General features: G+C 47.6%; 3 protein-coding genes across 9 annotated transcripts in view; 2 read left to right on the forward strand and 1 right to left on the reverse strand.

Moving 5' to 3' along the window:
• Positions 1-50,384: 50,384 nt before the first annotated feature.
• Positions 50,385-91,013, reverse strand: FBXL14 (F-box and leucine rich repeat protein 14). Of its 7 annotated transcripts, none has more exons than XR_001892428.3 (4): positions 89,341-90,867; positions 62,207-62,265; positions 61,221-61,340; positions 50,385-50,989 (listed from the first exon to the last, which is right to left on the reverse strand). XR_001892428.3 is itself a non-coding variant. In XM_009217675.3 (3 exons), the coding sequence occupies exons 1-3, from the start codon at positions 90,532-90,534 to the stop codon at positions 61,295-61,297; spliced, it is 1,257 nt and encodes a 418-aa protein (XP_009215939.2). In that variant the 5' UTR covers positions 90,535-90,867; the 3' UTR covers positions 60,943-61,294. The 7 variants fall into 7 exon arrangements, 5 of the variants coding, with proteins under 5 accessions (XP_009215939.2, XP_017801065.2, XP_017801068.1 ...); XR_002515486.2 differs by lacking the exon at positions 50,385-50,989 and adding an exon at positions 52,870-54,160; XM_009217675.3 differs by lacking the exon at positions 50,385-50,989 and having other exon boundaries at positions 60,943-61,340; positions 89,383-90,867.
• Positions 59,528-60,707, forward strand: LOC116268818 (ubiquitin-conjugating enzyme E2 C-like). Its single transcript, XM_031650201.1, has 2 exons — positions 59,528-60,123; positions 60,446-60,707. The coding sequence occupies exons 1-2, from the start codon at positions 59,653-59,655 to the stop codon at positions 60,512-60,514; spliced, it is 540 nt and encodes a 179-aa protein (XP_031506061.1). The 5' UTR covers positions 59,528-59,652; the 3' UTR covers positions 60,515-60,707.
• Positions 91,014-128,968: 37,955 nt separating the features above from the next.
• WNT5B (Wnt family member 5B) overlaps positions 128,969-142,580 on the forward strand; it is a 16,905-nt gene continuing 3,293 nt past the window's right edge. The window contains exons 1-4 of the mRNA XM_021921893.2: positions 128,969-129,284; positions 130,364-130,500; positions 132,030-132,277; positions 138,699-138,991. Coding sequence (XP_021777585.2) covers positions 129,195-129,284; positions 130,364-130,500; positions 132,030-132,277; positions 138,699-138,991 — 768 coding nt within the window. The 5' untranslated portion in view covers positions 128,969-129,194. The remainder of the gene's footprint in view (positions 129,285-130,363; positions 130,501-132,029; positions 132,278-138,698; positions 138,992-142,580) is intronic.

Raw genomic sequence — 142,580 nt, forward strand, 5'->3', positions numbered from 1 at the left:
GAGGCAGGAGAATGGTTTGAACCCAGGAGGTGAAGGTTTCAGTGAGCTGAGATCACACCACTGCACTCCAGCGTGGGCGACACAGTGAGATTCTATCCCAAATAAAAAAGAAAAAGAAAAAGAAAAAAGAAAAAGAATGCCACCAGAGGATACTATATCTAGCAAAATTACCCTTCATAAATGAAGGATAAATAAAGTCTTTTTCAGACAAACAACAGCTGAGGGAATTCATCACCACTAGATCAACCTTACAAGAAATACTCAAAGGAGTACTATACTTGGAAGCAAAGGACAACTGTTGCCATCATGAAAACACATAAAAGTATAAAACTCGGCTGGGCACAGTGGCTCACACCTGTAATCTCAGCACTTTGGGAGGCCCAGGCAGGCAGATCATGAGGTCTGGAGATCAAGACATCTTGGCTAACACGGTGAAACCCCATCTCTACAAAAAAATATGAAAAAATTAGCTGGGCGTGGTGGCGGGCACCTGTATTCCCAGCTATCAGGAGGCTGAGACAGGAGAATGGCATGAACCCAGGAGATGGAGCTTGCAGTAAGCCGAGATCACACCACTGCACTGCAGCCTGGGTGACAGAGCGAGACTCCATCTCAAAAAAAAAAAAAAGTATAAAACTCGCTGGTAAACTAAACACATAAATGAGAAAGAGAAAAGACTCAAGTGGTGTCACTACAGAAAACCACCAAACCATAAGGACAAACAATAAAAGAAAAAAGAGCAAAGAACATATAAAACAACCAGAAAACAACTAACAATATGACAGGAACAAAACCTCACATAGCAATAACAACCTTGAATGTAAATGCATTAAATTCTCTGCTTAAAGGTATAGATTGGCTGAATTGATTTTTTAAATGATCCAACTATATGCTGCCTACAAAAAACACACTTTACCTGTAAAGACACATAAAGATGGCAAGTAAAGGAATGGAAAGAGATATTCTATGCAAATGGAAACCAAAAGCAAGCTGAAGTAGCTATACTTATATCAGATAAGACAGATGTTAAGTCAAAAACAGTAAAAAAAATTAAAAGGCAAAAAAAGTCATTATATAATGATAAAGGGATCAATCCAGCAAGAGGATACAACAATTCTAACTATATGCACCTAACACTACAGCACCCAGAGTCATAAAGCAAATATTACTAGATCTAATGAGAGAGATAGACTCCATTGCAGTCATAGTGGGGGACTTTGATACCCCACTCTCAGCATTCGACAGATCATCTAGAGAGAAAATTTAAAAAGAAACGTTAGATTTAAGCTGGACTTTTGGCTAAATAGACCTAAAGATATTTATGGAACATTCTATGCACTAACTGCAGAATACACGTTCTTCTCATCAGCACATGGAACATTTTTCAGGATAGACCATACGGTAGGCCACAAAACAAATCTCAACAAATTTTTAAAAATCTAAGTCATATCAAGTATCTTCTTAGACCACAATAGAATAAAACTAGATAGCAATACCAAGAGGAACTTGGGAAACTATAAAAATACATGGAAATTAAACAACATGCTCCTGAATGATACTTAGGTCAATGAAGAAATTAAGATGAAAATTTAAAAATGTATTGAAACAAATGATAGTGGAAACACAGCATACCAAACCTGTGGGATACAGCAAAAGCAGTCCTAAGAGAAACGTTTATAGCAGTAAATGCCTAGGTCAAAAACACAGAAAGATTTCAAATAAACAATCTAACAATGTACTTCAGAAACTGGAAAAGCAAGAACAAACCAAAATTAATTCCCAAAATTAGCAGAAGAATTAAATAATAAAGATTGGAGGGCTGGGCACAGTGATTCACACCTGTAATCCCAGCACTTTGGGAGGCCGAGGTGGGCAGATCACCTGAGGTCGGGAGTTCAAGACCAGCCTGACTAACATGGAGAAACTCCGTCTCTATTAAAAATACAAAATTAGCTGGCATGGCAGTGCATGCCTGTAATTCCAGCTACTCTGGAGGCTGAGGCAGGAGAATCACTGGAACCCATGAGGTGGAGGTTGCAGTGAGTCAAGACTGCGCCATTGCATTCCAGCCTGGGCAACAGGAGTGAAACTCCATCTCTAAAAAAAAAAAAAAAGAAATATACATATAGATAGATAGATATATAGATATATAGATATCAGAGAAGAATAAAATAGAGACTAAAAAAATTACAAAGGATTAATTAAATTAATAGTTGGCTCTTTGAAAAGGCAAACAAAATTGATAAACCACTAGCTAGACTAACCAAGAAAAGAAGAGATAAGGCCCAAATGAACAAAATCAGAAATGAAAAAGAAGACATTACAACTGATACCACAGGAATATAAAAGATGATCAGAGAGTTTTTTTTTTTTTTGAGACAGTGTCTCATTCTGTCACCCAGGCTGGAGTGCAGTGACACGGTCTCAGCTCACTGCAACCTCCACCTCCCTGGTTCAAGCTATTCCCCTGCCTCAGCCTCCCAAGTAACTAGGATTACAGGGGCATGCCACCATGCCTGGCTAATTTTTTTTTTTTTTTTTTTTTTTTAAGTAGAGACAGGATTTCACCATGTTGGCCAGACTGGCCTCAAACTCCTGACCTCAGGCAATCTGCCTGCCTTGGCCTCCCAAAATACTGGAATTACAGGCATGAGCCACTGCACCCGGCCTTTCAGAGACTATTATGAACAACCATATGCTAACAAATTGGAAAACCTAGAGGAAATTGATAAATTTCCTGGAAACATGCAACCTAGCAGATTGAATCAGGAGGAAATGGAAAACCTGAACAGACCAATGATGAGTAGCGAGACTGAATCAATAATACAAAGTTTTCTAACAAAGAAAATCCCAGGACTGAGTGGATTCACTGCTAAATTCTACCAAACCTACAAAAATGAATACCAATCCTCTTTATCTAAAAATATCTCAAAAAATTGAAGAGGAGGGAATTTTCCCTAACTCATTCTACAAAGCCAGCATTACCCTGATACCCAAACCAGACAAGGACACAACAAAAAAGGAAAACTACAGGCCAATATCCTTGATTAACATAGATGCAAAAATTCTCAACAAAGTATTAGCAAGCCAAATCCAACAGCACATCAAAAAAATGATGTACCACGATTAAGTAGGATTTATACCAGGAATGCAAGGATGGTTCAACATATGCAAATCAATAAATGTGATATATCACATCAACAGAATGAAGGACAAAACCCATCTGATCATCTCAATAGATGCAGAAAATGCATTTGATAAACCTCAGCACCCCTTTATAATTAAAAAAAAAAAAAAAACTTCCAACAAACTAGGCATACACAGAACATGCCTTAACCTAATAAAAGCCATATATGGCAAACCCACAGCTAATATCATACTGAATGGGGAAAAGTTGAAAGCCTTTCCTCTAAGAACTGGAACAAGACAAGGATGCTGACTTTCACCGCTTCTATTCAACATAGAACTGGAAGTCCTAGCCAGAGCAATCAAGCAAGAGAATGACATAAAATGAATCCAGATTGAAAAACCAGAAATCAAATTTTCCCTCTTTGCAGATTACATGATCTTATATCTAGAAAAAACTAAAGACTGCACCAAAACTCTTAGATCTCATAAATTCCATAAAGTTGCAGGATACAAAATCAACATACAAAAATCAGTAGTGTTTCTATACACCTATAATGAACTAGCTGAGAAAAAAATCAAGAAGCCAATCCCATTTACAATAACCAACAAAAATAAAAACACATAGGAATAAATTTAACCAATAAGGGGAAAGATCTCTAAAAGGTAGACTCCAAAACACTGATGATAGAAATTGAAGAGGACACAAACAAATGGAAAAACATCTCATACTCATGGATTGGAAGAATTAATATTGTTAACATGACCATGTTGCCCAAAGCAATCTACAGATTCAATGCAATCCCTATCAAAATATCAACATCATTTTTCACAGAAATAGAAAACACAGTCTTAAATTTCATACCGAACCAAAAAAGAATCAGAATAGACAAAGCAATCTTGAGCAAAAAGAACAAAGCTGAATCCATCACACTATCTGACTTCAAAACATACTGTAAGGATATAGTAACAAAAACAGCATAGTATTGACATAAAAACAAACACATAGATCAATGTAACAGAAGGGAGAACCCAGAAATACACCCACATATTTACAGCCAACTGATCTTCAACAAAGCTGCCAACATCATACATTAGGTAAAGGACACCCTTCAATAAATGGTGCTGGAACAACTAGATATTTATATGCAGAAGAATGAAACTGGACCCCTAACTCTCACCATGTACAAAAGTCAACTCAAGATGGACTACAGACTTAAACACAGCATCTAGGGCAACATAATGAGACCCCGTCTTTACAAAAAAAATAAAAAATTAGGCCAGGCATAGTGGCCCACGCCTATATTCCCAGCACTTTGGGAGGCCAAGGCAGGTGGAACACCTGAGGTCAAGAGTTTGAGACCTGCCAAACCAACATGGAGAAACCCTGTCTCCACTAAAAATACAAAATTAGTTAGGCATGGTGGCACACGCCTGTAACCCCAGCTACTAGGGAGGCTGAGACAGAAGAATCACTTGAACTTGGGAGGTGGAGGTTGCTGTGAGCCGAGACTGCGCCATTGCACTCTAGCCTGGGCAACAAGAGCAAAACTCAATCTCAAAAAAATAATAATAAAATAAATAAAAAATTAGGCAGGTGTGGTGATGTGCACCTGTACTCCTGGCTACTCAGGAGGCTGAGGTGGGAGAATCACTTGAGCCCAGGAGGTGGAGGCTACAGTGAGCCATGATCATGCAACTGTACTCCAGACTGGGTGACAGCGTGAGACCAGTCTTTAAAAAAAAAAAAAAAAAAAAAAGACTTAAACGCAAGACTGAAACTATAAAACTATTAAGGGAAAACTCTTCAGAATATTGGACTAGACAAATATTTTATGGCTAAGACCTCAAAAGCACAGGCAACCTAAACAAAAATAGATAAATGGGACTCTATTAAACTAAAAAGCCTCTGTACAGCAAAAGAAACAGTCAACAGGGTAAAAAAGACAACTTCTTGAATTGGAGAAAATATTTGCAAACTACTCATCCAATAAGGGGCTAATATTTAGAATATACAAGGAACTCAACACTCAATAATAAAAATTGAATAATCTCATTAAAAATGGGCAAAGAGGCCAGGCGCAGTGGCTCACACCTGTAATTCCAGCACTTTGGGAGGCTGAGGCAGGCAGATAACTTGAGGTCAGGAGTTTGAGATCAGCCTGGCCAACATGGCGAAACCCCATCTCTACTAAAAATACAAAATTAGCTGGGTGTGGTGGTGCGTGCCTGTAATCCCAGCTACTCAGGAGGCTGAGACAGGAAAATTGCTTGAACCCGGGAGGCGGAGGTTGCAGTGAGCCAAGATCACGCCACTGCACTCCAGCCTGGGCAACGAGAGCGAGACTCCATCTTTAAAAATAATAATTAGGCCGGGCGCGGTGGCTCAAGCCTGTAATCCCAGCACTTTGGGAGGCCAAGGCGGGCGGATCACAAGGTCAGGAGAGGCGGAGCTTGCAGTGAGCTGAGATCCGGCCACTGCGCTCCAGCCTGGGCGACAGAGCGAGACTCCGTCTCAAAATAATAATAATAATAATAATGATAATAATAATAAAATAAAATAATAACAAATTAAAAATGGGCAAAGGATATGAATAGACATTTCTCAAAAGACATACAAATGGCCAACAGATATATGAAAAAATGCTCAATATCACCAACCATCAGGGAACTGTAAACCAAAACTACAAAGAGATATCTCACCCTAGTTAGAATAGCTATTATCAAAAAGTTAACAAAAAATAACACATGCTAGGGAGGATATGGAAAAAAAGAGGACTCTTAAACATTGCTAGAGGGAATGTAAATTAGTACAACCACTATGGAAAGTAGTATGGAGATTTCTCAAAAAACTAAAAATAGATTTAGCATTCGATTCAGCAATACCACTATTGGGTATTTATCCAAAGGAAAAGAAATCAATATATCAAAGGGATACCTTCACTCACATGTTTATTGCAGCACTAGGTAACAAAGGTAAGGAAACAAGCTATATGTCCATTAACAGATGAATGAATTTTAAAATGTCGTATATACAGATGATGGAATACTATTTGGACATAAAAAGAGAATGAGGCCAGGCGCGGTGGCTCAAGCCTGTAATCCCAGCACTTTGGGAGGCCGAGGCGGGTGGATCACGAGGTCAGGAGATCGAGACCATCCTGGCTAACACGGTGAAACCCCGTCTCTACTAAAAATACAAAAAAAATTAGCCGGGCACGGTGGCGGGCGCCTGTAGTCCCAGCTACTTGGGAGGCTGAGGCGGGAGAATGGCGTGAACCCGGGAGGCGGAGCTTGCAGTGAGCCGAGATCAGGCCACTGCACTCCAGCCTGGGAGACACAGTGAGACTCCGTCTCAAAAAAAAAAAAAAAAGAATGAAATCGTGTCATTTGCAGCCATATGGATGGAACTGGAAGTCATTACGTTAAGTGAAATAAGCCAGGTACGGAAAGATAAATAATGCATGTTTTCACTCATTTGCAGGAGTTAACAAACTTGATCTCATGGACATAGAGAGTAGAATTGATAGGTACCAGAGACTGGGCAGGGTGGTCGGTGGAAGGGGAGATGAAGAGAGCTTGTTTAATAGGTACTAACATATAGTTAGATAGAAGAAATAAGGCCGGGCACAGTGGCTAATGCCTGTAATCCCAGCACTTTGAGAGGCCGAGGCGGGTGGATCATGAGGTCAGGAGATCGAGACCATCCTGGCTAACACGGTGAAACCCCATCTCAACTAAAAAAAATACAAAAAATTAGCTGGGTGTGGTGGCGGGCGCCTGTAGTCCCAGCTACTTGGGAGGCTGAGGCAGGAGAATGGTGTGAACCCGGGAGGGGGAGGTTGCAGTGAGCCGAGATCGCGCCACTGTACTCCAGCCTGGGTGACAGAGCAAGACTCTGTCTCAAAAAAAAAAAAAAAAAAAAAAAAAGAAGAAGAAGAGAAGAAGAAATAAGTTGTCATGTTTGATAGCAGAATAGGGTGACTGTATCTAGCAACAATATTATATATATTTTGAAGTAGAAGAAAGGACTTGAAATACTCAAGGGATAAATACCCCAAACACCCTGATGTGATCGTTACACATTCTGTGCATGTAACAAACACTCATGTGTACTCCATAAACATATAAAATACTATGTATCAATAAAAGAAAAAATAGTTACCTAGATATTTGGGCTAGAGAGTGACATAACAAAAGTCGCATTTAAGGAAAGATATAAACTATCAGAAGGCAGGGCTTTGTTCGGATTAGCTTCTGTGGATGATAACAAACAGAATAAACTGGAGATGAACCATTCGATCAATGATGCCTGATCGAAATAAAGTGCACAGGCTCACTTCTGAGATGGCGGTAACTTTGGCAGACCGCACAAAACTTATTTTTCTTTGACGTGACTACTCAGCTTCAAAAGTTCATATACACTTCGGCTCCCTAAAAGAGAGGAGGCTTTATGGTCAGACAGACTTGGTTTGAAATGCAATTATACCACTTGAGGCCTTGATCTCCTTGTCTGTAATAGGGGATGCTGCATAACTTCACAGGCCCTGAGGGAATCAAACAAGATGACCCATGCAGACTGCCTGGCCCGCGTCCTGGACGTCCTGGCTCAGGGCAATTGCTTCACAAGCTTACTTCCCTTCTCTTCCTTGTCTTGCAGAGTTGCGGTGGGTTTTATCCCAGTCTTCATTGTTTCTGAAATGCTTATAGATACACAGGAAGTTACAAAAATCATACAGGTATCTTTCATCCAGTAACCTTTGGAGACTGGGTTTTCTCAGCATAACGCCCTTGAGATCCATCCAAATTGTTGCATGTGTCAACAATTTTTTTCTTTCTTTTTTGTGCTCAGTAGTATTCCATGATATGGATGCACCAGAGTTTGTTTAACCATTCACCCACTGAAGGACATCTGGGCTTTTTCCAATTTTCACTTACTACAAATAGAACTGCTATGAACTTTTAAGTATAGATTTCTGTGTAAGCATAAGTTGTCATTTCTCTGGGGTAAATGCCCAGGTGGGCAATTCATGGATCATATAGTAAGTCTATGTTTAGAAATTGTTTTTTAAGAAACTGCCAAATTGTTTTCCAGAGTGGCTGAACCATTTTACATTTCCACTAGCAATATATGAAAGACATCGTTTCCTCACATCCTCGCCAGCATTTGGTGTTGTCACTATTTTTATTTGAGTTGTTCTAATAAATGTGTAATGATATCTCGCTGTGATTTCAAATTTCCATTTCCCCAATGGTTAACCATGAATGTCCTTTTGTTTTGTCTGCCTATGTGCAATCCATATATCTTCTTTGGTGAAATACCTGTTCATATTTTTTGCCCGTTTTCTAATTGGATTTTTTTTTAACTGTTGAGTCTTGAGAGTTCTTATTTTCTAGATACAAAATTTTGTCAGATATAGTTTGAAAACATTTTCTCCTAGTCTATAACCTGTCTTTTTATCCTAACAGGGCTTTTTTCTTTCTTGATTGTTTTCCTTTTATGGATCATACTTTTGGTATTAAGTCTAAGAACTCTTTATTTAGCCCTGGCTCCTACAGATTTTCCCCTGGTCATATTTTACATTTAAATCTGTGATGCATTTTAAATTATTTTTTGTGTAAAATGTGAGGTTTAGGCTGAGATTCATATTTTTAATCTATGGATGTATAATTGCTTCAGCATCATTTGTTGAAAAGACGATTTTTCCTCCATTGATTTTCTTTTGCACCTTTGGCAAAAATCAGTTGGACATTATTTGTGTAGGCCTGTTTCTGGGTTCTCTATACTGTTCCATTGACCTGTCTGTCCTTCCTTAAGACACTTTTTTTTTTTTTTTTTGAGACAGAGTCTTGCTGTTTTACCCAGGCTAGAGTGCAGTGGTGTAACCTTGGCTCACTGCAGCCTCTGACTCCCAGTTTCAAGCAATTCTCCTGTCTTACCCTCCCAAGTAGCTGGGACTACAGGTGCATGCCACCATACCTGGCTAATTTTTTTTTTTTTTTTTTTTTTAGTAGAGACAGGGTTTCACCATGTTGGCCAGACTGGTCTCGAACTCCTGATCTCGAGTGATCCACCCACCTTTGCCTCCCAAATTGCTGGAATTACAGGTGTGAGCCACCACACCCAGCCTAAGGCCACATTTTATTCTCCTAATGAAATAAATTTCAATACAATATTTACCCTAGATTTCATTCTAGGCTGAGACCAAGTACAGAGAATTTCAACCTAAATTGAGTGATTTGGCAAAATTTCTAGAAACCTGGGAAAAGATGTGCTTTCTCCACAAAACTGGGTGGAATTATTTTCTCTCGTTTTATTTTTATTTTTTGTGTTTGATAAAAGATACATAACATAAAATTACCATGTTAGCAATTTTTAAGTGTGTAATTCAGTGGCATTAAGTATACACACATTGTTGTGCAACCACCAGCTCCAAAATTTTTAATCATCCCCAACGGGAATTCTGTACCTATTAAACCATAACTCTCCATTCCCTTCTCCCCCAGGTCTTCGGCCACCACCATTCTACTTTTCTGTATCTCTGAGTTTGACTACTCTGAGTACCTCAGAGAAGCAGAATTATGCAGTTTTTGTCCTTTGGTGTCTGACTACTTCACTTAGCATAACGTCTTTCAGGATCATCCATGTTGTGGCCTGTGGCAGAATTTCATTCCTTTTTAAGACTGAATAATATTTCATTGTGTAGTTATACCTCATTTTTGTTTACACACTCATCCACTGATGGACCCTTGGATTGTTTGGCCACTGTGAATAATGTTGCTATGGACGGCTGTACAAATATCTCTTTGAGTCTCTGCACTATTCTTTGGGGGTATGCCCGGGAGTGGACCATTTTCTCTTATACAAGACTCCAGACTTGTTCAAACATCCGCTCCTTTCCCTTTTGTCGAGACCCCGGGGGGGTCTATGAGGGGACCCCCTGGGCCACTAGGGGGAGCTCCCCACCCTGGGATTTGGTGGGGTCTCTGGCTTGTTTTGTGATCTCCAGCTTGGTGGAAGTAAAAGAAAACAGAGAAGAATGAAGGAAGTGGCAGCCCCCACCCCATCCCCAAGCCATTTCTCGTGGGTTTTTGGTCCGTGGAGTTCCAAGCACCACCTGGAAACTGCTTTATTAAAAGCAACACCTCTCTGGCCACAGGGGTGAGAACGGGAGGTGAGAATCAAAGGACGGCCCTTTCCTCAGTTCTCAGTTTGGGGAAAATTGGTTTCCTGCCTCACTGTGAACTTGAACAGATTATATAAAAAGCACTTCATCTTACACATTTCTCTCAAGTTTTCCAGCCAACGCATCCTCTCCCACTACTTATAGGATTAGGGCCAGCGTGGTAGACTTCCTGTCCTGAGTGATTGTAGGAGGGTAGGCTCTGAAAAGTAGGAATGAAGAACCACTTCCCAGTTGGTGGTGGCTGGGGGCAGAATTTGGCCTAAAAGCAGCAAGGGTCTCCAGATTTCTCTACAGACAGGCTTTTCTACAACTGGGTGTAAAGCCTGACCTGGACTCCTGCTACTTGTGTGATTGTGGGAGGTAATTTGGCCTCTCTAAGCCTCAGTTTTCTCATCTGTGAAATGGGATAATAGAGCCAACCTCATTGTGTTGCTGTAAGGATTAAATTCCTTAGTACAAATAAACTCTCAATTAGAATGGGTTATTACTGTTGTTTTCCCGATGCTATCATAATTATCCTGCAGAAGTTAGTCCTGGGTGGGAGCTGCTATCCCTGCACATGCTGCCTCACACCCCATGCAAGTACAGTATAGAAAAGCTACAGTGCAACTGACGAAGTGCCTACACGTAGTAACAATAGAAATATCCTAATCTGAAGCTTTTCCTGGGAGCTGGACTCCAGAGTCCATGCTGCCGAGGCAATGGTTTTAAAGCTGCGTTGTGCTGGAGAAGATGTTGCCTCCCATGACCCCGTCACCTCCACCTCCCCCACAGTCACCATGCGTAGGATCACAGCGCAGGTGTCTACTGAGGGACAGCAGAAAGGGGGCGGCCAGGGCCTGGCTCAGGAGGAGCAGGTGACTTGGCTCTTACCCAAGCCAGGAACAAGGACCAAAGAGAATCTCCTTCCTTCCTTCCTTCTCTCTCAGCTGCCCTCTGGGTCAGAGAAGTGGTCAAATGGGGAGTCACAGAAGCACCCCTTAAGCAGTTCTTGTTGGTGGACCAGCCGAGTGATGAGGATTTAGACAGGAAGGGATGCACACTGGGCTGCCCCCACCTTGTCCTAGGGCCACCCCGGTGCTGGGACTGCCTCCTGCATGTCCACGGGCTGCCCCTTACCTGGTGTTGGGACTTCTGTTCCCAGCCGCAGGATCCCAGTTGAAACCTGTGGATTCCGCGGCTCAAAACGTCCTTTGTTGCTACCGGGTAGTCAGCCACTCCTTGACCGCAGTGAGATGGAAGATGAAGAGATAAAAGTCTCGGTGGGGTTCTGTGGGAAAAACCAGGTCTAGGCTGGGGGCAGGGTGTGAATAGGGGTGACGGTGCTACTGGCGTGGGAGAAGACACACCTTCTGCAGCACAGTGCACACCTGGCCCACCTTCTTGGCAGGTGGTTTCTGGAGCCCAGGACTGGGTAGGGTGGAACTGCAGGCCCCTGGCAGTTCCATGGGGCCCTGTGGTGAACCCTCCCTCCCTCACCAGGTGTACTCTTCCCTGCCTCCTGTCCTCCACCCTCTGGGAGCAGGGCTGAGATTCTACTACTCTTTGTTCAAACAGTGGTGAGACTCCGCAGGGGCCCCTCCAGCCCTTGGCACTGGCTGGCAGGCAGCAGCCTGAGGCTCCTCCCAGGCAGAGGTTGGGTCCTCCCAGGGCTGCCCACCAGTCGTCCTCTCTCTCATCCTCTCAGGGCTCTCCATGTTCAAGTTCCCCCAGCTCCAGTCCTCCCTCTCCTATTTCTGGCAGCTCCTAGACAGCTGCTCCCCAGAGAAGAGACTCCCCTTCCTCTCCCCGTCTTGTTCCAGCTGCCAACCTGCATGATTCATTCCTCTCTCCCCACCGCATAAAAGGCACTCAGGCCATTGCTTGTACCTAAGTAAATATTTATGTGTTCAGCATGTGTAGCGAGTGAGTGTCCTCTGTCTGTCTGGGTCGCTGTTGTCAGTCACCGTGGCAAGCAGGGCCATGCCAAGCATTCTCTAAGTGCAAGGCAAGAAGGTTTTAAAGTACTGATTGTGGCCAGATTTATTCCGATCCTTTAATTGTTACAATGAAGGCATCTTTAAAACACACAATCAAAACCCCACCCATGGAGGAAGAATCCTGAGGACTGTGGATTGCTTGACATGGGCTTGGTTACCTGGGCAGGGCCTTCCCTGGTCGATCCTGGAGACCCTTGTCCCTGTAACTTACTGCAAACCCGGATGTACATTTAAATTAAAGAAGGCCAGTAGCTCCTGGCTGCCTGCCACCAGCTAGATGATGGGGGAGCCCTAAGCAGAGTCGCCCAAGGGAGTGGACTCTGGGCAGGCTGCTGCCTGGGTGGTAGGGTCTGAAGGTACTGGAAGGCTCTCAGCAGCTTCCTCACCCACTGTGGGGCCCTGGAATGTCTCCTCCATGCAGATGCCTGGTGCCTGAAATTCCACCACTGCATTTTGTAGCTTTTGCTGTGGATCTTGTAGCTTTCTGCTTCCAGAAATTCCAGCTTAAAATGCACCACAAATGTCAGCCCAAGAATAAAACAGGCAGGTGGGGATACAGGTCATGTAATCAAGCTACAAGAAAGGCAAAAGGAAAATTAAAAGTGGGGGAAGAGGGTCTGGGCGCAGTGGCTCACACCTGTAATCCCAACACTTCGGGAGTCTGAGGCAGGCAGATCAGTTGAGGCCAAGAGTTCGAGACAAGCCTAGCCAACATGGCAAAACATGGTGAAACCTGGTCTCTACTAAAAACAAAAAATTAGCCAGGTGTGGTGGTGCACATTTGTAATCCCAGCGACTTGAGAGGCTGAGGCACGAGAATCACGTGAACCCAGGAGACAGAGGTTGAAGTGAGCTGAAATCATGCCACTGCACTCCAGCCTGGGTAACTTTTTTTTTTTTTTTGTCTAAAAAAAAAAAAAAAAAGCTGAGGGGAGGGGGACATAGGAGTATGGGTCTACAAGAGATCATCAGCATTTTGCATGAGGACAAAGTGACTAGATGGTGCTTCTCTCTCCCAGGCTAGTTCTCTCTTGCCCTGCTCTCTCCTTATCTGTTTCTCTCCTATCACCTCAGGTTTGGGGCACGAAAAATCAGCACCTCCAATACCTTTCTAAGCCTACAAAAACCTATGATATTTATCTGTTCATTCTTCTGTGAGAACACAAAGGTGTTCAAGGCTCATAATTTGAAACATGAAATTTTAAAAATCATGGATATAATTTCCATCTCCGCTAATCACCTTTGTCTATATCATCCTCTTTATTTATTTATTAATTATTTTTAGAGATAGAGTCTCGCTTTGTCACCCGGCTACAGTGCAGTGGCACGATCATAGCTCACTGCAGCCTTCATCTCCCAGGCTTAAGTGATCCTCCTGCCTCAGCCTCCTAAGTAGCTGGGACTATAAGCATGAGCCACCATGCCTGGCCCTCACCTTCTTTATTGTGGCCAATGCATGAAGTCTCGGAGAGGACTTCTAGGAATGGAGGAATGTTAGGGTCTAATTAGCATTAAAGCTGTCTTTTTTTTTTTTGAGACGGAGTCTCGCTCTGTCAGTAGGCTGGAGTGCAGTGCCATGATCTCGGCTCACTGCAAGCTCCGCCTCCTGGGTTTGAATGATTCTCCTGCCTCAGCCTCTGGAGTAGCTAGGACTACAGGCGTGCACCACCATGCCTGGCTAATTTTTTTTTTTTTTTTTTTTTGTATTTTTAGTAGAGATGAGGTTTCACCATTGTTGGTCAGGATGGTCTCAATATCTTGACCTCATGATCCACCCACCTCGGCCTCCCAAAGTGCTGGGATTACAGGCATGAGCCACCAAGCCTGGCAGTGACTGCTATTTTCTATGAGTCATTTCATTGACCAACACACTTAGGAACCTCAACAATTGACAAAGGATGCTAATGTTAGTTACGTGTTAGGACCCAGATGCCTGTACAGTTGTCTCGGGATACCCACTGGGGGATTGGTTCCAGGACCCTGATGATATCAGAATCTATCAAAATCTATGAATGCTCAAGTTCCTGATATAAAATGGGATAGTATTTGCATATAACCTACACACATCCTCCCAAATACTTTAAATCATCTCTCGATTACTTATAATACCCAATACAATGTAAATGTGATAGAAGTAGTTGTTATACTGTATTGCTTTTTGTTTATTTTTTTTTATTGTTGCAGTATTATTTTTTATTTTTAAAAAACATTTTCAGGCTGGGTGCAGTGGCTCACGCCTATAATCCCAGCACTTTGGGAGGCCGAGGCAGGTGGATCACTTGAGCTCAGGAGTTCGCGACTAGCCTGGTCAACATGGTGAAATCCCGTCTCTACTGAAAAAATACAAAAATTAGGCTGGGCATGGTGGCTCATGCCTGTAATCCCAGCACTTTGGGAGGCCGAGGCGGGCAGATTGCCTCAGCTCAGGAGTTAGAGACCAGCCTGGGCAACACGGTGAAACCCCATCTCTGCTAAAAATACAAAAAATTAGCCGAGCGTTGCGGTGTGTGCCTATAGTCCCAGCTACTTGTGAGGCTGAGGCAAGATAATCACTTGAACCCAGGAGGTGGAGGCTGCAGTAAGCAAAGATCATGCCACTGCACTCCAGCCTGGGCAACACAGCAAGACTGTGTCTCAAAAAAATAAATTAAAAAAATAAAAATATTGTCAATCTGAGGTTGGTTGACTCTGTGAACATGGGACCACGAATAGGGAGGGCCGACTATATAAATACATAGAGGGAAAGCATCAGCGAGAGAGGAAGAGTGCCAGGCTAAATGCTTTCAGCTTAACATTTGAATATTTAAAAACTTCAATTGTTAAACAACTGTCCATTACAATGATGCATTTTCACTTATTACTGTTTGTCTCTGGTGATACAATCATTTTTTTCTGAAGCCAAACAAATGCTTCAGGTAAGACATTCTAGCAAAGCATCACAGCTCATAGGGTGGAATTCAATCGTTTATAAATGCTTTCTTTTTTTTTTTTTTCCGAGACAGAGTTTTACTCTTGTTGTCCAGGCTGGAGTGCATGGTGTGATCTCAGCTCACTACAACCTCCACCTCCCGGGTTCAAGTGATTCTCCTGCCTCAGCCTCTCGAGTAGCTGGAATTACAGGCATGTGCCACCACACCTGGCTAATTTTGTATTTTTAGTAGAGAGGGGGTTTCACCATGTTGGCCAGGTTGGTCTCAAACTCCTGACCTCAGGTGATCCGCCGGCCTCGACCTCCCAAAGTGCTGGGATTATAGGCCTGAGCCACAGCGCCCAGCCTATAAATGCTTTTGATAATAATCATAGGTCAGGAGAAAAACCATTACTTCCTTGAGACGTCTGGATTACCTGTGGGTTTCCTTGGTCATCCCTGTTAGTACCATTTGGCAAAAGCTAACATGATGGCGGAACCCAGGACCCAGTCTCAGCTCAGGCTGAGCACACCTGGTCTCTAGCAAGACCAAGTAGGAAGAAGCCAGGATGGTGGAAGACCTCGCAGACTCCGGTTCTTGCCCGCCTCTCTGCCCCCGTCTGCTGCAGTGTGGACCCAGGGAACCCAAGTGATGTGTTTCCTGGACCTGGGGCGGGGGTGCCACGGCTCTTCCGGGCTACCCTGTACCTGTGAGCAAACCTCCCCCATCCCGCCTCCCCCATCCTGCAAGCCTCCCCCATCCCCCGCAAGCCTCCCCCATCCCGCAAGCCTACCCCATCCCCCGCAAACCTCCCCCATCCCCCGCAAGCCTCCCCCATCCCGCAAGCCTCCCCCATTCCCGCAAGCCTCCCCCATCCCGCAAGCCTCCCCCATCCCGCAAACCTCTCCCATCCCCCACAAGCCTCCCCCATCCCGCAAGCCTCCCCCATCCTCTCAGAATCCTCCGACCAGCCCCTCGATCCCAGAACTCCTTCTCCGGGATCCTGGCCTCCCTCGATCCCAGAATCCCTCCTCCGATCCCCTTTGCAGCCTCCTCGGGATCCCAGAGCCTCGATCCAGCCTCGATCCCTTCTCTCGAATCCTTCCTCCTCGACCCAGAATCCCTCCCCGGATCCCAGTGAGCCCCTCACCCCAGCCCCTCGATCCCAGAACTCTCCCATCCCAGCAGAGCCCCTCCCTCTGACTCCCCAGCCTCCCTGATCCCAGAACCTTCTCCGATCCCAGAACCTCCCTCTATTCCAGCAACCTCCCCATCCCATAAGCCCTCTGTCCCAGAACCCTCCGACCTAGAACCTCCCCATCCCAGAACCTCGACTCCTGTGAATCCCTCCTCGTGACTCTGTAACCTTCTCCCACCTGTAACCTCCACAATCCCGCAAACCTGCACAATCCCAAACCTCCCCATCCCGCAAACCTCTCCCATCCCGCAAACCTCACTGGATGCTAGGCCTTTGGGATCCCTGGCCGAGTTGAGGATCAGAATGACCTGTGGAGCCTTGACCAGAGGCACAGCCTTGGAAACTGGATTTTAAACGTTCTTTTCCAGGAGATTCTGATAAACCAGGGACTCAGCCCTCAGTGCCCTAGGAAGCCCCTCAAGGAGCTGTTTGTGAGTGAACAACTTTGGGACACCCTCTGGTCACCTGGCACAGGTGTGCCTCCCACACAGGGCAGCCACTTCGGAGTGGTCAGCCTCCCCTGGCAGCTGCAGGGGCCACTTTAGTGTCCTTGTGGGAGCGCTGTGGCCATCCTCTCTCCCTTGCCTTGCTGGCCTCTCCTTTGGTATCTGCATTTTCTGTCGTCCTAACAGTCTCTGGAGAGGAAGGAAGAAGGGGCTGCCCCCGCTCTGGAATGCCAGCCCCCTGCTGAGTTCCTGGCTCCCTCTCTTCCTTGCTCCCAGCCCCCTCTACCAACGGGAGCGGCCAATGCTCCTGGCTTTGCCTCTCTCTGCCTTTGTGCGTGTCTTACTGTGGCTCCCTTATTGTGGAGCACACATCACTCGACCCGAGGACCCCTCCTGCACCCTCCAGTCTGCCCTCTCCTCTTCCTAAACTTGTAGGTCCTGTCTACGCAGGTTGCACACTCCACCATCTCTCTCGCCTTGCCCTCTGGCCTTCGTATTTATCAGTTCACTTCTTGAAACTGCACCTCCAGCCACCCTGACCTCTAACGCTCCTTACATCCCGGTTTCTTGCTGTCAACACTTGAATACCCGCTTGACCCTTAAAAGTGTCTTGGCGTCAGATTCACCGTCTTCCTCTCAAACCTCCGTCTTTCTCCATCTCCCCTTTGGCTCCATCATAGATTTGCTTACTCTTGGGGAGTATTTAGACCCATGCTCTTTACAGGTGAAGATCTAAGAAGGTGAGTGACCTTCCCCGGGGGAAACCAGCTCCTTAGTAAGAGAGAAGGAAGGAGAAGCTCGGCCCCCACCCTTAGTCCTGATGGCCTTGAGCCGCCAGGGGCTCTGGCACCAGAGGCATGTGGCCTGGGCATCTGATGTTCATTTCCTTTCCATTTGCTTATGTCCTGGCCCCACCATAAGAGCAAAGCTCCTTGAGGGCAGGGACCCTGTCTCCATTTCCTCTGAAATGTCCCTCAGTATAGAAAGCATTAAAGGGCTTCAGTCGAAGTTGAGATGAGGGAAAAAGAGGAGGCACATGCGGATGTCAGAGTTTCCAAAGGGAAAATGGTATTTCTTCTCAAACATAATTCCAAAGAGTGCCTTGTTTTTTGTCAAGCATTTGAGTAGTTCATTAACAGGATCACATTCATTAGTTTTTCCCGTTTGTTCGCCATTCTTTTGCTTGTTTGCTTGTTTTTAAGAGATGGGGGGGGTGGGGGCGGGTCTCACTTTGTTGCCCAGGCTGGTCTCAGACCCCTGGCCTCAAGCAATCCTCCCACCTCAGTTTCTCAAAGTGCTGGAATTACAGGCGTGAGCCACCGCACCTGGCCCCCATTTTCTTTTTATGGGAACTTGACGAGTGGTACCGATGAAATGATGAAACTCTTCCCATCGCAGTTGACTAGAATCTCCAGATTTTGCCAGTTTTCAGTGACACCTTCAACTGCTTCATTCTAGGTATTAGTAAAGCAGAAATTCATTAAAGAGACAATTTAGGACACTGTCTTGGGAGAAAAAAATAGGGATTAAAATCCAGGAGTTCAACGAGAGAGCATTCCATTAGAGTGGACAACAGAAAATGAGGTCATGTCTACTTAATCATAATAATACAATAATTAATACTTATTGAAGATAAACTATGTGTAAGAAATAGTACTGGATTCCTTTTTTCTGTTTGTTTTAGACAGGGTCTCACTCTGTCACCCAGGCTGCTGGAGTGCAGTGGTGTATAATCACAGCTCACTGCAGCCTCGACCTCCCAAGCTCAGGTGATCCGCTTGCCTCAGCCTCCTGAGCAGCTGGGACTACAGGTGCAAGCCAAAACACCCAGCTAATTTTTGTATTTTTTGTCGAGTCAGGGTTTTGCCATGTTGTCGAGGCTGTTCTGGAACTCCTGAGTTCAAGCGATCTGCCCGCCTCAGCCTCCCAGAGTGCTGGGATTACAGGCGTGAGCAGTACTTGGATTCTTTATGTGTATTCTCTGACTTCCCCCATCGCCATAAGTAGGTGATCTTACCACCGCTATCTTTTAGATGAGAAAACCTGAGGCTTAGAGAGATCAGTGTCTTGCTCAAGATCACACAGGTGGTGAGTCTGAATTTCACCTGTGAGGACTGACCTGGCGCCCTGCTCAGCAGCCACGCTGTCTTCTCCCTGGAGGGGCACTAACTTCTCTTTTGGGGAGAGGTGGTTAGAGGAGAGCCGTCCAAGTGAGATGAGGAAGGCTGTCACCATTCTGATGAATCTCCATTAAGACACAGCGAGAGGGCCACTGTATTAGTCCGTTTTCACGTTGCTGATAAAGACACAGCTGAGACCGGGCAATTTACAAAAGAAAGAGGTTTAATTGGACTTAAGATTCCACATGGCTAGGGAGGCCTCACAATCACGGCAGAAGGCACGGAGGAGCAAAGTCAAGTATTTTGTGGTTGGCAGCAGGCAAAAACAGAGCTTGTGCGGGAAAACTTCCGCTTCTAATAACCATCAGATCTCATGAGACTTACTGTCAAGAGAACAGCACAGGAAAGACCTGCCCCCATGATTTAATTACCTCCCACCTGGTCCCTCCCACAACATGTGGGAATTCAAGATGAGGTTTGGTTGGGACACAGCCAAACCATATCGGCCAGGCACAGTGGTGCACACCGGTAATCCCAGCACTTTGGGAGGCCAAAGCCAGAGGATTGCTTGAGCCCAGGAGTTTAAGACCAGCCTGGGCAACATGGCAAAACCCCATCTCTACAAAAAATATAAAAATTAGTTGGGTGTGGTGGCATACACCTGTAGTCCCAGCTACTCAGGAGGCTGAGGTGGGAGGATAGCTTGAGCACGGGAGGTTGAGGCTGCAGTGAGCCACGATCATGCCACTGCACTCCAGCCTGGGCAACAGATTAAAACCCTGTCTCAAAAAAATAAAAAATAAAAAATAAAAGAAAAGCAGTTTATAAACTGGTAAGCTCTATGCACATATGAGGTGTTAAGAACTGTCTTCTGCTTTTATAAAAATTCCTTTATGCTGCTGACATCCTGGTGTGATCTTTTCCCTCTAGGGATCCACTGCAGAGCCAGATTAGAACTCATGATAGCAGTTTCCTTCTTATCAGCCCTGCTGCCTTCAGCACTTAGAATTTCCCCAATTGGCTGGGCACAGTGGCTCACGCCTAAAATCCCAGCACTTTGGGAGGCCGAGGCGGGCGGATCACGAGGTCAAGAGATTGAGACCATCCTGGCTAACACGGTGAAACCCTGTCTCTACTAAAACTACAAAAAATTAGCCGGGCGTGGGGGCGGGCGCCTGTAGTCCCAGCTACTCAGAAGGCTGAGACAGGAGAATGGGGTGAACCCGGGAGGCGGAGCTTGCAGTGAGCCAAGATTGCGCCATTGCACTCCAGCCTGGGTGACAGAGCGAGACTCCATCTCAAAAAAAAAAAAAAAAAAAGGAATTCCCCCAATCCAGCTGTCCCAAATTGTCTTGGCTACTGTGAGTCTGTGGTGGTAATCTATGGATAGTGTCTGGATATTTGGGTCAGATGCTACCAGTTTTTAAAAAGCCCTCTTTCTTAGCAAAACTGTGACTTCTATGTTACGTCCAGACAACGAGCAGAAACTGAACACTGAATAACACAATACCACAGGCAATGGGGTCAAATGCCTGTGAAATAGCCGTCGGGATAAAAGGTTATTATTAGCTTTGCCTCTCGGTTTTTTTCTGGGCTTTGAAGGCTCATCAGTTCCCCCAGGAAATTTTCTGTGCATCTTAAAGAATACCTTTGAAAGGTGCCAGAGAAGCAGGCTGGGATGGAGTAGAGGGATGCCCTGCAACAGGGGTGCTTTCCTCCTGAACCCAGAAGCAGCTGAACAGCAGTGTTCCCGAAGTTCCTCCCCCTGGCACTGGGGGTGGTAAAACGGAGCAGTCAACCAAAGATCATGCCTGAGGACCAGTGCTCAGCCCTAGATGTGCCTGGCAGGAAAGCCACTGAGATCTAAGCACCCAGAGGAGTCTCAGCCTCCTCTCTGACTAGTTCTGATAGGGTTTTTGTTAGACTTTCCTGCTAGGAAGGGACCTCTGAGTGTGGACTGGGGCCTGGGAGGGCATGACCAGGAGCGGGGAGCAGCGTCCTCAATAAAAAGAGCAGTGATCATTATGCATTTGCATAGGGCCAAATATTCTTTCTCTTCTCTTTTTTTCTTCTCTTTCTTCCTTACTTTCTTGCATCCTTTCTTTTTAATCACAAATGCCAAATTGGGATGTGCTTTATTTGGGAGAGAAGGCAAGAGACCCCACCCAACAGTCACAGACAACACATGGGTGAGATTCGTCTGCGTTCCCATCAGTGCCTGCCTTCAGAGCTGGAGGTAGATGCCGCAGCAGTCCAGTGACTCAAGCTATGGGGTGCTCACCACTTCCCTTGGGAAATCTGGCCCACGTCTCTGCTGTCTCCTCATTCAAATGTTTTCCCAGCTACTCAGCCACAAGCTCCTTTCCTGGGGGCACTGCAGCTTCCCTCCCTGTGCCACAGGTTTTGACTCATCTTGGACAGAGACGGTGGGAGGTGGGGGACTTGCAGAGCATTCAGCTGGGGTTGCTGTCGTCTGTCAGTTGCTCTCATCCTAGACTGTCAGCTTGGGGCCAAGCAAAGTCCTCCCTTGTTGCTTGTTCTAGGCTTCAAATCAAAGGTCGGCCTCTCCACACCTCATTCTTCAGACTGTAAACTTCCTGAGGGTGAAACTGGTCTCATTCATCTCTGGGTGTTTAGGGCTCAACAAATGAAGTGAATCTTCAGCTTCTCCCATGTTGCATTCTGGAGTAATCAGGGTCTGGGGACAAGACTTTCCCTTGACCTCCCGCAAAGACCCTAACACCACGGCCGGGCACGGTGGCCCACATCTGTAATCCCAGCACTTTGGGAGGCCGAGGCAGGTGAATCGCTTGAGGTCATGAGTTCGAGACCAGCCTGACCAACATGGTGAAACCCTGTCTCTACTAAAAATACAAAATTAGCTGGGCATGGTGGCGCACACCTGTAATCTCAGCTACTTGGGAGGTTGAGGCACGAGAATCGCTTGAACCCAGGAGAAGGAGGTTGCAGTGAGCCGAGATTGTGCCACTGCACTCCAGCCTGGTCAACAAGAGCAAAACTCCGTCTCAAAAGAAAAAGAAAAAGAAAAAAAAGACCGTAACACCAGAACTGATGTTTTATTCTGAGGAAGAGAGAAACTGAGCCTGTTGTGATTTGGCAAAGTGGATTCAAAGCTTTTTTACTTGCTTCAGGCCAACTCTCCTTGTCCCATCTGTCCCCAAGATAAAGCCTTGAACTAGCTTCCTTCCAGCACAGGCAGGCTCCCCACAACAATTATAGGCCATTCATTCATGGCTGCTGAACCTGGTCTCATAAACCCCATTCATTCACTCGGAGGTGAGAAAAGTCACAGTGCACCTCCGGCCCAAGCCAGCACCGTTCCAAAGAAGCCTTGCCCTCTAATTAGTGGGTTATTTGCTACAACAGCTCTTACCCTCTTATTGTAAAATCCAGAGGACAATAGCTCCTTATTGCCTGGCCAGTGTGGTGGGTTCCTGGTTCCATCCATTCCCTGACCCCCCTGCTGCCCCTTCCCCCACTGAAAGGGGGAGGCTGTCACCTTGTGTGGTTACCAATTTTTAAAAGGCAAAGTCTTTGATTATTACTATTGGATTTTCCCTTCCCTCACTGTACTGCATTCGAAGGCAATTTCTTTAGCAGGGTGACATCCTACTCAGGGAAGAGACTGGGTTTTTCAGAATGTAAAAGCAAAGGGGCTGGAGGGCAGGCCTGGGATCCTGCTGGCTACTCTTGATTGGTCCTTGTTACCTGTGTCTGGAGCAGGGACCAGCAGCTCCTGCCTTCACTGGGACCTTATCTCACCAGCTTCGCCTCCTTGGACACCCTCTTGGGCAGTTCACCCAGGGGTGCTATGAGGTTACCTACAAAAGGACATGGGACTTTCAGAAAAGTATTTAAACTTGGATCTGAACTAAGGTCGAGCCCTGGACTCTAGTGACCTTCTCAAGCTATTAGCCCCTTTAGTGACTATGGGCTGGTCGTCGCACTTTTCTGTGCCTCAGTTTCTCCATAAACCGTCAGGAGAATTATTTAGCCCTATATCCATGACAAAAGTATTGAGAGAACACATTTGCCCCTTGAAACCCTCCTGCCTCATTTTCCCCAAACCCAGGGGTCTTTCTGAGCTGGGCGCTGTAGGGAAGGGCCCCGGACTGCGAGCCGGGGGGTGACCTGGGTTTGCAAAGCGGCGAAGTAGTCCCCGGATCACTCTACTCACTTGGGGGATTCAAAGGAGGAGGCGTAGCAAGAAAGCGGAGGACATAACTCTCTTCCCCTCTCAGAGCCTCTGGCCCCGCAGACCCCGGGGTGGGAGCTCGTGCCAGGATCGCGGGGCGCGGGCACGGGCTCCTTGGGCGCCCCGAGGGGGCTGCTGGCCGGGGTAAGACCCGCGGTCTCTTCGGAGGACCGGGTCACGTTCCCGGGGAAGGAGGCGGCGGGCGTGCGGGGCCGGGGCAAGGGGGCCGGGCGGCGGGGACGGACCCCCGGGCCGCTCTGCTCAGGGCCCGAGGGAGCCGCGCGGGAGGCAGGTGCGGAGGTCACGGTCCCAGCGCCCGGAGGAGCCCTCGGGAGGGCGTCGCGGCCCCGCTGGTGGGCAGGAGCGAGCCGGGGCCGGCGCGGCTGCCGGGGGGCGGGGAGGAGGCGCGGGAGGCGGGGCGGAGGCGGCGGCGCCCCCGGGATCCACTCGCCCAGCGCCGGCCCCTGCACTCCCAGCCGCGGCCGCCACCCGCCCCGCAGCCAACTTGGGCCGAAACTTCCCCGGGTCCCGCGCTCCGGAGCCGGGCGCGCAGCCCAGGGAGACCGACGGCGGCCCCCAGGGCCTCCCTCCGCCTCGGCCGCAGCCTCCGCAGCCCCGACCGTCCCCCCGGCCGAGTTCGGGGTCCCCGGCGCGGAGCAGGGAGCCCTCCCGGCGGCAGAAGGGCGCGCGGACTCCGAGCTCCGGGGCTGCCTGGCCGGGCTCCGCTGGCCCCCTCGGAGGCTGCCCCGGCATCTGGGGGGCTCGAGACGCCGCGGCGGGACCCCGGGAGCCGAGCACGCCCGCCCGCGCCGCCAGCCCCCGCCCCGGCCGCGGATGAGGAGTCGGATGCGGCGGCCCGAGCGGCCCGAGCGCTGAGAGGAGCGGGCAGGGTCTGCCCCGGGCCCCGCCAGCCGCCCCCTGCGCCCCCCGGGCCCGCCGACCCCGCGCAGCCGAGCGCAGGAAGAGCCGGGCCGGGCCGAGCGGCGCCCGGAGCCCGCGGGCCTGACAAGCGGCGGGACATGCAGGTAAGCGCCGGCCTCGCCCCCGGGACGGCCCCGCCGCGGAACCTCGCGCGGCTCCTCCGCCTTCCCGGCCCCGCTGGTCTCCGCCGGGCGGGTCTGCGCGCCGCGGGCGTCGGTCGGGGAGGGCCGGGGAGGGCCGGGGAGGGCCGCGGCGGCGACGGCGGGGTCAGGTGGGGGGAAGGGAGTCGCCCCGGGCGGGGGCGGCGAACAAAGCTGGGGACCGCCGGGCCCTCGGCGCGGGCAGGTGGGCTCCGGGGGCGGCAGCGCAGGCGGGGCGGGCACTGCGCGCGGCTGTCGGGGGGGTGGGGCGGGTGGGCCTCCGGGCTTCGCGCTCACTCTCCCGGGTTTGCTCGGGCCCAGCCTGGACCCGCCGCCGAGGTCTGCGCCGGCATCGGGCAGCCCAGCTCGAGGACCACATCTGGATTACTTTACCCGCCAGAAGCGACTTGGTGCCTGCATTTCTGCCTGGACCGGGCAGGTAGAGCCCGAGTGCCGCTCGGCTTTGTGTTTCTCCGGTGGCTCCAGCGCTCCACGTCCCCGCCGTGGGAGAGGCGGGACGTGACCTCCTCCTCCACCTTCCTGGAGCCTCGGTGGACATGTGGCCAGCGCTCCGGTCAGAGCCAGACTCCGGGAGATTTGCATGCTGCAAATCGTTGGGAGAGGCAATTCGGTTTGCGGGGAGCCTGGCTGGCTCTGTTTTACAGGCAGGGAAACTGAGGCGGCTCCGGCTCTGGGTTGGTTACTCAGCGGAAGGGGTGTGTGTGTCGGGTGTTCCTCTCCACTTTACCCGGGCCCTTCTTCACTGCTTTTGCCACCTGGCCACGTTGGCAACAGCTTCCAGTTGCTACTGCCCTGGGCAGAGGTTCAGCCTGGTACCTGGAGGAGAAAGGCTAGGGATCACAGAATCAATCCCCCACACTGCTCCAGGGGACCTTGGAATGTGCCCATTCACCAGAGCTGCGATGGGACGTCTGTGCCCATGCCCTCAGTGTGCAGCCGCAAACCCTGGCTCGGCAGGGGCAGGGTCAGCTGCTAGCCAGCCACCAGCACTCATCCAAGCACACGGGGGGACGCTTAGGGAGCCCCCTCCTGTGACCGGCCCCTAAGGCAACAGAGAGCCCAGGCAGCAGCGGGCATGCCCTCAGAGAGCCTAAGGACCCCTTCCTGCACCCAGCCTCTCCTGCCATCCGATTAACCAGCAGAATTCACTTATCAAAGGCAGGACTCCCCATCTACACAGAGGAGTGGATGCCAGACCTGGAGCTTGCACCCACACCCCTGCCTAGGCTCACACACAGGTCCTGGCAAACACACCGACCTGTTAGAGGTGAAAGACTGAGGGCTGGTTTTCCTCCGTCTCAAAATAGTGTCTGTTCTGTCTTTGACACACAAGATTTGTGGTTATAAATAGCAAGAAGGAGGAGGTGTGTCTCCTTGGAAGGACGGCAGTGCTGAAAGAGACCTCTTAGGCACCCTTGTGAGAGGAGTGATGGAGCTGAAGTCTTCATGGTGATGACAAGTCCAGCAGTCCAAGGGAAGGGTCACAGTTAAAACCAGGGCTTTTTACTAACAGGTGCAGGTGATGCAGACAACAGGGCAGGAGGTGAAGGAAGTAAAGGAGCCTAAAGCGACAATGGATGGGTCAGTACCCAAGGGCAGCAGGGAGGGACATCTCCCCTTCCCTTTCTTTCTCTTCTAAAGACAGTCAGGCCAAGGGCGCTCTGTGGGATCTGCCTGCCAGGGGAGCAGGAGCCAGGCTCGGAGGAGCTTGCTGGTCTTTTTCCACCAATGGATTTCGTACTTTCCCAGGCTCTGATATCATATCTATTTGAATATGAATAGGTGAGTGAGGGTGTGTATCTGTGTGTTTCTCCGGGGTGTCTGAAACCAGTCCCCTGTTTAGTTCATTTGGTGATTGTAATATCACCAGGGGTTTCTTACTGACTTGAAACCACCCTTTTCTGAATTTTTTTCTGTCCAAAAAGCATAAGTTAAAGGAATATCGCCAAAATTGCTGGGAGCCAAATGCTGCAAAAGGAAAAAATCTGGGATTCTTCTTCCCTTGTGTATTTCACCCTCTGACTCTAGTGGCAGCTGAAAGATGTTTTGTTTGCTCTTCTTCAAAATCAAGAAAGGCAGAGGACTAGGCTGGTCTGTTCTAATTTTTAATTCTAGGACGGTTCTGCTGGTTTCTGGATTGTTACAGCCTGACTTCTCTAGCATGGAGGAAAGTTTTCGCATGAAGTGATAGTCGTTGTCTTCTCTGAAATAGAAACCAGTCAGTTCACAAAAGCTCTCGCGTGTGCGAGAGCTGCTGCTTCTCTCTGGCTCCTTTTCAAACCGCCTGCCATTTGTCTCCTTAATCTTCTGAGCAGGTCTTCAGAGCCCACCTTTGCTCCGGCGCCACTCCCAAATGCAGTCCTCAGAGTGTTTGGTCCTGGTGGTAGTTCCTGGTTGTTCGGTAACTCCGTCAGGTCTCTGAAGACACACAGCAGCAATAGATGTAAAACCCCGGGGGCAATGAGAGCACGTCGGAGCTCCAGTTAAGGGCAGCCTTGGCTGGTTTCTGTTGAGCGTCTTCACCGTATCTAGGAGTCCGGAAACATCCAGCAGAGGGACTGTGCATCGATATTGCCATATAGATGAAAAGACATGCTCATTTTAAATCTGAGCCACCCTTTAAAGTAAAACTAACCTTCTGTCCATCGCTGGGGTGCAGCCTGTGCACTCCCCGAAGCAGCATGCTGGAGGAACCCGGAAAATGGAAACTGTTTGGTACAGTTCTGACTGGACTGTTCCCTTCAGCGAGAACTGCCCCAAGTCTGTAGAGCAGGTGACTGCACAGCCCCTACCAGGCCCTCTCCAGCCCTGGCCCAGCTCTGTTTACCTGGCTAAATTTAAACCTCCGCCCCCTCCATCCCAGTTTGACCCACTGGCTTGCGGTCTCGCCACTGGGCTGGCTGCTGCGGCAGCATTTCCTGACTTCTTCGCCCCTGTGGTTGCAGTTTGGTCTTTTTGTGCTGCATGAATCCTCTTCCAGACTTTCTAAAGTTGGTCTCTCTCCCCACTGCTTCTCCACCCATGTGGCTTTCTTCCCAACTCTTTCCTCCTGGTTGATTTGGAACCTGGTTCGGTACTGGGGGAAGATGCTCTCCCCTAACCCTTCCAGACTCTAGCTGTCACTTAAGGTCCTCAGGGGGCTGTGCTGACTGTAATCATTGCCCAGCCTGGCTGCCAGGCGGATCCCCTTTGGGTAAGCACATAGGGTGCTGGCAGCAGTGCAGCCCTTAAAGGGACAGGGACGTTCTCTTAGAAGGTCTTTGTCTCCCCAAACCTCCCACTCCCCTAAGAAGCCAGCTCACCTGGATGTCCTGTTCTTTGCGTCACTGTCTTTTCTTGAGGTTTTGCTGGGGAGTGTGTTTGAGTGGGTGGGGGTGCACACGGTAGCTTCTCTGTGGGTCTCAGTAATCTTTTCTTTTCTTTCCTTTTTTTTTTTTTTTTTTACAGAGTCTTTCTTGTTGTTGCTCAGGCTAGAGTGCAGTGGTGTGATAATGGCTCACTGCAGCCTCAACCTCCTGGGCTCAAGTGATGCTCTCACCTCAGTCTCCCCAGTGACTGGGACTGTAGGAGGCATGCACCTTCATACCTGGCTAATTTTTTTTTTAAATTTTTTGTATAAATCGGGTTTTGCTATGTTGCCCAGGCTGATCTTGAATTCCTGGGCTTAAGTGATCCTTCTGCCTCAGCTTCCCAAAGTTCTGGGATTATAGACATGAGCCACCTTTCCCGGCCTTGCTTGTCTTTTCTGTAAAGTGAGAGCATTGGGTTAGTTGGTCCCAGAGGCCCCTTCCAGCTGTAACGTCCTGTCACTCTGAACAGCTCCAGCTCTTTCAGGTTTGGGAATCCCTCTGCTGTGGACAGGCCTGCGGTGTCCCCACCAGAGGGCGGGTGGGTGCTCTGGGCCTGCTGCTTTCACAGAGTTACTGTTTCACCAGTCGTGGTCTCAGAGGCAGGGTTTGTGGTCAAGCTGGAGGCTCAGGTTGTGCTCCTGGCTTTGGGCTTGGGCCTGCCAGGGGCCTCTGTGGTTCGCTGGCATCTGGGAGATTATGACAAGCCTCTGTCTCCAGCTTTGGGTGACTTTGGGGCTGGTGCCTGCGTTCCTAGGGGGAGGTACCCCAACCTTTCTTAAAGGGGTGTCCAGTCTCCTCTCCTCTGTAGCCTCCTAGAGCCCCAGAAATGCTCACTCCTAAAAGGTTACTCCTGTCTAATTTATACGGTGGATTTCCTGAGGCCTGGGAAATGATAGCTGGCCTTGGCTTAGAAAAGGCAATGGACTCAAAAGTTCCTGGTTTACACACTTTAGCCCCCAAAGGTCACTTCAGAGTTATCTGCAAATGATTAATTGTTAGATTTGCTCTGAGTCCTGTTGGGAAACAAAAACTATAACATAAAAAATATAATGTTATGAAAAATGTAAAGTAACAAAGCTTTTCTGAGGCCAGCTCGTGGCCATCCTGTTTGCCGCTCTCAGTCTGGCTTCTCTTAGAGAGGTCAGGCCCAGAACCGAAGGTGTGCAGCCGCAGAGCGGCCCTGAGCTCCTGGGCTCTTGCTGGTGTTGTGCCTGCGCTGGTGACACTTTCTGAACTTAACCAGTGGATGGACATGGGCAAGAAGCCAGTGGCCCCGCACCCATTGCTCTTACCGGTGAATATCCCCCAGATGACAGGAGGCTTGTCTTGCTCTGGGCGGTTGGGGCAAAGTTGAGTGCCTGTCATAGACTCCTCCCTAAGGTTATAGATTTCACCCGTATTTGTTGAGAAGTTTCTCCTCAGAAATTTTGAGTAAAGAATTACTGAATTTTCTTAGAAATCTTGTTTGGGGGTATGAGACCTGCAATCAAAGCAATTGGACTTTTAAAGAGATTGTGTATATAAATTGAGAACTAGAATTTGGAGCTCCCCGTTGGGAGCGGGGGCTGGTGAGTGAGTGAGGGAAGAGGGGGCACTGTCAGTTGTGCTGGCAGGGTGTACGTGGGGACGAGGCTGGCAGGGTACACTCGGGGACGAGGCTGGCAGGGTACACTTGGGGACGAGGCTGGCGGGGTGTACTCGGGGACGAGGCTGGCGGGGTGTACTCGGGGAGGAGGCTGGCGGGGTGTACGCGGGGACGAGGCTGGCGGGGTGTACTCGGGGACGAGGCTGGCAGGGTGTACTCTGGGACGAGGCTGGCAGAGTGTACTCGGGGAGGAGGCTGGCAGGCTGTACTCTGGGACGAGGAGGGCTTTTGAGGCAGACTTCCTGGGTGTGAACCCCAGCACAGCTGTGTCACCTGAGGCAGGGCAGGTTACCTGACTTCTCTGTGTCTCGGTTTTCTTACTTGTATACTGGAAACAGTAACTTTATACCTGTCTCACACGGTTGCTATGTGGTATGTGGTGGCTAGGACTAGTGTACATAAAGCATCTGGACCATGCCTGGAGCTTTGTGGGGCTCTAGACGCAACAGCTTTCATGGCGATATTGATGCGGGCTGGCTGGCACGGCCGCTAGAACCCCTTGGCACCTGCCCTGGACTTGCTCTGCCTTGAAAGATGGAGGCGGCTTTATGTGGGACACTAGCATCACCCACTGTTTATGTCAGCATGCATCACCCTTCTCCAGGGAAATGCATCTCATGGACAGTGACTGTGTCCCATCAGGCATAGGAGTCATTTTGATCATTACACGACAGGAAGAGAGGTTTGTGGAATGACTGGGAGAGCACAGATGCTCAGGGTGAGCTGCCACGAAGGGAAGGAAGAGGCAGGCAGGTGGATGGGAAAGGAGAGCTCCGCTGACGTGGTCCTGTGTGGCTGAGAATCCAGCAAGTCCCTGGCTGAAAAGGAAGGGGTCCTGCTGACCCCATCTCAGAGGCATCTGTCGTTTAAACGAAGCAAATGCTGAGATGTTCCCTGGATTTGGAAATCATCCAAAATTGTAACTTGTTGCATTTTATTATTCTTAAAAAGGTAACCTCTGTGAAGTAATATCTAAAATCAACTTTATGCTGAGCACTGCGGCTCACGCCTGTAATCCCAGCACTTTGGGAGGCCGAGGATCATTTGAGGTCAGGAGTTCAAGACCAGCCTGACCAACATGGTGAAACCCCGTCTCTACTAAAAATACAAAAAATTAGCCATGCATGGTGGCAGGCGCCTGTAGTCCCAGCTACTCAGGAGGCTGAGGCAGGAGAATCTCTTGAACCCAGGAGGTGGAGGTTGCAGTGAACCGAGATTTCGCCACCGCACTACAGCCTGGACAACAGAGCAAGACTCCATCTCAAAAAAAAAATAGCTTTAAATACAAGGTGGGGGAGATGCTACTTGAGACTTTTCCTTTTCCCCTAGGCCAGGGCCACCTACCCTGTGAGACAGCAGTTTGCTGTGAAGGGAAAGGTTTGAGGACCTCCCACCTGGGGGCCCCAGGAGCCAGGTGGGTGGCTGAACTGAGTGAGGGAAGAGGAGAGGGCTTAGAATACAAGAGGGAAGGGAGGGGCACCCCCTGTGGCCGACTTGCGAGTGAGTTTCCACCTAAAGGCATCTGGTTCATCTATGAACGCTCAGAGTCAGCCCTACCGAACATCCAAACACCCGCCAACAGGCTGGGTGCTGTCAGGGCCCGTTGTTAGTGAGCGTGCACCTTGCCAGGCAGGGGCCTCTGGCGGACTAGTGGGACCCATTTGCTTTCCTGATCAAGGCCTTTCCCCAGCGTGGGGGTGAGTGCCTGACCTAGGGCTTGGATCAGGCCCTTTAACTTGTGAGGGCCCAGGGACAACTGTCCCCCCAGCCCTGCTCTCACCTGCTCAATCTCCCAGCTTCTCTAAGCGAATGGCATCTCTTATGGAGGTGTCAGGTACTGAGCCAGCGCACATTTAGTCCTCTTTCCTGCCAGTTTTGTGTATCATTCCGGATATCGATAGGGAGATTTCACACTTTCCTGGAATACCCTCCTTACCATCACTGCAGCTTAAAACACAACCCAGGCTTGGCAGCGTGGTCTCCCAAGCCCTCCACAGCCTCCCCTGCCCCTGCAGCCTCGTCTTGAACGGTGCCCTCTCCCACCCAGTTCCTGATAGGGGGCCTCCTTGAAGTTGTATGAACACCCATGCTCTTTCAGGGCCCTCGCGTCTGTGCTCCCTCTGCTGACTGCTCCTGGTCCCCTCTGTCTGGCATGGCTCTTCCCCGCCCTTCAGCTTTCAGTGTCTCAAAAAGGCCCTGTGTTGGGAGTAGCCGCCGGCCCCAGCTGCTCTCTGTTCCTGTTTCTTCTAGTGGGAGGATCACTCGAGCGTTGGAGTGTGAGGCTGCCGTGAGCTACGATAGTGCCGCTGTACTCCAACCTGAGCAACAGTGTGAGACCCTTGTCTCTAAAAAGAAAAAAAAGAAAAAATATATAGCTCCTGAACTTTAGGAGAGATTGTTCTCATAACTTCTACTATGTGTGAGTAGCAAGTGTGCAGTATTCCAAAACCTTCCAAGTCTTCCATCTCCCGTATCCTGTGCCTAAGATCAACTTGGGATGCTACACGTGGAAGGTGGTTTCCAGTACACAGTAGAAATGCAGAGGAAACAGGAAATCAGAGGACGCTGCCCAGGCCAAGCAGGAGAACCTGGAGGAAGCACAGAGCCGACCCCTTGCTCAGGCGAGGTCCTCAGGTGCTGCCATTACTAGTGGAATCTATTTCACCCATCTGTGCGATCAGATTAAGAGTGGTGAAAGGAACTGGATTGGGGTTCCGTGAGTGCTCCATACCCAATGCCCCACGTCACAGGCTCTCAGTCATTGCTGAATGAAACAATTCTAGGCCGTCATTCCAAGCTGTTGTCTCCATCTCTAACTCATCTCTTTGGTTCCAGGTTGTCCAGCACCAGTATTCACTAAGGTCTTATTAAATATAATTAGAAAATAACTATTAGGAAAAAGGTCTCCAGTTTCATGGGCAGGTACATTGATCTTAGAGGCATTGCTCTTGTCACCCAGGCTGGAGTGTGGTGGCTCAATCATAGCTCACTGCAGCCTCCAACTCCTAAGCTCAGGTGATCCTCCTGCCTCAGCCTCCTGAGTAGCTGGGACTACAGGCACGCACGACCATGTCCAACTGAGTTTTAAATTTTTTGTAGAGATAGGGTCTCATTATGTTGTCCAGGCTGGTCTTGAACTCCACTTCAAGTGACCCTCCCACTGTGGCCTCTGGGAAGGTGGGAGCTCTGGGATTGCCCTGGGATTGCAGGTGTGAGTCACCCCTCCTGGCCTGTTGCCTCCCCTTTGCTGCACGATCTTCTCTTGGCTTCCAGAGCATCTCACTCTTCCAGTTTCCCTTCTTGCCCATTGGCAGCAGCTTACCTGATTTTCTCTATCTCTTTGGACCTCTTGTCTTGTCTATGTACAGTTATACACTGCATAAAGATGTTTCGGTTAATGATGGACTGCATAGACCACAGTGGTCTATGGTCTAAATATCTATATCTATCATAAGATATTTCACTGTGCCTTTTCTGTGTTTATATTTGTTTAGATACGTGAATACTTACCACTGTGTTCCAGCTGCCTAGAGTATTCAGTCCAGTCACATGCTGTGCAGGTTTGCAGCCCAGGAGCAATCAGCTAGAGCGTCTCACTTGGGTGTATAATAGACTCTACCATCTAGGTTTGTGTAGGTTCACTCTGACTTCACACAGTGATGACATGGCCTAATGACATGCTTCTCAGGAGGGATCCCTGTCGTTAGGCGACGCGTGACTGTACTGTATGGATGGCTGTAAGTACTGTCTCTACCCTTAGGAACCTCATGGTTTTTTTTTTTTTTTTTTTTTTTGAGACAGAATATCCCTCTGTCGCCCAGGTTGGAGTGCATTCTTCTGCCTCAGCCTTCCGAGTAGCTGGGACTACAGGTGCACGCCACCACACCTGGCTAACTTTTGTATTTTTGGTGGAGACAGGGTTTCACCATATTGGCCAGGCTGGTCTCAAACTCCTGACCTTGTGATCCGCCCGTCTTGGCCTCCCAAAGTGCTGGGATTACAGGCGTGAGCCACCGTGCCCGGCCAGGAACCTCATGTTTTTGTGTCTTGCCTGCTCCTCTCTCTTGAACTCCAGTGTTGCTGAAGCAGCACCTTCTCTACAGAATTACACGCCTCTGAGTTCGTCCCTGCCTTCCCACAGCCCTCTCCATCTCATCCTCCTTGTTGCTCATGCTGTAAACCCTGGAGTCAGTCTTGACTTTTCCCTTCTCTCCCTTCCGACATCGAATCCATCAGTGATTCTTACCAAATCCAAATTCAGAACATTCCCAGCCCCTCTGATGACTTCTCACCTCCTCTACCCCGCTTATTCCGGCTCATCCTGGCTCATTAGGAGGCGTGGTCTTTCTGAGTTAGTTAGGGCAGCAATCCTGTTTTGACATGTCAGATCTTCTCACTTTTCTCTTCAAAACTTTCCAGTGGCCTTCCATCTCATGCAGGACAAAGCCAAGTTCTCACACTGGCTTACAAGCCCTTGGTAGCCAGCCTCCACTTACCTCTGCAACCTCACCCTAGCAAGGGCTTCTGTGACTTTCCTATATAGATCATAACCCTCTCACCATTCTCTAGCCCTCTTCTCTGCTTTATTTCTCTCTGTTATACCCATGGAACGTACAGGTATTTTATATTTCACTTACTGGTCCTCTGTCTGCTTCCCCTTGCTAAAACAGAAACACCACAAGGGCAGGGATTGTTGTATGTCTTGTCCACTGTTGTATCTTGAGTCCATGGGACAGTGCCTGACACGCAGTGGGTGTTGAGAAAACATCTGCTGAAGGGCTTAAGTGGATGAAAGACAGCGGTTTCACCTGTTGGCAGGGAAGAGTGTTAACAGTGGAAACAGGCTGGGCGTGGTGGTGCATTCCTGTAATCCCAGTGCTTTGGGAGGGATGGCTTGAGGCCAGGAGTTTGAGACCAGCCTGAGCAACATAACAAGACACCCATCTCTACAAAAAATTTTAAAAAGTATCTGGGTGTGGTGGCGCACACCTGGAGTCCCAGCTGTTTGGGAGGCTGAGGTGGGAGCATCACTTGACCTGGGAGGTTGAGGCTGCAGTGAGCTATGATTGCGCTGCTGCACTCCAGCCTGGGTGACAGAGGGAGACCTTGCCTGAAAATGAACAGACAAAATCGTTGATCCTTCCTCTGCTCCGTTGCTCCCTCCCCATCTTGGCCTCCTTTGCCATACCACAGAGTGGGGCAACTGGCGAGAACGTGTGGCCCTGGGATATGCCTGTTTTATCAGAACTGATGAAAGTGTAACGTGTTCACTGAAAAACATTGGCTTTTTTTTCTTTTTTTAATTCGTTCAACGTGTTCACTGAAAAACATTGGATTTTTTTTCTTTTTTTTTAATTCGTTCATATTTTCATTGAAAATACAAAGAAAATGATGATTTTGAGTTATCATTGGTAGGATTTTGGTGCATTCCTTTTCGGGTTTTTCTGCCTGTGTGTACAAGCACACACATGTATTTACGGGCCCAGCTGTGTGTTTCTGCACATGCCTGTCTCCTCCGGACAGACGGTGACACCTTGAGGGCCAGCGCCATGCCTGTTCTCCTCCTCTCCAGCTCCTCTCAAGCCTGGCATGGATCAGGTGCACACAGTGGTAGGTCACAGGGGTGACTGGACAGGTGCGTGGTCAGTTTGCTGGTGAGCACTTGGAGTCCATGCAGAGCCAGTTCCTGTGATTTCCTTGCCTTTTTGGTTCATGAGCTGCTTGGTAAGGGCAACGCCTTCACCACTTTTGTTTCCCTAAGGTTGTTCCAGAGTCAGGTTTCTCAGCCCCGGCACTATGGATATTTTGGACCCAATAATTCTTTGTTGAAGAGGGAACATACCTGGCCCCTACCCACAAGATGCCAGTAGCACCCCACTCCGAAGGATGATAACCAAAAATGTCTCTGGACTTTGCCAAATGTCCCCTGGGGAGGAGCAGAGTCACCCTGGGAGGTCACTGCTGTTCTAAAACGCCTCTGGTTTTTTCCTGACAATCTTCCCTTGTTTTTGTCTCCCCTAAATCCTGTGGATTTATTATCCGTTTTACATCCTATTTCCATGCTACTGCCGAGGGCAGGCCGTTGGGGAGCCGAGGTGAATTATGGCAGCAGCTTTCTCACTAGCTGTTGATCCCCGGCCCACCCCCGCAAGGCCATCTCCCCCACTGCTCACAGCGCGCCATGCCGCTACCCTCCTCACCCATGAACGGCCACCCTGCTGGTTAAACAGGTCCGCAAGTTGAACGAGGTGTCCCATGGCAGAAGAGGTTTTGGTATTTACTGTGTAATTGGGGTATCAGCCTTCCTTGGTTTAGTCTGGCAGTGATTTTCAAGCTTTTACAAGTCTTTGCAAGCCCATGCTTTCTGTCCTGTCCAGTGGAAAGTACGTGGCCTTGAGGCTCAGGTGGACTTGGGTTTAAACCAACTCAGCTGTTCAAGCCTGATTGGCTTGCCTTGCCCATTTAGGTTTTCTGAACTCCAGTTTCTTCACTGTTTAAACAGGGATAATACTGCCCAACTCCTAAGGTCATTTTTGAGAATGAAATGTGATAATTTTGTGAATTAGGGCAATGCCTGACATATATCATGTACTTAGTCAATGTTAGCTCCCTCTTTAACATTTCGTTGGAAAAAAAGTAAGTGTCAAGAAATTGACCCCTAGATTCTCAAATACCTCGTCAGATTTTTTGCAGAAGAACTGAGTGTTTTATAATTTGGTTTATTTCGACAGTCGAGGAGACAAAGGAGACCTGAGAATTCATTTACATGACAGCTGCTTTTACCAAAGAGCTGTTGAGAGCTCTGCAGCTCCAGGCTCTTGAACTTTTCCTGGACAGTCCTTCCAACCAAGATGTGGGTTCCTGGATGGCAGGAGTGATGTCCTCCTTGTCTGGGCTCCTCTCTCCTCACTGATAACCCCGCCACTCAGCGTTGCTGCTACTCAGTCATACTGGCAAGTTAATGAGCTAGTGACTTCTAAGCAGGTTATCATCCCCAGTTCAAGAAATCCAGCCTTGCATTACCGCATTTCATCTATATTAAGATGCGTTTCAACATGTGAGGTCAGAATGCATCTCAGAATCAATATTGTATGACAGTTCGATGACACGTACTTTTCTTTCTTAGTGGTACAAAATAATGGTGCATTCTAGAATCAGTAGCATCTTAGGTTTGGTGAAATAAGGTAATCGATCACCGTTGACTAAGGTGGCCTGTTGTCATTTTCTGGCACCTACCTTAGTGTTCACTTGGAAATGTACTTTTGTATTTTGCCAAACGGAATATTTGTTTCCTGTCACCCTCAAGTTGAACATCTGTTAACCACGTTAAAACTGAGAGAGGAAGGCCGGGCGTGGTGGCTCAAGCCTGTAATCCCAGCACTTTGGGAGGCCGAGACGGGTGGATCACGAGGTCAGGAGATCGAGACCATCCCGGCTAACACGGTGAAACCCCGTCTCTACTAAAAAATACAAAAAAAAACTAGCTGGGCGAGGTGGCGGGCGCCTGTAGTCCCAGCTACTCAGGAGGCTGAGGCAGGAGAATGGTGGGAACCCGGGAGGCGGAGCTTGCAGTGAGCTGAGATCCGGCCACTGCACTCCAGCCTGGGTGACAGAGCGAGACTCCATCTCAAAAAAAGAAAAAAAAAAGAAAAAGAAATTGAGAGAGGAAATTCTAGGCAAAAACTGAATGTCCCGTGGACTCTGGACCCTGATGCTTGAGCCTGCTGGGCTGCTTGTGGCCACCTGGGGATCAGCAGTCCAGGATTTCTGCCCTTGCATTACTGAGCATCTTGAGCAAATGTGCTTGTCACTGCCAGTCTCCCTCTTCTCATTGGTAAATGGAATCACAATGTAACCCCTTCCTATCTCATAGAATTGTTAGGGTCAAGCGACATGGTGGGTAGGAAAGTGCTTTATAACCAACGTAAGAAGAACAAAGTGCTGTTCCTACCTGTTATGCAGAAGGGAACTGTAACCCAAAGACTTGCTGAAATTCACTGACAAAACACAGCCCCAGGTGACTCAGCGTTGATTCATACCTGGCACTGACCTTCTTATTTGTCTATTTCTAGGAGAGAGACTTAGGAAATTATAGAAGCTTGTCTGGTGAGATGAAATAGTATCCCAAAGGATCAAAAAGAAGTTACATCCTATAAATAGAATGCAAGCTTTTTTTTTTTCTTTTTTTCATTTTATACTTTCCTGTTTCACTCCCTTGGCATTGGAAAATATGGGGTAAAATATTGTTAACATTAACACAAATATATTTATCATGAAGAGTAAGTCTAATCTTTTATGTACAGTGTTTTAAAAAAATCAAGCTCTGGCCAGGGGCGGTGTTTCACGCCTGTAATCCCAGCACTTTGGGAGGCCGAGGCAGGCGGATCAGGAGGTCAAGAGATCGAGACCATACTGGCTAGCATAGTGAAACCCCATCTCTACCAAAAATACAAAATTAGCCGGGCATGGTAGTGTGCACCTGTAGTCCCAGCTACTCGGGAGGCTGAGGCAGGAGAATTGCTTGAACCTGGGAGGCAGAGCTTGCAGTGAGCTGAGATCGCGCCACTGCACTCCAGCCTGGCGACAGAGCAAGACTCTGTCTCAAAAAATAAAAATAAAAAAAATTAAGTTCTGCAGTGCAACAGGTGCTGGCTCAACCCTCGCTCCAAAACCTCATGGCAGTGTGACCCCCACACAGAGGTGACCACCACACAGAGGTGACCCCTACACAGAGGTGACCTTGAAGCAAGTTAGCCAAACTTTCTTGATCCCAGTTTCCTCATCTGCTAAAATCTTAAAAGGCTGTTGTGAGGATGAAATGAAATGAACAGAAAGCACTTACATTATAAATGCATGCAGGGCCTTGCACTTAGAAAGCACCAGAAAATGTTGGCTCTAATTATGCTTCTGAACAACCACAAAACACGCTATTGTGCAATTGCCAGTGACTGGTTCTGCTGACAGAATCAAAAGCTTGGTTATGTCTTGGAAGAAGGAATGGAGTGGTGTTATTTTCATGCTAAACCATGGCATTAATAAGCTACACAAACATGTCAATTCAACAGTAGTCTGACCTAAATAATACTGGATTTTCAACACATACAGCATGTTATACAGTAACCAAATCAAGAATCCTGGGCGAAACCTTACCAGACAGCTTTGAAATATTTCCTTTCAAATGAGATTCTTGAAGTTCCCTGTTAGCCACTCCATGTGGTGAAGTCTTAAGCAGCATCCCACTTTTATGCTTAAAAGCCTAGGAGAGCTGGCCAGGCACGGTGGCTCACGCTTGTAATCCCAGCACTTTGAGAGGCCGAGGTGGGTGGATCACCTGAGGTCAGGAGTTTGAGACCAGCCTGACGTGGTGGAAACCCCATCTCTACTAAAAATACAAAAATTAGCCAGGCATGGTGGCGGGCGCCTGTAATCCCAGCTACTCGGGAGGCTGAGGCAGGAGAATTATTTGAACCCAGGAGGTGGAGGTTGCAGTGAGCTGAGATCACGCCATTGCACTCCAGCCTGGACAATAGAGCAGGAGTATGTCTCAAAAAAAAAAAAAAAAAAAAAAAGCCTAGGAGACCTGCCCTCAAAAAATGTGCTGTGGGGAGGCGGTGTCATACGGATCTCTCTCGTTCAGTATGGCATAGACTTCTGAGAAGTTACCATGAACCTACTTTCAGAGTTGAGGGCTAGGGAAAGTCTTACAGTGTGAAATTCATTAGCTCCATGCACTGTGTGAAATTCATTAGCTTCACACACTCTGCCCTGTCTGTATTTCTTTCTCCACTGCCCGCCCTGTGTTGCCACAGCTGAATGGTGGAGGTACTATTGACTTTTCTTCTTAATCAACTTTATTGAAGTATAACTTACATACAATAAAATTCACACATTGTACATGTACAGGTCAGTAAATTTGGATGAATATACACACCCGTGCAACACCGCCTCAATCAATTTCTGCTTCCCCAGAAATCTCCTTGTCCCCCTTCCCTATAGCCCAGCCCACCACCACCCCAACTCAGCCACCCACTGACCTTATCTGTGTCATTCGAGATTACTTTCGTCTGTTCTAGAATTTTACATGAATAGATTTATACCAGAATTATGTTTTGTTTGTTTTTTTCCAGCTTTTTGGTGTTCGGCTTCTTTTGCTCAGCATAATATCTGTGGGATTTATCTGGGTTGTTGCAGGTATCAGTAGTTCATTCATTCATTTTTTTTTTTTTCTTTGAGGCAGAATCTTGCTCAGATCACCAGGCCGTAGTGCATTGGTGCAGTCATGGCTCACTGCAGCCTCAAAACTCCTGATGTCAAGCGATCCTCCCCTCTCAGCCTTCTGAGCAGCCGGTACTATAGGTGTGCACCACCATGCCTGGCTAATTTTTATTTATTTTTTATTATTTTTATTTATTTATTTTTTTTGAGACGGAGTCTCGCTCTGTCGCCCAGCTGGAGTGCAGTGGTGCGATCTTGGCTCACTGCAAGCTCCGCTCCCTGGGTTCATGCCATTCTCCGGCCTCAGCCTCCCGAGTAGCTGGGAATACAGGGGCCGCCACTGCGCCCGGCTAGTTTTTTGTATTTTTTTAGTAGAGACGGGGTTTCACCGGGTTAGCCAGGATGGTCTCGATCTCTTGACCTCGTGATCCACCCGTCTCGGCCTCCCAAAGTGCTGGGATTACAGGCTTGAGCCACCGCGCCCGGCCCACCTGAATATCTTTAGACAATCTCGTCAAGCCGTGATAAATTGACAAAATGTAAATCTTCATACATTTGGCATTTTAAATACTGTTTCCTTATATAATAAGTAGAAAATACAGGCTGGGCACGGTGGCTTCCTCCTGTAATCCCACCCAGCACTTTGGGAGGCCAAGGCGGGCGGATCACGAGGTCTGGAGATCGAGACCATCCTGGCTAACACGGTGAAAACCCGTCTCTACTAAAAACACAAAAAAACTAGCCGGGCGTGGTGGCGGTGCCTGTATTCCCAGCTACTCGGGAGGCTGAGGCAGGAGAATGGTGTGAACCCGGGAGGCGGAGCTTGCAGTGAGCCGAGATCGCACCACTGCATTGCAGTCTGGGCGACAGAGCGAGACTCTGTCTCAAAAAAATAAATAATAAATAAAAAATAAGTAGAAAATACTATAAATCATCACTAACTGATACACTGGGGTTTCAGGAGCTCACACACCTAAGGACTTTCCTTTGGGACAGATGACTTGGGTAGCGAAGCCCCGTCTGACAATCAGCTTGTTGAATCTGAGCACTGAGTAAGTGAGACACCTACTGATTAGACCTCAGGGATTTTAGGGATATTCAAATTCCATGGTAATTTGAGTTTATGCCCATAGTGTCTTTTCACAATTTTAGAAGTTTAGGGGGAAGTGAAAGTCCTCCAAAAATAAAAGCAAACTTTTTGGAATGGAAGTATTTATCATTCTATGCTGTAAGGGCTCTGCTGTCCCTGCTCCCAAAATACTACACGTGTGTGTCTTTTAAGGAAATGTGATTAGCAAGACCTCATCTCCACAAGAAAGTTAAAAAAAAAAAAAAATTAACCGGGTGCAGTGGCTCACACGTGTCAATCCAGCACTTTCAGAGGCTGAGGCAAGAGGATTGTTTGAAGCCAGGAGATTGAGGCTGCAGGGAGCTATGATTGTGTCACTGTACTCCAGCCTCGGCGACGGAGCAAAGCCATCTTATAAATAAATAAAGAAGAATGGAGATTAATTTAGTTTTGTATTTCATGATACCTCATAAAATAATTGGAGCTAATCAGGGATAATGCAAATCTCTAATTGAACATTACTATCTTGTTCAACACCCTGAAATGCATTTCTAGGAGTCACATTTCAACGGCACACCTGTCGGTGGTGAGTGAGGGCTCCGTCTCCACGTATGGCTGCCTTTTTTTTTTTTTTCTTTTTTTTTTTTTGAGACGGAGTCTCGCTATGTCACCCAGGCTGGAGCACAGTGGCGCAAGCCTCCCAGGTTCAAGGAATTCTCCTGCCTCAGCCTCCCAAGTAGCTGGGACTACAGGCGCCTGCCACCACGCCCAGCTAATTTTTTGTATTTTTAGTAGAGACGGGGTTTCATCTTGTTAGCCAGGATGGTCTCAATCTCCTGACCTCGTGATCCGCCCACCTCGGCCTCCCAAAGTGCTGGGATTACAGAAGTGAGCCACGCCCAGCCCTGGCAGCCCTTTCAATCAGCCAGCAACCTTGGAGTCTATGGGAAGCAGTTTGCAAGAGCGGGTAATAAGATGATAATGCTTTGTGTGTGTGCATGACTCGAGCACATCGCTTTCTCCTGCCATTTGCCCACTGGCGTCGTGGTAGAAATGCTTTGAGCTTGGATTAAAGATGAGGTAGACAGGTCCTGACTTGAGGAGATCTGGATTTGAGATCCAGTGGTCTGACCTGAGGCTCACATGTGGCTTTTGTGAGTAGCAGTTTCTTTTGGGGGGCTCATGTGTGCTCTGCCGTTTCACTGAAGTGCTGTGAGGATCAAATGAAGGGATACACATGAGAGTGCCTTGGACCCTGCACCCGTTCCCACAAACCTGAAGCAACGTGGAGCTGCTGCTAGGTTTATTTTCCACCGCGTCGCCCGCCCTGACTGCCCCTATTGGGACGGGCAGCCGGGGAAGCAGCAGGCCTGGGAGAAGGACAAGGGAGCATCCCGCTTCAGGGCTTTCGCAAGGTCTCCAAACTGACGGGCTGTGCGGCCGCCAGGTTGTTCTGTCCCGTCCTGGTTACTGAGCATTCTGTCTCACATGTAACTTTCACTGGATGGCTTCTGTGGTCTCAGGAGGTCTGTGAATCCTGTGTTCTTAACTTGCTGTCATTTCAGAACTGCAGGGGCTTGTCAGTGTTTCGGCATGGTAGATCCAGTTAATCCTTACGGAGTTTCTCCTCGGCTGTGTCCCTGGGGACACATTTTCTGTCAGCCACCCCGTATTACACACACATCCAGACCTCAGGTTCAGGATGTAGGAGGGTACGTGAGGTGAAGCGAATTAAATGAATTCCTGTGGAGAGCTGTTTGCCCTCCACCGTACTCTGCACTTTCTTCAGAGGCGATCTTTATTTCAGAGGAGAAATAAAAGCCCTTTTTAGGACAGATAACTGAGCGGTGTGGCTCACACCCATGCCACAGCTTAGTGTGTAAGATTGAGCTTGTGCTGCGCTTGGTTATTACAGCAGAAGTCACATCGCTCTCCTGAAATGCAGCTGGTGCCGCTCAGCAATGCGTCGCCTTGTCAGGTCCTACAGCAATGGTGCTTTCGTGGTTATAGTTGTGATGGAAACTTTTGTTTCCACAAACCGGTAATTTCTCCAGTCTCCCTCACAGAGACCCTGAACACTGCTGCGGAGAGGAGATTCGGGTGTCTGACATTGGCTCTGAGCCTCTGCCGTCCACCCTCTGTCCTCTGGTGCACCTTGCTTTAGCGTCCACGTGGTTAACTCCTTGGCAGTCACGCTGATGTGGTTTTACTGTGAGGGTGGGTGTTCGTGCATGAGGGGCCGAGGACTCATGTCCTTCTGTTCATGTTGGTGCTGCAGAGCTGGCTGGGGCACCGCGGGTGGGGATGTGAGGAGGCCAAGTAGCCCAGGAGTGGCTCGTGAGTTTAAGGCTTCCCCGGGTGTGCTTGCTGCTAGCAAGGAGGGATCACCCCTGGGGTGACTGTTAGCCACCTCTATCCAGGGTACTACAGTCATTCTTCTTTCCACTTCCTTTTACCTTTTTCTCACTATCCTCTTCAATGTGGCAGGCACCAAGTTAGCTACCAAAAATGCAAAAGGTGCCATAAGAAGAAAGGTGCTTTTGGTAGACAGGATTTAATCCAAGAAAGATTTTCTTACTCTTTATTTTGTGGCAAGATTCTGTAACATGGCTGAGGCACAGTCTTTGCCTTTCAAGAGTTTGTATTCTAAGAGGAAATTTTAAATTACACACAGTACTATATTACAAGGCAGAACCATTTTGGAGCTCTGAGACCCTGGGAAGGTTGCTGAACTTCTCTGAGTTTCAACTTCCTCATCCTTAAAGGGGCTATGAAAATTCACCTCAAAGGGTTATTATGAAGTCACTTAAGAGTGGAATAAGAATGTTTTTGTTTCAATTGATGTGTATTGTCTTTTCAGATGGCAGGACTTATGTTATTGGGACATAAGTACTTATTAAGTTGTTTTTCACTGCTTAATAAATGAGACTACTAGGTATTTCTTTTGGCCTAGAGACTCTATGTAAAAGTTACTACAATGCTAAAGACAACATGAACTAAGTTTATTGACTCTGAGATGCCTTTAGTCTACACTTTACTTTTACTTTCTATATCACAGAGAAAGAAAAACAGTGCCAATTCCCTATAAAATAATGCCTTTAAAAGAGTACTTTCAGGCCGGGCGCGGTGGCTCACGCCTGTAATCCCAGCACTTTGGGAGGCCGAGGCGGGCGGATCACAAGGTCAGGAGATCGAGACCACGGTGAAACCCCGTCTCTACTAAAAATACAAAAAATTAGCCGGGCGCAGTTGTGGGCGCCTGTAGTCCCAGCTACTCGGGAGGCTGAGGCAGGAGAATGGCGTGAACCCGGGAGGCGGAGCTTGCAGTGAGCCGAGATCGTGCCACTGCACTCCAGCCTGGGTGACAGAGCGAGACTCTGTCTCCCAGGCTGGAAAAAAAAAAAAAAAAGAGTACTTTCAAACACGTGAGTTAGTCATGCCAGCCTCTCCTGCTCTGCACTTTCTTTCATCTGTTCTGGGGGACTTGTCCATTTCTCTTCCCTCCAGATCTTTCATCTGTTCTGGGGGACTTGTCCATTTCTCTTCCCTCCAGACATATTGTTTGGCCTGTGATATGGTTCGGCTCTGTGTCCCCGCCCGTATCTCACACTGAATTGTAATTCCCAGTGTTGGAGGTAGGACCTGGTGGGAGGTGATTAGATCAATAGGGGTGGTTTCTAATGGTTTAGCACCAACCCCCTAGTGCTGTCTCGTGATAGAATTCTCACAAGACCTGATTGTCTGAAAATGCGTGGCACCTCCCCGCCCTCTCTCCTCTTGGCCACATGAAGATGTGCTTGCTTCCCCTTTGCCTTCTGCCATGATTGTAAGTTTCCTGAGGACTTCCAAGAAGCATAAGCCTGTACAGCCTGCAGAACCAATTAAACCTCTTTATAAATTACAGCCAATTAAACCTCTTTATAAATTACCCAGTCTCAGGTATGTCTTTATACCAGTGTGAGAACAGACAAATACGGAAAATTGGTACCAGGAATGGGGTATTGCTATAAAGATACCTGAAAATGTGGAAGCAACTTTGGAACTGGGTAACGGGTAGAGGTTGGAATAGTTTGGAGGGCTCAGAAGAAGACAGGAAGATGAGGGAAAGTTTGGAACTTCCTAGAGACTTGTTGAATGATTGTGACCAAAATGCTGATAGTGATATGAACAGTGAAGTCCAGGCTGAAGTGTTCTCAGATGGAGATGAGGAATTCATTGGGTACTGGAGTAAAGGTCACTCTTGCTGTGCTTTAGCAAAGAGACTGGCAGCATTGTGCCCCTTCTCTAGGGATCTGTGGAACTTTGAACTTGAGAGAGATGATTTAGGGTATTTGGCAGAAGAAATTTCTAAGCATATCCTCTTACTCATGAGCAAAGACATTATCAGAAACTGGAACTTATATTTAAAACGGAAGCGGGCCAGGCACGGTGGTTCATGCCTGTAATCCCAGCACTTTGGTAGGCTGAGGCGGGTGGATCTCTTGAGGTCAGGAGTTTGGAATTTTGGTCACTTCTTCAATGAAAACATTTGATTCACCAATAGAAAATGTAAATTCATGCCTTTCTGTGTACAGTTGAAACTGTGTTTCAATGCTGAATCGTGCTGCCATCTTTTTGGTGACATGGCAATTAAACTCAGTGTGTATATACCACCAAAGCACATTACTCAGTTGGAGGGACAAGAACAGGACAACTAGGACCAAGTTCTGCCATTTGGAGACAGTAACAACTGTGTCATGACTATGGCTTGGCTGCCAGCATTGAGATTCCTATTTGGACTTTGGAGTCATTAGCTGGGATGAAATGTGTACATCTTGAATGCCCACTTTAGCTGACCGGTGGTGGCCTCCCAGGAATGTACACTTCATTCGAGAAGATTGTGAGACCATCCACGGGAAAGAACTCCATTGCCCCATCACTCATGTCCTCCAGTTGGTCTCCAGGTGAGGAAGAGGTGAGGCATGCGTATGAAGATGAGGATTTGCCCTCCCAGCCTTAGAGAACGCTCAGAAGGCCACTGTAATTGGGGTCAGGGCAGTGCAGTGAGACGGCAGAGAGTCACGGAGGTAAAAGATTATTTCAGAGGAAGATGTCAGACTTGTCGCTGAAGTAGACATGGGAGGTGGCTGTGACTTTGAGTCTGGCTGACTGGCAGCACATTAGCTGTAGCAGTTGTGTAAATAACTAAGTTAGGGGCTGGATGGAGGGGAGGGTGGATGGAGCCACTTTTGAAGCTGCTGACTTTGAGGTGGCTAGTCTATCCAAGCAGCTATAAATGTGGCACTGGAACTTCTTTCAAGAAGTTTGACAAAAAATAGAAATTGGGCAGTAATTGGAGGGAGGAGCAGTGTCAAAGGAAACATGGAGGCAGGTTGGCAAAGGCCTAAGATGTGCGAGATAGGAGGGTGATCCGTGGGGCAAGGTTCCAGCAGCTGCAAGAAGGGAAAGGATTGAGAGTCAGGTAATGGAGTTAGCCTGGAATTACTCATGCTGTGTGGGTAGAAGACAGGTAGCCAGCCCCTCGCTCTTCGTGTGGGCTGAGGTGCTTATTAGCCCTTCCTCTCTCCATCCTTTTCACCCCCCAGTTATCTGGTCCCTGTCTCCTTGCGTCTGAGTGTGCTTTCCTGCTGGGCCGTCCTGGCTTGCGCATCGTGCTCTGCCATGGCTCTTCTCTCCATTCCAGTGGCCCCCAAGGGAACAGGTTTCCTCTGCCGTGAAGTAGAGGCCATTCTCCTTATGACCTCCTGATCCCTGCCTTTCTTGGTGCCCAGAGAATTTCTGTGAAGCTGTCTCATGTTTTCCAAACTTTCGTAACTTAACTAGATCCTTTTCTTCTTCCAATCAGAATCTTTCAACCAGTCTGCCTTCCTCTCGGGCCTTTTCTTTCTCCTGCTTCCTGTGTTCTTCTCCCACTCGTGGCCCTCCGGCCTCCCTTGGACCGTTCGTCATTATCACATCCCCTTCGTAAAGTCGTGCCCGTTTCCAGTTTTGAAGCTTCTCGGAATAAATGTTAGTATATCTAAAACCCAATTATGTTTTGGTTACTCAAGTTCCAGCCCAGTGACTTATATTCAAGCCGTAAAGCAGTAGATTTTAATGGCTGAAAGGCCGGCTGGAAATCATCTAATCCAGCGCTTCCCAACATCTGTTCTTCCTGAGAGGTTAATAGGCACTTGGAGGAAAAAAAGGTTGTATGACCAAGTAAGTCTGAGAAATGCTGGTTTCCATCAAATTAAACACATTTGTTAAAACCACAGAGCTTTAATGTGTTCATATGCCGTGCGACTCCCTCAGGAGCAGGAGGGATTGTGTCTCTTGCTTATTTGACTGTGGAACCCTTCGTCAGAGTGTACTGTCGATCTATCCTCTGCCATGTTTAGTGGATGAGCACGTTCGCACACCCTGAGCGTCTGATGTCAGTCACTGAGGTTGCTCATCTTAGATGGGGTCTGGGGACTGTTCTGTGGCTCCAACAGGAGCCATTGTGACAGTGCCACTTGCTGTGATGTTTGTGAATCTTTCACCATGCCTTTAGCAACAGTTTCGGCTCTGCTGTGAACTGACGCCAAGGGAAAACTGCTCTGAACTTTCCCAAATGAGAAATAAGAATTAGACATGCAATCTGGTGAGACCACAGCCGGTGGCACTCCTTTTACTAAGGAGCACCGAGCAGTGCACTGTGGCCCGAGGAGGAGGCTGGACTCTCACTCCTGAGCACGGAGTTCCAGGCCCTTATGATTCAATTCCATTTCCCACATCTCTCCTGGATGAGCCGCCTGCCGTCTTCCTGAGCATGGCGCCCAAAGAGCCACACTTGTGGTCCTCGTGATGCCGATGCCTTGCTGCTGTAGGCAGCGCCCTTTTGCAGCTCCAAGCCTGGGGGACGACCACATTTACTAAAGATTCACACCTCCCAACCTCTCCAAGCACACTGCTTTCTCCTGAGAGCTCCCAAAGACACCTCGACACAAAAATTCTGATTTGAAACCTAGTGCATTCCTTTAACTATGTGGTTTTAGTTTGTCCCCCTCAGCGGACCCCCATCTTTGAGGGCAGAAACCCCCTTCCATTTACTACTGTGCCCATGGCCCTGCCCTGATGAAGGGCTCTGCCCGGAGCAGGTGTGGGCAAATTTTGTTCAATGAGCGAGCCCTCCCTGGTGGGGCTGACTGGCCAGCAGATGCTGCAGGAGACCTACCCGTGTGGGAGGTTCGTGGAAGCCTTTCAGAGACAAATGGCATTTGAAAAGGACTCGGAGGAAACCCCTGGACTGGCAAGCAAGAGAGGGAAAAACCCTTCCAGGTGAAGGTAGAGTGGAAAGGTCAGTAGAGGTGTGGCAGGGAATAAAGGAACAAAGATGGTGGGAGAGATCCCATCCTGGGCAGGGCAGAGAAGCCAGGTGGGGCAGAGGAGCGAGGGAGACCAGCGATCAGGCAGAAGAAAGGGTGGAAGGAAGGCCCAGAAGGAGAAGTGCCGGGAGGTGGCCAGGGCCATGCAGCTGCAGGGGCGCCGTTCCCATACGGCCTCCAGCTGCCCAGCGGTTTTCTAGCAGTCCCTCGGCCAGATGTTTGTGTAGTACCCAGGCCAGGAGCACCTGGCTCTCAAACATTTAAATAACCGAAACCATCTCAGAGGAGATTTTTTTTTTTTTTTTTTGAGACGGAGTCTTGCTCTGTCACCCAGGCTGGAGTGCAGTGGCGCGATCTCAGCTCACTGCAAGCTCTGCCCCCCAGATTCAGGCCATTCTCCTGCCTCAGCCTCCCAAGTAGCTGGCACTACAGGCGCCCGCCACCACGCCCGGCTAATGTTTTTGTATTTTTGGTAGAGACGGGGTTTCACCGTGTTAGCCAGGATGGTCTCCATCTCCTGACCTCGTGATCCACCCGTCTCAGCCTCCCAAAGTGCTGGGATTACAGGCGTGAGCCACCGCGCCCCGCCAGGAGGTTGTGTTTTTAGCCAGGGGCTGTGGTAGGCAATAGTTCCAGTCGTCCTGGCTGCTAGAGTGGCAGGGAGGTGACTGAGTAGGCGTTGGATTCTCATTCTGACTTGCCTCTGACAGGCTGAGATGCTGGGAAAGCCTCTGGACCCTCCCAGATCAGCTGTCTGAGTGGCAGAGGGCAGGGCGGTGCAGTCTGAGTTTGGTCTCTTTCTGAGGGGGCAATGGTAGAAGTTTCCCCTGGGTGGCAGTGGGAGGCAGGGGACCAGTTGGGAGAGTCCTTATTTCTCCTTGATGATGGGCATTGGTTCTTAACCCACTGGAACAATTTATCAGCTTCATTGGTCCCTAATGGTTCAGGGTAAAACCTGTTCCACAAGGTCACAGTCCAAAAAGGACTCGTGTCTTTTTTTTTTTTTTTTTTTTTGAGACGGTGTCTCGCTCCGTCGCCCCGGCTGGAGTGCAGCAGCGCAATCTCAGCTCACTGCAGCCTCCGCCTCCCGGGTTTACACCATTCTCCTGCCTCAGCCTCCCAAGTAGCTGGGACTACAGGCGCCCGCCACCTCGCCCGGCTAGTTTTTTTTGTATTTTTTAGTAGAGACAGGGTTTCACCGTGTTAGCCAGGAATTTTTTTTTTTGGAGACGGAGTCTCTCTCGTCACCCAGGCTGGAGCGCAGTGGCGCGATCTCATCTCACTGCAACCTCCGCCTCCCTGGTTCAGGTGATTCTCCTGCTTCAGCCTCCCGAGTAGCTGGGATTACAGGCACCCACCATCATGCCTGGCTAATTTTTGTATTTTTACTAGATATGGGGTTTCACCATGCTGGCCAGGCTGGTCTTGAACTCCTGACCTCAGGTGATCCACCCACCTTGGCCTCCCAAAGTGCTGGGATTACTGGCATGAGCCACTACACCCGGCCTCGTATGTCTTTTGACCCATGGGGTGCTGCCAGCTATCAAATTGAACAGTCGAATGTGGGATGCGTTCCTTTCAATGTTGCCTTATATCTGCTCAGTCATTCATTGAGCTGAAGAAGCTTTATGTTCCAATAGGGACTCATGGAAAAAGACTCTCAGTTTCTTTAATTATCAGATAGGTTAACAAACATTATTGTTTTTTAAAAAATTATGGTAAAATGTACTTAACAAAATTTTGCATTTTAACCATTTTTAAGTGTACAGTTCTGTGGCATTGGCCACATCCACATTGTTGTGTAATCATCACCACGTCCATCTACGAAACTTTTCCATCTTCCCCAACTGAAATTCTGTTCAGAATTAACACTATTGTTTAATTAACATTAAACAATAACTGCCCATCCCTCCTGCCTTCCAGCCCCTGACAACCACTTCTTTCTGTCTACTTCTACTTTCCTAGGTATGTATATATTTACTTATTTTTGAGACAGGGTCTTGCTCTGTTGCCTAAGTTGGAGTGCAGTGCTGCAACCACAGCTCACTGCAGGCTCAAACTTCTGGGCTTAAGCAATCCTCCCCCCTCAGCCTCCTAAGTAGCTGGGACTACAGGTGTGTGCCACCACACTTTGCTAAACTTTTAGTTTTTATTTTTTGTAGAGACAGGGTCTCACTATGTTGACCAGGCTAGTCTCAAACTCCTGGGCTCAAGCGATCCTCCCACCTCAGCCTCCCAAAGTGCTGGATTACCTACTTTCTATCTATGAATTTGTCTATCCTAAATACCTCTTATAAGTGGAATTATAAAATATGTCCTTTTGTGTCTGGCTTATTTCGCTTAGCATCCATGTTTCATCCATGGATGAAACTTAGCAATATTTCACCCATGTCGTCGCATGCATCAAAATTTCCTTCCTTTTTTAAGACTGAATCATATTCCATTGTATGTGTATATAGCATTTTGTTTATTTATCCCCCAGTAGAATATAACTTTTTTATTTTTTAACTTCAGTTTTTATTTGTAGCTGACAAATAACAATTGTAGATTTACAGGGGACAATGTGATGTTTCAATACACATATACCTTGTGGAATGATTATATCAAGCTAACTAACACGTCTATCAGCTCACATACCTATCCTTTTTTGTAGTGAGAATAGATTTAAAATCTATTCTTTTAGCAATTTTGAGATATATAATACATTATTGTTAACTGTGGTTGCCATGCTGGGTAATAGATCTTAAAGAATTATTCCTCCTGTCTAACTGGAACTTTCTACCCTTTGGTTAATTTCCCTGCATTCCCCACCCCTCACCCCCAGTATCTGGTAACCACCATTCTGCACTCTAATTCTATACGTTTGACTTTTTAAGATTCCACCCATAAGTGATATTATATGGTACTTATCTCTCTTGCCTGGCTTATTTCACTCAGCATAGTTTCCTCCAGGTTCATTCATGTTGTCAAAAATGACAGGATTTCCTCCTTTTCAAAGGCTGTTAGTAATCCATTGTAGATGTGCCACATTTTCTTCATCCATTCTGCCATTGAGGGACACTTAGGTTGATTCCATGTCTTGGTTATTAGGAATAATGCTGAAATGAACATGGGAGTGCAGGTATCTATTCAACATACTGATTTCAGTGCTTTTGTATCTATATCCAGAAGATTCATATGGTAATTCCATTTTTAGGCTTTAAAAGATTTATGAGCAACAGAAATTCATTTCTCAGTTCTGGAGACTGGGAAGTTCAAAGATAGGCACCAGGTTTGGCTTCTGGTGAGAGCTTGTTCTCCACTTCCAAGATGGTGCCTTCGTGCTGTGTCCTCACGTGGCAGAAGGGATGGAAGAGGAAAGGAGCCAGAGCACTCCTCTCAGCCATTTTTATAAGGGGCTTAATCACTTCCCAAACGGCCTTACCTCTTAGTACTATCACCTTGGGGGTTAAGTTCCAATATATTAATTTGGGGGCTTTAGACACACATTCAGACCGTAGCGTTCCAGCCTTGGCCCCCTTAAACTCATGCCCTTCTTACATACAGAAAACATTCGTTCTTCATTCTAGCTCAGTAGACTTAAGAATCCTTTTTTTTTTTTTTTTTTTTGAGACGAGTCTCGCTCTGTCTCCCAGGCTGGAGGGCAGTGGCGCGATCTCGGCTTACTGCAAGCTGCGCCTCCCGGGTTCCCGCCATTCTCCTGCCTCAGCCTCCCGAGTAGCTGGGACTACAGGCGCCACCACCACGCCCGGCTAATTTTTTGTATTTTTTGTAGAGACGGGGTTTCACCGTGTTAACCAGGATGGTCTTGATCTCCTGACCTCGTGATCCGCCTGCTTCAGCCTCCCAAAGTGCTGGGATTACAGGCGTGAGCCACCGTGCCCAGCCGTTTTTTTTTGTTTTTTTGTTTTTTTTTTTTTTAGATGGCGTTTCACTCTTGTTGCCCAAGCTGGAGTGCAATGGTGCGATCTCGGCTCACTGCAACCTCCGCCTCCCGGGTTCAAATGATTCTCCTGCCTCAGCCTCCCAAGTAGCTGGAATTACAGGCATGTGCCACCACGCCCAGCTAATTTTGTATATTTAGTAGAGACAGGGTTTCTCCGGGTTAGTCAGGCTGGTCTCGAACTCCTGACCTCAGGTGATCCACCCGCCTCAGCCTCCCAAAGTGTTGGGATTACAGGCGTGAGCCACCGCGCCTGGCCTGAGCCACCGTGCCCAGCCAAAAGTCTCAACTTCTTCCAGCACCAACTCAAAAGTTCAAAAACCAGAATCTCATCTAAATCAGACGCAGATGAGACTCAAAGGTTTGTTTCATCCCGAGGCAAACTGCTCTCCAACTGTGAACCCGTGAAATCAAACAAGTGAATGTGCTTCCAAAATACAATGGTGGGACATGTATAGGATAGATGTTCCCATTCCAAAAGGGAGAAATAAGAAGAAAGGGGTTGCAAGTAAGTCCAAAACCCAACAAGGAAAACAACACGACTGGAGATTAATCTTTACTTGATGCTGATCTTGTGAACACAGAGGAGCAGAGTATGTTTAGTTTGAGGGGAACCTCCATATTATTGATTTCTAAAGTTTCTTTAGCTAAGGTCTTCAACATATTTTTTAAGTACCCGATAATGTCTCTGTCTTCCCCATTAAACTGTAAGCTCTTTGGCGGGTTTATTCATCTTTGTGCTTCTAGCTCAGTGCCAAGTAGTCAATAATGTGTTAAATGAATAAATGGCTGGTACTCTGATTTGAATATTTGCCCAAGAATCAGAACTCTTCACTAGAACCTGATCTTCTACCTAAAATCAAGTCACGAATTTTTACTTCTCTAAGCCTTTTTTTTTTTTTTTTTTTTTTTTTTTGAGACGGAATCTCGCTTTGTCAGCTAGGCTGGAGTGCAGTGGGGCGATCTCGGCTCACTGCAAGCTCTGCCTCCCGGGTTCACGCCATTCTCCTGCCTCAGCCTCCCGAGTAGCTGGGACTACAGGCGCCCACCACCATGCCTGGCTAATTTTTTTGTATTTTTAGTAGAGACGAGGTTTCACTGTGTTAGCCAGGACAGTCTTGATCTCCTGACCTCGTGATCCGCCCGCCTCGGCCTCCCAAAGTGCTGGGATTACAGGCATGAGCCACCGCGCCCGGCCGAGCCTTTTTATTAGGGACGTAATATTCACTCCTAGATTGTTTGCCTGATCCCACAGTCTTTGAGCTCCTTAGGCTGAGATTACTATTGAAACACTCAGGATTAAAATACTAACGTCTTCATCTTTTCCTCCAAAATCTTTCTTGAATTTAAGAAATTCAAAAGCTGCTGTGTTGGAAACCATTCAGGAATTGTCATGGGTTTAGGTTAAAACAAAACAAAACAAAACAACACAACACAGCAGTTGTGACGTGGAAAACAGATCACTTGAAACAGGTCTCCCTTTTCTGTTTTCTTGTAGCTGGGTCCTCCTCCCTGAAATCTCCTCTCCTGTCTTCTGTGATGCTGGACTTGTCTCTTTCCTCTACTTTTTCTCCATCCTTTTCCGAGACCCTAAATTACAGTGTGTCTGCCTGTAGCGCTCTTTTCTTTTTTCTATATAATGTTTAACTGCATCTAATCTATTATCTCTATATGGATGATTCCCAAAACTTAATCTCTGGCTCCCAAGCTTCATGGCTGTGCTCCAGCTGCCTCTAGATCTCTCTCTGGAGAGGTTCAACGTGCCTGAGACTGGGACTGCATTTCCTCCACATCCCAGCGTTCTCCCTGGGAACCCATCTTTACTCCTTCTCCCCAGCCTCCCATTCATCACTCACCAAGCGTTTATTGAGCTCTTGCTGTGTGCTAGGCACCACTCTAGCTGGTTAATTAGCTGGCTAACCCAACAATTCAAAAGTCACCTGCCAAGCCTACAAAATGCAGTCTCCCACAGCTCTCCTTTTGCGTCTACTCTACGTATGGTTTCCTAGAGCTGCGGAAACAAAGTACCACCAAGCTGGGAGGCTTCAAACATCAGAAATGTACTTTCTCATGGTTCTGGAGGCCTCAAGTCCAAGGTGAAGGTGTTGGCAGGATCGGTTCCTTCTGAGGCTGTGAGGAGAAGCTGCTTCAGGCCTCTCTCCCCACATCTGGTGATTTGCTGGCCGCCTTTGGCATTCCTAGACTGCAGGACATCACTCAGTCCCCAACCTTCATGTGGCCTCTCCATGTCTTTGTACTGTCTTCAAAAAGACAGCGCACGTCTGTCTCTGTGTTCAGATATCCCCTAAGGCCATTTTCAGAGGCACTGGAAGTTAGGACATCAATATATCATTTTGGGGCGACACAGTGGAACCTGTAACACTCAGTTATCTCTCCTTTGCTTTCAGATGTCTGTCTTTTCTGGGCACAGTTAGTCCTCTGGGCTGCCTTTGCCCAGCACTTTTTTTTTTTTTTTTGCTCTGAGACAGAGTCTCGCTCTGTCACCCAGGCTGGAGTGCAGTGGCGTGATCTTGGCTCACTGCAACCTCCACCTCCCAGGTTTAAGCAATTCTGCCTCAGCCTCCAGAGTAGCTGGGATTATAGGCGGGCATCCACCACACACAGCGGATTTTTGTATTTTTAGTAGAAACAGGGTTTCACCATGTTGGCCAGGCTGGGCTTGAACTCCTGACCTCGTGATCCACCCACCTTGGCCTCCCAAAGTGCTGGGATTAAAGGCATGAGCCACCGTGCCCGGCCTGCCCTGTACTTCTTTTAGCACCATTAGCTTCTGTCACTGCCTGGGTGTCTGCAGCCCTGCTAGGTCAGCCGGGACTATGTCTTTCTCTTTCTACCCTCAGGGCCTAGAATGCTACATATTTCACACTGCCAGGCATTCCTGAATGCCTGGATGGACGATCATTTACATGAATGAATGGATGGGCAGACGGACAGACGAATGGATGGGTGCATGGAATAACTAAGGGAGTTTGTCTTGATTTACCTTGCCAACCTTAGATCCCATAATTCCCATTCAAGCAGTCTGTCCTCCACCAAATGTTTGGCTTCAGTTCTCCATACTCTTCCCTTTCTCTGTCCCCTCGAGTTCCGGTTCCAGCCCTCATCCAAGGCCCAGCTCAAGTTCCGCTTCGGTGCAGCTGCCTCCCCCGAGATGTTTGCCTTTTCCAAACTCTCGTAACATTGTACTGGTGCCTTTTCTGTGGCACTCTTTGCTTCGGCTTTGGATGATAGTAATTTATCCCAGAACTCTTTTGTTAAAAGGGATCTTACATATGGACTAAGACCAAAATATCTGTGTTGGATCACTTGGGAACATTTAAAAAATTACTACAGATCACTGAGCCCTTCACTTATAGATTCTGATGAGCAGGTCTGGGGTGGGTCCCTGGAATATGTATTTTTAAAAGCTTCCCCAGGCAATTGTGATACTCAGCCAAGTTTGGGAACCATTAATCCAGTCCAACCTCCTCGTTTTACTTATGGGGAAACTGAGGTCCAAAATTGTTAAATAATGTTCCCAAGATCATTTAGTTAGTGGCAGAGCCATCCAGTTATGTGGTTATGTCCTAGCTTTTCAGTCAGATGTAAGCAGCTCAGAAGCAGCACCTGTATTTTGCTCATCTTTGTGACCTATGTAAATACCACCTGTGCACCTCAGTCAAGCCAGGCCATTCGCAGAAAGTGCCACTATTAGTGACACAATAGTGGCTACACTGCCCACTCCCAGAAGACAGATGCCAGGTCTGTTCATACTAACTTTCATTTCCAGCACCTTGCACAGTGCCTGGCATGTAGTAAGGTGCTTAATTAATATTGATCAAATGAACAAAGCGTCTGCTATATGCCAGGCCTTACAGTAGAAGCTTGACAGACATCATCTCATTTCGTTTATTCCAACTACAGCCCTGTGAAGTAGGCTTTCATATTCTCATTTTAAAGACGAGGAAACAGGGCCGGGCACGGTCACACCTGTAATCCCAGTACTTTGGGAGGCCGAGGTGGATGGATCACCTGAAGTGCAGGAGTTCAAGACTAGCCTAGCCAACATGGTGAAAGCCCGTCTCTACTAAAAATAGAAAAATTAGCCGGGCGCGGTAGCATGCACCTATAATTCCAGCTACTCTGGAGGCTGAGGCAGGAGAATTGCTTGAACCTGGTAGGTGCAGGTTGCAGTGAGCCGAGATTACGCCACTGCACTCCAGCCTAAGTGACAGAGTAAGACTCCGTCTCAAATAAATAAATAAATAAATAAATAAGAGGAAACAGGACCAGAGGCTAGTCGTCTGCTCTGTGTCATGCAGAAAACAATCAGTATAACTGAGCTCTAAAGCCCACTGCTCTTTCTGCAGTGCTGCAGGATCCCCATGCTCCACCCTCCGTGCTCTTCAAAAAGCTGGGGGTCACTTCAAAACAATGTATGAGGAGAGGTATTCAAAAGCCCCAAATGTTTAGAAGCCTCAGTTTTGTTCTCAGCTCCAACGTAGCCTTGCTGCTCCGTGAGGTAATATAAAAGGTAGTTCTACTGCAACTTGTATTGTGTATGTTCTGGAACATTCAGTACTCTTACCACTTGCATGCTTATATGTGTGTGACTCAATACTATCAAAAGCTTTACAAGTATTTCATCCTCTTTCCCTTTTTTTTTTTTTTTTAAATGCTGTTAAAATTCTCCTCGCTTTGTAGGGCAGCCGTGCCAGGACTAGGGCAAACAGAGTTCAAAGAGTGTCCCAGCATGAACTGTTCTAATACCAGGTTTCAGATATGAGCTAATGGCTGAGAAACAGGAGTCAGGGATGTGAGTTGGCCCCACACACCTAGTCCCCTGCCCAGACCACTTGTGCAGTGACTGGGTTCTTTTATACCAGAGGTGTTGCGTGCCAGGGACCCAGCCTCTAAAAATGACAGGGCTCTGACTCCACTGTCAGGCATGAGACGGAGACCGAAGTCGCCACATCCCAGAGACCGAGTTTCAGCTTCGCCATCTGAAATGTTTCTGTCTTTTTCTTTCCAATTTGATGTTTTACTTGGATGCTGGCCTTGAGTTTATACTCCATGTAGACTGTTTCCTCGTTCTTTGTGGCCTCCTTTTCACTGCTGTTGCTTCCTCAATCGGTCCTTCCTGAAACGCCAATCTCAGTGGTGTGGGAATGAGTATGAGAGACCTCGCTCTAGGTGCTCGCCCACGAGCTGACGCCCCGTGTCCTCCGTGGCTGCTTCCACCCTGCCCCTGCAGCTTTCAAATATGTCTCTCATTTCTTTCAAATTCTCACTTATCTTCCCTTCTTTGTTTAAATTTTAAAAAAATTTTAGAGGCGGGGTCTTGCCGTGTTGCCAGGCTGGAGTGCAGGGGCACCATCGCGGCCCACTGCAGCCTTAAACTCCCGGGCTCCAGCGATCCTCCCTCCGCAGCATCCCAAGTAGCTGGGACTGCAGGCGTGCGCCATCATGCCTGTTTCATTCGTTTAAATTGTCTTGAACAGAGGCCGGGCGCGGTGGCTCAAGCCTGTAATCCCAGCACTTTGGGAGGCCGAGTCGGGCGGATCACGAGGTCAGGAGATCGAGACCATCCTGGCTAACACGGTGAAACCCCGTCTCTACTGAAAAATACAAAAAAAACTAGCCGGGCGAGGTGGCGGGCGCCTGTAGTCCCAGCTACTCGGGAGGCTGAGGCAGGAGAATGGCGTGAACCCGGGAGGCGGAGCTTGCAGTGAGCTGAGATCCGGCCACTGCACTCCAGCCTGGGTGACAGAGCGAGACTCCGTCTCAAAAAAAAAAAAAAAAAATTGTCTTGAACAGAATTACATTAATAAGGGCTCTGATCTCATAAATAACCCAAGATTCCTTGGTGATGAAGCTGGAATCACAGAGCCACCTCCTAGAAAGGCCACACTGAGGCCTTGGGGGAGCCTAGGGAACCTTGGGGGAGCCTCAGAACTCCAGGCTTAGGGTGGCTAATGATACTTTTCCTCCTCTCGGTGCCAGGGTAGCAAATTGCGTATCACTGCAGATTACTTGGAAGATAACTAAATGAGATATAGGGATAAACTCCTTGGGATCCTGGGATAGTGATATCCTAGTGTTGGATTTCATAATATGCAGCCACTTTTATGGTGAGGGACTTGGAAACCAACTGCTGTCAGAATTATCGAAGGTACCAACATGAGGCCAATATACGCAATATATGCAAAACCTATTTATAGTAAAATCCCAAACACCGTCCACATTCTTTTGCAGTATAATACTAAACTGGGGCTGATTAAATCTTACTGAAGTCTGTAGACCATAAGCTGGGTTTGAATTTTTTTAAAAAATAAATTTTCACTGTAGCAATATGTTTAATGGAATCTGATCTATATGACTTCTGCCAAGAAGGAATTCAAAATTACCGATTGGAGTCAATGTGGTACAAAGAACTAGAAACCTCTCATTCTCAGGAAATGGACAGGGCAGGGGGGGTCCTTAATGAAAACACTGTGTCAGTAATTTTTGTGGCTTAAGATTGCCACGTGTAGTTCATGGGTTCAGAACTGATTCTCAGAGACAGGGTGTTGTAGTAGAAAGAGCACAGGATTAAGCATCAGGAACCAGATTTACCCCTAGTCCCGTAACCCTGGGTAATTTACCTGACTTCTTTGTGTACCCATTTCCTCACCTATAGGAATGGAGGGATTGCGCAGGGTACAGTGGCTCATGCCCGTAACCCCAGCACTACTGGGAGACCAAGGTGGGAAGATTGCTTGAGTCTAGAAGTTCAAGGCTGCAGTGAGTTATCATACTGCCCCTGCATTCCAGCCTGGGTGACAGGGCAACACCTTGTTTAAAAAAATAAAAATAGGCCAGGCACGGTGGCTCATGCCTGTAATCCCAGCACTTTGGGAGGCCAAGGTGGGTGGATCACCTGAGGTCAGGAGTTCAAGACCAGCTTGGCCAACAGGGCGAAACCCTGTCTCTACTAAAAATACAAAAATTAACTGGATGGGATGGCATGCACCTATAATCCCAGCTACTCAGGAGGCTGAGGCACGAGAATCACCTGAACCCAGAAGGTGGAGGTTGCAGTGAGCAGGGATCATGCCACTGCACTCCAGCCTGGGTGACAAGAGTGAAATTCCATCTCAAAAATAAATAAATAATACAAATGAAAACAGACAAAAAATAATTAAAATTGAGGAATTGGGCTACATGAATGGTTTTTGAGACAGAACTTTGAGACAGTTCTTACTTAGGGGCCAGTGGAGATCCCTTTTCCTCCCCAATTTTCAACTACATAAATGTTATTTATTTATGTTCTACTTCTTTAAAAATTTTTTTTAAAAAAACCCACTGGACTAGCTAAGTCCTACTCCTAAACCTTTGTGATTCAATATAAGGTCTACCCATCAAATTGTTCAGACTGCTGGATGATACTCATGTTTTTAGAAAGGGTTGCTACACCCAGAGCCCAGGTCAGCCAGTTTCTGCGTGTAGGCAAGTTCCTGAGTTAGGACTCTTGTACTAGTGTACAATCCAGAAGTTGTACTGGGGCAGCAGGGAAAGAATTCTTATCAGTGAGTGTTTAGCCTGGTTGTACACAGCAGTTACCAGAACAATTAAGAAAGACAAAGTTCTGGCCGGGCTTGGTGGCTCAGGCCTGTAATCCCAGCACTTTGGGAGGCCGAGGCAGGCGGATCACGAGGTCAGGAGACCGAGACCATCCTGGCTAACACGGTGAAACCCCGTCTCTACTAAAAAATACAAAAAACTAGGCAGTTGCAGTCGTGTTCTCCGAGTTCCTGTCTCTCTGCCAACGCCGCCCGGATGGCTTCCCAAAACCGCGACCCGGCAGCCACTAGCGTCACCGCCGCCCGTAAAGGAGCCGAGCCGAGCGGGGGCGCTGCCCGGGGTCCCGTGGGCAAAAGGCTACAGCAGGAGCTGATGACCCTCATGATGTCTGGCGATAAAGGGATTTCTGCCTTCCCTGAATCAGACAACCTTTTCAAATGGGTAGGGACCATCCATGGAGCAGCTGGAACAGTATATGAAGACCTGAGGTATAAGCTCTCACTAGAGTTCCCCAGTGGCTACCCTTACAATGCGCCCACGGTGAAATTCCTCACACCCTGCTACCACCCCAACGTGGACACCCAGGGTAACACATGCCTGGACATCCTGAAGGACAAGTGGTCTGCCCTGTATGACGTCAGGACCATTCTGCTCTCCATCCAGAGCCTTCTAGGAGAACCCAACATTGATAGTCCCTTGAACACACATGCTGCCGAGCTCTGGAAAAACCCCACAGCTTTTTTTTTTTTTTTTTTTTTTTTTTTTTTGAGACGGAGTCTCGCTCTGTCACCCAGGCTGGAGTGCAGTGGCCGGATCTCAGCTCACTGCAAGCTCCGCCTCCCGGGTTCACGCCATTCTCCTGCCTCAGCCTCCCGAGGAGCTGGGACCACAGGCGCCGCCACCTCGCCCGGCTAGTTTTTTGTATTTTTTAGTAGAGACGGGGTTTCACCGTGTTAGCCAGGATGGTCTCGATCTCCTGACCTTGTGATCCGCCCGTCTCGGCCTCCCAAAGTGCTGGGATTACAGGCTTGAGCCACCGCGCCCGGCCAACCCCACAGCTTTTAAGAAGTACCTGCAAGAAACCTACTCAAAGCAGGTCACCAGCCAGGAGCCCTGACCCAGGCTGCCCAGCCTGTCCTTGTGTTGTCTTCTTAATTTTTCCTTAGATGGTCTGTCCTTTTTGTGATTTCTGTATAGGACTCTGTATCTTGAGCTGTGGTATTATTTTTGTTTTGTTTTTGTCTTTTAAATTAAGCCTCGGTTGAGCCCTTGTGATGTATATTAAATAAATGCATTTTGGTCCTTTTTTAGACAAAAAAAAAAAAAAAAATACAAAAAACTAGCCGGGCGAGGTGGTGGGCACCTGTAGTCCCAGCTACACGGGAGGCTGAGGCAGGAGAATGGCGTAAACCTGAGAGGCGGAGCTTGCAGTGAGCAGAGATCCAGCCACTGCACTCCAGCCTGGGCGACAGAGCAAGACTCCGTCTCAAAAAAAAAAAAAAAAAGAAAAGAAAGACAAAGTTCTCCAACACCTTGATTTCTGGTAGACGCTTTGGAAGACACACATACAGTCTACTTCCTCGAACTTCCGAAGCTGTGGAATAGGGATTCAGTGTCTGTGGTATGAAATGAGGTCTGAGAATTTTATCCCATCAAACTGACAGGGTAATTTTGAGGGGCCACAGGAATTGTAATTGTAATACTGGGGCAATATTTGCTTGTCATCAGTCGGACCTCTTCTTGACATGTGCTCTTTCTGACCCCAGTGATTCTTTCTTGATCCCCATATAAGGTGTCCCATTCCCGCATCCAGACTGACTCACCATCAGGGATTGTCCTGTGTTCTGAAGAGGCTCAGCCAGTTTCGTCTGCCTTCTGTTCAGCTTCCCTCCATCTCTTATCCCCAGTCCTCTGTAAATCCTTCTTCCTTCATAAAGTATTCCCTGATTCATGGAAGTGAAATGATCCAGCTTAGTTTACAAAACCAGGAAATTATTCCTCTGGACCAGAGAGACAGAGAGAGAGAGAGAGAGAGAGAGAGAACAAGAAACAACAAAAAACGCAAACAGAATCTAAAAGGGAAGACAGACATATTCTACATTGTTCCCATTAAAATGGAAACCCCGTGGGGAGAGGAAATGCATCTGTGGAATGTATAGTGGATTTCTTTCACATATGGGCACTCAGTAAACATTATTAATGAATGATAATGATTTGTCAAGTGATTGAAATTGTTTCAGGGCAGGAACAGGGAATGAAATACGGAGACATTCGTCTATCTCACGGGGAAATTGCTAGGCAGGTCATCCAGATGTATTTTCTTTGGGGAGTTGTGAATTCCTTGTGTGTCTAGCTATCACTATGTAATTATATTTTACGTTCTCAGTAATACATATCATCATTATACATGTCATCATTTTGTGTGTATATATACAATACCCCTACACATATATATATGTACACATGTATATATTTGTATGTATAAAATTTAAGTGTGGAACTTCTAGTTTCCTGTCGAAGAAGCTTGCAAATTGCTATTCCATCCTAACAAGTAAAAAGCTGAACAAACTGAAAAAGCAAGTCTCCTTGGATCCATAAGGTCTCACAGTAAACCACAGTCCCCAAAACTGGAGAAACCGGCAGGAGAATGCAGCTTCGCAAGGTACCGGAGCGGAAGCCCTGGGCAGCAGCCTCTGCAGGAGCAGTGCCGAGGCGGGGAAACCTGAGCTGTCATCGCCAAAGTGCCGGAGGCTCAGAGCGGGCAAGTTAAAGATCCACGGGAACCAAGTCGTTGTCCCCTCTCCCTCACCTTCTGGAGCTTCCCCGAGTTCTCACAGTGAATAATGGAGAAAAATCCCCTCGTGCCTCCTGCAGTGGGAAGAAGAAAAAGGACCATTTTGAAAGAGGCCGCAGCACTCTGCTCTTCCTAACAAGGTCGCCTCCCCTAACCCTGCTGTGGCTTTATCAGCGCCTAACTGACCTGGGGAAGGGAAACCCCCACGCCAGCCCACTCTAGCCATCTGCCGGCTCACTTAAGGTGGGCGTGGGAGGGAGGACTGAGACGCATTTGTGAGTGTCCAGCTGAGGGGCACAGGCTCACCGAAACTCTGAGGCCTGATTGTAGGACTATAGAATAGACCTTCCCACCACACACTCACGGCCTCTTTACAGCAGTTGCCTTCACCCAGTCAGAGCCGCTATCAAGAAAAAGATATAAGACATACTGAGAGGCAAATAGGGCCTGGCACGGTGGCTCAGGCCTGTAATCCCAGCACTTTGGGAGGCTGAGATGGGCAGATCACCTGAGGTCAGGAGTTCGAGACTAGCCTGGCTAACATGATGAAACCCCATCTCTACTAAAAATACAAAAGCAACAACAACAAAAATTAGCCGGGTGTGGTGGCGGGCGCCGGTAATCCCAGCTACTCTGGAGGCTGAGGCAGGAGAATGGCGTGAACCCAGGAGGTGGAGGTTGCGGTGAGCCGAGATCATACCACTGCACTGCAGCCTGGCGACAGAGCGGGACTCCGTCTCAAAAATAATGATGATGATAATAATAATAATAATAATAAAATGAAATAAGAGGCAAATAACACACGTTGAAGAGACAGAGCAAGCTTCACAACCAGACTCAGAGACAACAGGGATGCTGGAATTATCAGGCGGGAAATCGAAACCAACTCTGATTAATGTGATGTAATGGATAAAGTAGGCAGCATGCAGGAACAGGTGGGCGATGAAAGCAGGGAGATGGGAATTCTAAGAAAAAAAAAACAAATGAAGTGGCAGAGAGCAAAGCACAGTGACGTAAATGAAGAATGCCGCTGATGGGCTTTGATGGATTTGTGGACTGGACACAGCAGAGGAAACGATCTCTGAGTATAAGCTTATCTTAATAGAAACCTCCACATCTGAAAAGCGAAGAGAAACCCCCCACACACACACGCACACACACACGTGTGCACACACACAGAGAACAGAATATCCAAGAACTGTGGGACATCTACAAAAGGTGTAACGTGTAATGGGAATACCAGAAGGAGAAGAAAGAAGAAATACTTGAAATGGTAATGACAGATTTCTCCAAATTAATGTCAGACACTAAACCACAGATCCAGGAATCTCAGAGAATCAGGACAAATGCCAGAAAAACTACACCTGGGCATATCATTTTCACTGCAGAAAATCGAAGATAAAGAAAAAATCCTGGAAGGGGCCAGAGTGAAAAAAGCACATTACCTGTAGAGGAGCAAAGAGAAGAAATGCTTCTGACCTATCTCAGAAACCAGGCAAGCAAGGAGAGAGTGGAGCGAGACGTCAGGGTTGAGAGAGAAAACCCACCAACCTAGAACTCTGAACCCTGCACAATTATCCTTTGAAAGTAAAGGAGAGTAAAGACTTTTTCAGACAAACAAAACTTCAGGGAATTTGTTGCCAGTAGACCTGCCTTGCAAGAAATGTTACAAGAAATTCTTTAGAGAGAAAGAAAATGCTATAGGTCAGAAACTTAGATCTACGTAAAGAAAGACAGCAGAGGCCAGGCGCGGTGGCTCAAGCCCGTAATCCCAGCACTTTGGGAGGCCAAGACGGGTGGATCACGAAGTCAGGAGATCGAGACCATCCTGGCTAACACAGTGAAACCCCGTCTCTACTAAAAAAAAAAATACAAAAAACTAGCCGGGCGAGGTGGCGGGCGCCTGTAGTCCCAGCTACTCGGGAGGCTGAGGCAGGAGAATGGCATGAACCCGGGAGGCGGAGGTTGCAGTGAGCCGAGATCGCGCCACTGCACTCCAGCCTGGGCGACAGAGCGAGACAGCAAGACTGTCTCAACAACAACAACAACAAAAAATAAATAAATAAATAAAAGAGCAGAGAAGGAATAAGTGAAAGCAAAATAATAACTTATTTTTCTTATTCTTACTCTAACAGATAACTGTTCAAAATAATAGCAACAATGTATTCAATTATGTACCCTCACATATATACTTATGTATAAGGGAAATAAGTGACAACAATATTACAAGGGATGGGGGGAGGAATTAGGATTGTGTTATTATGATAAGAAACTCATACTACCTGTGAAGCCCCCTCTCTACTACAAATGCAAAAATTAGCCTGGCGTGGCGGTGCGTGCCTGTAATCTCAGCTACTCGAGAGGCTGAGGCAATAGAATCGCTTGAACCCAGGAGGTGGAGGTTGCAGTGAGCCGAGATCACACCACTGCCCTCCAGCCTGGGCGGTCTCAAAAAAAAAAAAAAAAAAAGACAGATTGTCATAATGGGTCAAAAAATAAGACCTAGCTCTACGCTGTCTACAAGAAACCCACTTCAGATACAAACTGTGCTGCTGTGAGGTCACTTTAGGCTGACCAGCCAAAGCAAAGTCCTGAGACATGGAGAATAACCCGGAATAATTATCTTTAATAATATAAAGCATAATTACAATCTCACAAGTATTTTCATAGGATTGAGCTATAAAGAACACACTGACGTTTTTACAGAACAAAAAGGAAAAGCTGGTGCATCTTTATCTCTGTACATGCGAATTTATATAATCAATGCTTGTTTTGCGTCTCTTTTTTCTCCTTTTCATTCTCCTTTCCAGGTTAAGGAAAGGTAGTGGTTGGTTGTGAAGTGGTCATTTACTTTTATCCACTTAATTTCTGATGTTTTCTAACTCTCTCTCTCCCTCTCCCTCCCATTCCCTCTCCTTTCTCCTGACTCCTCCTCTTCCTTCTTCCCTCTTCAACCCCACGCTCTCATCTTCTTCCCTCTTCAACCCCATGCTCTCATGTGCTAAATAAGAAACCGCTTGGTTCTTTATAGCTGTTGAGCATAGCTCGTCCTAGAAGTTTTTTTAATGCTCATTTTATGCTGTTCCACAGAAGAGATCACTGCCAAAGAGCAGAGCCACTTTTGTTGAAGGCTGTGCCACTCACCCACAGTCCCCTGTGCAAAGGAAAGGAGGCTCACACAGAGCCAAGGGAGGGCAGGGCACACCACGCAGGGCACACCGCTGCAGAGCCAGCATGCCCCTCGCGAGCTGCAGTGCTTCCCTCAGACCCACTGAGCTCCTTCGCAAGGAAGCTTTCCAGACAAGAAGGATGCTTTTTTGAGGTTCAGACTCTTTCTAAGAGAACCGGTTTGGCTGTTGTTGCATGTGAGAAGTTGCATTTTTTCCCCTCTGGTCTAAGCCCTGCCCAGCTTTGTCTAGTGTGGGGTCCTGTCCAGAGAAGACCTGTTGTCCTAGTTTGTGTTCCTGCGGAAGCCCACCCTGAAACAGTGACTCGAGGGCCAGTAGATTACTTGTGACGTGAAGGAGCTACTGATGAGAGAGTGGGCAAGTGAGACAAGGAAGGGAAGACAGCCAGTCAAGAGCGGGTTATCGCTCCAGTTATGGCTGTGGCCATTGGAGCCAAACCTGCTGGGGAAATCAGCCAGGGTAGAACGTGTGTCCCTATACAACAGCTCCTGCCTGTCCCTGGTTGAGGGCTGTCACAGGGAGCACTCATCCCTGGTATCTCCTTCCTACCAGGGTGGGCAAGGGGGCTCCGCAAAATCATGCAGGAGCTGGTGGTCAGAAGGTGGGGTCTTGTGCCTGAAGGGTGAAGGTGGGAAACGTGGGTGGGCACGTTTCCTGCTGAGCTGGAGCTGATTTCACGCCGTGTGATGATTCCCTGTAGGCTTTCCTGGGTCTGATGGTGAGTAGAATGTCTAGCATTTTGTCTGGTTTTGCAAGTGAAAAAAGTGAGGCAGGGGAAGGGCAGTCAAGTTAAGGACTAAGTGAGCAAAGCAGAACGGAACGCAAGTGTCTCGATCACTTTTACCCATTTTAGTCAGAGCATACGCTGAATAGTCAATGAATGAGTCTTTGATGACATGATCATCGAGACTAAGCGGTAGTAATTCTCCTCGGTCTCCCTTGATCTTCTCCCCTTTGGTGGTCCTCCCAGGTGGTGTGGTAATGATGGGAGGAGCAATGATGGTGTGGACCAAGTTGCCCAGTGTCGCCATATAACGCAGCTCCATCTACCCTTGTCTGCTGCTCCTCCAGGTGAGCAGTTCCTGCAGGACAGTGGCAGGTTAAATAGGCCATTATTGTCCATAGTCCTTTCTCTGTGTGGCATGTGTTTATCACTAATAATCGGTCATTGTTATGACTGCCTGATTGCATGGTCCTTCAGCCACTATTTTAGAATCTTGTGTCTTATAATTTATACATATACTCATGTATCAAAAGCATGTTATTGCATGGCAATAGGTGTAAAATACTTTTTTTTCTGGTGGTTTTGTTTGTTTGTTTGAGACGGAGTTTTTGCTCTTGTTGCCCAGGCTGGAGTGCAGTGGTGCGATCACAGCAACCTCCGCCTCCCAGGTTCAAGCGATTCTCCTGCCTCAGCCTCCAGAGTATCTGGGATTACAGGCATGTGCCACCACGCCTGGCTAATTTTGTATTTTTAGTAGAGACGGGGTTTCTCCATGTTGGTCAGGCTGGTCTTGAACTCCTGACCTCAGGTGATCTGCCCACCTTGGCCTCCCAAAGTGCTGGGATTACAGGCGCAAGCCACTGTGCCCAGCTGGTGTAAAACACTGTTTGCTTAGTTAGCAAAGCTTAAGCAACACAGCTCATCAGTTTCATAAACAGAGATAGTGCTTTTGAAAAAGAGACTAGAAATATCCTAATCATACATGTTGTTTATTTGACTTTAAAATGATTACCTTGGGACAGAGACACAGCAGTTATCAAAGAGTGACTTTTTAACAGAGGCTGGGGTTGTCATCGATTTCTCACCAGCAAGGTTACTGCAAGATTGTCCCTATCCCATTTGAAGTCACTACTAATAGCTCCATCTGTCTTCCTCAAGTAAGAATCAGCTGAGCCTAATGTACTGAGTGTATCAACTCCAGATCTTCCCATCTCCTTGTTCCTCAAATATTGACTGAACACCTACTATATACCCAGCACTTCCCTAGGTGCAGGGAGTACCAGAATGAAGACAGTGCTGTGCTCTAGTTCCTGGAGACCCCACCCCCCCCCAGCCTGTTATTTCTATGAAGTGTTAAGTTCCTTAACTACAAATTCCCACCGAGGGAATTAGGAGGCTTCACCACCAAGGATGGGGAGGGGTGACTGAAACGATGAGCAACAAGAGAAGTGGCAGTCGCGTGGCAGTCGCGTCTATGTGGGGGAGTCAGGAAAGGCTTTGGGAGACAGTGAAGAAAAAAGTAGGATTTACATGCAGATGGGCGAGGATAGAGCATTTTAGGTGAGAGTGTGACAATTCCTGCAAGCTAGTGTTGATCAAGGGAACTTTCTAAATGCCTGTATGAGGCATAATTTACGTACAACAAACTGCACCCATTTTAAGTGCACAATATGGCCAGGCGCGGTGGCTCACGCCTATAATCCCAGCACTTTGGGAGGCCGAGGCGGGTGGATCACCCGAGGTCAGGAGTTCAAGACCAGCCTGGCCAACATGGCCAGACCCTGTCTCTACTAAAAATACAAAAATTAGCTGGGCCTGGTGGCGGGCGCCTGTAATCCCAGCTACTCTGGAGGCTGAGGCAGGAGAATCGCTTGAACCAGGGAGGCGGAGGTTGCGGTGAGCTGAGATGGCGCCACTGCACTCCAGCCTGGGCAACAAGAGCGAAACTCCATCTCAAAAATAAATAAATAAATAAATAAATAATTAAATAATTAAGTGCACAGTATGGTGAGTTTTGACAGATGCAAACCCCCATGAAATCAGCACCACAGTCACAGCACAGAACATTTCTTGGCTCCCAAGAGTTTCCTACTGTACATGTGCAACCGGATGCAGGCTATGTGTTAGTGCCAATAATGTGCCCCTTTCGACACAAGAGCATTTTGATTTGGTTTTTTTTGTTACCAACTAAGATGCACCAGGCACCCTAGTCCTTAGGTCTGAGTCCATATACTACTAGACCACCAGGGCCGGGGGCCCACCCCATTCCCAGAGAGGCCGTGGTCTATCATTGGAAGAACGGTGACTGCAGGGGCTCAGTGCTGACGCACACGTAGGTAGGGGATGGAGCGGGGGGTGGCGATGGAGAGGAAGACAGGGCCAGGTTATCGAGGGTCCCGGACAGCATGCAGCAGAATTTAGATTTTAACCTATTGGCAACTGGAGATTGTGACCAGGAAGTGATAGAATCAGATTTGTACATTAGAAAAACCACTCTTGGGACCTGGATCAAAATGAGAAATGATGAGGACTGACTTAGGGCAGTGTTGGCGGAGGGAGGGATGGAGAGGAGATAATGCAGTCAGAATCCAGAAGGCAGAATCGACAGAGCTGGGACAATCCTTTGGGCACAGGGTGTAATAAGAGAGAGAAGAGTTATTCATAACTTCCAGGCTGATTGTGTGGTCATCCAGGCAATGCCTTTTATGGAGGCTGTAAATCTGGGCAAGTAGAGTGATTTAGGAGGAAATATGTTTAATTTTGGGCTCCTATGTCTGTGGGATACACTCGTAGAGATGTCTAATAGTTGGGTCTGTGGGTCCAGAGGTCTGGGCTGAATATTTGAGGGTCTTTAGCATTTGAGTGACACTTCACCTAAGAAAACTGACTCAGAGCCTTCCAGAGTGCAAGGCACAGTGCTAGAAATGCAAAGGTAAACGCCGGCACTGTCTGGGAGGCGTTCTCTGACCCCTAGACCAGGTCAGGGCCTCCTGATTTGGGTTACATCAGTATCTGGTGTTACATTTCTTTTTTTTTATTTTTGAGACAGAGTCTCGCTCTGTCGCCCAGGCTGGAGTTCAGTGGCGCGATCTCGGCTCACGGCAAGCTCCGCCTCCCAGGTTCCCACCATTCTCCTGCCTCAGCCTCCCAAGTAGCTGGGACTATAGGTACCCACCACCACGCCCAGCTAATTTTTTTGTATTTTTAGTAGAGACGGGGTTTTACCATGTTAGCCAGGATGGTCTCGATCTCCTGACCCTGTGATCTGCCCGCCTCAGCCTCCCAAAGTGCTGCGATTACAGGCGTGAGCCACAGTGCCCTGGTGTTACATTTCTTGTCTGTCTTCTCCACAAGACTGTAAGCTTTGTTAGGCTGGAACCAGGTCTGTTCTTTGCTGTATCCTCAGCTCTATCACAGGACAGGGTGCCTCGTAGAAGCACAGCACATACGTTCAACCTTGCCAGCTGAATGCCACCCCAGCCACGCACGACTAGGGGGTCTTTCTAGGGAGAGCAGTGATGTGATTAGGATGTAACATTGCAGGGCCAGAAGGGCCAATACCAGAGCCTTAGGCAGCTGAGGGGCACAGAGGTGGCGACGGAAGGCTGCACAGTCTTCAAGCCAGGACTTAAAGGATGAGGAAGTGTTCTCCAGTCAAACAGAGAGGGAAGACCATTCTAGGTCCCTGGGTACAACATACATAAATGCACAAAAGAGTGAAATGAGGCCAGGCACAGTGGCTCATGCCTGTAATCCCAACATTTTGGGAGGCCAAGGCGGGCGGATCACCTGAGGTCAAGAGTTTGAGACCAGCCTGACCAAGATGGAGAAACCTCATCTCTACTACAAATACAAAATTAGCCGGGGTGGTGGCGCACGCCTGTAATCTCAGCTACTCGGGAAGCTGAGGCAGGAGAATCACTTGAACCTGGGAGGCGGAGGTTGTGGTGAGCTGAGGTTGCACCATTGTGCTCCAGCCTGGGCAACAAGAGCCAAACTCCATCTTAAAAAAAGAAATAAAAAAAAAAAGGAGTGAAATGGTTGTGTGTGACCAGAATAAGAGGCTGCGATTCAGGAGGATGAGAAGTGGCAGGAGATGTAGCTTGGGGTGTAATTGGGACCACTGTAATGGGGTTGGGACTTTGTTCTTTATGAAACAGGAAGTTAGTGGACTTTGAAACAAGATAGTCATACGATCCTATGACATTTTTAGGGTGAAATATCTGGGGATAGAATACAGAGATGATGAAACCTGCCCCCTGAAAAAATGCAGTTTTGGTCAGCATCCAAGTGATTCTCCTGTGGGTCACCCAGAGAGCATACGTAGAGGAACAGCCATGTGAATGGAGGCTGGGGTGAGAGTAGGCTGGTGGCAGCAGTGTGAGTGGAGGCTGGGGTGAGGGGAGGCTGGTGACAGCGGTGTGGGCGGAGGCTGGGGTGAGGGGAGGCTGGTGGCAGCAGTGTGAGTGGAGGCTGGGGTGAGGGGTGGCTGGTGACAGCGGTGTGGGCGGAGGCTGGGGTGAAGGGAGGCTGGTGGCAGCAGTACAGATGGAGGCTGGTATGAGGGGAGGCTGGTGGCAGCGATGTCGGTGGAGGCTGGGGTGAGGGGAGGCTGGTGGCAGCGATGTCGGTGGAGGCTGGGGTGAGGGGAGGCTGGTGGCAGGGGTGTGGATGGAAGCTGGGGTGAGGGGAGGCTGGTGGCAGTGATGTGGGTGGAGGCTGTGGTAAGAGGAGGCTGGTGGCAGCCGTGTGAATGGAGGCTGGGGTGGGGGAGGCTGGTGGCAGTGGAGACACCTCAGGAGGCAGGGACAAGGATAGCAACTGAGAGCTGGTAAAGGCCACCCTGCTAAGTAGCCAGAAAGTTTGCAGAACCTTCTTTTGAGGGATCTGAAATTCAAGTTCTCAAATGGCCCAGATCATCAGTGTTCAAAAACCTCAGGAAGCTTGCAGTCCTGCCTCGTGCCTGCTTGAACTGGATGTGGGCAGGAGGCTGTGGGAGCGGGCCATGCCAGCAGAATCCCGCCATCCTCTGGAGACTTACTCAGGTCACAGCCCCTGGTGTCCCGAGGGTCATCTCAGTGTCATGTGAGTATTAGTGTGGCTATTGGAAAGGATTTGGTACGCGTTTATTTGAAAAGTTAGGAGTTGTTTTTTTTTTTAATTATCTTTGATAAATTTAGTAGAATATTTTGAAAGCACTTCTTAGCCAGTAATGAATGAACAGATTGCTCCTGAACTAAATAGAGGGATCTCAACACATCATCTCAGTACGACAGTATGTCTGAAAAATATCTCTGCTTGTCTTTTATTTGCCCTTTAAAGTCTGTGCAAACAAATGTGAACGGCCTCAGGACTCTAAGAATAATATTTTTCTAGGGATGTGTATGGACAGATAAACAAAACCCAAGGGAGAAAAAACTTCTATTTAAATAAAAATAAAGATCCCCTACAGCTCCATCCTCCTCTGCTCAGTGGGTTTGCTTTATTTCACTTTGAGATAAAAGTAGTTTGGATGATTAAGAGTGGAACAAAAAGAAAGTATTTATGTCTGTCTAATCTATCTATCGCTATCTATGTAATCTATCTTATCTATCTAAGCTTATCTATCTGTCTCATCTATCGACCTCTCTGTCTATCTGGTTTTGAGTAGTCCATATTGCAGCCATCAGTAGTCGATCTTTTGCATCCCTGGGGTTAATGGTTCTTTGAGCAGACACTGACACTGTGCCGCTCAGGATCGCGTGGGGAAAACAACCGCTTCCTCACTGGTCAGTGCTAATCCTGTGCTCATGCTCTGCTCCCCCTTGGAATCTCCCGTCTGAAGCCCCTGTAGGCCTCTGGGATCCTCCGAATCAGCTGCAGGCTGGGATCCTTGCTGCAGGAGGCTGCTGTGGGCTTCTGCCCATGCTGTGGGTCGCGAACTGCAGCTGACAGGCGTGGGAGCCTAGGAAGGCACCTGGCGGCTTCTCGGTAGGAAAATAGTGTGGAGTGCGTGCGATCGTGTTTGAGGAAGCGTCGAGAGAGGGTCACTGTCTCTGTGGTAGTGTCCTTAGGGAACTGTCTTTGCCTGGATCCTGGGGTCAGGTTTGGCATGAACTCTGACCTTCCTCCCTCTGCAGGATCTTCAGTAGAAAGGTCCTGTCCTGAGGAAATGCTCAGAGGCACTTCTCTTGCTGATGAAGCCTGCCTGCATGCGTGTTTTTGTCCTCATGGAGATGCACATGACGAATCGCATGCAATGCCTCAGCACAGCCCAACAGGTTTTTTCTGTTTACACTTAACTAGCCTTGGACAGTGGGAGGAAGCCTTAAATATTTCCTTTTCTTCTCACAAACCCTTTATCTAATAAAACAGAATTACTGCAGATGAAGCAGGGAGTGATTCAAATTGTCATTGAAATCAAGGACCTGGTTTGGTTTGGCCTCCCTGGGAAAGTTTTTAGCTTGATACAGCGTTTTAGCTATGCTGATTTAGTTTTAGCTACGCTGATAACGTCTGTACAGGATAAACCGACCAGGGCAGAAGGCAGGGTGGCAGTGCCCGTGGTGGGGTGCAGCACGGCGGCGGGCAGTGTTGGTCACTGAGTGCTGGGCTGGCCCCTCCACTCCTCCATATTTCTGTACCAGTAAAATCAGGTTGAAACTGGCATCAAGGGCAGCTTCAAGAAGGCGGGGAGAGACTACGAGGACAGCAGTGCAGAGGCTGTCACCCTCGGGAGCTACTGCTCGGGGACTGAGAAGGAATTCCGTCTTGAATACATGTTAACCTCAGTTCCCGCTCCTTATCTGGACTGGCTGGCTCCCTTCTGCGCCAAGAAACTGAAGCCCAGCTCTGTAAAGCCGCAATTCCCAACTATTTTCCCCGTAAAACACACGAGACGCACTCCCATGGGCATATCTAGATTGCAGGCTGCGGTACAGATAAATCAGGCTGTGGGTTGGGCGCAGTTCCCAGTAAAACCCCACTTCTTTCTCTCCCACTCAAGAAAGCAGACCTCCATACGAGGATGCGGGAGATGGTGCTCCGTCGTCCCAGTCCTTGGCGTGGGACTCGGCCTGTAAAAGCTGCCAAATAAATATTTACTAAGTGAAAGATAGCCCTGAATCCACACTAATTTGTGTTTTTTAAAAGTCATTCATAAACTTTAGCATTTTAACTATTAGTTAGTAATTAATCCCAATAAACCGGCAGGATTTTGTGATTGTGAAACTGTTGCAACGTGTTGGCCAGCAGGAATATTTGTTAGCATTTTTATGGGCTCTTAAAGTCGTCTTAGCTGTGTCACTGATAAAGCCAGCCACAGGCTTTATCAGCCCTGCGGTTGGCTGTCAGCACTGCCTGGATAAACTCCTCATCCTTCCCAGGGAGAAACTTCTAGCAATGCTTAAGCAGGAGGCCAGGGAAGAGAGAACCTTGATGCTGCCTGCTTACCACAGGCCCTCTGGGGCCTCTGCCCTGTGTGGACAAATGCTTCATTTCAAGATCGTATACAAATCAAGAGCAGGCGTCTCCTAGCAGCACTGAGTGTGGGGCTCTTGCCACCTCACTGCTGTTGGAACTCTGGAGTTCGGGCCAAAGGATGCAGCCCCTCTCGGGGGAGGGCAGTGGGGTTAGGTGAAGATTCAAGAGCTCTTCTTTGCCTTGTCATCTAGTTGTCCTATTCTGGGGGAATTTTAAATAAGGATTAAAAAAAAAAAGGACTTATGTATTATTTTAAAGAGCAGCCTTAAATAGGCAGGCATATTTTAATAAAAATGATTTTTCAACCCTGCGGTGTGGAGACTGCCAGTCAAATACAGTGATGGCCATTATCACGCCCCTGCCCCTGCCCCCAGCCTGGAGGAAACAGAGTGCAGAGTTAGAATGGTTTTGGAGCATTCATGGCTGCTGGGAGATGCCCAAGAGGGCTTTGAGGGCAGGGCAGGGTGAGCAGGGAGCTCACTGCAGGAGTGCAGAGATCACCCCAAGCAGGGTCTGCAGATGCTAACTTCAGGAGACCAGGCATGGAGATGGCAGGTGAAACAGATAAGTATGCCCCAGAAATGACGGGAAAAGAGTGAACCGGGATCACTTAGAAATCGGAAGCAATACAACAAAGGCTAAAGATATTTGAGCAGGATTTCAGTGTAGATATGCTCTTGGATATCACGAACATAAACAGAGGAGCTAACGAAGACACTGCAGAGACGCATGGCTCCATTGCCCCCTGTAGTTACCCCACCTAGTGTGACCGGGAGAAGCTGATACTTCTTTTCTCCGTGGATTCAGGGGCATTCCCCACCTATCTTAGGTATGCCAGTTTGACATGATGAACTTTAGACTGATAACATTTCATCATTGAGATATAATTTCCTTCTGTTTTTAGACCCTGAATAAAATTTTCTTTAACGGGGAAGCACATATTTTATACTTAATTCTAATTATGTTCATCTTGTTTTTTGAATTATTTAGCTACCTCTAATAGACAGTCTGAAAGATGATTACATTCCACCGTACTAACATTTTCAATGACCCTGAAAGACCTGAGATGCATTTATGCTACTATTTTATCAAATTACTGTTTCTAAAATGCTGTTTTACTCTTCTAGTAGGAAGAGTGACTTTTAAATAATGGATATTGGCCGGGCATGGTGACTCACACCTGTAATCCCAGCACTTTGGGGGGCCGAGGTGGGTGGATCACCTGAGGTCAGGAGTTCGAGGCCAGTCTGGTCAACATAGTGAAACCTCATATCTACTAAAAATACAAAAATTGGCCGAGCATGATGGCAGGTGCCTGTAATTCCAGCTACTTGGGAGGCTGAGGCAGGAGAATCACTTGAACCGGAAGGCAGAGGTTGCAGTAACCCAAGATTGCGCCACCGCACTCCAGCCTGGGTGACAGAGCGAGACACCATCTCTAAAATAAAATAAAACAATGGATAGTTTGTCCAACATGGTATGTTAAAAGGGCAGAGAAGCTGAAGAATGATGATGAAGACTAAAATAACGATGATAAGCAAAGAACTGAACAGGCATCTGTGCAGTGATTCAGGGGGGTGTCCATGAGAGGCGGCTTCGGAGCAGCTCTCCTGTAACGCAGACTTATCTCACGGTTCCCTCCTCATTTAAGGAGTCAGACCACTGTAGGCTTTGCTTTAGAGATATTCCACTGTGTGCTTTGTTGCTCACCTTTCTAGAGGTGCTCATCTTCATCTCAAGTAGGGTGAAGCTTTTTCACTCCTGGAGAAAGCTGTGACAACATTTTTGGGACAAGCAGCAGGTGTGCCTCAGCAAGCCTGTCGTTATCTGGGGAGGGGGCTCCAGATAACACACTTCTACTTCCTTTCTTTAGGGAAACTACATGGTCCCCTCCTCCTGTAACACTCCCCAAAAGAAGTATGAAAGCCAACATAAAATGCGAATATGATATTTGCATTGAGTATTAAATATAATATCTTCAATGTAGTATTTGTGCTTCTCTCTATCCAGTTCTCAATTGTTTAGGGATCTTCTGAGGGCAAACTAAAAATGTCAATAAAGCAAAATGTATCAATAAGGCATCATACTGATGAAAACAAAACCAGAGGTTTTAAAAAATAATCTGGGCCGGGTACGGTGGCTCACACCTGTAATCCCAGCACTTTGGGAGGCTGAGGTGAGCAGGTCACCTGAGGTCAGGAGTTCAAGACCAGCCATGGTAAACATGGTGAAACCCCGTCTCTACTAAACACAAAAACTAGCCAGGCATGATGGTGCGCACCTATAATCCCAACTACTCGGGAGGCTGAGGCGGGAGAATCGCTTGAGGGGAGGGGGAGGTTGCATTGGGCAGAGATCGCGCCATTGCACTCCAGCCTCGGCGACAGGATGAGACTCCATTTCAAAAAAAAAAGTAGTTATCAATTTTTTGCTTTTGACCAAAAGTATTTCAGGAACTTTGAAGAAAGGACCTGAAAATTATTACTCAGGCTGGTATTTAGTTTGAAATGTACGCTGACTTTTAACTCTCAGAGCTCAACAGTCTAATCCTTGATCATTCCAGAGTGAGTTTAGGAATTTGTAGTCATTTCCTTTTCACTAGGTATTTGCATACATCACTAACCAGCTGGGATTAGAATGAGCAATCTCTTGATGCTGAAACAGAATGATGAGAACTCAGGGCAGCTTGAAATGTTCGTCCTCATCGATTAATCCTTAATGAACCCTCATGCATGGATGACATCAAAGAAGGTCCTTTGCAATGTGCAGGAAGACAAACCGCCTTCCGTCGTGTACATTCTTAAAGGAAGGTTCCAATAGATGGATACACATAGTTCACCTTTGAGGTTCCACTTTGTATTTTTAGCCATGTTTTGCCCCAAGATGAAACATTTGGAGTAACGTGGACATTTGCTCAGTGGCGAGGGAAGGGTCAGTGTGTGTAACTAGGAGGAAGGCTCTCTGGCCAGGTTGGGAACGTGACCTCTTGCCCTCCAAAGCCTGGGTTGCCCAAGTTAATGCCTCCAATCTCGCAGTGTATGGACACAGAGCGAACGCTCCCCTCTGAATACAGACCAGAGGTTAGAGGTTAATGAATGGGTGCTCTCTCCACACTCGGGACCCCGTTCAATAGTGCTTTTATACATAAGGGCTTAAATGGGGTCAGAAAAGGACCTGCATATTGCTTCCAAACTCTCTCCATCTTTTTGAAGCAATAGCATTCAAAGATGACATCGTTCCACCTGGGAAGAGAGAGATGAAGCTCTTGTGCTTGGAGAACTGGACGGCTACTCCCGGCTCAGTGTGTCTCAAAACAGGACCAAATGGAAAACAAAGTGGGGGGCAGGTCCTTGCTGCCCCCTATTCTTCTCTAGTAATCCCTTAAAAAATAATTGCGGACCCCAACCTCTGGCCTCCAGCACATTTTCCACTTGATTAGAGGCCTTTGTGAGGTGGGGAAAGGGACCTGCAGACTTGTATATTGTGCCGGGGCCTGAAATGTCCAGCTGGGAGTTTTCCCCATCAAAAGGGGATTTTAGTAAAACCATTATCAGGGGCTTAGAGGAGAAAAGCTGTTGAGTGCAAGACAGGGGCAGATTAGCATTAGGGGGCTTGTTTTTGGCACCAGTGGAAGAGTGGGAAGGTGTTTGCAGCCACTTGCACACAAGTTCCTTAGTTTCTCTGCAAGTTCCTGGCAGGTACCGAGGTAGGAATGAATGCAGGAGTGGGAACTAACAGGCTCGAAAATGGCACAGGGAGGCCTTATCTCTGAGGCATCACATGGAAAGCAGCCCAAATCAGGAAGGACTGCACGGTGGTGGTGATACCTGCTTTGGTGTGTAGACCGTGGGACTGGCCGCCTTGCTGTTATGTACGGCCACGCCACCTGGAATCCCCCGCCCGCAACACTCCACCCGTCTTGACAGTTTCCATAGACGGCGATAGGAAATTCAGAAACTGGGAAGTGGCCATGCTGGAGTCCTTTAACGGGAAAATGGACACCTTTAGGGTGGGGGGTGCGGGTGCTGGTAGGGGCTAAAAGAGTACAGAGGAAGGTCACGAAAGCCGCAGCAGTGGCTGTCAGCCTGCGAATCAGGGTCTGGGCTGTGTGGATTTGCAGACTGAGCCACAGGAGCCTCCTGGGAAGGGGTTTGGGGAAGGTCACCTAAAACAGAAACGTGTGTCGTCTTGGGATTACTGGAGCCCTCAGCGATACCTTCCTCTGCAAAATGGAGCACAGAAACCGGAGTCGTGGGGGCTGGATGGAGAATGTTGAAACCAGTAGAGTAACTGCTGCCTGAAGGGTCCCTGTGAGGAATGTCAGAGCCGGCCCGCCCTGGAAGCACTTTTTCCTATTTGTCCTCTCTACACTGTTGCTCTAGCTTGTCTTCCTGGCAAAAACAGGTGTGGATTACAACAACGTTGGTCCTGACTGCTGTGAGCACAGAGCTGGAGTGAGAACCACATGTCTCTGTGTAGGACATTTTCGGGCTTGCAGTACTGTCACCTCAGAGGTCTCAGTCACAGGAACACCCTCACGCCAGCCTGGTGGCTACATTCGCAAGAGATTTGTCTAAAGTCAAATTCAAACAACCACAGAAAGAGGGCCTACCTTCTCGAAAATGAAGCCCAGGGCCGGGCGTGGTGATTCACGCGTGTAATCCCAGCACTTTGGGAGGCTGAGGCGGGCAGATCACCTGAGGTCAGGAGTTCAAGACCTGCCTGGTCAACATGGTGAAACCCCATCTCTACTACAAATACAAAAATTAGCCGGGCATGGTGGCAGGTGCCTGTAGTCCCAGCTACTCGGGAGGCTGAAGCAGGAGCATTGCTTGAACCCGGGGAACAGAAGTTGCAGTGAGCTGAGATTGCGCCACTGTACTCCAGCCTGAGCAACAGAGTGACTCTGTCTTAAAAAAAAAAAAAAAAAAAAGGCAGAAAGAAAATGAAGTCTAGGAAAGCTGTTCTTGGAGGCTGTGAATCGAGGAGCAGCCCTCTCAGTCTCCCAGTTCTTCCAAGGAACAGCTTTAGGAACTGCTGGTCCTCAGTGTTCACACATTCCCCTCACTCAGTTCTCATTCTGGCTCCTCAGCCAGCCCCGTTTTCTCCTTCTTGGCTTTGTGCGGGCTGATACACGTTTTCTTTTCTTTCCTTTATAACCTGTATTCTTTGTTTGGGGTGTCTTCCCTGAATCTGTATTCTTTCGGTGTAGTCACTAAGAATGGCATATTTCAGCTATTACTTTCCAGAAGTTGCCCAGGGAGATGTTCTGCTTTCATAAGACCTTCACAGATGGTGCCAGGAATGTAATTTGCCTCATGCATAGGCCCTAAGTCCCTGAAACTTCTCCTTTTTTATTCATTCTCTAACCAGAAATGACCTCTATATTACAGAGCTTGTAAGCTGTGGCTCCTCTCGCCAATACAGCTTGGTGGTGGAAGCACCCGCAGGGGATAACCGCCTCCACCTTCTTTCCCACTTCTACACCTGCCCTTCCCACTCACACTTTGATTCCCTGAGGCCAGGCTGTTGAGTACCAGGAGGGCAAGACCTGAAGCCCTCTCCTGCCCTCAGCCTCTCTCTTCTTGTGGCCTTCTACGGAATCTGGCCATATTGGCTCAGAAATTCTTTTTGTAAGTTCTGCTACCTTGTTCTAATGTCAGTTTTCTGTAGGAGGAATTTAGGTCACACAAGCAACTTTACTTCTTCATCAGGGCTCTTATTATTTTCATCCTCATAGACTCTCTTATATTTTATGAAGATGTCTTCATCTGGGCAAGAAAGATACTCCTTTTAATAAAAATTTTTAAAAATTTAAAAAGATACTCCTAAAATTTTAAAATTGTTTTTCCTCAAAGGCTCTCTAGAATTTTTCATCGCAGACAATACACTTTTGATTTTTCTTTTGTAATAAAAAAACTAGCTCTTTTTTTCTTGCTGTTTAAATTGATACCTCCATGTATGACTAAAATTTTCCCCATTTTTTTCCTCCCAAACTCCCCAGATATGGCAATCTAACAAGGATTTGTTAGATTTGTTAGACTGCCATATCTGGGGAGTTTGGGAGGAAATGCCGTTTAAGAATTAGAAGTTTAAAGAGAAAAAAAAAAAAGGCATTAGAAGTTGATGTTTGATTCTCTTATCTCCAAAAGCAGAGAGCTGCAAAATAACACATGGCTCTGGGGAGTAACCTCGCTGATATTTTAAAACTCAATTTCATCTTTTCCAGGAAGTGAAATTCCTCGTTTGTCAACTCTTAGGCCCTGAGGAAATACTTCGGGGGTGCGGGTGAAAGGGAAAGGACCAGAGGGGATTTGTGAGGTGGGAGGAAGTGGTGGTGCCCCCACGGGAAATAGCTTCCAACTCACAGACAATGCTGCCACCTACTGACAAGACATGGGACTTGCAGACTTGGTGGATTTCTCCACTTTCTTCCACAGTGGAGAACAAATACTTAGTTTTGCATTAACCATACTTTATTATACTACCTTATATGGGACCCTAAAATCATTTTCATAAACTTGGGGTACAGAAAAACACAAGGTCGGACTCCTAGCTTTAATACCTCCAGGACTGGTTTGGATATGATTCACAGCTGCTTCACAATGGGGAAAGTAAATTGTGTGTAAGAGGGGTTTTTTTGTTGTTGTTTTCAAAGGGCTGGGGAGGCTGAAGGAACAGTCCAGAAGGAGACACTAACAGTTTTCCAGCCCTACCTTTCAATAACGTGTAGTGTTTGACTTTTACCTTTTAACCCACATATGTGCATTTTTATTTCTAAAGTTATAGGCACTTGTAATCTTAGCATTTTGGGAGGCCGAGATGGGAGGATCACTTGAGCCCAGGAGTTGGAGACCAGCCTAGGCAGCATAGCGAGACCCTGTTTCTACAAAATAGTAATAATAATAGTAATAATGGGCGTGGTGGCACATGCCTGTGGTCCCAGCTACTTGGGAGGCTGAGGTGGGAGGATTGCTTCAGCTCAGGAAGTCGAGGCTGCAGTGAACTATGATCACACCGCAGTACTTCAGCCTGGGTGACAGAGCGAGACCCCAACTCTAAAAATAAAGCAGTGATGAAGCTGTTTGCTGCTAAATCCTGTGTCATACGTTAATGAGTTTCTGCAGTTCCTCTTGTGATTCCATTGAAAATTAGACCCTTCTGTGTAGGGAAGAGAGCGGCCAGCTGCCTTCCTGTGGGTCTTGCTGTTCTGATTGTTGACATCTGACCCTGAGCACAATGGCAGGGCATCTGTCTCAAGTGCACAGGCGTCAGCTAGGGCTGGAAGGGCCAATCCTCTATCTACTCCAGGCTCTGGAAACTTGAAGACCTTCTCTGCTTCCTACAGTCGTCAGCTGTCAGCTGGATAAAGTTCAGGGGGCCACAGAACTTAACCATCCTGCTATTACAGATTCCTGAAAACTGGCTAAATTCTATGCATTTGAAATAAATTAGGTAGAAACTGTCACTTTCATCTTGTCATTTTCATGTTGTTTGCTTAAGGCACACCTACTGGCCGTCTTTTTATTTTTGTTGTTGTTGTTGTTCACAGCAGTGGATTTTTGGGCGATGAAGTTAAGGTTTAAATGATTGAAAGCAGAAATGGTTGTCTTCCATCTAAGAACGTTAAGCATTTGTCTGAGGGGCATTTGAGGGGCTTAACTGTTAGTTTCTCCCTTACTTTACTCATGTGTCCAGTTTTAGCCTCAGTGATTTTTCTAGAGATTCTGAGAAATAGGACTAATTGTTTTGGCTCCTCCCTGTGTAGTGACCACTTCTCAAAAAGCCTTGTCTTGGGCTAGAAAAAGGTAGCAGATGTGTACATAAATAATGCCAGTTTGAGATCAAGATTTCCTAAGGAGAAATATTATGAACCTTGGTAGTAAATATTTCCTCATACCCTTTTTAGATGAGAAAAACAATATTTTCCAGGCCATATTAAGTAATTCCACATTAATATTTATGAAAAATTAATCTGGTCTCAAAGAACTGTTTTCCCACAGTCCAGTTCCAGTGTCTCAAGATCCATGATGTAAGGAGTAATTGTTGACACACCACTGTGTGGTAGGTCTGATCCTTCTGGAGTGTGGATTACGTAAATGGGGGAGTAATAAATACAAGAAGGTGCCTACTATTAACAAATTAGACCCTTTTACTCTTTCTGGACAAGTGGGATTTGTAACTAAAACATCTGTGAAGTCAAAGCTTTTTACCCTTGAATGAAGAGAAAATAGAGTTTTTGCAACTTGATTCTACTTTATAGAAGGATTGTGTGGCAGATATTTATAGCATGTGAAATGTGTATAAGTTCCTAGCTTTGAAGCTCTCATAAGCATGTCCTCCCAGCATTAGTACTCCACATTACTATGTGCGACAAAGCAGTGTTTTGGAAACTGGCTCAAATCCTCTGAGAACCACAGGCAACAGATTTGACAGTTACTTCAGTACCTTATAGACCATTTAACAACACGTATTAGTTTTTTGGTTTCCTGAATAACCCTATATAATACTTGCAGACATGTCTAGGTTTGCATAATGTAGTGCATATTAAATAGTAATAACTTTTAGCATTTTGGGTTTTTTGTTTTTTTTTTTTACTCCCAGTGAAAATAATATGCTTTGGTGTAGCACCTTTAAAAAAACTATTTTTTTTAAGGCTGAGGTGGAAAGATCCCTTGAGCCCAGGAGTCCAAGACCGTAGTGAGCTCTGCTCATGCCACTGCACTCCAGCCTGGGCAACAGAGTGAGACTGGCAAAAAAAAAAAAAAGACAAAAAACAAAATTTTTTTAAGAGATGGGGTTTTGCTGTGTCACCCAGGCTGGTCTTGAACTCCCGTGTTCAAGTGATCCTCCCACCTCAGCCTAGTGAGTAGCTGGGACTACAGATGTGTGCCGTGCCCGGGTTGGTGCAACGCGTCTCCAAAGAGAGCCACGGTGGTGCTCTGCAGTGCCTGTGTGAACCGCCTCCGTGTTGCCACCTTCTGCATTGGTCATTAAGTCTAGAGCAGCCCAGGTTCTGAGACTAGGTTCTCCACTAATTACCTAGGCAAAATCTTTCCCACTTCATTAAGCATCTTTTCCTCTTTATAAAATTAAATGTGGCCGGGCGCGGTGGCTCAGGCCTGTAATCCCAGCACTTTGGGAGGTTGAGGTGGGTGGATCACGAGGTCAGGAGATCGAGACCATCCTGGCGAACACGGTGAAACCCCGTCTCTACTAAAAAAACTAGCCGGGCGAGGTGGCGGCGCCTGTAGTCCCAGCTACTCGGGAGGCCTGGGGCAGAGGAAGGGCGGGAACCCGGGAGGCGGAGCTTGCAGTGAGCTGAGATCCGGCCACTGCACTCCAGCCTGAGCGACAGAGCGAGACTCCATCTCAAAAAAAAAAAAAAAAATTAAATGTACCACATCTGCCAGATTTGGGAAAACAAAAATTTTGAGACAGAGAAACCAAACACTGTGTGACCGAGTTCTTCAGCAGATCACATTCACATTTCTAACCTTGTCTCACTTGGGTTTCTCTGCTGTGCCACGGCTGCAGACCGAGTTCTCTTCTTGGTAATTGAGACTCATTCGTTTCCACTATCACAAATGCAAGTATCCTTGTAAGTTTGTTATAAGGATATATAGCATTTGTTCCTTAAACAATTTAAGTGGCCAGGCGCGGTGGCTCACGCCTGTAATCCCAGCACTTTGGGAGGCCGAGGTGGGCGGATCACTTGAGGTCGGAAGTTTGAGACTAGCCTGACCAACCTGGAGAAACCCCGTCTCTACCAAAAATACAAAATTAGCGGGGCGTGGTGGCGCGTGCCTGTAATCCCAGCTATGTGAGAGGCTGAGGCAGGAGAATCGCTTGAACCCGGGAGGCGGAGGTTGCAGGGAGCCAAGATCGTGCTATTGCACTGCAGCCTGGGCAACAAGAGTGAAACTCCGTCTCCATCTCAAAAAAAAATTAAAGTAGAAGAGTAATGAAATAATAGAAACTTCACTCTTCTTTTTGAAGAAAATATGTGCACTTTTCTGGGTTAACAAATAGCAGGCAGAGAATTCCACTTCTATTGTTTTATTGAGGGGGGGTTTAACATACCCTACTCAAGTACTGCTAAGATCTCAAGCTTACTTTCTTTTGCACCTCAACTGGAGGACTTGGCTTTACATACGACCAAATATTCTGGGTTGGTAAAGGCAACTCCACCAGGCAAAATCAGAGCAATCCCTGGAAAAGAGGAAAAAACTGAAACTGATCATCTGTGGATATTTAAATTTACCAGTTGTCTAGAAATTCCATACAAGAGCTGAGAATATATGCTCTTATTCCAACTGTGCACTTACCTTTGATATTTCGTTAAGTAAATAAATATTTGGCACTCATCTACACATGCATGTCCCATCTATTTTACAACACTTTTTTAAAAATGTAACTTGCTGCCTAACAGTTGACCAGGTACATTAACAGAAATTAGGTAAATACGTGGCCCAAGCCTGAGCTTAGGTTTGAATGCAGCTAATTTTTTTTTTTTTTTCTTTTTTTGAGACGGAGTCTCGCTCTGTCGCCCAGGCCGGAGTGCAGTGGCTCGATCTCAGCTCACTGCAAGCTCCGCCTCCCGAGTTTACGCCATTCTCCTGCCTCAGCCTCCCGAGTAGCTGGGACTACAGGCGCCCGCCACCTTGCCCGGCTAGTTTTTTGTATTTTTTAGTGGAGATGGGGTTTCACCATGTTAGCCCATGTTAGGATGGTCTCGATCTCCTGACCTTGTGATCCGCCCGTCTCGGCCTCCCAAAGTGCTGGGATTACAGGCTTGAGCCACCGCGCCCGGCCCAGCTTTCTAATTTCTAATCCTGTGCTTTACTCATGATCCACATTATTTCATCAAAAAGCCTCATCCCCTCTGACTCCTCAGGGGTTCATAATGGCACAAAGTTTAGGTCTTGCCCTCTACTAAAGGGATGGAATTAACTTTTAAAAGGGGTGATGTTTGATGCAGGGAAGAGAAAGAGAACAGAGAGAAGGGACCACTGGATGACTTACTATCGTCCCTCCCTTTCTACCGCAGAACACAGCAGAGATCAGAGGCCAGGGGCTTTCCCTTTCATAGAACTGGGAAGAGACAGTTGTCAGAAGCTGCATGAGGTCTTGGTTTTGTTTTACAAATCTGATCTTTTAATCAAGAGGTTCTTATTCTTTAGAAACACAGTGGTCCCTGGGGGCCACTACCCCTTCCCTTTGAAAACTTGAATGCGAATTCTCTAAGTTAAAAGCGAAAGGTTTTGTTTATATTCTAAGACCAGCACCTATCTAGTAACCACTTCAGGAAAAGCAGCAGGATTTGGGAGCTAGGCCATGCTTTAATTTACATATCATATGTCCTTATGTCAGAGAAAGTTCATAGCTTTCAAAAGAAAAAGGAACATTTACTTGTTTAGCTCCTTGTAGTTCATCTGACTCAAGAAAGAACGTGATCGGTTTGAGTTTATTTTTAGGATACACTGGCGCTGGCTTTTAGTTTTAGTAAATGTGAAGCTGGACAAGTTAAAGGCCTAGGTTGGGAGCTGCAGAAATTGGCCGAGCCCCACAGGTGGTTTATAATCTTTTCAGCAAGAACATTGAAGGGCTATGCGTGATGACACTTACAAAAAGAAGGGAAATGAAGTTGGTCCTTGACTACTACCCAGTTTCTGTTGAGGTTTATTACTTCTAGATGAAAAGGTTTACACGAAGTTTACATTATGTTTTTTCAGTTCTCAAGTTTCAGCAAATACCTGAACCAAGTTTTCTTCTGTTATTCTAATAACTGCCCTGGAGTGCCTTTTAACTTTTGTACCACCACGCGGTGTCCTATCAACTCATGTCCTTTAGCTCTTCTATTCTTCAATGCATTTCTCCCATTCCTATAGGTGTGGTGGGGATCAACTTTTTATTCCACCAAGAATCACCCTTATTCCCTTTGACGTAGTGCCCTATGGCATAAGCTTGTTCATACAGTGTTCAAACAGCTACCGTTCACTTCTGAGGGTCACCTTACGGGAAACCAAGGTATGACGAGTAACTAAATCTTCTCACCAAACAAAAGGGAGCTGGACTTTAGAAATGGAGCCCGGGCCAGGCAGAGTGGCTCATGCCTGTAATCCCAGGACTTTGGGAGGCCGAGGTGGGCAGATTGCTTGAGCCCAGGAGTTTGAGACCAGCCTGGGCAACATGGTGAAACCCTGTTTCTACAAAAAAAATACAAAAAAAAAAAAAAAAAGATAACCAGCCATGGTGGTATATGCCTGTAGTCTCAGCTACTTGGGAGGCTGAGGTGGGAGGATCACTTGAACCTGGGAGGTCAAGGCTGCAGTGGGTTGTGTTTGCACCACTGCACTCCTGCCTGGGCAACAGATCAAGACCTTGTCTCAAAAAAAAAAAAAGTAAGGAAGGGAAATGGAGAAATGGAGCCTAGATTTGAATCCTGGCTCCCTCACTTACTGGTTGGGTAACTTACGGCAGGAATTATGACTTATCTGGAAAACAGGGATAATACCTGTTTCAGCAGGTTGCTTTGAAGATTAAAACTTACAAGTACCTTGTAAAGCACACATAGGTTCTCAACACATTAATTGCTTTCCATCCAAAAAGGCTGCGAGATTAGCAGTTGACCTTCACTAACCACTCTAGGTGGCTCACCATCTTTTCCAGAGAAGCTCCCGCTGTACTAAATATGCCTCGTTCAGGATAAGGATATAGATAGACCCATGGGCTTAACTTTCAAACATTAATTTGCCCACCTTTAGTCAAGCATATATTTGACATTTAACATAAAAAGGAGACAAAACAGAAGAACATGCTTCACGTTACAGGTGGCAGGAATATTCTGCGTATTAAAATGAAGAATGTGAATACAGAGCCTAAGACTTGGGTGCTCAAATTTTTATCAGTTGAATCTGTATAGCCATGCAGTCTCTTGGAAGAAAAACAGACTAAGAACCCACAGCCATGTAACCTTCAGGAGTTGTGTCAAATGCTAAATTAGAAAGCTGACCCTAATTCAGAGTTCCTACTTCTTAATAGGCTTCACACATATTTATTTTCCAGGCATTAAGCACTGTAACCTAAGTGGGAAGAAAGAGATCCACACCTTCCCCAAAGAAACAGAAGATGGATCTAGTGTCAGGCTCAATTAGACCCAATTGTGATGACTCTCCAAAAAGGAACAATGCGGCTCTTGTGATATGCTCAGGCAGAAAGCTTGGACGTTTTACAAAACAATCTTATCCCCAGAGAAACCTGGGTTCCAGCCCTCTTCCTGGAAAGAGGGGTTGATCCAGGAAAGTTTTATACTACTCTTATCAGCTCTTGCTGAGATCAGTACTTTTTTAACAATCTCAGAAACAACCAAGACCAATGTGAAACCAGGAATATGAGCCACTCCCCTGTCGGCGCATTCATACCCATAGGTCTCCACAGTCAAACCACAGGGTGCCAGATTATTTTGTTATTGTCTACCAGAGGGAACTCTTTGCTGGAATTGTTGGTATTTCATTAATCTGCCCCGATTTCAGTCTAAAAACCCTTGACGGAGTGGATCCAGTGGCCAGCCTCGGCTGCTGGAAGTGCTAAAATGCAAATGTGCAAGAATCCTGGCCAAGCTTCCCATCCCCCAGGAAAGTGCTTCCTTACAGCCAGGCCTGGAGGGGAATGTTAAAAAGAGGGCTTGAGCTGCCCTCCTCCTTTCCACCGGGACCCTCGCTCACACTGGGAGATTCAGCATGCATGACTGAGCCGGCAAGCACGCAAGGACAGCGCTCTTTTAACTTTTCTGAACAATGGCTGCAGTCCTTCCACCTTCACATCCTCCCCACACCCACTCACAGGGTCAAGAAATCCATCTTTCTTGGCCACATCGTGATCCACTTTTCAACGTCACCCCTAGATCTCATTTTCACCCAAAGAAAAACTGGCCACTCGGGGAAACTGTGACTTACATACAAATCTGGTTTTTTAAAAAGTTTCATTTTGTTCAATTTCTTTAAATTTCCAGGTTGTTGACAGTTTAAAGCCAAAAATTATGTAAATCTCCAGTCTAATCACATTTCTAGAAACAAAACATGTCAGTAGTAAACCTTATACAGAATAAAATTTCACCCACGAGCTGACTCACCCCCACATAGGATGCACCAAACTCCACCTTGCGTCCTCTGAGAGTATACAAACAGCACCTCCTACCTTGGCATGTACCCAAGCACACAATGCCTTAAAAATAATTCGCAGATACAAGGCTGTTGGTTTTTTTTTTTCAAAAACATACTTCATATTTCCTCTTTTATTATATAAATATCAGTTTAACCTTTTACTGTAAGAATATAAACGTTTTAAGAGGATCTTTGTTATTATTTATACAAATTCACAAACAGTACAATTAATTGATAAAGGTCTCTGGGTTTCTTTAACTCCATGGTCTCGCATGTTGCTGTGGAGGATTCTAAAAAAATAAACAACAAAAATCCAACAAAAATATACATCCTACTCAAAAGTGATTTCTTTAAAGCCACAAGTCCCAACCCCCACCAAAATAAAGAAAGTCATCTATTCCTCCATTTAGAAACAGAATTTTTTTAAAACCCACAAACTCCCATTTTGTTAATAGAACAGAGATAAGACATGAGCTTCATCACAGCCCCGGGGGCTCTGCAGGCCAGCTTTGCTCCTGTTTCCCACAGGAAGCCGCACTGTGTGACCTTCTTGGGGGGAAACTTGGAAGAGGGTGAGGGTAGGGCAGAATTTGCATATATAATCATCATTTTCAAGACACAATCTGCATCTCAAACAAAAACAACGGTTCAACTCTCATTGCTCCCACATATTTGTGCTATAAATTAAGTCAAGATTTAGAAACAGGTCCTCAAATCCCAATGAACAAGGAGAAAAAGGAAATTATAGCCAGAATGTGGAAGTGGGGCACACTGGACGGATGGAGGCTGGGAAGAAGCCAACACAAAAAGACGGACAAACCCAAGGGCATCTTTCCAGTCTAGGCACAAACATGTTTCAGTCTCAAAATATCTCTCTTGTAGAATTCCAGGGCTTCAGAAAAAAAGTAAACTAAAACGAGGTAGCCAGACATATATATGTATATATATATAATTTATATATATATAATATATAGAATATATTCAGCAGAAAAAAAGGACCATGATTTCAAATTTTTTCCAAAAAAACAATTTTAAAAAGGAAAGAAGAAAATGAAATGAGCGTGAATAGCAGAGTACTGTAAGAGGAGGAGTGATGAGAAGAGACTGGGATTAGTTACAAAGTGGAAGAAGGGTGAAAAGGCCTTTGTAGCTGGGTTTGCTTTTTATACATTTGAAAATAAAAACCAGATCACAGTATTCAAATGAAAGCTGAAGTGAAGGCAGACATTTTCCTCAACTCCCCAGGGTTGAAAAGACAGTCACTCCCCACCCCCATTTCCAGTCACAGCAGTGGGAATACAGTAGCTGAATCAGTCCTCCACCCCCTGCAGGGGAGTGGGTGGGTAAGCAGCCGAGTCCATTCTCCATCCGCGGGGAAAAGGAGCTGGGAGTAGGGTAGGGTAGGAACCCCAGCTGCAAAGAGAATGGGCTGGAAGCCGGGAGGGGGCTGGAGGAGGGAGGAGAAAACGAGCCTGAGGCTTCTGTCACAGCCCCATCTCATCCGCTGCAATGATCTGTGCATAAGTGTGCGTGTGAGTGTGCGGGGGCGGTGGTGATGGGAGGATGAACAGGGCGGGACAAGGGGAGCTGGTGCTGCCGCCCTCACCTGACCTTCTCACTGTCCGTCATCTGCCAGAGTCCCAGGTTGAGTACCTTGAGGCAGGGCAGCTGCGTGATGCGCTCCAGGCCGCGCTTGGTGATTCGGGTGCAGCCGTACAGGTCTATGCCGGTGAGCTGGCTCAGGTGCTCAGCGATCAGCTCCAGGCCCTTGTCCGTGATGCGCACACACTGTCCAATGTTGAGCGTGCGCAGCCCGTGCATCTGCCGCACCATGCGGTTGATGCCATCATCACTGATGTGGCAGGAGCAGAGGGAGAGAGACTTGAGGCCATCCAGCCCTTGGGCTATGTAAGCCAGACTCTGGTCTCCCACCTTGTCACAGAACGACACATCCAGCCCCGAGAGGCGCAGGCTGCCCATGGCCAGATGCATGATGCCCGTGTCACTGATGTTGTCACAGGAGCGCAGGTTGAGGCTGCGCAGGCTGCCCATGTGCGACAGGTGCAGGAGGCCAGCGTCCGAGATGCCCCCACAGAAGCTGAGGTTGAGGAGCCTCAGGCCCGTCAGCCCTCGGGAGATGTGCTTTAGAGAAAGATCTGTGAGCTTCTGGCAGTCCTGTAGCGTGAGCTGCTCCAGGCCCAGGCAGCCCTCCGCAGCGCTGCGCGTCATGCCGGCCAGGTGCCCGATGCCGACATCCGAGAGGTGGCGGCAGCTGCGGAGGTTAAGGCTCTTGAGGCGCTGCAGACCCCAGGCGATGAGCAAAAGGCCAGTGTTGGTGATGTTGCTGCAACCCCCCAGCTCCAGCACCTCCAGGCCCTTCAGATACTGGGCTATGCGGCCCAGGCTGCTGTCAGTGATCTGCTTGCAGAGGCTCAGGTTGAGAGCGCGCAGGGAGCCGATCTCCTGCACAAACGCGTGGCCCAGCCCGTTGTCGGTGAGGTTGTAGCAGCCGCTGAGGTTGAGGCTCTCGATGTTGGCCATGCCCTGGATCACGTAGCTGAGGCTGCGGCGGAGGCTCAGGATCTGCACGCGGCGGATGCCCCGGGCCTGCAGGCTGGGGAACAGCGACGGGTTGGCCCGGCGCAGGTGCAGCTTGGCCTCCACCCCCCGCCACACCGACTTGTGGTAGGCGGCGTCCCGCCAGGCCGTGCACACCTGCGCCGCGCGCCCCTTGTCCCGGACGTCCAGGTAGCCGAAGATCATAGCCAGCAGCTCCGGGAACAGGCATGAGATGTGGGTCTCCATCTTCCTCCTCCCCCCTCCGCGGCGCTGGGGGGAGGAGGCGCGGGCCCCGCCGCTCCGGACTCGGGCAGGCGACGAGAGCGCTTCTCCCCAGCCGCCGCCGCTGCCGCCGCCTCGGGCCCAACGGCCGGCCCCTCCCCGCCTTCCGGCTCCGGCCGCCGCCGCCGATCCTCCTCCTGGTCCGTCCGTCCTTCCTTCCTGCCGGCTGCGCCTCCGGCCCGGCCCTCCCCCGGCCCGGGCTCCGCGCGGCGCTCACATCCCGGGCGGGGAAGGCGCCTCGCTCTCTCCCGGAGGCCGGCCGCCGCCGCCTCAGCTCTAACCACGCCGCGCCCGGGCCGCCGCTCCACGCCGCACCGCCGCGCCGCCCCTGCCGCATCCTCCGCCTCCTGCCGCCGCCGCTATGCAGACGGCGGGCGGCAGACGGGAGCCGGGCGCACGAATCCAGGCGCGGAGGCTCCTGCTGCTGTCATAACCCGCTTTTCAAACCTCCCAGCCCCGGGCCGCCCGCACTCCGCCGCCCAGGCGGGGGGACCAGGAGGCCAATCCCGGCTGGCGGCGCGCGTTCCTTCTCCCCCGCCGTCCGCGGCCACTTGGGAGCTGCCGGCCCCCGCACCGAGGACGCCGCGGCCGTCCGGCCGGAGCGCGGCTCGGCGCAGACCCCGGGCGAGCAGGCGGGCCGCGCGTTTGGTAGCGTCCGAGCCGGCTCCGGCTCCGCCGCCCTGCAGCGCGTCCCCTCCGCCGCTCCCGCTCCCCCGCGCCCGCGCAATGGTACGGGCCTGCGCTGCCGGAACTGTGGAGCCGTTGCCCTGGAAACCGAGTTCGGCCTGGTCCCGTGGCCCCTGGTTTTTAACCCTGTGGGCGCCGTGCGGGAGCAGCAGCTGTCAGCCGAGCGCCTCCCCACCCGGCTGCTTTTCACCCCGCAGCCCGTTATTGAGCCGTTCCCTCTCTGGGCCACGCCCCAGCCCTGTTCCTTCTTTTTCTTTGCTGTTGAAGTCTGTGCAACCCCTTCCCACAGTTTACCCCTACAATCCCTGACCCTTACTTCACACCCCTCTCCCTTGATAATCCCTGTGAGAGCCTCCTCCTATAGCAGTGCTCAATAATCATCACCCCAACTCTCCTATTCTTGCTGTCCCTAATGCCCCTTAACACATCTCATTATCACACCCCTGCTCCCCCGGTTGGAGCTGTTTCCTACGACTCCTTTCTCTCCAGTCTCGTGTCTTAAATTGTAGAGAAACTGGCCTTTACTCATCTTAAACAATGACCCCCTCCAGTCGGTGTTCTAGAAATTTCTAGAATTATCTGTACTTCCTTCTAGCATCTTCTGATGGTTTCCAGACATGCTGTGTGTGTTCCCCTCGGTACTTGATATATCAAAACTTCTCTCTACTTCTGCAGGCTGTTGCACTACCAATACCCTCAGCCCACTTTGCTTAGAGGGGAACAGCCTTCCCTAAACCTTGTTTTAGGAGCTTTCTCCTTGTCATCAGCCTTAGACTATCAGTTGCATGGCTCAGTTGTACTGATAGTCAATATATTCGTATATGCTGAATCCAGTTTACTTTTTGATTAAAATGGAATGACAGTTGAACTTGGTTTAAGACAATCCAGTCGTGTCTGTTGGTTTATCAACTGTTTTATGGAAAGAGGGCACAATTACAATCTAGGATGTAGCCCCTGGGTCCTCAATGTCCGTACTAAGGATAGAATTTCAGAAGTTTCATTTTAACTACCCCCAAACCAAGAATTTTTGGATCAGAGAAAATGACCCTCTGTATTTTAATTTATGGATAAACACAACTAGATACAACACAACCGGATTTATCAGAAAGGGAAAATGGTTTCATTGATTCTTTGAGGACCTGAACAAGATTTGGAAGGGGTTCCATGTTCAGTGTAGGAGAGTAACTTTCGCTCAAGCAACCAATATTGGACCAAATACGTACAAATTCAGTAACAGGCATAATACACCTTTTACACCCCTACCACTCCTCTTTCCTAAATCAGGAAATACAGAAGCAAAAATTCTCGCCAGCTTGTTACCTCACCCACATTACACGCAGTGTGAAGCCCATAGATTTTTATAACCTTCCTGAAAAAAATAGACTGTACTGTTAGTCATCCAGTACCTCCAGATGTACGGTGGCAGTAAGTGTCACGATTCCGGGGTGTGCCTGGGCTTCACTCTTCTCCTGGGGGTTATCTAGGCTTTTATTCTTATCAGTCACTTCTGCCTAAACTTTGCCCTTAAATTCTGCGTGAAAGTCACTTTTTGGTTGTTCTATGCACCTAGATGTGTTTGGGTTGATGTCAAGGCCTTAATCCAAAGCACCTTAGTGTAACTTAATCCTGTTTAATACAAAACAAAGTACCCCACACATTTGGGGGGAATTTTAGAAAGGCGGCCTGACCAGGCTCAGACTAAGAAGGAGTTTAAAGGTTTTCCTTTTCTAGAAAGGCCTTTGTTCTCAAATCTGAAGAGTCATTCAGAGGCATCTGGAAGCACTTTCTCTAGAAGCTGGCTGTCTGGTCCTTGTTCTAGCAACAGTTTTTCTTGACTTGAATTCTAGAATCTTATTAACACAGAGCCTTTTATTTAAGGCACTCAAGTATATATTACACGGATTTTCAGCAATAAATAGGAAAACATAGCATCAAGAAGCATCACAGAAAAAGCTTTCTGGGGAAAAGGAATTAGGGCATAGAATGAGCCATATGCAGATTCTGAACACCTGGCGCCTGTGCCACTGGTGAAACAATCCCCTTTCTGGGTCTCGGTTTCCTTGTGTTACACCAGGGTGATTTGACTAGGTAATCTTCAGGGACCTTTCCAGTAGGAACACTGTGAGGCCAAGAGCCTAGCATACCGTCTCCTTAGCCTATGGAAATATACATTGTTCCTAATGCAGGCTCCAGATATTAAGAATAATTTCGAATACAATAACTTCTTGGGAGTTTTGGTTTATGCACAGACTTAGGGCCCAAAAATATATGGAGAGTATGTATAGATAGGAGACTCTGATTGTCTGGCAAATATGTGTACCAATGAAGAAAGTTCCGTGGCTTGCTCTTCATATTTTTAAAACTTGTTGAGATTTTTGTATATGATTTAACAAGTTGCAACCAGAAGTTTTTTTCTGAATGAACTGTAGCCTATTTAAAAGCAGAATTGATAGCCTTGTGTAGGGAAGTCTCTCCAAAGCCTTACCAAGAATTTTTTTTTTTTTTTAATTCTAGATTTTTCAGATGGAGTATGCTTTTCACCTGGGTAGGGTGAGAGGCCCAACCCCAAGATCAAGCTTACCTAAGGATTCATACTTTCTCCTTCAGAAGGGGCACACCTGGCAGGAAAGATCAGAAGTGCTCTGGAGCTTTTAACTCCTCATTCAAGAATATATATGTATTTCCAAAACTAGTGGGCCAGAGTCTAGTTTATGGGTTGGGTCAAAGGAGTTAAAATAGGCCGGGCAAAGTGGCTCATGCCTGTAATCCTAGCACGTTGGGAGGCTGAGGTGGGCTAATCACTGGAGGTCGGGAGTTCGAGACCAGCCTGGCCAACATGGTGAACCCCAACTCTACTAAAAAAAACAAAACTATTAGCCAGGCATGGTCACACATGCATGTAATCCCAGCTACTGAGGAGGCTGAGGCATGAGAATCACATGAACCCAGGAGGCAGAGGTTGCAGTCAGCTGGTACTGTCCCACTACACTCCAGCCTGGGCAACAGAGCAAGAGACCTTGTCAAAAAAAAAAAAAAAAGTTAAAATATTTTGTGTCTATTTTCCTTGAACTCTAATGTATCTTTGGCACAATGCCTGCTATGTAGTAGACATTTTGTCAATGTTGTTGAACTGACATGAATGAGATGGATAATATAAATAATAATCTCTTTATGTAAGACTTCATACATATCGAACTTCTTGGAGAGCTGGGCAGCATTAGTAATCTGAGGTTTATAATAAAATGCTGCCTTTCCAACTTAAAGGTTTCTTGAGAATAACATTCATTCTATTGCTAAGTGTTTCTAAGTAGGAGAGCATCACTCTCGGCACTTCTTGGTGACAGAATATTAAAGATAAGAGAGGGTGAGGATTTGATTCACTGATTGCAAATAAAAGATTTAAGCAGAAACAATAAACAAAAAAAAAAACCCTATTTAAAAATGGGCAAAAGATTTAAATAGACATTTCTCCAAAGAAGATACCCAAATGACCCACAGCGCGTGAAAAGATGCTCAACATCATTAGTCATAGGGAAATGCAAATGAAAGCCACAATAAGATACCACCTCATATCCATAAGGATGACTACTATTAATAAAACAGAAAATAACAAGTGTAGGTAAGGATATGGAGAAAGTAGAATCCTGGTGCACTGTGGGTGAGAATGTAAAGTTGTGGGCCAGGCACAGTGACTCACACCTGTAATTCCAGCACTTTAGGAGGCTGAAGCAGGAGGATTGCTTGAGCCCAGGAGTTCAAGATCAACCTGGGCAACATAGCAAGACCCCATCTCTATTACAAAAAATTGCGCAGCTGCTATGGAAAATGGTATGGCCATTTCTCAAAAAATTAAAAATACCATATGATTCTGTTTCTAGGTATGTACCTAAAAGAATTGAAAGCAGGGGCTCAAAGAGCTATTTGTACATCCATGTTCCTAGTAACGTTATTCATAATACCAAAAGTTAGAAGCAACCGAATATCCATTGACAAATGAACAGATAAACAAATTGTGGTATATACTCACAAGGGAATATTATTCAGCCTTGAAAAGGAAGGAGATTCTGACACATAGTACAACATGGATGAACCCTAAGGACATTGTGCTAAGTTAATAAGCCAATCACAAAATGGCAAATACTGTACAATTCCACTTATACGAGGTATCTAGAGTAGTCAAAATTATAGAAACAGAAAAAAATAATCATTGCTAGGGGCTGGGGAGAGGGTTGATGCGGAATGAGGAGTTGTTTAATGGGTATAGAGTTTCAGTTTTACGAGATGGAAAAGTTCTGAAAATTGGTTGCACAAGAATGTGAATATACCTAACACTACTGAGCTGTACACTTAAAAATGGGCCAGGTGAGGTGGCTCATGCCTATAATCCCAGCACTTTGGGAGGCTAAGGCGGGCGATCACCTGAGGTCAGGAGTTCGAGACCAGCCTGACCAACATGGAGAAACCTTGTCTCTACTAAAAATACAAAACTAGCCGGGCATGGTGGCGCATGCCTGTAATCCCAGCTACTCGGGAGGCTGAGACAGGAGAATCACTTAAACCCGGGAGGTGGAGGTTGCAGTGAGCCAAGATTGTGCCATGGCATTCCAGCCTCGGCAATAAGAGCAAAACTTTGTCTTAAAAAAAACAAAAACAAACAAACAAAAAAAAGGTTAAGATGACAAATTTTATGTTATGTGTACTTTGCAATTAAAAATTTTAAAAAGATTTTAGCAGGACAAAGATTTTGAAATAAAGATAGAAAAGAAAAAGAGAAAAATAGGTGAAAAGTATTCTCACATCAACAGATTGCCAGGAACCCCCTGAGATATTTGAGATGTTCTCCCAAATTGCTAGCTTGCTGTATCTTGTAAATGTAGGCTTAGGATCATCTTTATCCAATACCATAAAAGTAAGGGCTTATGATCTGGGTAGCGAGAGCCTTCCCGTGAGGATGAATGTGTACTGTGTTGTCCACACTGGAAAACTCATTCCAGGTGAAAGGGGGTGTTAAGCTATTACTATTCACCCCCGATGGATGGTCGTGCCCTTTTACTCTTGAAATGGGGTTGCCATTTGTAATTTGTTATTTGCAACGTTTGAGTGTTAACTGTAATAGGTGTTTTTGTAGTTTCAGGCACCCAACCAAAGAATTAGAAATACAGTAATAGAATAATCTCGGATATCAGGTATTGTTTGTTCAATGTTGACAAACACCTTAGGTACTTGTTACAAAACAGGTAGATAGAACGACTCTAGAAAAATACAGTGTGTTGTAAATGTAGCCATTTCCAGGTCACTGAACACTTAGAAAGATGGGTTTTCAATTTATTCACTCATTCGGGCTGGGCAGGGTGGCTGTAATAGCAGCACTTTGGGAGGCCAGGGTGGGAGGATCACTTGATCCCAAGAGTTTGAGACTAGCCTAGGCAACATAGCAAGGTCCCATCTCTACAAGAAATAAAAATAAAAATAATTAACCAGGCGTGATGGCACGCACCTGTAGTCCCAGCTAGTCAGGAGGCTGAGGCAAGCAGGAAGATCGCTGGGCCAGGAGGTCAAGGCTGCAGTGAACTGTGCTCGCACCCCTGCACTCCAGCGTGGGTGACAGAGCGAGACCATGTCTCAAGAAAAAAAAAAATTCAGGAAAATATTAATACAAATTATATATATTGCTCTGTGCTATGAAATAAACGAAGATGTAGAAGATTATGTTTTTGCCTTTAAGAACTTGGGATCCAGCAGGTGAGCTAGAAAATACCTGTGACGGTGACAGTATTTGTTAGTGTTATACGTGCCAGTGGAGTGATAGAAATAAAGTTCTCAGTTTGGAGGATCCATAGTGAAACCTAGAATTTGAATAGGTGTTGATGGGAAGAATGTCATTACATTATAGTGGAAATTTTATTAGAGAATAGGCTGAAGTTTTACATTGTTTAGAAAAAAATAACATTAGAATAGCAACCATATATCGTCATACATTGTTATGGTTATTCCATATTGATGCATCAGTTATGTTAATCTAAAAAAATCACTTTCCCAAAGAATTCTTAGGTTTTATTTTTCCCAAGAATAAGAGATCTGGCTGGGCACGGTGGATCATTCCCGTAATCCCAGCATTTGGGGTGGCTGAGGTGAGAGGATCACTTGAGCCCAAGAGTTCAAGATCAGCCTGGGCAACACAGGGAGACCCTATCCCTACAAAATTAAATTTAAAAAATTAGCCAGACACAGTGGTGCGCACCTATAGTCCCAGCTCTTCACAAGGCTGAGGTAGGAGGATAGTTTGAGCCCAGGAGGTCAAGGCTGCAGTGAGCCGTGATCACACCAGTGCACTCCAGCCTGGGTAACAGAGGGAGAAGAGAAAGAAAAAAGAGAAACCTTTATTTTAACTCTTATGTATTTAGAATTGAAAGTCAGTATCTTATCTAAAGTCAGAAAATTTTAATTCATGGTCTGGACTTTGCAACTGTTTTTACAACCAAGATTGCCTCAAAAAAAAAAAAAAAAAGTTTTTTTTGTTGTTTTAGTCAGCTCTCTCCTCATGTGCCCCATTCTTCTCTCTAACAGTAGAACCAGACAAAGATGGAAAAAGAGAGAAGTTCAAGTGTCCTGCCTGTGGCGTCCACGTGTGACTCTCCCCTACATGCCTGTGCCTTCTGTTCCCATTTCCCGTGAGCTGTGTTCACACCACACTTGGAGTCTGAAGCTGTGTGTTTGAGTCCTTGCCCTCCCACTGTAGTCTGTTGCATGACCTATGGCAAAGTCACTCAATTCTTTGAGCTTCAATTTCCTCATCTATAAAACGAAAGTGATTGCCGTTCACAGAGCTGTGGTGAGAATTCGTTAAGAAAACATCCACCAGCAAGGAAAGGCCTAGTGCATACCTGGCACATAGTAGGGACCTGGTAAATGCTGCTTTTGTTCTGTTCTTTTATAAAGATGCACTTTGAAAAAGAAAAAAAAAACAAAACCCTCACATATGTGCCTCAAAATGATACAGATGTACATTTGCTGACAGTTAAACTTTTTTTAAACTTTATTTCCTGTTTTAAAGAAATGTACAGGTTCGAAGCTGGGCGCAGTTGCTCACGCCTGTAATCCCAGCCCTTTGGGAGGCCGAGAGGCAGGTGAATCACAAGGTTAGGAATTCGAGACCAGCCTGGCCAACATGGTGAAACCTCGTCTCTGCTAAAAATACAGAAAATTAGCTGGGTGTAGTGGGGGCACCTGTAATCTCAGCTACTACTCGGAGCTACTCGGGAGGCTGGGGCAGGAGAATAGCTTGAACCTGGGGTGCGGAGATTGCAGTGAGCTGAGATCGCTCCACTGCACTCCAGCCTGGGCAACAGAGCGAGACTCTGTCTCAAGAAAAAGAAAAAGAAAAAGAAAAAGACATGTACAGGTTCAAGGACTAGAAACATAACCAAAGTGTAGGAGCATAAGAGAATGATCTTTCAGGTAGAGCCAGCCATCTGCTTGCATCTTATCTTCTCCTCTGTAAGTCAGGAAGGGCAGCATGTTCCATTCACCCACAAAGAAATGGTCCAGAACTCCTCTCCTGCCAGACATCCATCCATCCTGTGGCCTTGGACCTGTGGTTTCACTGCCAACTCTTACTCTTTCTTTCTTTCTTTTTTTGAGACAGAGTCTCACTTTGTCACCCAGGCTGGAGTACAGTGGCTCAATCTCAGCTCACTGTAACCTCCACCTCCCGGGTTCAAGCGATTCTCCTGCCTCAGCCTCCCAAGTAGCTGAGATTACAGGCACCTGCCACCACGCCTGGCTGACTTTTTTTTTTTTTTTTTTTTTTTTTTTTTTGAGACAGAGTCTCGCTCTGTCACCCAGGCTGGAGTGCAGTGGTGCGATCTTGGCTCACTGCAAGCCCCGCCTCCCGGGTTCACGCCATTCTCCTGCCTCAGCCTCCCGAGTAGCTGGGACTACAGGCGCCCACCACCAGGCCCGGCTAATTTTTTTTTTTTTGTATTTTTAGTAGAGACGGGGTTTCACCGCATTAGCCAGGATGGTCCCGATCTCCTGACCTCATGATCCACCCACCTCGGCCTCCCAAAGTGCTGGGATTACAGGTGTGAGCCACCGCGTCTGGCCTGATTTTTATATTATTAGTAGAGATGGGGTTTCACCATGTTGGCCAGGCTGGTCTTGAACTCCTGACCTCAGGTGACCCACCCGCCTCAGCCTCCCAAAGTGCTGGGATTATAGGCGTGAGTCATTACGCCTGGCCTAACTCTTACTCTTTCTTTTGCTTAGAGCGCTGGTTCTGAAGCTTCACTAGACATCAGAATAAACTTGAGGGCTTCTTGATGCAGGATATCTGGGGAGAGGCCTGAGAATTTGCATTTCTCACATTGCTGTCAGCATCACTTGGGAACTGGGGATCACAGAACTGAGAATCACTGGTAGAACCTCCTAGTACCCATTTTTTTTTTCTTCTTTAAAACTTTTGTTAAATTATACTTCTTAAAAGCTATCTCTTTTTGGCAAAATAAAAAGAATATAGGAAAAAACTATAGTCCCCCTCCCCCCCACCTCCATCTTCTGTCTTTTAGCTCATAAACGCCTCTGATACAAAGGTTAAAATTTTCTCCAGTGGTATGGTGAAAAGAACTTGGGTTTTACAGTCAGATGAATTCTAGGATAAAATCTTGACTCGGTCACTTATTAGCTCTATGACTTTGGACAAGTTATTTAACCACTAAGAGCCTCAATTGTCTCATCTATAAAATGGACTCGTGATTTCCAAATCTTGGGAGTTTTGTGAGGGTTGACTGGGATAATGTGTGTAACCTCCTAGTACAGTGACAGACCGTAATGAAAACAGCCTGATGTTTATTGAGCATTTATTGAGTAGTAGGCCTTCTTTTAATGTCTTTACATATATGAATTTACCAAATTGTCACAAGAGCCCATTTTCACAACCTATGAAGAGGGTTCATTATTATCTCCATTTTACAGATGAGGAAAGCACAGCCCAGAGAAGCGACTTGCTCAAGACCAAACAGCTGGCCAAACGGGAATTTGAATTCTGTGATCTGGATCTAGAGCCCATATCCAAGCCACCATGCTTTGCTGTGTTAACAATATAAGTTTAGCATTGCACCTTGCTAGGATGCAGTTACTCTATGATGCCACATAAAGAGAGGTCCATGACACAGAAAGATAAATGCCACATGTTCTCACTCGTGTGTGGGAGCTAAAAACAACTGAGCTCATAGAAATAGAAGTAGGGGTGAGGCACTGTGGCTCACGCCTGTAATCCCAGCACTTTGGGAGGCCGAGGCGGGTGGATCACTTGAGGCCAGGAGTTCGAGACCAGCCTGGGCAACATGCAGAGACCCCCATCTCTACAAAATTACAGAAATTAGCCTGGCATTGTGTGCACCAGGGATCCCAGCTACTCTGGAGGCTGAGATGGGAAGATCGCTTGAGCCCAGGAGGTCGAGGCTGCAGTGAGCTATGATCACACCACTGCACTCCAGCCTGGGTGACAGAGGGAGACCCTGTCTGAAAGAAAGAAAGAGGCTGGGAAGTGCAGCAGGGAGGGGAGGACAGGAATAGGTCAGTTAATGGATGTAAAATTACAGCTAGACAGGAGGAATAAATTCTAGTGTTCTAAAGCACTGTAGGGCGAATATAGTTAACAACGTATTTGTTCAAAAAGCTAGAAGAGAGGATTTTCAGTGTTCCCAACACGAAGAAATGGTTTTTGAGGTGATGGATATGCTGATCACCCTGACTGGATCCATTATACATAGCCTACATGGATAGAAATAGCACTCTGTGCTGTATAACTGTGTACAATTTTTACACATGTCAACTGAAAACAAAAGGGAAAAAGATGTGCAAATATGTTTTGAGATCTTTAAAGTGCCATGTAAATGTATGGTATGTTTTGTTTGTTAGGAGTACTGCTCTCCCATTATGTATTTGAACAACTCCTCATAAAACAAAGTACCTTTGGCTTGGGACAAAAATAGAGTTAACAGTGAGTGTGATATTGACCACACTGTGGGCAGGACCTGGTCACGGTGAGGTGTGGTGATCGTGCAAAACACTCGAAGGCTCTGGTGGGTGTGCTAGCCAAAGTAGGTCAGAGTGTGTGGGGGGGTAGGAGAGGGGTGTGAGAGAGAGAGAGAGAGGGTGTGTGTGGGTGTGAGAGAGAGAGAGTGGGTGTGTGTGGGTGTGAGAGAGAGAGAGTGGGTGTGTGTGGGTGTGAGAGAGAGAGAGTGTGTGTGTGTGTTTGTGCCTGTGTGAGTGTGTGTTCTGCGGGGTAGATGTGCTGCTATCTGTTTTATGCCTTCAGGCCCACCGCTGACTGTGGCCCTGCATGACCAGGAATGTGTTTGTGTGTAATTATGTCACCCTCTAGCGGTGACTTCCTTACTAGCCCCTTATCCTTGAAAAGGCCACTCTGGTGTCGGTGACCTCTCTTCCCAATGACAGCCCGGGAGTAGAACTTCAGGGAGATTTTGGCATGGAGGGGCAGTGCCAGGAAAAGCGGGGTGTGGCCGGGCATGAAGAGAGTGACAGGACCTGGGAAGAGGGAAAAGGACAACTAGGACTAATGATTAGTGTATCCCTGCAGAGCAGAAGGGGAAGCAGGCGAGGCAGAGCATTTGGAGCGGGAGAGGAGAAGGCGCTCTCAAGGGAGGCTCTCGCATGTCAATTTTTGTCAAGTGCCATTTTATGTTTGTGGGGTGGGATGATTACCGCAGCTAGAGCTCTTTCCAGAATGTCAGTACTGAGGGCCGAAGTGGGCATGGAGAAGCAATATTTTAAAGCAGTTTCAATTCTGTTTTCCAAGGGAAGTAGGCACAGGCTTAGAGACCGCCTACAGCTGACTAAATTCCAAACTGTCACCACTGTGGAGTGGACTGCGGACTTGGCTGCTTCTGCCTAGCCTGGGGCTGTGTTCTCTCTGCCAGTAAAGGTCATTTTTATCAGGATCCACATCGGCTTTCGCATGTTGATAAATATTTCAAAAGACAAGAAGGGATCAAGATCAGTGTTGCTCAGAGCGGATTTGGAACTCCGAGTTAGGCGGGACCCTGCCAGGCGCCTAAGGCATGACTGAGCCAGAGTGCGAAGGGTACTCCCTGTTTGAAAAGGTGCTGGCGCCAGGCCAGGCTTTGCTGGAAAGTCCTCTCTGGATGAGCCAGAACATTTGCATTTCTTACATAATGTCAGACCCAGAGGAGCTTTAGGGATCGGCCCTGCGGCAGAGCTCACAGCCAGGTCCCCTTTTCCGCCAAGAGGATAGGGTTAAAGGTTAAAAAAAAACAGCCAGAATCTCAAGGGGCAGAAAAGCAAAGGCTCAGCCGTGCCAGCATTAACTCTTCACACCCCAGAAAAGAGCGTTTGGAGATAAAACCACACCTTTATGTCACGTGATGCCACTGCCTTCCTGAATCCAGTCATTCCTAAAGAGGTCAGGAATGCCAAGCACCGGCCTTCCCCCTTGTGTGCAGGAAATTAAAGAGGCATGAAAACCCGGTCCACATTTTCTCTAAAGTTGGAACAGCTTGCCTGGGGCTTCAGACTGAGCTTCAATCTCAAGCTTCAGTGAGATTCTTTGTTTATTTTTTATTTTTAAACATACTATTTGGCCAGGCACGGTGGGTCATGCCTGTAATCCCAACACTTTGGGAGGCTGAGACAGGCAGATCACTTGAGGTCAGGAGTTTGAGACCAGCCTGGCCAACATGGTGAAACCCCATCTCTACTAAAACTATAAAAATTAGCCAGTGTGATGGTGTACGCCTGTAATCCCGCCTGCTCAGGAGGCTGAAGCAGGAGAATCGCATGAACCTGGGAGACGAAGGTTGCAGTCAGCTCAGATCGAGCCACTGCACTCCAGCCTGGGCAACAGAGCAAGACTCCGTCTCAAAATAAATTAGCCAACTAACTAACTAACTAACTTTACTATTGAAGACCAAAGAGTTCAAGTAAGTAACATAAGAAATCAGTGGCTACTGTTGTAACCATCAAGAATTCCTTAATGGGCCAGGCGCAGTGGCTCATGCCTGTAATCCCAACACTTTGGGAGGCTGAGGCGGGTGGATCACGAGGTCAGGAGTTCGGGATCAGCCTGGCCAACATGGTGAAACCCCATCTCTGCTACAAAAATTAGCTGGGTGTGGTGGAGCACACCTGTAATCCTAGCTACTCAGGAGGCTGAGGCAGAATTGCTTGAACTGGGGAGGTGGAGGTTGCAGTGAGCTGAGATCACAAAACTGCACTCCAGCCTGGGTGACAGAGCAAGACTCTGTCTCAGAAAAAAAAAAAAAGGATTCCTTAATTTAACTGGTTCAGGGAACCAAAATGAGAGTTGTCACATACTAGTAAATCTTAGTAACCAGATGTCCCTCAAAGCAGGGTGTAGATATTTAACAAAAGCACTGTGTAGACATTTAATGACAACAGTTGCTTTTTGTTTGTTTGTTTACAAATGAAAATAAGGCATAGAATGAGAAGTCACTTTCTCAGGTCACGGGAGCAATTGAGGTTGAGTTCACCTCTCCTCCACCTGCCGAGCGTCTTGGAGTCTCCCCACCCAGGCGCACACTCAGGATCGCAGTCGTCTGTTATTGTTGCCTTTACTTATTTATTTTGAGACAGAGTCTCGCTCTTGTCACCCAGGCTGGCGTGTAGTGATGCGATCTCGGCTCACTGCAACCTCCACCTCTCGGGTTCAAGGGATTCTCCTGCCTCAGCCTCCTGAATAGCTGGGACTACAGGCATGCCACCACGCTCAGCTAAATTTTTTTGTATTTTTAGTAGAGATGGGGTTTCACCATGTTGGCCAGGCTGGTCTTGAACTCCTGACTTCAGGTGATCCACCAGTCTTGGCCTCCCAAAGTGCTGAGATTACAGGTACGAGCCACTGCACCTGGCCTATTGTTGCCTTTTTACTTGATATTTCAATAAATTTGTGAACAATTGGGATGGTAAGAAATTCGCTAGAGTACATAAAGGTTTGATCACTTATTTATTTATTTATTTATTTTGAGATGGAGTCTCACTCTGTCGCCAGGCTGGAGTGCAGTGGCACGATCTCGGCTCACTGCAAGCTCCGCCTCCTGGGTTCACGCCATTCTCCTGCCTCAGCCTCCCGAGTAGCTGGGACTACAGGTGCCCACCACCATGCCCAGCTAGTTCTTTATATTTTTAGTAGAGACGGGGTTTCACCGTATTAGCCAGGATAGTCTCGATCTCCTGACCTCATGATCTGCTGGGATTACAGGCGTGAGCCACCACCCCCAGCGATCACTTAGACTGCTATGTGATTAGGATTGCTCATTTATATTCCTGCAATAAGAGAGGAAAAGGAGAAATTTCAAATGGAGTGATTGTGTATGTCCGCAGGCATGTCAATAGCTGCTAAAGTGCTATGGGAAAATGGAAAACACAATCTTTGGGATCCCTCTTTCAGCCACTTTCCTGCTTTTATATCTATAAACTTTAAAAAGTAGGGCATACTTTAAATAATAGTATACTAAGAAATTGTCACCACTGGCAGAGCTAAAATGGAGTCAGCTTGCCTTGTGATTTAATCAGAAACGTATCTTAGTCTGTAAAGCTTCACTACAGGAAATGCCCAGGAGCTGCTAATAAAGTTTAATACACATTTGCTTCCTTAATACTATGTCAGCATCCTGACCATCACAGCTTTCATTGTAAACATATTGCTTATTAAAAACACCCTGTAAAATGTCACAAACTGATAGAAAGTTGGGGCTACTACATAAATTAATATGCTAACTAGTATTTTTCAGTGTTATATAGTATAAGATAGTAAGTGCTTAAATAGGAGCATTTTGAAATTCTCGGCCAGCATAATCCCATGGTTAACATTGAGTTATCCATGGCCCTGGGAGAGAGCAGGTGGTTCACTTCCAACTATGGGTTGTGTTCCAGACTAAGGGTTTTTGTTTGTTTTTTCTTTTAAAGAAAATCAAGTTTATTTTTGAAACTGTTTATTTTAATTCTAAGACAAAGCTAGAAGGCCGGGCGTGGTGGCTCACTCCTGTAATCCCAGCACTTTGGGAGGCCGAGGCAGGCGGATCACAAGGTCAGGAGATCGAGACCATCCTGGCTAACACCGTCAAACCCTGTCTCTACTAAAAATACACACACACACACACACACACACACACACACACACACACACACACACACACACTAGCCTGACGCCGTAGCGGCGCCTGTAGTCCCAGCTACTCGGGAGGCTGAGGCAGGAGAATGGCGTGAACCCGGGAGGCGGAGCTTGCAGTGAGCTGAGATCGCACCACCGCACTCCTGGGCCGGAAAAAAAAAAGCTAGAAAAAGAAGAATGGAAGATATGGGAAAAAAAAAAATTGTCAACTGTCACTGTCCTACTGTGGGAAAGAAATGTCTTGCAAACGGAAAAAAAAAGTTGGAGAGAACGAGAAGTTTGTGGCGTTATGTAAGAGGAAGCGCCCAGATTACATATAAAAGTCAACTGTTTCACGCCCTGTTCCTAAATATTAGGGATGCAAAATACGTGGTGGCAGTAAGTCAGAGCCTGTTTCCCTAAATATTTCTTTCTTTCTTTTTTTTTTTTTTTTTTTGAGACGGAGTCTCGCTCTGTCGCCCAGGCTGGAGTGCAATGGCCGGATCTCAGCTCACTGCAAGCTCCGCCTCCCGGGTTCACGCCATTCTCCTGCCTCAGCCTCCCAGAGTAGCTGGGACTACAGGCTTGCCGCCACCGCGCCCAGCCAACAAGTAGAAAATTCTATCCTGAATGAGTGTGTGTGTGCCTGCTAGAATATTTCCTAGTATTTCCTAGATCCTTGTTGGTTGACTTCCCACCCACAAACCCCCAGAAGGAGTAAACTGTCTCTAAATATCAGAATATTTTTATATTCTGTGAAACAGAATATTTTTACTGTGAAACAACTTTTATATTTTCTTTTTTTCTCCTTTTTTTTTTTTTTTTTTTTGAGACTGTCTCTGTTGCTCAGGCTGGAGTGCAGTGGTGTAATCATGGTTCACTGCAGCCTTGAACTCCTGGTCTCAAGCTATTCTCCTGCCTCAGCCTACCAAGCAGCTGGGACTACAGGCATGTACCACCACACCCAGCGAATTTTTAAATTTTTTGTACAGACAGGGTCTCCCTATATTGCCCAGGCTGGTCTCTAACTCCTGGTCTCAAGTGATCCTCCTGCCTCAGCCTCCCAAAATGCTGGGATTTCTGGCGTGGGCCACAGTGCCCAGCTGAAACAACTTTTAAAAGGTATATTAGAGATCCAACTAGATTCTACTCTTGCATTTATCTGCAGCATATCAATTTGGTTTGCCCATGGTTAGGTGGTTCTTGGTCTGGGTCTTAGTTTCATGGGTCTACACATATGTGAAAACTCATCAAGCTGTATATTTAAGACTTGTGCGTTTTAGTCTGTGTGTTTTGTTTCAATTTTAAAACGTTTTTATTTATTTATTTTTTAAGTCAGAAGGGGTTTAATGGGTCCAGAAAAGTTTAATTCTGTGCATACAAATTATCTCCAGGTGTGTTTGTTCAAACAGGGTAACCAAATAGGGACAGATCCTACAGTGGCTGCTGCCCAGAGTTTTACACAGATGGGAACATGACCGTACCCCTGAACCCTCCACCCTTTTCTTGCCTGTGATTACCACTCCTTCCCTAGCCTTTTCTGGCCTGGCCGCTTTCGCTGCTGAACTGGGGCAACGATTTTGTTTCTCTTCATTACCCTTCACCTCGCCAGGCCTCTGTTCATCCCATCCCTCAGCCCCTGGTACCACGTATGCAGTTAGCACTCAATAAATATTGACTCTAATTTTGATTGTTTGTCTCTGGTTAATAGGTGTTGGGGACTGGGTGCGGTGGCTCATGCCTGTAATCTCAAAACTTTGGGAGGCCAAGGTGCGAAGATCACTTGAGCCCAGGAGTTCAAAACCAGCCTGGGCAATACAGTGAGACCTAGTCTCTATTTTTTTTTTCTTCCAAAATAATTTTTAAAAAGTGTGTGTTGGGCTGGGCAGTGAGTATGGGAAAGAAGGGGGAAAGGGAGCTTATTTCTAATGTACAGATGGGGAGAAGTCTGGGGCTGCGTAGGAGCTGGGGTGAAGAACACAAGGCATTCTGGTTTTGCCTCTGTCTTTGACAATGTTTTCTTAATGTTGGAAAAATGCAATAGTTTTATCACTTGCCACATACCTTCCCATGCTGTTCCCCACTGAACCAAATCAGGTCATATTGTACTTGCTATGTTATACTGCACTGTTTTCCATTGACTTTTTGGTTATTGATATTGGCTTTTAGTGTTGGATGTGTGGTTTCTTTTCACACAAACATGAATACGTTGTACCACTGAGATTTTCCTAGGGGTTCAGTCATTTTGAGTTGGAGATGGTCACTGGGATGCACTTTTACATTCCTGTTCTCACTTTCATCTGTGGGTGCCGCCCAGAGCATAGGCTTCCTATGGAACAGTGAATGTGCTTGTGTATGAGTAGAAGAAGCGAGGCTTTTCTTATGCAGCCTGGGAGACAAGGAAACCGCGGTGATGCCGTGTGCCAGTAGCATGCATTTATTTGTGGTATCTTGGAGCCTGAGATCCAGTAACGTCCACAAGGATGAGGCCCTTTTGCAGGAGACGGAGAACACACCTCTCTTATTCCTGCTCCAGTAGTTGAGATCTGCCGGAGACCATTACTCATGTTTCCTGGACTTGAACTTTAGGACACTGGCCACTGGGCATTTTTTGCAGAGGGTCCTCATTAGAATTTCTCGTTCTGTCCGTTTTTTAACCTTATTTTTTAAGCTACATTTCTAAATGCTTTTGAAACCAACAGTGTTGTTTGATTGTGCTGATAGAACCCAGATGGGAGGGGGGAGTTTTGGGGTTTTTTTTTTTCTTTCATCATTTGAATCATTGCACAAGCACTGTATCACCTAGAAACAGAGGGTGATTTCAGGACAGTGCTGTGGTCACAAAGCATGGTTAAGTTCGGAAAAGCAGCAGGGAGGAAAAAAAGTGCCTTCTGATTCGACACTTCCGTTCTGTGTGATTTAAGCGCATATCTAGTTACAAGGTTTCTTTGGCAAAAGCAATTTTTTGCACCGGAGTTAGCCAGGCAAAGCCAGCGTCCCCCTGGCCAGGAGAGTTTGAGGACCCATCTGCCTCACACATCATTAGCAGCATTGTTTGTTTAGAGCCCTTCTGTAGAATCTTTATTCATGGAGAAGTAGAAGAAAACTCAAACAGCCCAGCTGGATTTCCAGGTCCTGGGTGGAATTTGTAACCCCTTTGACTTCTCAACTGAGAAAATTGGATGCGGCTGTCACAGAGAGAGAATAAATATGGAACCCCACAATGCTATGCTTGCAGCCACTTTTATTCCATTGAATTTCACACATAATGAAAGGCAGGCATACTCTGAGAGGCACAGAGCTGAACCAGTGCTGGGAGTCCTGCAATTCCAAGTAGGTTGAGCTGGTGACAATTCTGGGCAAGATACTTTAGTCCTCTTTCGTTGGCCACTGGCTAAAACATGCAGGCAGTAATATCTCCTCCTGTTATCCTACTGCAAGCGTTCTACTTTTAAAGCTAAAAAACCTATGAAAAAGGGAATATAACTGGTTAGTAAACACCTAAAAAATGTATGCCCTCACGAGTAATCAAAGAAAGGCAGTTTAAAATTTGATAGCATTTTTTCCCTATTGTGAGAAAGAATTTTTTTAATGATAATATCCAAACATCTTAATTCGCTTTTGTCATTTAATACTAAAACCCAGTTTAGTGTTTTATTGGGCTTTACTTTCATGAAAGGTTGGGAATTCTAAAAATAACTTATTTTGAAAGAGTAATGAAGGGCCCAATAAACTTAATGGTCCAATTTAAGCGATTGATTGACTGGTCAATAGATGCTAGAGAAGTTAGGACTGGAAAAGACGGTAGGGCTTATGTGGCTCTGCCCTGTCATTTTCTAACTGAGAAGGCTGGAACCTAGAGACGTTGTGTGACTTGTCTGGGGTCACACGGTTGTACGGAGGCTGGAATTGCATTAGTAAAACACGAGTTCTTATTTAGATCTTGTTCTCAGCAAATAGCTTTACATAGGATTAAACTTTTTGTTTTCAATACCTCAAGGATGTTGTGCTTCCCTATCTTTCCAGACAGACAAGATGTCCAAGACCTCAAATCAGGCACTATTCCCTCATTCACTCTTTCTCCTTAGATGAGCGAGTGGCTGGATACCTCTACATCTTTAGAAAAAAAATTTTTTGAGATACAGTCTTACTCTGCCATCGAGGCTGGAGTGCAGCAGCATGATCATGGCTCACTGCAACCTCCAACTCCTGGGCCAAGCGATCCTCCCACCTCAGCCTCCTGAGTAGCTGGGACTGCAGGTGTGCATCACCATGCCTGCCTAATGTTTTTATTTTTGTAGAGATAGGGGTCTCACTATGTTCCCCAGGCTGGTCTGGAACCTCTGGGCTCAAGTGATCCTCCCACCTGATCCTCCCAAACTGCTGGGGTTGCAGGCGTGAGCCACCACATCCAGCCTAGATCTGTTTAATGGGGATAATAATCCTTGCACAATTGATGCCTGTTTGATAATCTTAGAAACCCCTTGAGCAACTACAAATAAAAATAAGGTGTGTACAGTCTAAAAGGGGGATAAAAAGTATATAGGTAAGTCTCGCCGGGCACGGTGGATCACAAGGTCAGGGGTTCGAGACCAACCTAACCAACATGGTGAAACCCCGTCTCGACTAAAAATACAAAAATTAGCTGGGCGTGGTGGCAGGCGCCTGTAATCCCAGCTACTCAGGAGGCTGAGGCAGGAGAATTGCTTGAACCCAGGAGGCGGAGGTTGCAGTGAGCCGAGATCGTGCCACTGCACTCTAGCCTGGGCGACAGAGTGAGACTCCGTATTTAAAAAAAAAAAAAAAAAAGTATATAGATAAGTCTAATACAAAACAGAATAAATGTTGTAAGAGGTTGTACTCAGTAAGGTCTTGCTGTTCCTTTAACAAACAAATCTCCCAAATGTAAATTGGCTCTAAAATCATAGAAATTTATTTCTAGCCCCTGTAAAAGCCAAAATAGACGTTCATTATTAACAGGCAGGTCTCTCCTGGGTAATTTTGGGGTCTGGACTTCTTCTGATTTATCACTCTATCTTTGGCCTGGTTTTGAAGGCCACCATGCTTGTGTGCATCAAGCTGAAAGAAGAAAAGTGGGTTTGGAGGTCTCCTGGTTGGAGATTTTTAGAGGCCAGCCCTGGGAGCTGCAGACATCACTTCTTCTAGCATACCTTTAGATAGCACCCAGCCATGTGACCACCTCTTGGTGCAATGGATGCTGGGTAATATAGTCCAGCAACATGCAATTTTAGTGACCATCAAGTGATCTCTGCTACAATGGGCTTTGAGGGTCCAAAGGAGGAGGATGTCATATGAGAGTGAAGTAACTTCTTGGACAAATCCACACATGCCTAGGAAAGCATAAATAATAATTATTTCTACTGTTAATGGTCATTGTGTCTTAATTTTAATTAGAGAGTTCTGCAGACTCCTCCTAGTTGGTGGGATATGTATCTCAAGTTGTTTGTATTTTCAGGAGCGGTGACTATTTCTGATCCATGGCCTGTGCTGACAAGATAGCCCGGATCCCAGGGAGATCACACCTGCTCCAGCGGTCTCATGCAGCTGGTGAGGTGACCACAGAAACAGTGGGCCCTCCCCAAAGCCACATGCAGATAGACTATAATCAGGACTCTTCATCTCCATTCAGCAGTGACCAGAGGCCAGCGGCCTGAGGCCTGTGCTGGTAGTTGGTTCCAGCTGCTGACATTTGTCATCCCATGGCTGCATAAGGCACAGACCACACCTCCTCATCTCCTTTCCACTCAGGCTGACAGTGCTCTCCTTCTGCCCCTTGTAGTGTTTCTACTGAATCAGACCTCCCAGCTGGGCTCCCACCCTCCAGACGCTTACCCTCCACACTCCATCCATCACTGCTGGAGCAAACAATTACCAGAGCTTTTCTAAATCCACATCTGATGATGCCTGTCCCCTGTTCAGATGCCTCAGATGTCTCCTGCAGATGACAGGAGACACCCAAACTCCTTATAAGTGGGCCCCAGTAGGAAGGTTCTGCTTCACCAAGATTTAATCCCTTTTGTTTGTCTTTAGATTTTGACTTTGGTTCTCTCTCTCTCTGGCTCTTTCTCTGCCCCTTCCCTTTTCTGTTTTCTGAAGTTGAATTTTGGACTTGAAACTGCGTTTTTCAGGCCTCTGTGCCTTTGCTCAGTGGGTGGGTCTCATTCTCCTATCTCCAGCTGTGAGAATCCTGCCTGTCCTCTTAGGGACAGGTTCAAATACCATCACCCCCAGGGAGCATCCGCACCATTGGAACGACATAGTCTCAGGTGTTTGGATAGTAATTGATAACCTCCATTATAACATATTGCCCTGCTAAATATTGTAATCACATACGTTTGCCTCACCTCTACAAGATTCCTGTTACTCAACTCAGAGTTCCTGTTACTCAACTTTGAGTAAGACCTAATAGATGCTCAATAATATTAGTTGATTTGAATTAACAGTCACAGAAAGAATTCCATTTAAATTACTTTTTGGCATTTTCACTGGGTCTGAACTTTTTTGTTTACTCTGAGTAGCAGATTTAAAACAGCTAACGGTTTAGTTCTGATCATGGAAAATTGCTCTCTGGGTCCTTACAGGACGGCTGCTTTTCCTAAAGATTGTCTGTAATGACGAGAAGTATAGGTTGTCACTGGAATAGAAAGCGGTTGCCTCCGCGGCTGGTAGGTGGGGTCTTGCTCCTGGGAGGTAGGTTACAGTTTGCTACCCTTCCCTTGAGTGTCAGGGTACTTTGCAAGTAACTCTGTTAAAGCTCCTACGGTACCACATTTAAACAATAGATTTCAAATGGAATTTTTGGTTTTGTACAAGTGATGTTTTGTTTTCTTGCCTGGCTTCCACTCTAGACCAGCACTATGAAAGAGTCCACGAACTCTCTGTGATCATGGAAACGTTCTATAATCTGTGCTGTCCAAAACAATAGCCACTAGCCACTTGTGGCTACTGAGCCCTTGAAATGTGGCTTCTGCAATGGAGGAACTGAACATTTAATTTAAATTCATTTTTAATTTAAATAGCCACATGTGGCCAGTGGCTACCGTCTTGGGCAGTGATATTGAGTTCCTAGGAGAGCAGCATTTTATTAATTTATTGGAATATCCCCTACAGTACTGTGTATTCAGTAAACCTACAATAAGCGTTTGTTAAATGATGAACGGTTAACATTTATTGAGTGCCTGCTGAATGCCAGGTGCTTCCCAGAGGCTGTCCTTGTGTTACCTTCATTTTCTGCAGAGCCCCGTGTTGGGGCAGCATAGACAGCAAGGCTTGACCCCGGTCATTGCAGCCTTCACCAAGAAAACAGGCAGCCGAGGGAGCAATTTAGCAAGAGGGTCAGGAGTTCCGTGAAACGAAGCCTGACAGAGCCATAAAAGAAACTAAAGAATATTGGTGGTGAACTAAAAGCCTCTGTAACCTGCCCAGGCCTGAATTTGGTGATCATGCTTTTGCCTGAGGCAGCCACAGAAGTTATTTAATTCTCAAAACCAGGGCCTGTGAGACCCACAAACCTGGTCTGGGGTTTGCCAGCAGGGACTCTAGTTTTGGCAAAGGGAATGTGGGCTGCTTAGCATTGGAGAGGGAGACGGAAGAGGTGACCACTTTGGCTTTGAATGTTCTCATCAGTGAGGAAGGAACTGGTGCTGTGCCTGAGTGGGCATGAACTTGTTTTGCCTGTGGTTTTCTTTAGAAAGCTGCTTGGCTCCTCTTCTCTCAGAGGATTTAGAAGGTCTTCCCCGCACCATCGAAGGAACAGTTTGAGACACAGGGGCGTCAGCTGGGGACAGCATTAGAGGGACCCACATTACTTAGAGCTACTGGTTTCCCCCCCAAATAAAAACCCAGGTGACATTTCTGCATGAGCAGTGAGTGACGAGGAGAATTTGCTCGCAGCCTCTCCGCTGCGCTCTGCCTTCAGAGTCCCTCTAGCCGCGGCCCCTGTGTTGCTGTTTGTCCCTGGGTACCTGACTGATGAAGACAGGCTCTGGGGTTCGTCATTGAAGGGGCTGTGGACCCAGGGGTGCTGTACTTCAGCCGTTCCATTCACTGCAACATTCATCTCCTGCCTGTTTACAAAAAATGAAATAATTATCCTATTCTTCCAAACGGAAATTACTAATTTTTGAAGCAGAAGGTTGACAGCTTCAGTAAGATTTCAAGAGAGCGAGAAGACTGGAATCAGGTGAGGCCAAAACTTCTTATCTAAACTTAGTTTCTGGGGTGGAATTACAGAATTGTTTAGAAAAAGAGTCAATATAACTACTTTCAGAAAATACCACCTGTGGAAATCCAGATTTCTAAATAGTGATTATGCATTTAGTACAATGATTATCATATATGTAATATGTATTTTTAAAATGTATATTGAGGTCCCTTTAAAGAACAGATGATAGGCTGGCTCATGCCTATAATCCTAGCAGTTTGGGAAGCTGAGGCAGGTGGATTTCTTGAGCCCAGGAGTTCAAGACCAGTCTGGGCAACATGGTGAAACTCTACAAAAAAATACAAAAATTAGCCGGGCATTGTGGCACGTGCCTGTAGTCTCACCTTCTCAGGATGCTGAGGTAGGAGGATCACCTGACCCCAGAGGGGTCAGAGCTGCACTGAGCCATGATCACACCACCGCAGTCCAGCCTGGCGACAGAGTGAGACCCTGTCTCAAAAAAAAAAAAAAAGAGGCCAGGCACGGTGGCTCACCCCTGTAATCCCACCACTTTGGGAAGCCGAGGCAGGCGGATCACAAGGTCAGGAGATCGAGACCATCCTGGCGAACACGGTGAAACCCTGTCTCTACTAAAAATACAAAAATTAGCTGGGCATCGTGCCGGGCGCCTGTAGTCCCAGCTACTTGGGAGGCTGAGGCGGGATTATGGCGTGAACCCGGGAGGCGGAGCTTGCAGTGAGCCGAGATTGTGCCACTGCACTCCAGCCTGGGTGACAGAGCGAGACTCGGTTTAAAAAAAAAAAAAAGAGAGAGAAAGAAAAAACCACATGACAAATTTGAAAGTCTTTTGGGGCCGGGCGCGGTGGCTCAAGCCTGTAATCCCAGCACTTTGGGAGGCCGAGACGGGCAGATCACGAGGTCAGGAGATCGAGACCATCCTGGCTAACACGGTGAAACCCCGTCTCTATTAAGAAATACAAAAAACTAGCCGGGCGAGGTGGCGGGCGCCTGTAGTCCCAGCTACTCGGGAGGCTGAGGCAGGAGAATGGCGTGAACCCGGGAGGTGGAGCTTGCAGTGAGGTGAGATCCGGCCACTGCACTCCATCCTGGGCCACACAGCGAGACTCCATCTCAAAAAAAAAAAAAAAAAAAAGTCTTTTGGAACATGACTTGTGAATGCTCCAAACATTCCAAAATGAATGAGTGAAGTAGCCAGGAGAAATACAACAGAGAGCAGTGGGGATTTGGGAAAGTTAGAGAGCCTGTGTGCCTCCCACCAAGACATTCATATTCCAAAGATTTTTAAACATTGTGTTAGTCAAGGACACTTGGGCTGGGCACCGTGGCTCATGCCTGTAATCCCAGCACTTTGGGAAGCCTAGGTGGGAGGATGGCTTGAGGCCAGGAGTTCAAGACCAGCCTGGACAATATAGGGAGACCCCATCTCTACAAAATAATTTTAAAACTTAGGCCGGGCGTGGTGGCTCACGCCTGTATTCTCAGCACTTTGGGAGGCTGAGGCGGGTGGATCACGAGGTCCGGAGATGGAGACCATCCTGGCTAACACTGTGAAACCCTGTTTCTACTAAAAATACAAAAAGTTAGCCAGGTGTGGTGGTGGGCGCCTGTAGTCCCAGCTACTGGGAGGCTGAGGCAGGAGAATGGCATGAACCCGGGGGGTGGAGCTTGCAGTGAGCTGAGATCGGACCACTGCACTCTAGCCTGGGCGACAGAGCGAGACTCCATCTCAAAAAAAAAAAAAGAAACTTAACCAGACACTGTGGCTCACACCTGTAGTCCCAGCTACTCAGGAGGTTGAGGTGGGAGGATCGCTTGAGCCCAGGAGTTCGAGGCTGCAGTGAACTGTGATCGTGCCGCTGTACTCCAGCCTGGGTGACAGTGAGACGATGTCTCCAAAAAAGAAAAGAAAAGACAGCTGTCTGCCAATTGGTGATCCTGGTTTTAAAAGTTGCATGATTTCCCCAGGTCCTTTAAAAATATGCTCCATTTTTCAAACACAGTAGTACATCTACTTGGTAGCACAAGACACATTTTTATTCTAATTAGCGCATGGCATAGAGAGACATTATCCCCCTGCCCTTGGTGGCGATCCAGAAATCCATTTATTTACTTCATTCACTCTATCTAAGCAGACAGGAATTTGCAGAAAACAGTAGCAATTGCACAAATCAATGTTTTTCCCCTATAGTACAATATCCCAAAATTCTAGAGCTGGTGAAAATAGATTACTTGCAAGACAAGAGCGCATCTAAACACCCCTCAATTTTCCAGCCCTTGAAAAGGAAGTGCACAGCCTTGTTCTCTTGAAACAATTCCTAAACCACACTGACCTGTTACCCATACACTTCTGCCTTTTTTTCTAAAGCATCTTTTAAAACTATTTTAATTCATCAGTATTCAGGAGAAGGGAAATTCCTCTTTCTTATCATCTGCACAGAATAAGACTTCCAGTGGACTTTTGCTTGATAACTGGGGAGAAAATTGTGCTTTTCCAAGTCAGATGAGTCATCTGGGATCTGCCATTTCTGGGAACTGAACAGGGACCTAGAGTCTTGGGGATTTGCTCTGCCTACTTTGTGGAATTTATTCTCACAGTGCATGAGTTGGTCACTTTCACACTGCTCCAGGCACCAGGGGCTGGAAGCCGGGAAGCTCTATTCTCTGGATCTTCAAGCACTAGATTTTAGTGTGAAGGCCTCAGGATTTATTTCTGCGCCCCTGCCACCCTGCACTGTGATTGGGTCTGTTTTGCCGTATGCTTCCCAAATTATGTACGTTATCATTGGGAATGATACACACATTTCTGGGGAAGAGTAGTTTAGCATTTTTCTTAAGGGCCAGAATTTAAATCTCGTCACTCCTACCGAGCCCCCAGCCCCTCCCCACCCCAAGACATTTCTTCTGCAAGCCAGAGAAACAATGAGAAAAGACACAGAATATTTGGGCGATGAGGCTTCCCAAAGGACTGCTGGGGTCATGGTGGAGCTGGTACAACCCTCTCCCTGCCCAATTTTTTATTTTCATCTCTACCAACTGTAGATTATACACACACACAAGCAGATCACCCAAAGGAATACTATGCCTCAGGGCTAGGAGGATTCATGGAGCAAAGCTTGGAAGGAAGAACTAGAGAGAGACCTAGAGACAGAGACCCTCGGGGGAAATAATTAAGGCTGGCAGGGAAAGGCTGTGTTAATTGAGCTGAGAAGAAAGATGAGCATCCGGGGATTCTTGTAAGAGGCAGTGGAATTTGCAGATAAAGTCATTGGTACATTATTGGATTCGTCTTTGGTGACTACCTTTTAAAAATGACTTTTGGGGAAGAATGGTATCTAGAAAAAAAATCATGCAAGAGAAAAAGCTACAGGACTAAATGGTAATAACTGACCGAAAAAAAAAAAAAAAAGCGAGACAGAGGGTGATTTTGCCAGATCCTCATTTCCTGGACTGAGCAAGAGAGGAAGCGAGATGCTGAGTCGGCTCCTGGCATAGGGGCTGCCTTTCATGTGCGGTTGATCCAGGCCTGGCACTGCATGTGCAACACCCATGTGGTTTGCACTGAACTCCCTCACACCAGCCCCACCTGCCCTCAAATAGTTATCCCACGTGGTTGTCCCTGTACCTAAATTTCCCAACATTTGTTTCTTTTTGAGTATGAGGATCCTCTTTTTTAAGTCAAAAAATAAAAATAAAAAAAATCACATGCCCCATGAGACTATAGTTGTACTTTCCACCAAGAAAATATATAAAGACCTTCAAGCCATTAGGTATTAATAAGACTTTTTCATTTTTAAATATTTTTGTTGTATAATGTAATGCAGAAAATTGCATACAGCATAATATATGCACAACTTAATAAACTGCTATAGTGTGAACTGCTGCATATCCATCACCAGGTTGGAAAATAGAACATTGCTGGCATCCGGGGAACTTCCTTTAGCTCCTTCCTCATCACAGCCCCCTCCCTCGGAAACCGCTCCCTGTTGTCATCATTTCCTTGCTTGCTTTTCTTTATGGCTTAACCACCAACGTGTGGGTCCCCAAACAAGATAGTTTTGCTGTGAATGAAACCATAGTTCATATACTTTCTTGTGACTTGCTTCTTCTCAATATTATGTTCAGAAGGTCCATGCATGTGGTTGCATGTAACTGTAGTTTGTTTTCCTTCCTGCATAATAATTCATGGTCGTAGTATCTCACAGTTAATTGTTCTGTCCATTCTATTGTTGATGGATAGTGTTGTTTCTGGTTTGAAGCTATTAAGAGTGTTGCTATTCTTTTTTTTTTTTTTGAGATGGAGTCTCAGTTTGTCACACAGGCTAGAGTGCAGTGGCACCATCTCAGCTTACCGCAACCTCTGCCTCCAGGGTTCAAGTGATTCTCCTGCCTCAGCCTCCCAAGTAGCTGGGACTACAGGCGCCTGCCACCACGCCTGGCTAATTTTTCTATTATTAGTAGAGTCAGGTTTCACCATGTTGGCCAGGATAGTCTTGATTTCTTGACCTTGTGATCTGCCTGCCTCCGCCTCCCAGAGTGCTGGGATTACAGGTGTGAACCACAGTGCCTGGCCGGTCAAGAGCGTTGCTATTCTTGACAAATTTCCTGATGTACAGACATCTCTGGTGGGGTGGGATTAACTGCACCATCAGGAACACTTTAAAAAAATGTAACAGCTTTCCTGAGGTATAATTTACATACCATACAGTTCACCCATTTAAAGTGTACAGTTCAGGCCAGGTGCGGTGGTGCTCACACCTGTAATCCCAGCACTTTGGGAGGCTGAGGTGGGTGGATCACATGAGGTCAGGAGTTTGAGACCAACCTGGCCAACATGGTGAAACCCTGTCTCTACTAAAAATACAAAATTAGCCGGGCGTGGTGGCATGCGCCTGTAATCCCAGCTATCTGGGAGACTGAGGCAGCAGAATCACTTGAACCTGGGAGGCAGAGGTTTCAGTGAGCCAAGATCACACCACTGGACTCCAGCCTGGGTGACAAGAGTGAAACTCGGTCTCAAAAATATATAAATAACAAAATAAAATACATAGTTTTACTTGAAGGCCTTAGTGTATTAATTCATTACTTATTTCCATAGATGGCTTAAATTACAGTGGTTCTCATATTTTCATGAGCATCAGAATCACTTGCAGGGCTTGTTAAGACAGATTGCTGGGCTCCACCCACAGAGCTTCAGATTTAGTAGGTCTTGGTAGGATATTTCTTGCCGCGGGGCAGGGTGGCTCACGCCTGTAATCCCAGAATTTTGGGAGGCCGAGGTGGGCAGATCACAAGGTCAGGGGATCGAGACCATTTTGGCTAACACGGTGAAACCCCGTCTCTACTAAAAATACAAAAAAATTAGCTGGGCGTGGTGGTGGGCACCTGTGGTCCCACCTACTTGGGAGGCTGAGGCAGGAGAATGGCATGAACCCGGGAGGTGGAGCTTGCAGTGAGCCAATATCACGCCACTGCACTCCAGCCTGGGCAACAGAGCGAGACTCCGTCTCGGAAAAAAAAAAGAATTTGTGTTTCTGCCGGGCACGGTGGCTCACGCCTGTAATCCTAGCACTTTGGGAGGCCGAAGTCGGCAGATTGTCTGAGCTCAGGAGTTGGAGACCAGCCTGGGCAACATGGTGAAACCCCATCTTTACTAAAATACAAAACTTAGCTGGATGTGGTGGCCTGCACCTGTAGTCCTAGCTACTTGGGAGGCTGAGGCAGGAGAATCGCTTGAACCCGGGAGGCAGAGGTTGCAGTGAGCCAAGATCAGGCCACTGCACTCCAGTGGACCACTGCATTCCAGCCTGGGCGACAGAGCAAGATTCCATCTAAAAAAAAAAAAAATATTTTGTATTTCTAATAAGTTTCCAAATGATGCAGATAGAGTAGACCACACTTTGAGAAACCTGGTTGCTGGCTGTTACTTTGAAAGTTAGAGAACTGGAGTGGGGAAATTCATTTATTCTCTCAAGAGATAAGAATGGGACATAAGACGCTTGGAATTTGTTAGAGAAAAAGAGGTCAATTAGTAGGCTCTTGTAGTAGCTCAGAGTGAGACAGTAAGAATGGTGAGTAGGGAATATATTCAAAAAACACTATAAGGCCAGGCGCGGTGGCTCAAGCCTGTAATCCCAGCACTTTGGGAGGCCAAGATGGGCAGATCATGAGGTCAGGAGATCGAGACCATCCTGGCTAACACAGTGAAACCCCGTCTCTACTAAAAAATACAAAAAACTAGCCGGGCAAGGTGGCAGCGCCTGTAGTCCCAGCTCCTCGGGAGGCTGAGACAGGAGAATGGCATGAACCCGGGAGGCGGAGCTTGTAGTGAGCCGAGATCCGGCCACTGCACTCCAGCCTGGGCGAGAGAGCGAGACTCCGTCTCAAAAAAAAAAAGAAAACACTATAGAGATACAGTCAAGGGACCTTGGCAATTGATTTGACTTGGAAGGCAAAGGAGAGGGAGGAGTCACAAAAGACACCAACATTTCAGGCCTGGATCCAGGAAGAGAATTGAAAGGCAGAGAACATGCATGATTGAAATGAAAGTGTGTAATCAATCAGCATTTTAACTTCTATATTTGGCTCTCTAGGACGTTTCACTCAACCCACATTTTATGATCAAAAAGACAGTACCCAGGGTGCCTGGTCCCCTGTGTCTTTGACCCCATTCCTGCAGTGTTACCCCCAGAAACTGGAAGCATGTCATCATGCGAGTTTTCCTGGATAACCGATACTGAATTATCGATGGGAATACCAAATCAGATTTTTAAAATGTTAATTTAACTTTTACTTTTTTAGAGACCTCTGTCATCCAGGCTGGAGTGTGGTGGTACAATCAGAGCTCACTGCAGCCTTGACGTCCTGTGATCCTCCCGCTTCAGCCTCCTGAGTAGCTGGGATTGCAGACATGTGCCACCATGTCCAGCTAACTTTTTTTTTTTTTTTTTTTTGGTAGAGATGAGGCCTCGCTATGTCGGCCAGGCTGGTCTCAAACTCCTGGCCTCAAGTGATTGTCCCACCCCGGCCTCCCAAAGTGCTGAGATTACAGGTGTGAGCCACCATGCCTGGCCCCATATTAGATTGTGGAGGGACTACATACATTGCACAAACAAGCGATTCTGAAAACATTGGAAATTGTTGAAGTCCTCCTTTATTGCACTCTCTCTCCTCTTCTTCCAAAAGGACCTTAAAATTTTCTCTTTGACCAAACCACATCATCACGTGAAACCCTTCCTGCTCTTTTCCTCCTGCTAAAAGCCCTCACGTTCTTCAAGGCCCTACTCAAATCCCACATCCTGACTACAGCTGCTCCCTTAGGCTCTTCTGACACTTCTTATAGTACACTTTTCTGGACAGGTTTTCTCTTTTCCCCAGCTAGACCAATGCACCTTGGGGCACTCCCCAAGGTCTTACACATTTTTACGTTATCTTATTAAGCAGTGCCAGACTTGAAGCTGAATGTGACTCATGTCTTTGAGGAGAAGACAGAGAGAGATATGTCTGGGACCAGGAATCTCCAAAACCTCAATTAGCAGTGGATTCTCAGATAAGGGGAGCCACGGTGGAAGCAGCTTCGTCGCAGTGAACGGACCGAGTTGTGTGGAAGCCAAAGGGACTCTCCTGGTCTTCACGAGAGGCTGGCCTTCCTGGCCTGCTTCCTCTTTCCCTGAGAGCCAGAGGGGGGCTTTTCTTTTCTTTCAGTCAACAAATATTTTTCTAGCAAATGCCCTTGCGCAACGTCCTATCCACTGAGGAGAAAATGATAAACAAGACCTTTTCCAGAGCCTATGAGGGAAGAAACAAAAGCACAACAGAGGAGCGTGCCGCACTCTTCCTTGTCACACTAAACGCCGCGGCGAAAACATGCGAGAAGCTAGAAATAGAATGATGCTGCTGGGGGCCTTCTCTGGGAGGGATGGTCAGGGAGGGCCTCTTGGAAGGTGTGGCCTCAATGACAGAGGAGCCTGCTCTGCACACAAAGAGGAGAAACCATTCCCCTAAGTCAGCAAGGCACAGCGGGGAGAAACAGGATGGGGTTGGTGAGGAGGTATAAGGAGTTCGGGGTTCTAGAGCACAACATGAAATCCTAAAGAGGATGGAAAGGTTGGCAGGGTCAGATTCTGGAAGGCGTCGTGTAATCGGATGAGGAGTTGTGACTCCATCCTTTGGAAGATAGGAAACCTTTGAAGGGTTTTAAGCAGAGAAGTCACATGGTCAAATCTAAGCTTTGAACAGAGCTCCTTGATCGCTGTATCCATTGAAAGGCAAGACAATTTTGTGCTATCAAAGTAGTCTTCTCTTGCTGAGGATATAGTTTCTTGGTCAGTTTCACTGTTAAGACTAATCTAAAATGTCCTTCCACATTCTCTCCAAACCTTATGTTTCTTCACATTCACTCTGTACCTCACCTCTGCCGGTGTCTCCCATGAGCCCTTCACACTAAACCCGGGTCCACCCTTCCAGACCCTTAGCTCTTGACCTGCTTTGTCTTTTCCATCCCCAAGTAAAACTAAGTACAACTCTTTAAAACTATTGTATTTTAATTCCTTCAGCTTTAAGCAACCTGGCCTGTTCTCAACCCACATATCATTTTGGCTAGAGGAGAAGTCTGGCTCTTTGTGCCCACAAGGCTGTGTGTGTATCTAAGTATGTGTATTAATACTAGTAACTTTGCACGTTTTATAAACCGTGCTTTTGCCGGGCGCGGTGGCTCAAGCCTGTAATCCCATCACTTTGGGAGGCCGAGACCGGGCTGGATCACGACGGTGAAACCCCGTCTCAGGCCGGGCGCGGTGGCTCACTCCTGTAATCCCAGCACTTTGGGAGGCCGAGGCGGGTGGATCACGAGGTCAGGAGATCGAGACCATCCTGGCTAACACGGTGAAACCCCGTCTCAGGCCGGGCGCGGTGGCTCACGCCTGTAATCCCAGCATTTTGGGAGGCCGAGGCGGGCGGATCACAAGGTCAGGAGATCGAGACCACGGCGAAACCCCGTCTCTACTAAAAATACAAAAAATTAGCCGGGCACGGTTGTGGGCGCCTGTAGTCCCAGCTACTCGGGAGGCTGAGGCAGGAGAATGGCGGGAACCCGGGAGGCGGAGCTTGCAGTGAGCTGAGATCGCGCCACTGCACTCCAGCCTGGGCGACAGAGCGAGACTCCGTCTCAAAAAAAAAAAATAAAAAAAATAAACCGTGCTTTTTGTGTTACCTCCTGTATATCAGAATGTTGTTTTCTGACTTTCACACTATTTGCAGCCTTAGTAACAGGGCCATGGTGCAACGAAGAAAAGAAAGCAGGCCCGGTGTGGTGGCTTACGCCTGTAATCCTAGCACTTTGGAAGGCCAAGGCAGGTGATCACCTGAGGTCAGGAGTTTAAGACCAGCCTGGCCAACATGTTGAAACCCATGTCTACTAAAAATGCAAAAATTAGCCGGTCGTGGTGGTGCGTGCCTGTAATCCCAGCTACTCGGGAGGCTGAGTCACAAGAATTGTTTGAACCTGGGAGACAGAGGTTGCAGTGAGCTGAGATCACGCCACTGCACTCCAGCCTGGGCAACAGAGTGAGACTCTGTCTCAAAAAAAAAAGGAAGAAAGAAAGAAAGCAGAAAAGGTGTTATGCTCTAGTGACAGAGAGGACCTGTATTTGGGGAAGAGTATGGATTCCAAGCCAGGGTCAACCATTCAATTGCTGTATGAACAATTACTTAATTTTAGTTTCCCTATTTTCTCCTTTCTTCCTTTCTTCCTCTCTTCCTCTCTTTCTCTCTTCCTCTCTTTCTCTCTTTCTCTCTTTCTCTCTTTCTTTCTTTCTTTTCTTTCTTTTCTTTCAATGGAGTCTCGCTCTTTCACCCAGGCTGGAGTACAGTGGCGCGATCTCAGCTCACTGCAACCTCCGCCTCCTGGGTTAACGCCATTCTTCTGCCTCAGCCTCTCAAGTAGCTGGGACTACAGGCGCCTGGCTAATTTTTTTGTATTTTTAGTAGTGATGGGGTTTCACCATATTAGCCAGGATGGCCTCGATCTCCTGACCTCGTGATCCGCCCGCCTTGGCCTCCCAAAGTGCTGGGATTACAGGCGTGAGCCACCGTGCCCGGCCTTAGTTTCCCTATTTTCAAAGTGAGAATAATAATGGCATATGCCACAAATTTTAGTAAAGATTAAATGAGAAAAATAGATGTGAAACACAGTTCGGTGCACTAGGAGGTGCTTAATAAACGTTGATTAATACTAGCTATTGTCATTGGTTATCAATCAGAAGACATTTGTTACTGCTGAGTAAAATGATACTGGGCACAAAGAGGCTCTCAGAGAAAGTCGAAAAGGTAAGTTTGAACATTTAGGAAGCATTTGATCTACTAGAGAAGTAAGAAGTTTATACTTCACCTAAAAAACAGCCCAAGGCAGCATAAGTGGGGTAGGGAGGTGCAGACCATGAGATACATGGATTCATAAAGGCCAAAGAGGTCTCAGGGGATGAGATTCTCATGGGGTGGGATTAATCAAGCATAGTTTGATGGAGGGAGCGAATCTTGAGCATGGATGTGAAAGGAGCTTCAGATCTGGATTGCTGCAGAGCAGAGGAGAATGCTTCCTTGGGAAGAGGATCAGAATGAGGTCTTGGAGGAAAAGTGGGGTTTGTTCTAGGAGTAGAAGGAGATTGGAAAAGGAGACCTCATGTTGGGAAATTCAGGAAAACAATGAGATGGTAAGATGAGACCAAATTGGAAATAAATAATTGGGAACCACTGTAAGTTTTCAAATAGGGGAATATTATGATGTCAAATGAGTATTTGAAAGAAAACTGGTGTTGTATCTATGTGCACTTGTGAGTGAGACCATGGAGAACTACTCTGGTGTTCAGATGTCAGGAGGGTGAGTACTCACTTGGAAATTGGGAAGGAAATGAGTGAACCTGATGTATATTTTCGGAGGTATTTGTCTATTGTTCTGAGGTCCGTAAACAGCCTTTCTCTACAACAAGAGAGAAAGGGAGAGAAGGCACAGGACTCCAGCTAGCGACGCCTTGTCCTCCTCCACCTGCCTCTCCCCTGCCCCATGGAAATCACCCAGGCTGAGGCCCCCCACTTCAACAGCAATGCAGCCAAAGGGAAGCATTTCCTTTCCAAAGACTGCTGAGATGGTTTACCCTGTTATGCCAGGAATGTGAACAAAATTGCAAATGTATTTTTATTCTTTTGTTTTTTCTCTTTTTTTTTGAGATGGAGGCTCACTTTGTCACACAGGCTGGAGTGCAATGGTGTGATCTCAGCTCACTGCAACCTCCACCTCCGAGGTTCAAGTGATTCTCCTGCCTCAGCCTCCCAAGTAGCTGGGATTACAGGTGCGCACCACCACGCCCGGCTACTTTTTGTAGTTTTAGTAGTGACGGGTGTCGCCATGTCAGCCAGGCTGGTCTCGAACTCCTGACCTCAAGTGATCCTCCTGCGTCGGCCTCCCAAAGTGCTAGGATTACAGGCATGAGCACCACACCCGGCCTGTTTTTTTCTGTCTCTCTTTTTTTTTTTGAGACAAGGTCTCAATCTGTCACCCACACTGAAGTGCAATAGCACAATCACGACTCACTACAGCCTTGAACTCCTGGGCTCGAGCGATCCTCTAGCCTCAGCCTCCCCGGCGCCACCATGCTCGGCTAACTTTACATTCCTTGTAGAGGCAGGGTCTCACTGTGTTGCCTAGGCTGGTCTTGAACTCCTGGGCTCAAGCAAGCCTCCCACCTCAGCCTCTCAAAGTGCTGGGATTGTAGGTGTGAGCTACTGCACCTGGCCACAAGTGTATTTTTATTTTTATTTTTATTTTGAGACAGAGTTTCACTCTTGTTGCCCAGGCTAGAGTGTAATGGTGTGATCTCGGCTCACTGCAACCTCCACCTCCCGAGTTCAAGCAATTCTCCTGCCTCAGCCTCCCGAGTAGCTGGGATTACAGGTATGTGCCACCATGCCTGGCTGATTTTGTATTTTTAGTAGAGACAGGGTTTCTCCATGTCGATCAGGCTGGTCTCGAACTCCTGAGCCACCACTACAGGCCAAGTGGTTGTTTTTTTTTTTTTTTTTCAGACGGAGTCTTGCTCTATCGCCCAGGCTGGAGTGCAGTGGTGCGATCTCGGCTCACTGCAAGCTCCGCCTCCCCGGTTCATGCCATTCTCCTGCCTCAGCCTCCCGAGTAGCTGGGACTACAGGTGCCCACCACCACACCTGACTAATTATTTTGTATTTTTAGTAGAGGTGGGGTTTCACCTTGTTAGCCAGGATGGTCTTGATCTCCTGACCTTGTGATCCACCCGCCTCGGCCTCCCAAAGTGCTGGGATTACAGGCGTGAGCCACCGCGCCCGGCCGCCAAGTGTATTTTTAAATTACACATTCTGTAGCTCCCCACTGGGTGACCAAGTAAGAGTGCTTTTCTTTTCTTTCAGTCAACAAATATTTTTCTAGCACCTCCCACATACCCTTGTGTACGATCCTATCCACTGGGGAGAAGACGGTAAACAAGACCATTTCCAGAGCCTGCGAGGGAAGAAGCAAAAGCACAACAGAGGAGCGTGCCGCACTCTTCCTTGTCACACTAAACGATGCAGCTAAAACATGCCAGAAGCTAGAAGTAGAATAATGGCGGTGGGGGCCTTCTCTGGGAGGGATGGTCAGGGAAGGCCCCTTGGAAGGTGGGACCTCAATGACAAAGGAGTCTGCTCAGCACCCTGGAAGAGGCCCCCACCTAGGCTCGTGGCTATTTCTGGATAGGTTTCTAGGTGTGAGGGCGCCTGTCTGGGGAGAGGGGCAGATGTGGGAGGTGGCTCCATTTCCTGCAGGAGTCCTGGGATGCTCGAGGCCCTGGGTGCTGGGAAGTCAGTTCTAGACATCGGTGGGTTTGTGTAAATGGCTAATGACCTGAAATCAAGCCCTCGTCCTGTGGGGCAGGGATTTCATTTCAGGTACTGCTCTGAAGTATGGTGGAAAGCACAGAGTTGCTTGGGGTCTCAAGTCTACCTGTCCTGGTCTCTCTTTTTGTTCTTTTAACTCTAGGCTGGATGGGCGTGGCCCCTTAAGGAAATGAAAATGGGTTACTGAGTCCTAGCAGAAAAAGGAGGAGATCTTGGAGTTCCTGTCTTCCAACACGCACCTCTTTGGTTGTGATGGTGAAGTGGGAGAGTGCCATCTCAGCAGGGACCTTGGATGTGCCCTAGAGGGGGTCTTGGAGGTGTAGCGGCGTTGCACCCCCTCCCACCATCCTGCCTGCCCTGTGGTTTTGGTGGCACAGATATTTCAGAGAGTAGTCTTCCCGAGAACCCTACATCGAGTATACTACCACCCCTTCCCATTCTTGATTCTGGTCCCCTCTTTATTTTCCTCACAGTATTCACTGGACCTAACGTATTATGTATTTGTTTGTTCACTGCCATGTCTCTGGCACTTGGAGCAGTAACTGGCACATATTAGGCACCCAGTGCGTAACTCATTTGATTAATGAATGTGTTGAATGACTGAATGGATGAATGAAGAGGAGGAACAGAGCAGATGTCTGACCAGCTCATTCTGGCTTCTGGAAGGATCCTGATTGGGAATTTTGCGTCTTTCCCTCCCCACTGCCTCCTAGTCACTACTAAGGAATAGAGACCCTGATTCCTACATTTTTTTTTTTTTTTTGAGGTGGAGTCTTGCTCTGTCACCCAGGTTGGAGTACAGTAGCACCATCTCGGCTCACTGCAACTTCCACCTCCCAGGTTCAAGTCCCAAGGAGCTGGGACTGCAGACATGTGCCACCACATCTAGCTAATTGTTGTATATTTTTTGTTACAGATGAGATTTCACCATGTTGGCCGGGCTGGTCTCGAACTCCTGACCTCAGGTGATCTGCCTGCCTTGGCCTCCCTAAGAGCCCCACATTCTTAACTACTGTGGTATGTTTGAATTGACACTTGCATCTTAGGAAGGGGAAACTTTTTAGACCCTGAGGAAATCCGTAGTTATTGCAAAGGCCTTTCCCTGCCTGTTGGGCATTTACCAGATCTTTCTTCCTACACAGAAGAGAGCCTCTCCTGGTTGGATCCTGCTATAAATCTCACTAGTGACCCACAAACAGGGGTCCTGATGTGACCTGCTCATTAACACAAAACCATCAGTCCCCATACAGCTTCCTGACGCCCCAGTCAGGTGGAGGCGCAAAGTTTCCGTTCTGCCCGTGCTGATGAAACCAGTCGCCAGCATTTACCTTTCTAAGGGGTCCTTTCTCCTCCCACCCCAGCCTACCCCAGCATGAGAATGTAAGAGAATGTAAGAGAATGTAACAGCTGCCTGGCCTCAGTTCTGTGGCCACTCAAGAATTGGCTCGCATCTGTCTGCCAGGACAGAGAGCGTCCTGAGGGGGTTGGGGTGTGTGTATGTGTGTGTGTGCGCGCCTGCGTGCACATGTGTGTATAGGGGAGTTCAGTTTCAGGTACCACACATCTGGAGGTCGGAGAAAGAAGCCACTGCAGATGTTAGAGCCATTCGTAGGGGGGCAATTTAAAAAAAAAAAAAAAGCATTTTTACTAGGCCGAGAGTCTGGTGGAAAGTCTGGGGCGGGGCGGGGGGCGGGGGGTGGAGTGGAAACAGCTGCGGGAGTGATTCTTGTCTCCATATATGTTTATAAGGCACTGAGGGCGGGATTAGCAGCTCCTGGGAAGTCTGGCCCTAGTCGCTGTCAGCCTGTCCTGGGGGCAGTCAAAGCCACAGTGACCATTAGCAGGCACCCAGGCCTGTCTTTGGCTCAGAAACGGTGGCCCCCAATGTAGCCTGGGTTGAACCTAGGAATTGCAGGACTGGAGAGATTTCACTGGAGCCTGATGGAAGGGTGACAGGTGAGAGGCACTGGTGTGAGGAACAAGTGTCACAGGTGGGGAGGAAGAACGCCGCTATCTAGTGGTGGAAATGTGTGAGGATCAAAGTCCTCAGGGAGAGAAGGTGTTGCAGGCGGCAGGGTGGTGAGCTGGGCATGGGCTGGGCAGGAGGCTTCGGGGACCCGGAGAAGCAGGAGGGCATGGGCAGCCTTAGCTCTGCAATCCCGGGAAGGACTGGTAGGTGGAGTTAAGGATATTTGGACTAGGAAACGCTTTGAAGCTTTTCTCTTGTCCTCCCTACTCGGGACCTGGTCCCCTCCCCTCCATAAAACCATTAGCTCCTGGTGCCAGCCCTATCTCTGCTCCATCTCTCTTGGTTCCAGTCGGTGCATTCACAGACCTTCTGCCCTGGGGGACGAGGAGGATTTATGGGGGGAGGGGGAGGGGCATCCTTCAGAGGAGGGGAGGTCTGAGGAGAGTCGGGTGTGGGGGCTGTTAGTCCCGGGCTGGAGGCCGGCTCATTTCCGAGCTGGCTCTGCATGACAAAGGGGAAGGAGCAAGTTTCTTCTTTGATCTGCCCCTTGCCGGCCCCACACACCTGCCTGTTGGTTCCCCCGCTCCAGCTGAGACTTCTAGAAGGAAAAATCAAAAGGGGGTGGGGGAAAGGCTGTGTCCCAGCTCTCCTGGATCCTGCTTGGGCCACCTTCGTCTCCTGGTGGCCCCAGGACAAAAATACTTCCTGGGCCGATGGCCCGAAGCACCTGCCGCCCCCTCCCGGAGAGCCTGGGGACATCGACGCGCAAGAGCGGCGCAGTGAGCCGGGGCTGCGCTCGCCAGGTCCGGGGCCTCGGGGGCCCGGGGAGGCCGCTGGAGGCGCGGGTCACGCCCAGACGGAGGCCCCAGAGGACCGCAGGGGAGCCGCAGGGGGCGTGTGTCTCAGGCGTCGGCTCGCTCCAGGGTCCGGAGCACGGATCTGCCGCGGGCCTGACGGGCTGGGGACAGGGGTTCTCGGGGATGGATAGAGGAACAGGCGTGAGTTACAGCAGGCAGGAGGCCGAGAGGTGGGAGGCTCGGGAGCTACCGGGGAAGGGCCGTGGCATCTGGAAGATGCGTCCTCAGCTCAGGCATTTGATGCCAGAGCTGCCGCCTGGCGTTGGCAGTGTCCTCGGTGCAGCTGCTGGGCAAGATGCTCAGTGCCGCCCTCGAGGGGCAGGAGGGGCAGGGGCCGCCTAGGGAGGCACCACCTCAGCCACCAAAGCTTTCCCGGGCGGGCGGTTCGCGGTGTGGCTTTTACATTTCTCAGAGAAGGTGCCTTGAGAAAGTGAAAAGTGCTTGATCTGTACACAAGGGTTGGGACTCAGAAAATCTGCTGCGGGTGAGAAGGGCACAGATGGAGAGGGGAAACTCCTCCTTGGGTGCAGGTAAATCCAATGCACCAAAATTTTTTCATCCCACGAAGGAGAGCCTGAGGGTCAGAGAGAAATAAGTCTCTGGGCTGAAATGAGAGGTAGGGACGTAGGGGAGTGGACAGGATGGTCCTCGTTTCTTTGGACGTTCTGCAGCAAGGACAGGTGTGTTTTGCAACAGCCTAAGTGGTCTCCCGGGTGCCGAACGGAGGAACGCAGCAAGCTCCACTCTTGGAATTACTTGTTTTCATTTCTGTTTCTGGTTTCTCAGATCATTATTTCTTTGGAAATTAAGCCCTGCGCAGGGCTCCCACAATTTGGGGTAAGAGACAGAAGTCCTAGGGTGGGAAGATGAGCGGTGGGAGGTGGAGACTGGAAAGAGGCCGAGCTTCTTTGTGGGGAGCAAGCAGCATGTAAGCATCCGTGCACTTTTCTCCAGCTCACCCCGGCTCCTGGTGTGCCCTTATCCGCTGGGTTTCCACACTGACTCTCCATTTCTGTTTTCTCCAGGGAGCCCTACTCTGGAAGCTGTCAGTCCCAGGGCACTGGGGAGGGCTGAGGCCGACCATGCCCAGCCTGCTGCTGCTGTTCACGGCTGCTCTGCTGTCCAGCTGGGTTCAGCTTCTGACAGACGCCAACTCCTGGTGGTGAGTGAGAGGGGCTGAGGTCCTGCCTGCACAGCCGGAGGCCGCCTTCAGTGGCTGAGATGAGGAGGAAGGGCACCGTGTGTCCATGGTACCTTGATTCCTAGGAAAACTAAGGGCCTTTTTTATCCCAGGACAACTAAGAATGCTCTGTGCCTCTCTCAGCCCTTACCTGTGTCAGGGTTCCCTGAGGATAAAGGATCCGTTCATTTGATTTTTTTTCTCTAATCCTGTCCACATTCCCTTTTCCTTGGACCTTCCCTCGTGCCCATGAATTGTTAGAAATTGCTCTTGGGTTAACAAGAATATCAATACTTTGCAGTTTTTTGTTCCTTTGTTTTGTGTGTTCTGCTGGTAGGAGATAGAATTCCTCTTTTCTAAGTCTGAAGGCCAGATGAGGGGTTCACAGCACCATGGGTGGCTGGCTTTCTTCTTGTGTTTTAAAGGCTATTGTCATTGCCAAGTTGACATGGAAATGGCAGGCGATCACCACCTATTTTGCATGGTCTCTGCCACTAGCATTTTTACTCAGATGGCAAATCTGCAGCCTTCTCATCTAACACTCTATATGGCTGGTAGATGATGAGCAAAAGGGAGAGCCTCTGAACTGGTGAAGAGTGGATGAGAGGAGGCTCAAAGTGAGACATGGCAGTGAAAACATGTAGAATAGATCGTGATGTATGTAAAGTGATTGGATGTTAACGGCACAGGGGAGTCCCATGCAAAGGAATTGATTGCTTTCATGGCTTACCATGCACTTGGGCTGCACTGAACTAGTCACTCCTACTCCTTGAATGAGGCCTGTGCTCTCCCGTTGAGGTTTGGCTCCTTTTGCCCTCTACCTAAAATGAAGAGCTGCCCCCCACCCCTTGTCTTCTTATCTGCCTGCCCCCCCATTCTTAAGATCCAGTTCAGGCCGGGTGCGGTGGCTCAAGCCTGTAATCCCAGCACTTTGGGAGGCCGAGGCGGGTGGATCACGAGGTCAGGAGATCGAGACCATCCTGGCTAACATGGTGAAACCCCGTCTCTACTAAAAATACAAAAAACTAGCCAGGCGAGGTGGCGGGTGTCTGTAGTCCCAGCTACTTGGAGGCTGAGGCAGGAGAATGGCGGGAACCCGGGAGGCGGAGCTTGCAGTGAGCTGAGATCGCGCCACTGCACTCCAGCCTGGGTGACACAGCGAGACTCCGTCTCAAAAAAAAAAAAAAAAAAAGATCCAGTTCAAATTCTGGCCATTTCCCTATAAAGGCTTCTCTTCAGCCTTAAGAGCTATTTTCCTCTCTGATCACAGCAGATCCAGACACTGGAGTCTGTCTGGGGCATTTGGCCTCTTGCGTGTCCTTTGTGTTCATGCCTCAGCTTCCTTCAGTTTGTCCTTTGAAGGCCAGAACTCTGATTTACTAATTTTTCTTTCCAGGGCCTTGTACACAGGGAAGCGTTCCCTAAATGTGCTGAATGAATGACTTCATGCTGCACACAGGCGCATGCTCACGCCTGGGCCTTACTTTCCCCTTTCTGGATTGCTGTCATAGGTCATTAGCTCTGAACCCGGTGCAGAGACCCGAGATGTTTATCATCGGTGCCCAGCCCGTGTGCAGTCAGCTTCCTGGGCTCTCCCCTGGCCAGAGGAAGCTGTGCCAACTGTACCAGGAGCACATGGCCTACATAGGGGAGGGAGCCAAGACAGGCATCAAGGAATGCCAGCACCAGTTCCGGCAGCGGCGATGGAACTGCAGCACAGTGGACAACGTGTCTGTCTTTGGGAGAGTCATGCAGATAGGTAAGAGGCCATTACAAGAGGGCTCGGCTAAGGAACTGCACTCGTTTGGGAACAATGAAGCGCTCTCAGGACTGGCACAGGGAGAGCCCAAGTGGAGCCTAACTGGGCTCTCTCTAGGCTTGGCAGCGGTGTGCACCAAGCACCAAGAGAGGCACATGAGGAAGTGGGCTCTGGGAGGCTGCAGAAGCCACACGCTTCATGGTCCTCTAGCTCTCTGCCTTCCAGCCTCACCTGGGGCAGGCTGCTTGGGACTCATTGAGAGGGGGCAGAACATCTGAGCTGACTTAGAGTGGATTAGGAGAGCTGCCCATCGCCACTGCCTTTGTCTCTCAGCACAAGAAAGAGCCTTGGGTAGAGAACCAGAAATTGCAGCCCTGAACGTCTGTTGGATTTTTGTCTTTTCCACTTGAACCTTTGAAACAGAGATAGAAATGTTGGGCCAAACTGGTGATAGCTGTCACTAACCCAACCCCATCCAGTCCCAGCTTTTTCATTTGAAAGGGATGTGTGAACCTGGGGGAAGGGGTCAGACGAAAGAAAAGATGAGAGGGAGAGGGCCAGGTCTTCCTGGATTCCTGTCCCTTCCCCTCTCCCACTGCTGGCCAAGGATTCTTGGGCTACCCTATGGCTTAGATGGAGGTGTGATCTGAGGTCTAATTGTTTTCGGTCCTTTTGAAATGCAATCCTCCCCTCTCTGGCAAGAAATTGAGAAATCCGGCCCTATTCTACTGGGTCTTATCCCCAGGGCCATAAAAGCGAAGTGTTAGAATGCTGTGTTCCTTCTGCCTGACATTCTCCCAGAACACCTCCCTTCAGAAGGTTCCCTGAGGCTGGAGTGCCCTCAGAGAGGGATTTCAGCCTGGCAGGGGAGTTGGGGAAGTAGAGATTTCTTCGTGCTCCTCTCTTAGGGAGGATACTCGGAAGGCTCCTTGCCCCTCCCACTTATTCCAGACCTCTTTCCCTACCCTCCCTGCCCATATCGAGAAGTAAGGCCCAATGCAGTGGCCTGTAATCCAGCACCTTGGGAGGCTGAGGCAGGAGGATTGCTTGAGGCCAGGAGTTCAAGACCAGGCTGGGCAACATAGTGAGACCTCTGTCTCTATTAAAAAAATTTTTTAAGAGAGAGAGGGAATTAAAGATGGGGAAAGTACACGTTGAAACTTGCTTCTCTCTTGCTTCCTTCGGTATCAACTCAGGGTGCGTGAAAGGAAGGTCCTAGTGTTCCTGGGACAGTCTTGGGGGCGGCTTTCCCAACAGAGTGGACTTGGGGGTTTAGTGGGATTTACTTACAGTTTATTGATTCTTCTCAAACCCACTTGGCATTTGTCTCTTCTTTCTGGCGAAAATCTTGGCAGCACTCCTGCCCTGTGTTGTGGGCAAGGAGACTAGGACGGCCCAGGTGCAGAGAGAGTCTCCTCTGATCTCTTCGGTGGAGTTAATGTCTCTTGGGGACCTAATGTAGGCCTGATGTTGGCTAGATCCTTTTCATGTGTATTTCATGTGCCTAAAGGCCCCAAAGTGAGGCTGTACCTTAGGAAAGAAAGGGGTTGGCAAGAAAAGACACCCCGATGGGTTCAGATGTGCACTAGGTGCCTAGCGAAAGCAAACCCTGTCGAAGAGAGCCCTATTCTGTTACAAAATGGAACCCTTCTGTTTGCCTGATTTTCCCCTTCCTTTTTATAACATCACTGAAGGCTCATGCTACCTAGGAGGCTGTCCTCCTTCTTCCCCGCGCCCTGAGCTCCTGAGTAGCTCCTGGTGAGTCCTCGGTCGCCCTATCTTGAGAATGACAAAGGCTTCCTTTCTCCTTTGAAGCTGCTGCGAAAGTCGGTCACCAGAGGGCGGCAGAGCAGCTTGGAGGCTCCTCTCTGCCCGTTGCCCAGCCTCTGCCCAGGGAGCTTGGAGGCACCTTGGGCTGCTATGGAACAGAGAGGGCATGAAATTGTTCTGCTCTCTCCTGTAGGGGAAAGACACGCGTCCCTCATGGCTGTTTTTTTTTTTTTTTTTTTTAGCCGTTTATTCTTGAGGTGGTTAGAGATTCAGCTCTGAACTGTTGCATATATAGATAAACCCCAGCGTTGCATGTCCATTCTGAAACCCCGAATTACCTCTTTCTTGCTGAAGGTAGCAACAGTAGATGGCACTCAGTAGGCTTACCCAAGGGCCCAAAGGCTGCCCCATGAAGGCAGAGCTACCCTCACTCAGCTTCTGATGAAGCCCCGACTGAAAGAGGCAGGCAGCGCTCCGGAGGGCAAATCTGGACCCCAAACAGTCATGATAGGGTAGAATCGTCTGAGTACAAAATGTCTGGTGTGTTAGTTCAGCTGCAGGTACGTGATTTTAGAAGGCAGTTCTGAGAGGGCTGATTCAACTCTGAAAAGTGTGTTTGCTAAAGAATGATAGAAATAAATCAGACATATGTAGCTTGGAAAAGTGAAAACGTAAAAGACTTAATAGTTGTTTTCAAACACGGAAGAGCTGTCAAATGGGAAAGGGATTATACACAGTGCAACTGCAGCAGGCAGAAATCATAAGGAGGCATATTTCAGCTTAATACAAGAAGGAGCATTCTGGTGATTAGAGTCATTTAAAAAAAGATGGAATGGATTGCCTTGAAAATCCAGCCCACTTCTCTGAGGAACTCTGTAGAGGGCAAGCTCCCGGTGGATATGGAGGATAGCTCGGGGCTGCAGCCTGGGAGGCTCCCTCCGTTCCAGGATGCCATGTCAGGTGGTTGAGGCTGCATTTTAAGGAGATGAATTCCTCAAAGTGGGGCCCAGACCCTCCTCCCTGAGAGCCTCTTTGGCCATCTTACCATCCCCAGTGCTCCTTATCTCATTCTGAGCCCCGTAGACCAGGTCCTATTGGCCAAATCACGAGTGTAACTTCCTGCCATCATTTCGGTTTTTCTTGGGCTATTCTTATTTCACAACTGACCAGAAGCCAGCCACTGGTTCATAGAGAAAAACGAACTCACTCAGCATGGTCTGTTTGTAAACTTCACTGTGTCATGCCCAGATAATCAAGAAGTAAGGCCAAGGGGGAGATTTCTCTAGACCTATTGATTGATTTCAGACTGCTTCCCTTTCTACCTCCTAAGACAAGACTGTGGGATTCTCCCTGGTTTAATCTCTGAGATCAGGATTGAATCTGTTTCCTGCTAAGAATCACTCCCTTCTCTCTGTATCTTAGTCCCTATAAGTATCATTTGTCATTTCTTATAACCGCTTTATTGAGATATATAACTCACATACCATGAAATTCACCATTTTAAAGTGTACAATTCAGTGGCTTTTAGCATATTCACAAGGTTGTGCAACCATCACCACTATCTAATTCCATAACATTTTCACCACTCCATAGAGAAACTGCATACTCGTTAGCTGTCACTCTCCGTATTCCAACCCCGAACCCTAGGTAACCACTATTCTTTCTCCACGGATTTGCCTATCCTGGGCATTTCTTATAAACGGGATTATATAATATATGGCCTTTCGTGACTGGCTCCTTTTACTTAGCACCATGATTTAAAGGTTCATCTGTGTTGTAGTCTACATATATTTCTTTTCTTTTTTTTTTTTTTTTTTTTGAGACAGGGTCTCACTGTGTTGCCCAGGCTAGAGTGCAGTGGTGTAATCATAGCTTATTGCAGCCTCCAGCTCCTGGGCGTAAGCAATTCTTCCACCTCAGCCTCCTGAGAAGCTGGGACTACAGGCACATGCTATCATGCCCAGCTAATTTTTTTTTTTTTGAGATGGAGTTTCACTCTTGTTGCCCAGGCTGGAATGCAATGGTATGATCTCGGCTCACTGCAACCTCTGCTTCCTGGGGTCAAATGATTCTTCTGTCTCAGTCTCCGATTAGCTGGGATTATAGGTACCTGCCACCACGCCTGGCTAGTTTTTGTATTTTTAGTAGAGACAGGGTTTTACTATGTTGGCCAGGCTGGTCTCGAACTCCTGACCTCAGGTGATCCATGCTCCTTGGCCTCCCAAAGTGCTAGGATTACAGACATGAGCCACCATGCCCAGCTTAATTTTTTCTTTTTTAATGTTTTTGTAGAGATGAGGTACTGCTATGTTGCCAAGCTGTTCTGAAACTCCTGGCTTCGAGTGAGCCTCCTGTCTCGGCCTCCCAAATTGCTGGGATTACAGGTGTGAGTCACCACACCCAGTCACTTTTTATGGCTGAGTAATATTCCATTGCATGGATAATACCACATTTTGATTACCCATTTACCCACTGATAGTTTGGTTGTTTTCATTTTTTGCCTGTTATGAATAATGCCGCAAGAAGCATTCCTATATCAGTTTCTGTGTGGACATATGTTTTCATTTCTCTTGGGTATAAAGGCACTCCCAAGATATTGCAGGTTTGCAGGTTTGGTTCCACTGTACTGCAATAAAGTGAATATGCAATAAAGTGAGTTGCATGAATTATTTGCATGAATTTCCAGTGCATATAAAAGTTATGTTTACACTATTCTATCGTCTATTAAGTGTGTAATAACATTACGTCTTAAAAAAAGGTACATTCCCTTAATTAAAAATATTTTATTGCTAAAAAATGCTGACAGAAACACAAAGTAAGTACATGCTATTGGAAAAGTAGCACTGATAGATTTGTAGCAGGATTGCCACAAACCTGCAATTTGTAAAAAACGCAACACCAGCCGGGCGTGGTGGCTCGTGCCCGTAATCCCAGCACTTTGGGAGGCCCAGGCGGGCGGATCACGAGGTCAGGAGATCGAGACCATCCTGACTAACACGGTGAAACCTCATCTCTACTAAAAATACAAAAATTAGCCGGGCGCGCTGGCGTGCGCTTGTAGTCCCAGATACTCTGGTGGCTGAGGCAGGAGAATGGCGTGAACCCAGGAGGCGGAGCTTGCAGTGAGCCAAGATCGCACCACTGCACTCCAGCCTGGGCGACAGAGTGAGACTCCGTCTCAAAAAAAAACCAAAACCAAGCAAACAAACAAAAAACGCAACACCTGCACAGCAGAGGAAAGCTGAGCACAGTAAAACAAGGAGCTTTGCCTGTGTTCTTAGGAGTGGGATTGCTGTGTCCTGTGGGAACTCTATGTTGAACCTCGTGACTGTTAGCCTTAGACTGCCAGATTGTTTTGCAAAGCAGCTGCACCGCTTACCATTCCCACCCACAGTAAGCGAGGTTTCTGTTTTTTCCATATTCTCACCAACTTGTTATTGGCCGTCTTTTTGATGATAGCCATCCTAGTGGATGTGATTTGGGCTTGCATGTCCCTGATAGCTTGAGTATTCTGAAACAGGCATTTTACTGAAATAGAACATATATTATATGAATTTTTAGGTGGGTCACCACAGCAGTAAAGGGGAGCATAGTTGGGATTTTCTACTGGAAAATGATCTGGGTATTAAGAGGGACCGTGATGAGTGTCTGGAATTGTAGGTGCTATAAATGTGGTTCCCAGTGCTCTTGAGTTAGCAGGCAGTGTGGATCCTGTGGAAGAGAGAGGAAGACAGCGTGAATCTTTCTAGACACTGTAATTCTAGTTCATTTTTGACTCCTGGCCTCTGCCACTGTCTAGCTAGATAATGGCAGCAGTACAGACAGATGTGCAGCTCATAGAGTGATGAGAAATGGCATCTGTGAGGGAGATATTTGTTAGGCTACGGTGTCCTACTCTTGATCCCATGATCTCTTCCTTAGCCTCATTCCGTTCGACTCCCATGTTCTGTGTGTTTCTGAATGCCTATTCTCCCCTCCGCTGAGGTCTCCCTCCTAGGAACCTACCGGTCACACAGGCTCTTCTGCAGTGGGTATTAGTGCAGGCCAGGGCTGGAGGGACTTTTGTTTTGTTTTGTTTTTGTTGTTTTTTTGTTTGTGTTTTTGAGACAATCTCACTCTGTCGCCCAGGCTGGAGTGCAGTGGCCCCGTCTTTGCTCACTGCAACCTCCGCCTCCTGGGTTCAAGCAATTCTCTGCCTCAGCCTCCCAAGTAGCTGGGATTATAGGCACCCGCCCCCAAACCCGGCTAATTTTTTGTATTTTTAGTAGAGATGGGGTTTCACCATCGTGGCCAGGATGGTCGAACTCCTGACCTCGTGATCCACCCGCCTCGGCCTCCCAAAGTGCTGGGATTACAGGCGTGAGCCACCGCGCCCGGCCAGGGACTTGTTTTATTCTGGGTGGTTTCCTAGGGCTGAGCTAGGGCCCAGAGGCGGAAATAAAACTGAGCCAATTTCAGCCCATTATAAAGAGACGTTTTCTAGCATTAGAGCTACAGGAAGCGAAAAGCGCTCCTCCTGAGCCCCCTGCCCCAGGAGTGTCAGCAGAGGCTGCGGTGTGCGGGTCAGTCGGGGGAGATGGGGAGAAGGGGAGAAGGACAGTCGCTGGGAGAGGACAGTGCACCCCCTTACTGCCCCTGCCTCGTTTTGCAGGTAGCCGTGAGACCGCCTTCACCTACGCAGTGAGCGCTGCAGGTGTGGTCAACGCCATCAGCCGGGCCTGCCGCGAGGGCGAACTCTCCACCTGCGGCTGCAGCCGGACCGCGCGGCCCAAGGACCTGCCCCGGGACTGGCTGTGGGGTGGCTGTGGGGACAACGTGGAGTACGGCTACCGCTTCGCCAAGGAGTTTGTGGATGCCCGGGAGCGAGAGAAGAACTTTGCCAAAGGATCGGAGGAGCAGGGCCGGGTGCTCATGAACCTCCAGAACAACGAGGCTGGCCGCAGGGTAAGCTGGGCCTCCCCGGCCTCCCCAGCACTGCAGACCTCCGGGGCTGTTCCCGGGCTGTGCCACCAGCTGTGGCCTGGCCATCAAGGAAACGGGTTCGTCTGACCGTGAAGATTCTTACCTACAATTGCAAGTTTAGATGTCCACACTATTGAACAAATCCTTTTCAAAATGCCTCACTTCCCAATGGGCACATGTGCTTTTTGTGTGTGTTTTGTTTTGTTTTGTTTTTATTATTTCACAGTTCCTAGAGGACTTAGGTGCAATGTTTGGATCAGAATTCCAGACATAACGATTAGAGCAGAGCTCTTGTCTTGGCCACCCCTGCTTTGCAACTTGAACAGATAATGCGATTGGGTGTTCAGGCCATTAGACCTCATCTAGGGTTTATGCTCTGTTAAAGGCTCCGGTAAAACCAGAGTCGACTTTTAAGAACTGCTATCATACGTATCCAGAAACCCAGTCAAAAAACATATTCAAGTACTAATGACAAACACACTTCTGTGCTAGGAGTTTTTAAACCTAAGTGGAAGTGTGAGAAGACAGCCATCTGTTTAAGGTTCAAGGAAACAGCCTCCCCAGTTTCATGTAAGATGTGACCGCCTTTTAAGCCTCAGTTTCAGTAGAAACAACAATGCAGGTTTGAGGGGAGCTTGGTTCATTGCACGTGCAGAGCACACCTGGGCAGCAGCTTCAGGGCCCCAGGTGGCGTGCTGGAAAGCGGGAACCCTCTCCGCCTGCACCTTGTTCCTGAAAACCCCTCCTCTGGGCACACATCCGGCCTCCACTTTTCTTTGCTGTCCCCCATCATGGCTGCCTCTGCCACATGAAACTGGGGGACCTGCCCCGCGAGACTGGAGGGCCTGCCCCACAGGAAGCTCTGCCTTTTGCTGCTTCTGCATAGTCAATGTTGATAGGGACCGAGGGCGACATGGGTGTGCACCCGGGTTTCCCCTGAGAAAGATCTGAGGTCTGAGCAGTGGGTGGCGAGAGGCTCTTTCTCCTGCAAAAAGAGCTCTCAGGAAACAGCACGGACTTCTTTCTTGGAGTGTTGTCCCCACTCGGGTCTATGTCAAGCCAGCTGGCTCTGGTTCCCAGGTGACGTATTGTAACAAAGATGAACTCACTCAAAAATGAGAATGGTGGCCAGGCGCAGTGGCTCACGCCTGTAATCCCAGCACTTTGGGAGGCAGGCAGGTGGATCACCTGAGGCCAGGAGTTTGAGACGAGCCTGACCAACATGGTGAAATTCTGTCTCTACTAAAAATACAAAAAATTAGCTGGGCATGGTGGTGCGCACCTGTAGTCCCAGCTACTTGGGAGGCTGAGGCAGGAGAATTGCGTGAACCTGGGTGGTGGAGGCTGCAGTGAGCCGACATCACACCACTGCACTCCAGCCTGGGCAACAGAGCAAGACTCCATCTCAAAAAAAAAAAAAGAAAATGGCAATTTCTTAGAAGTTTAATGGTGGCACCCTGGTGATTCAGTAACAGGGTATGAATATATGCCTCAAAATTTCTTTACATAGCAAAATCTAAAAATGTGAACTCATGAGAGGCTGGGCACGGTGGCTCACGCCTGTGTTCCCAACACTTTGGGAGGCCGAGGCGGGTGGATCACCTGAGGTCAGGAGTTCAAGACCAGGCTGGCCAACATGGTGAAACCCCATCTGTAGTAAAAATACGAAAAATTAGCCATACATGGTGGCACAAGCCTGTAATCCCAGCTACTTGGGAGGCCGAGGCAGGGGAACTGCTTGAGCCGGAGGTTGCAGTGAGCCGAGATTGTGCCGCTGCACTCCAGCCCAGGCAACAGAGCAAGACTCTGTCTCCAAAAAAAAAAAAAAAAAAAGAAAAAAAAAAGTGTGAACTCATATATTGGAGCACATATCAAAGAAATGGAATAGGAAGTGTCTTTTGTCTGAATGCGGATTTTGTGGTATTGGCTGGATGGAATGTGGTGCACCTGTGTGCATAGCATCACCCGCCGTGGGGTATCAGGTAGAGACCAGAGTGGATTATTTGCCCAGGGTCTTCCTTACACCTCCCCTATCCAAAGGCTACTTTTGTTTCCCAGAAAAGGACGTGTATAAGGTGGTGTCAGTCTGTGGTGATGTTAGGAGTTCTGGTAGTTGCTAATCCAGGGCAGAGAGACTGGAGGCATCTCAGGTGACTTCTGCTCAGGGCGTGTGTGCAGCCTCCCGGTCTCTCAGGCACCCTGTCCGTCTCCCAGTCCATTTGCCCACGTCCTCGGGTGTCTGAGCCTGAGGAGTAGAGACGTCAGTGAAGGGGTTAAGATCCACACTTTATCTCTTGAATGCCCGGAGTCGATCCAGTTTTTGAGATCCTAGTTGAAACACTGCCCTCCCTAGTCCCCGTTGTTAGTAGTTTTTCTCCTGCCTGATCTTCAGTCGGGCGTTCTTGCTCTTCTCAAGTATTCCTTACTCCACCTCTGCCTTGGGAGGTTGGCGGTAGGTTCCTGTGGGCAGGGATTGCCCTCTCTACCCCTTTGTTTCAACCGTCCCTGTGCTGTATGTGGGTGGGGCAAATGGATACGCACAGAGGAGTTCCGTGTTGCCTCCTCGGGAGAGGTCAGATTCACAGAGGCTGCTTTTGGCTCTGCTGAGCTGTGCTATGGTGTCCGCACGTGCCTGTGACCAGGCAGGTGCCACCCACTCTTCCCCTTTCCCCTGCTGCTGAGTCTGTCTCACTTTATTGCCCTTAATTGTTTGTTGACTTGTCTGGGCTCTTATCTGGCAGCCTTCTCTCCCATCGAGCTTGTTTCTGGCTTGCACACCTTCCCTCTCTGTCTCCCCGCTTAGCCCCTTCCTTCAGGCGCCACACCTCTCCTCTTCCTTAACTCCTTATCTCTCCCTTTGCCTCTGCCTGCTTCAGGTTGGGAATTCCTGGCCCTCTCTATTTTTTATCCTCTCCAAGGAACAGGCCTCGGCCATCAGTCATCATCTGAGGCCGGAGGTATTCACTGCCTGCCTCCTCACACCTACACACAAAGTTCTCCAGCAAGGACTGAGTGATGGCTGGGATGGAAAATAGACAAGTATTTTAGAACCAGATTAAAAAGAAGAAAAGATTATCCAGGATCTGGCATCTTGACACAGAGTCAATCTTAAGCTCCTTTGCCAGAAGTTTCTCTTGGCCTGCAAGAGCATCTGATAGCTCCTTCTTAGACAGTGGCGACAGCACCCGCGGCTGATGTTGTTCTGCCACTGAAGGGTTTGTAAGCATTTTCCAGATAAAAGCCTGGTGCCTAATCCTGTGACATTCCTGTCTGTCACCAGGCTCAACACACCATTAGATAGAAGTGGAAGAGGAGCTGAGAGGGCTTTTCCAGGGACAAATTGTAGAACTAAAATATTTTTTAAAGCTTTTTTTTTTTTTTGGCTTTTTGAGTTAGCAGTCTGGGCTGAAAATTGGCATTTCCCCCTATCGCCTACAAAAGGAGCTTGTGTGTGTGTGTATATATATATATTGATATATATATATCAATAGTAAAATATGAAAAAAATTGCAGATATTCCTATCTCTACAACATCTTTGAATTAGGGAAAGGATGGAGGGGGTGTTTAAAC

Source organism: Papio anubis, chromosome 9 (genome assembly GCF_008728515.1).
Source record: "Papio anubis isolate 15944 chromosome 9, Panubis1.0, whole genome shotgun sequence".
NCBI classification, from domain to species: Eukaryota; Metazoa; Chordata; class Mammalia; order Primates; family Cercopithecidae; genus Papio; species Papio anubis.

Bases quoted from the DNA above. Each gene is read 5' to 3' on its own strand.
- LOC116268818 (XM_031650201.1), top strand. From the start codon at position 59,653: ATGGCTTCCCAAAACCGCGACCCGGCAGCCACTAGCGTCACCGCCGCC. The intron at 60,124-60,445 runs AACCCCACAGCT...CCGCGCCCGGCC, and splicing joins ATGCTGCCGAGCTCTGGAAA to AACCCCACAGCTTTTAAGAA.
- FBXL14 (XM_017945576.3), bottom strand. From the start codon at position 90,534: ATGGAGACCCACATCTCATGCCTGTTCCCGGAGCTGCTGGCTATGATC. The intron at 62,266-89,340 runs GTCAGGTGAGGG...TTCCCACTGCAG, and splicing joins AGATGACGGACAGTGAGAAG to GAGGCACGAGGGGATTTTTC. The intron at 61,341-62,206 runs GTGAGGGAGAGG...TCCATGAATCAG, and splicing joins ACTCGGGGAAGCTCCAGAAG to GGAATACTTTATGAAGGAAG.